Source organism: Urocampus carinirostris, chromosome 8, assembly GCF_059441175.1.
Source record: "Urocampus carinirostris isolate Australia breed hairy pipefish chromosome 8, RoL_Ucar_1.0, whole genome shotgun sequence".
NCBI classification, from domain to species: Eukaryota; Metazoa; Chordata; class Actinopteri; order Syngnathiformes; family Syngnathidae; genus Urocampus; species Urocampus carinirostris.
This window is the reverse complement of record NC_142356.1, coordinates 8,789,558-8,933,736: the sequence shown is the minus strand read 5'-3', so window position 1 is coordinate 8,933,736 and position 144,179 is coordinate 8,789,558. Positions and strand designations below refer to the sequence as shown.

Here is a 144,179-nt window from a genome sequence, read left to right as displayed (position 1 = left end):
GCAGGGATCCGCCCTTCTGTACTGCTCACCCAATCAAAGTCGTTTGCTAGCGTTTTTATTTATCAGTTTAAATCAGGGGTGTCAAACTCATTTTAACTCCTGGGCCACACGATAGAACAAACATTCTGTCGGGGGCCGGGCTAGTAGATTAAAGAGAAATAAAAAGAGAAATAAAGAAATAAGAGAAAGAGGGAGGGAAAAGAAGAGAGAGGGCGGGACAAAGAAAGAGAGAGCGGGAGAGAGCGGGAGAAACAAAAGAGATAAAAAGAGAAGTTGTGAGAGAGAGGGAAAGAAAGTGAGAGGAAGAAAGAAATCCAAAGATAAATAGAAAGACAGAAGGAGAGAAAAGAGAAAAGAAAGCGCGAAGGGTAGGAAGAGAGAAAAAGAAAAGAGAGAAAAGGAAAAATGAAGTTAGAGCAAAAGAAGTTAAAAAGAAGAGACAGAGCAACAAAGGAAGAGAAAAAGAGAGACACAGAGAGTGAAAGAGACAGAGACAGAGAGGGAGAGAAAAGGGAGGAAGAGAGAGAGAGAGACAGAGAGAGAAATACAAGTACAGCGTCTTTGTGAGAAGCACCTGGCTTTGGCAACATCAAGTTGACATATTTCAACCTGCAGCTTGTTTTTCTCTTGCGCTTCTCTGAGTGTTGTCTCGCGGGCCTGATTTGGCCCGCGGGCCTCCTGTTTGACACCTGTGGTTTAAATGGTTTCTTATCGAACTTCTGCATTAAGTCGCTTCGGCTTTAGATGGACCAAAATCGGGATGAAATCACTTGACTTTGGAACGCCACAGAGAGATGTGCAATAGTTACATTTTATTTCGGAGCCATACGTACTCATGAAAAGAGCCATATATGGCTCCCGAGCCATAGGTTCCCTACCCCTGCTTTAAAGTTTCAGGCTGCAATGTGCGTGCAAGCGTAGGAAACCCCAAGCTTAAGAAGAAGGCTAGAAAATGAACTTGCTGACGTGCAGTAATTACACTCTAATTACATGACGCAATGACTACTTTCCACAGGGTAGATGAGTAAATGTAGTGTTTCAGATGAGGGTAAGTCATAAATAGTGTTCCCTCTAAGCTGCGCACATTCTCAGCGCACAAGAAAATCTAGCCAGCGCACAAAAATGAGGGCTCAAAATTACTAATTAAGCAGCGACGTAAGTCAAAGTTACAGTGCATGAAGGTCAAAATACACGGGTTCCCCTGACGTTGTGTCCTAAATGCGGTATTTTGAAGTCGAGTCGAAGTAGAACGAAGTTGAGTAAAGTTAGTAGAGTTTGTCGAGAACCGGCTTCTTCGGCTCGGCTCACTAAAAGGAACCGGCTCCGTTCGAGTCCTAAACGGCTCTTTGGGTTGTTTTTGCTTCTTTAATCCCAACATGATCAAACATTATGTAAAATTATGCACAAAATGACTTAAAGGAAGGAGGGAATAGAACAAAAAAGAAAAAAATACCAAAATGAAAAAGTCGTGAAAAGCTGAGAAAAAAAAAACAAAAGGAAGAGAAAAAAAGAAGGAAAAATTTAGAAAAAAGCCAGAAAAAAAGAAAAGAAAGAAACGTCGGAAAAAAGTAAATAGAGAACAAAAAGAAAAAAGTAACAGCTCGGAAAAAATAAACACAATGAGATTTTTTTAAAAGGAATTTTTTAAAAAGTAGAAAAAAAAAACACGGAAAAAAGAAGAAAAAGTTTGTGTTGCATTCAAATAATTTCCAATGATATCAAGTGAATCTTGTTGCCAACATTGTACTTCCACTAAAAATGTGATTAAGTACAGTTCAGTATCTTACAACCGACTAAATAAGCCCCCAAAAATGTTAATATTATGCGACAAAATATATCAGGAAATAAAAAGAAATGGATATCTTGTGAAAGAATTGTAAGAACAAAGGACGTTTGCAATAATACATGAGTCAATTCATTCAAAAGAGAAAAATAATTTTGCATTGCCGGAAACTCAGCAAAATGTAACTTGATGTCAAGTTTTGGACATGTTTGATAATGAATTATCTTGCCAGACTTGGGATTATGGTTGCTCACTGTTGTTTCAAGCGTTGCTCGCCGACTTTGTGTGAACACTCCGACCCGTAAGGAAAATTAGAAGGAACATTGGTCATAAACGAGTTAACCTAGAAGAAATACATCACTGTTGCAGTTCTATTTTTCCCTTTCATGCTGCGTGGCTGGCAACATTTTCACCTGCTTTGCTTGTTTTACAAGAAAGTGGGAGCTCTAATAAGGAATTTAACCCTTTAACGACAGCCACCCGTCGGACTTTTGAGAAACAAACTATGACCCCAGTCACCGAAATACGTAAATATTGGAAAGCTTAAACTATTAGGATTCAAGATATGCCGTTTCAAAATAAACTCACAAAAACGTCACGACCAGTCTGAAACAAGATACCCGAAAACTGTAAAGCCGGCGTAGCTCATCAATTACGTCCACTGGCAGTCATCAAATGAGATTAATGTTCGCAAACACGGTGTCAGGACCGGGACAGGAAACAGGAAGCAGAACCCACTCGCGTAACGTTACTCGCAGTTTATTGGGGAGAAGAGAAAGGAGCGCACACTGGATCCGGGGATCGTTGGTCGCGGAAGTAGAACGAGGAAGTGGTCAAAATCAAACAAATCGGGGTGAGAACAAAACAGGAGCAAAACACAGGCAAAAACGGAGATTCACAGGGCTTGGCAAAACAAGAGCAAAGACACAGGCAAAAACGGGGATTTACAGGGCTTGACGTATCACATCAGAGTTTAGCAGGAGTTTCGCAGACACTCCGACCCCAGGCGATTCACAAGACAGCGTTTAAGTAGTCAGGAAGCAATCTGTCAATGCGTTTCAGCTGCTGTCCATGGGCGGGGCCAATTGGGCGCCGTGGCAACCGTGACAGAACCTGGCGCCACACGGCGGGGACCAATTGGGCGCAATGGCAACCGTGACACACAGCCTCGTTATGTCCAGGACTGTCCTTTGAATCCAACTAGTTACTTGATTAAAATTGTTACTCCAAAACCCACAATAATCCCGGAATATTTTTTAAAAATCCGCCTAAATGCATTCCTGTATTATTTGACGATCCTTGTTGTAATTAATCAGTTTGCTTCACTCTAAAATTCCTCTATAAAAAATAAACAGACTCGTCAGATGACTTTTTGATTGACACCTCTCTCGGCCAATCTGGGCTTTTTTTCTCGTACCACAACCAGCGGTAGCCTATAAGGGCCTGTAGTGATGAACAGACATTGCGCTCTTTAGCTTAGAATAACTTTAGCAAGTAGTAAACGAATCAAATGATGATTAACCGATTGGTTAGCCAATCAAATCTGGAAAGAATGATAAGCAGATATACACTGTGTACTCAAATTAGACCCCCCAAAAACGTACGTAATGCCATTCGGGATTCATTTTCATGCACCATTATTACTCGCAAGTGTTCAAAATCATTGATTGACTCCTGGAAAGAGAGGTCAAACATTTACAACTCTTACAAAATAGCCACCATTGCAAAATTTTGAGTGCTGTAAACTGGTCGTCTACAAATGGCCACTTTAGGAAATGCCTAGACCTAAAATTAGAAAAATGTGTAAAAAAACAATGTTTAGTTTTTCAGATTGTGATATAATTTAAAGATATTGTCTTGCCTGTTTTCCAGCTTTTTTTTCTTACTTTCTTATTGGAGAATTTGACATTTATATCTCGTCGTTTTTTTTTTAAATTTTGTTGCTGCTGCACTATTTTTCATTGCACTATTGATACAATGCACTTACAACTTATGCCAGTCTCCAAGCACTATCTTGTTTTCCAATTTATCGTTTCTTTTTATCCTATTTTCCTCTTTTAAGCCTTTATTGCGTGTTCATCCTGGAGTGCCGACGATCATTTTGTTGTCACCAATGACATGGAAATGTTGATAACTACCCAAATAAAGCTCCTCTTTCATAACTTGTGTATCACCAAAACAATATCACAAGCTTCAAAGTATTATAAAATATGATTATTTGCCATAATGGATTCTAATTGGCCAAACTGAATTTTGTCTAACTTGTTTTTAGGACAAAAAGCCTCAGTGACAGTAATTTAATTATTCAGCATATTATGATTTTATTTAATAAAGAATCGTATGTCAAGTCCCCTTTTTATTTAAATTATACGAAAACTTGCATGCAATTGATATACAGTATGAAGAAATCCGCTAGCTGCTGGAACTAAAAATGAAATATGATTTAATAAAGTATCAGATTATATAGGGGTATTTGTCAGAACCCGAAAAAACAGTGGACCCAGACGCGTAACGTTTTCACACAAGCTTTGTTTTACGGGAACGGGGCAGTCAAGCGCGGGAACACAAATGCGAGCGATTCGGAGATTGCTGGGCAGAAGAAATCGAAACTGGACAGGACAGAAGGGATCGATACCAGATACAGGATACACGAGCAGACACCGGACAGGGCTGGACAGACGGGATCGATACTGGAGCAAGATGCCGGACAGGATGGGATCGATACTGGATACTGGATACACGAGCAAGATACCGGACAAGGCAGGACAGAGAGAAGCGATACCGGATACTGGAGCAAGATACAGGACAGGATGCGATTGATACCGGAGACTGGAGCAAGATACCGGACAGGACGGGACAGACGGGATAAATACCGGATACCGGAGACTGGAGCAACATACCGGACAGGACAGGAGGGATCAATACCGAATACTGGAGCAAAATACCCGACAGGACAAGACAGACGGGATCGATACCGGATACTGGAGACTGGAGCAAGATACCGGAGAGGATGAGACAGATGGGATCGATACAGGATACAGGAGACTGGAGCAAGATACCCGATAGGACGAAACAGGCGGGATCGATACCGGTTACTGGAGACTGGAGCAAGATACCAGACAGGATGAGACAGACGGGATTTATACCGAATACTGGAGACTGGAGCAAGATACCGGACAGGACGAGACAGGCGGGATCAATACCTGTTACTGGATACACGAAGAGGATACCGGACAGAGTCAAAATACAAGTTTTGCAAGTGCAGAGGTTCGTTGACGGACTGACAAGGAGTGAATGAGTGCACTGAGTTTAAATAGGAAGGAAGCCAATCAGGCAACGAGAAGCAGCTGGCGCCAAACGGGCGGGCCCAAGAGAGGGCAATGGGCAACCATGGGGGTACTTTCTTTGCCTAGCTCATTCAGTGTCATATCGTTTTCAAAAGCATTGTCCCCGAGTGCCGAAAGGTAAAAATTTTGTTTTTCTAAAAAAAAAAAAAAATGTATAAACCCTATTGTGGAAGGTTTAAGTGTAGCTCATCAGTAAGAATCAAGCCTCTGAGAATGAATTCAGTATAATGAATCACCATTAGATGGCAGGAGTGGCTTTGATCAGATATTTGTCCACACATCGAGGGAGCCCCCACTTCCTAGTGTTGCTCCCTTTATCCAGCGATTGAAGTGTGTAGGAAGCCCCAAACGGCGAGTAGGTACTAAAGAAGTGTTTGAGAGAAGCGAATATATGTATAAGTAGGGACAAAGCTTTTTCCTTTCCGAAAATAGACGACAAAGTCCTTTTGTCATTGTCGGGGCAGAGAGGGATGACGTTTCGTTCACTTCTGCAGGAACGCTATCGTCATGGTACCCGAAAACGTATGATCACGTCACTGGAAACATCAGGCGCTGAAGATCTCTTGCTCTTGATCATCGTTCTTGCCATAAAATGTTATTTTTCAAGCAAAGTGCCCTTATGTTTATGCAATGAATTGTTTAGATATTGGAAGTATCACAAATCGAACCAAAAAGCACCGAAGTGAAAGTTCTGCATGAAATGTATCGTTTTCACGAAAAGCTGTTTTTCTTGAAAACGAGCATTTTCAAGAAACGTATCAATTGTTCAACTGTTGTTTACCAAACAATGATATAAGCTGCAAGAAAAATGCTTTTTTTCTATTGGAATATGGGAATTGAAGCTTTTTTAGAATATGTTCTATACCTATTGTTCATGCGTTTGTTTCCTCCCGTCTCGATAACTATAATGCACGACTCTCCGGTCTCCCGAAGTCCAAAATCAAGAGCCTTCTGCTGGTTCAAAATGCTGCAGCGAGGCTTTTAACCCAAACAAGAAAGTTTGATCACATGACCCCGATTTTAGCTAACCTGCATTGGCTCCCTGTTAGCTTAAGATGTGATTTTAAGGTTCTGTTGGTAGTATACAAAATCATGCATGGACTTGCTCACTCATATCTTTCTGATTTGATTTCCCCCCTATGTTCTGGTCCAGAGCTTTCACTCTGAAAATCCTGGTCTAGTAGTGATCCCAAGAGCCAAGAAGAAATATGCAGTTTCAAGAGCGTTCTCCATTCGGGCCCCGGTGCTGTGGAATGCTCTTTCCCCTGAGTTTCGATCAGCAACGTCAGTGGAAGTGTTTAAATCTCGGCTTAAAATACACTTGTATTCTATAGTTTATGAATGACCTATATTTCATGTTGACAATATCTGTGTATTGTTTGTTATTGCAACATCTGTTGCAGCCTGGTCATCCTGGAAGGGGGTTTACCTCATGTGAGGTGCCTTCTCAAGGTTTCATTTTCCTAATGTTGAGGTTTTTGAGTTTTTCCTTGCCCTCATGTAGGTTTTAGATCAGGGGATGGTGTCATAATAGTCTGTGGTTTGCTATAATCTGTGGTCTGTGCAGCCCTTTGTGATTAAGGGCGTCACAAATAAACAGGGTTGGGTAGGGTTACTTTAACTGGATTACTTTCAATTACTTTTGGATTACTCCAATACCAAAAATGCTAATAAAAGACAAAAGAAACTAAATATGAATTAAATTATGACTCACAACACGTGGTAAGCTTTCTCTCCTGGCTTTGATCTATTTGATCTCTGGCAAAACTAACATAAAATGCAGGGTTGGGTGGGGTTACTTTAACTGGATTACTTTCAATTACTTTTGGATTACTCCAATACCAAATATACTAATAAAATAAACTAAATATGAATAAAATGATGACTCAAGACACCTGGTAAGCTTTCTCTCCTGGCTTTGATCTCTTTGATCTCCGGCAAAACGAACATAAAATGCAGGGTTGGGTAGGGTTACTTTAACTGGATTACTTTCAATTACTTTTGGATTACTCTAATACCAAATATGCTAATAAAAGACAAAAGAAACTAAATATGAATAAAATGATGACTCACAACACGTGGTAAGCTTTCTCTCCTGGCTTTGATCTCTTTGATCTCCGACAAAACTAACATAAAATGCGACAGAAACAAAATGAAAATAAATCCAAACAGCTTGCCAACATCATTTTTGCCGTTCCATGTATTCCGTTACTCCCCAAGCCTGCACAAAATGTAGTCATTTTATTCATATTTAGTTTCTTTTGTCTTTTATTAGCATGTTTGGTATTGGAGTAATCCAAAAGTAATTGAAAGTAATCAAGTTAAAGTAACCCTACCCAACCCTGCAAATAAACATGACTTGACTTGACCTATACTGTATAACTACAACTCTAAATGTTCTGTAGGCCTTCAAAAATGAGTCAAAATGACAACAATTGGATTCCCATTTGAGAGAAACCTCTGTCATTGAATGAGTTAAGCACAGTGTCCCATTTTTTACTTTAAAGTCACTTAAGATATGTGTTAGCACTCCAACTTGGCCCAGTACACGCTCACGATGTCTTTCTAAACCATATACAGTAAGAGAAAGCAGAACATGCAAAGGGGGAGGGCGATAAACTCTGCACCACTCTGCTCCAGCTCCACTTTCACCGGTGACCCCGCCGGTGTAAATCTCTCGTTTTTGGAGAGCTTTAGAGTGAAGTCATTCTTTAACATGGACGTGTTCCCCGCTGGCAGGTCGAAGCTCTCCGAACAGATGTGCGGACTTTTTGGTAAAGCCTGACATTAAAGAGACCTGATAGGAGCTGACATGACAGCGGTTGCGTCTGTCAACTGATTTTACACTTGCTCGCGGGAAGACATGTCCAGTTCGGTTTGAATCACGATTGGAATTGTCTTTGTTGACATTGACAACAACGTAGTTAACATTGATTTCAAACCAGATTAGACGTGGTACTCGTGTCAGGACCAGAACGGAGACGGGACCCACTTGCGTTACGTTTCTGTCAGTTTTATTGGGAAGAAGGGAAAGGATTGCACACAAGATCCGGTGATCGCTGGTCACGGGGAGCAGGTCGCTCTGAATGCGAAAGTGGCACTTCCGTGGCGAGCGATGGCGGTGTCTGGAGCGGAAAAAAACAGGTCAGGAGAGCAAAAAACGTGGTCGGGATCAGCAACGAGTTGAAAGCCAGGAGAGGAGAGTAGACGTGGTCAAGATCAAAAAACGGGACGAAGCCGGGAAACAGACGGGAGCTAAAGAAGGAGTGAGTCAGGGTGGACAAGCTTCCCTAGAGATTGGTGTAAAAGAACCCTGATGTCTCTTTGTGGTTATGTTGATATATTCGTATTAACTCATTTAATGCCACATGTTTCTCACAATTGGGAAGAACAGGTGCTAGCCAATTTTTGCCATTTTCGACTCATTTTTCAACATCTCCTCCAACATCTAAACACTGCTTTTGTCAAGACCAGAGCGGAGACAGGACCCACTTGCGTGCGTTTCTCTTAGTTTTATTGGGAAGAAGGGAAAGGATTGTACACACGATCCGGAGATTGTTGGTCGCGGGGAGCCGGTTGCTCGGACGCGGAAGTGGTATTTCCGTGGCGAGCGATGGCGGTGTCGAGAGCGGGAAAAAACAGGTCAGAAGCTGGGGCAGGGGAGCAAAAATCGTGAGCAGAAAATGGGTCGAAGCTGGGAAACAGACGGGAGCCAGAACAGGAGAGATTTAGGGTCTAAAGCTTGCCTAGAGTAAACTGAGGTTCGCAGACGGACTGAAAACAGCTGACAGAAAGAAGGGGGTTTAAATAGTGACAGGGAGCCAATCAGAGTCTGAGGCAGTTGGCGCCAAAGGAGCGGGTACAGGTACCTCGCATCAGTAATCATGAAAACTCTAGGATCAACATGTAATAAAACACTTTAAAACTAATGTACGATTTCAAACAGATGCTGGGGAAAATGGGCAAATATTTACAAGAGGATCTAAATGCATCAGAGCAATAGCGCAATGACATTAGCAGCATCATATTTCCAAATTATGAGTATTCATTTTTCCATGGATAGGAACATGCTTGTTTTAATCACAATTTTGTGCGCTTTTTTATTGCAAATATTATTCATAATAATATTATTTTGGTGCAACGGAAACTTCATATATTTATTGTTTTAACGTAGCGACTTGCATAAGGCAGCAGGTCAAAGAGGGATGAGAGGAGTCCTTTATAATGTTGGCTCTGCCGTGGAATCGCAAGCCAGCAATGTCACCCCGACTGAGCACAGGGCAACCAATGGTTTTCTGGGCCGTGTTGATGACTCTGTCATGCTCCTAGTATAGAGCTATATTGTAAAACAGAGGTAGGAGATTCCTTTAACGTTTTTTGACGATTTGGTTTCCAATTGTCAACAGTACTGTACACTTTTAGTAGATAGATAGATAGATAGATAGACAGACAGACAGACAGACAGACAGACAGACAGACAGACAGACAGACAGACAGACAGACAGACAGACAGACAGACAGACAGACAGACAGACAGACAGACAGACAGACAGACAGACAGACAGACAGACAGACAGACAGACAGACAGACAGATAGATACTTTATTCATCCCCAAAGGGAAATTCACATTTCCCGCAGCATCCCCGAGCTGAGAACAATACAATAATAAAGCAAAGAATACAATATACAAATACCCAGTGTGACGTGCAAATGCCCACTGTAGTGTGTTATATAGAATAACTGAATAGTGCTACACAGAATACATATTGCAATAAGATTCGGTAATATGCAATGTAGGGGGTGTGGTTTACTGTGGGCTTTTACTCTGCCGGGTAGAGTTAAAGAGCCTCATGGCATGAGGAAGAAAAGATCTCTTCAGTCTGTCCGTAGTACAAGACAGTGACAGCAGTCTGTCGCTGAAACTGCTCTTCTGTCTGGAGATAATGCTGTGTAGTGGATGCGATGGATTGTCCATGATTGACCGCAGCTTTTTTAGTCCCCGTCTCTCAGCTACTGTTGTTAGGCTGTCCAGCTCTGTGCCCACAACAGAGCTCGCTTTCCTAGCGAGTTTATTGAGACGAGAGGCATCCTTCTTCTTGACGCTGCCTCCCCAACATGCTGCCGCATAGAAGAGGGCGCTTGCCACAACCGTCTCATAGAATATTTTCAGGAGCTTTTTGCAGATGTTGAAGGAGGCCAGCCTTCTGAGGAAGTAAAGTCGGCTTTGACCTTTCCTACATAGAGCTTCTGTGTTGGCAGTCCAGTCCAGCTTGTTGTCCAGCTGCACACCCAGGTATTTGTAGTATTAGTATTTCTGCTTTACATCAACCATTTTTACCCCCTTTCAAAAAAAAACAACTGTTTTTAGTCTGCCTTTATCAAGAAACATACTACACAAACCAATGAATGAATTTCATAGGTAGGAGAGATTAGCTGTAAATACTGTAATATCTTTTTTTATATTGGTTAACAGGGACTAGAAACCTTTGCGATATGCGAAAATCCACAAATTACCGCGTGATGTGTTGGCAAGCTGTTTGGATTTATTTTCATTTTGTTTCTGTCACATTTTATGTTCGTTTTGCCGGAGATCAAAGAGATCAAAGCCAGGAGAGAAAGCTCACCACGTGTTGTGAGTCATCATTTTATTCATATTCAACATGGCGGCGCATGGATACATGCTTGCGGCTCGTTGCCCAGCTAATCTTCTATTTATTGCCGTTCTCTTGTCTTTTTTGCTTTCACTTTTGGACACATGTGTGGCCAAAAACACTTACAGTAGGGACGAACTTATTCGGTTGGGTGGGCGTCTAAATTTCGATTATTCGGGCACTTTTTATACCGCCCATGATATACCGAGCGAACTTCAAAGAGACCCGGCATCCTTGTGGACAGCTATTCCTCTTAATAAACGACGGCGGCGGCCCCGTAAAGAAAGGAAACAGAAACGTGGCTGCCGTGCAGGTAGATGTGTGAAGCGTGTGAAGTCCAAGCAGCAAGATGGACGCGAGGATGGACGCGAGGATGTAACTAATTCCACCATTCATTCCTCGCCGGACAACCGACGCTTTAAACTCAGCGCTCACAAACGGCCACAACGCTGGGAGCTTTTGAAGATCTCGACAAAGACTACAAAGAGTTCAGCTAAGTCAAATGATTCAGCAAAGCTGAAATTTGGTCTGTTAAATATTAGATCGCTTGCTCCAAAAGCTTTACTTGTTGATAACATTATTCGTGATTATAAACTTAACTGTATGGGTCTTTGTGAAACGTGGTTACGCCCGGATGAGCACTTAGCGCTAAATTATGCCTCTCCCCCAGACTACGAGAGTAGTCATATAGCACGCACGCTGAAAAGGGGTGGTGGTGTTGCGCTAATCTCTGAAAAATCGCTCAAATTTAATACACGTACCTCTAATAATTACAAAACGTTTGAGGCTCTTGTGATGCGGTCCCCTCAATTGTCAATTGATGTAATAACTATCTATCGTGCACCTGGGCCATACACAACTTTCTTAGACGAATTTGCTGAACTTTTGTCTGAACTAGTAACCTATGCAGACAAAATTATAATTATGGGAGACTTTAACATTCATATGAACTCCCCACACAGTTCACTTACTATTGCGTTTAGTTCTCTAATTGATGCATTTGGTTTTACTCAACTGGTTGACTTGCCAACCCATAAAAATGGGAACACGCTAGACTTGATTCTGACTCGAGGAGTTTTAACCTCAAACATTATGGTGCTACCGTGTACTACTGTTATCTCTGATCATTATTTAGTGACATTTGAGGTGCTAACTAAATGTAGAGTTAATAAAGCTGAGGGATTTAGCGGACGCAATATAAGCACTGGCACAGTTTCTGAGCTCTTTGAACTCCTTCCTGGAGCAGTTGCGTCCTTTCCTAAATACAATGGCTCGATTGACTCACTCATGAATGAGTTCAATACCACCCTGACTAGTGTGCTGGATTCAATAGCGCCCATAAAACTAAAATCACGTCCTAAAAGACGCACACCTTGGTTTACTGATGAAACTAGAACCCTTAAAAAAGAATGCAGGAAATGGGAGAGAAAATGGCGCGCTACCAAGCTTGAGGTTTTCCATCAAACCTGGTGTGACAGCTTGTTAAAGTATAAAGCGGCCCTTGCCTCTGCAAAATCGGCCTACCTTTCAAAGGTGATTGCGTCTCAAAAGAACAACCCCAAAGCCCTTTTTGACACTGTAGCATCGCTTACAAGGCAACAGCCTATCGCAGACAGTTCGACACACTCTGCTCAGGACTTAATGGTCTTCTTCACTAAGAAGATTCAATGCATACAGGAAGAAATTGCAAAAGATATTGTTAGTACCACACGTATTAATGGACTGAAATTTACAGATGCACGACAGGGTGGCTGCCCTGGGAAAATGGCCGGTTTTAGTGAACTGTCACTTGATGATCTCAAACAAGTGGTGAATGCGGCCAAACCGACAACTTGCCAGTTCGACCCGCTCCCAGGTTCACTTATTAAAAGTATTTTTAGCGTCCTTGGGCCTTCAGTTCTAAATATTATAAATACATCACTCTCCTCAGGTGTAGTTCCAGCAGCTTTTAAGTCCGCCGTTATTAAACCCACACTGAAACGACCCAACCTTGATCCAGAAATATTAAGTAATTACAGACCTGTGTCAAACCTACCTTTCCTCTCTAAAGTACTCGAAAGAGTAGTGGCACAGCAGCTGAATGCTTTCATATCGGAGAATAACCTTTTTGAATCCATGCAATCAGGATTCAGGGCTAACCACTCTACTGAGACAGCTCTGATCAAGGTAACAAATGATCTCCTAATGTCAATAGATTCTGGCGCTTCATCACTTTTGCTGCTGCTGGATCTTAGTGCTGCTTTTGACACAGTGCGCCACAATATCCTACTAGAACGGTTGGAAAAATGGATTGGTCTCTCAGGAGCTGTCCTCTCGTGGTTCAAATCCTACCTCTCAGATAGGACACACTGTGTTAAATATGGTGAAACGACATCTGAGCCCTTTAATGTTACCTGCGGTGTTCCGCAGGGTTCAGTGCTCGGCCCCCTACTTTTCAACATTTACATGCTTCCATTAGGTGATATTATTCGCAAGTACAATATCAGCTTCCATTGCTATGCAGACGACACTCAACTATATCTTCCGTTGGAGGAATCTTCCACACTAAACTGTGGAAATTTGGAGGCCTGTCTCACTGAGATAAAAGAGTGGATGTCACTCAATTTCTTGCGTCTTAACTCTGAAAAGACTGAAATGTTAGTCATTGGTCCTTCTAAATGCCGGGACTTATTCTCAAAAACTGCTGTGAACATTGACAAATGTCACATCACACAGAGTGACTCAGTTAAAAATTTAGGTGTCATATTTGACCCTGATCTATCCTTTGAGATGCATGTAAAGCAAATTACTAGAACTGCCTTCTTCCATCGTCGCAACATTGCTAAAATCCGTTCAATACTGTCTCAGTCTGATGCGGAAACAATAATTCATGCATTTGTTACCTCCCGTCTCGATTACTGCAATGCACTACTCTCCGGTCTCCCGAAGTCCAGAATCAAGTCTCTTCAGCTAGTACAAAATGCCGCAGCGAGGCTCTTAACCAGGACAAAAAAGTACGATCACATAACACCGATTTTGGCTAACCTGCATTGGCTCCCAGTTAGCCAAAGATGTGACTTCAAAGTTCTCTTAGTATTGTACAAAATCATACATGGACTTGCTCCCTCTTATCTTTCAGATCTGATCTGCCACTATGTCCCGGTCCGAAGCCTACGATCTGAGAGTGCTGGTCTTCTGATGATCCCGAGAGCAAAGAAGTCTTCTGCTGGTTCGAGAGCGTTCTCCATCCGGGCACCGGTGCTGTGGAATGCTCTTCCCCCTGAGATTCGATCTGCAACCTCAGTGGAAATGTTTAAATCTAAACTTAAAACTCACTTCTACTCCATTGCATACGAATAACCTACTCCTCTTGTCGGTTGAAAATAGTTTGTGTAATATAGTGTAACAATCTGTGAAGCCCTTTGAGACTCTTCGTGATTTAGGGCTATACAAATAAAAATGACTTGACTTGATATTTAGTTTCTTTTGTCTTTTATTAGCATATTTGGTATTGGAGTAATCCAAAAGTAATTGAAAGTAATCCAGTTAAAGTAACCCTACCCAACCCTGCATTTTATGTAAGTTTTGCCGGAGATCAAAGAGATCAAAGCCAGGAGAGAAAGCTTACCACGTGTTGTGAGTCATCATTTTATTCATATTTAGTTTCTTTTCTCTTTTATTAGCATATTTGGTATTGGAGTTATCCAAAAGTAATTTAAAGTAACCCTACCCAACCCTGCATTTTATGTTAGTTTTGGCAGAGATCAAAGCCAGGAGAGAAAGCTTACCACGTGTTGTGAGTCATCATTTTATTCATATTTAGTTTCTTTTGTCTTTTATTAGCATATTTGGTATTGGAGTCATCCAAAAGTAATTGAAAGTAATCCAGTTAAAGTAACCCTACCCAACCCTGCATTTTTCGTTGGTTTTGCCAGAGATCAAAGACATCAAAGCCAGGAGGGAAAGCTTACCACGTGTTGTGAGTCATCATTTTATTCATATTTAGTTTCTTTTGTCTTTTATTAGTATATTTGGTATTGGAGTAATCCAAAAGTAATTGAAAGTAATCCAGTTAAAGTAACCCTACCCAACCCTGCATTTTTCGTTAGTTTTGCCGGAGATCAAAGAGATCAAAACCAGGAGAGAAAGCTTACCACGTGTTGTGAGTTATCATTTTATTCATATTTAGTTTCTTTTGTCTTTTATTAGTATATTTGGTATTGGAGTAATCCAAAAGTAATTGAAAGTAATCCAGTTAAAGTAACCCTACCCAACCCTGCATTTTTCGTTAGTTTTGCCGGAGATCAAAGAGATCAAAACCAGGAGAGAAAGCTTACCACGTGTTGTGAGTTATCATTTTATTCATATTTAGTTTATTTTGTCTTTTATTAGCATATTTGGTATTGGAGTCATCCAAAAGTAATTGAAAGTAATCCAGTTAAAGTAACCCTACCCAACCCTGCATTTTTCGTTGGTTTTGCCGGAGATCAAAGAGATCAAAGCCAGGAGGGAAAGCTTACCACGTGTTGTGAGTCATCATTTTATTCATATTTAGTTTCTTTTGTCTTTTATTAGTATATTTGGTATTGGAGTAATCCAAAAGTAATTGAAAGTAATCCAGTTAAAGTAACCCTACCCAACCCTGCATTTTTCGTTAGTTTTGCCGGAGATCAAAGAGATCAAAACCAGGAGAGAAAGCTTACCACGTGTTGTGAGTTATCATTTTATTCATATTTAGTTTATTTTGTCTTTTATTAGCATATTTGGTATTGGAGTCATCCAAAAGTAATTGAAAGTAATCCAGTTAAATTAACCCTACCCAACCCTGCAGGCGAAATTGGAAAACTGGCTTTGATGGACCTTGAAAGTGCTTGAATTTGGACAGAAAATAGGCGTATGGACTCTTTGGGATGTCTTAATTGCCTTGAAAGGTGTAGGGAAATACAGACCATTTACCATTTGTTATTAGCTAAGGAAGAAAAATCCTCTACTCTATTTGGCAAAACAACACATGATCGAAATCTCTTTTGAAGATATGAAACTTCACGTCACATTTTATCATCTGATGGCCGGAGTCACGCGACAGGACATGAGGCGATATTTAGGCCATGACTTCTATAACGTAGCTTCTTTCGCCTCCGGTCACCTCAAAACTATCCGTCATTTTTATTATCCGCGTCTTAGCGCCCACCAAAATGAAATCAGAACTTCGAGAAGTCGAGCGCAAACTTCGGCGTCGCCATAAATCAGGTGCTTATTTTGGCATGGTGTCGGCTTACCGACTGTGGATGTAAGGGATACGCTCTCAGCTGGAAAAGATGCACATCTTTTCACTTTAAAGGGACAGTGTGTATTATTTAGCGGAGGGGTGTCAAACTCGTTTAAGCCATGGACCAACATGGCGGAAAAACATTCACAGGGCCCGGACGAGTCGATTAAAGAGAAAGAGAGAGAGGGAGAGCAATAGAGTGATAAAGAGGGAGATAAAAGAAAGAGATTAAGAATCAGAGAGAAATATTTAAAGACAAAGGGATAGAGAGGAAAAGAGGGAAAGAAAGAAGGAGGGAAAAGACAGAGAGATAAATAAAGGAAGAGAATCAATAGAGATAGACAGGAAGAGAAAGAAATAAGAGATAGAGGGAGCAAGATAGAAATAAAAAAAAATAGCCAGAGAAAGAAAAAGGGAAAAAAAAGAAAGAGAAACTGAGAGAAAGACACAGAGAAAAATTAAGAAAGATAATTGGAAAATAAGAGAAGAAATAGAGAGGCAGGGAGAGAAAGAAAGAAAGAAAGAAAGAAAGAAAGAAAGAGTGAAGGAGAAAAAATAGAGAGAGGGCAAGAGAATAAGAAAGCGATAGACTAAGAAAGAGCGAGAGTGTGAGTAAGAGGCAAACAAAGCGCAAGAGAAAAAGAAATACAGCCCCAGTTGCTCTGTGGGTGGTACAAAAACACTGCCAGCATTCAGTGGACATAACTGGAACTGCAAGTCATTTTTCTCTTGTGTTTCTCCCAGCGTAATCTCGCAGGCCAAATTAACACCCTTGGCGGGCCTAATTCGACTGGCGGGCCCAACTTTCGACACCTATGATTGAGCCCTTCCTCGTGGTAAATAAAACTACATTAGATACAAATAATATTGATCTGAATAATACACAAAAACACACCAACTATCATATAAATGTGCATGGCGGCGCCCTCTGGCTGCGGCTGCATCGACTCGCTACAACGGGTCAGGTGTATCGACATTTCGTTCTGTGTACATTGTTACAAAGAATGACAATACAAAGGAAATTATTATTATTATTATTATTATTTGTTTAAGTACTCAAGTCAAGAAACTTTGTATTTACATAACATGAGGCTCACCTAGAAGTAGCTGACATTATTGTCTGCTATCTTGCTTATACAGGTACCTCCCAAAACAAATAACCTTGTAAAAAGGATAGGAGGGGAAAATGAGAAGAAAAATTGTGTAGTTTGGTCACTTTTAAGTCTACGTAGTTTGTATTCTTCTTTGTGCTCTGTAGCACCTGTTTTCGGTTGTACTACACAATACTGTGGTCAGATATTTCAATGTCCCTATAACAAGTTATCATGTCATTACTATGTTGTTACTATGTTATTACCAGGTTAAATATTGAAAGTATGATTAAATAGACCCAGTCAATCACGAAAGAAAACAATCATTTTACAAGAAAGTCCCAAGTTAGAGATTACTGATCTAGAGTGATGAGTATGGCTCTCTTATGACAAGATTTTAATGGATGAAATATCGTTTAAAAATTAAAAAGAAGAAAATACTGCCATAAATAAAATAAATCAGTGCAGTTGAGAGTAGAAGGACTGCTTCAGTCTATCCTGTAAACCACACGTGTCAAACAGGTGGCCCGCGGGCCAGATAAAGCCCGCTAAGGGATTGAATCCGGCCCGCGAGACGACAACCAAAGAAGCACAAGAGAAAAACAGGCTACAGGTTGAAATATGTCAACTTGATGTTGCCAAAGCCAGGTGCCTCTCACAAAGACACTGTACTTGTATTTATTTCTCTGTCTCTCTCTCTCTCTGTCTAGCTTTCTCTCTGTCTGTCTCTCTCTCTTTTCCACCCCTTTTCTCCCATTGTCTCTGTCTCTTTCACTCTCCGTGTCTCTCTTTTTCTCTTCCTTTGTTGCTTTTTGTCTCTTTCTCTCTCTGTGTCTTTTTTACTTATTTTGCTCTATTATTTTTCCTTTTCTCTCTTTTCTCTTTCTCTCTTCCTACCCTTTGCAATTTATTTTCCTTTTCTCTCCTTCTGTCTTCCTATTTCTCTTTGGATTTCTTCCTCTCCCTTTCTTTCCCCCTCTCTCATGACTTCTCTTTTCATCTCTTTTGTTTCCCACGCTCTCTCTGATCTCTCTTTCTCTTTCTTTGTCCTGCCCTCTCTCCTTTTCCCTCCCTCTTTCTCTTATTTTTTTATCTCTCTTTTTCTTTCTCTTTAATCTACTAGTCCGGCCTCCGACAGAATGTTTGTTCTACCGTGTGGCCCCCGAGTTAAAATGAGTTTGACACCCCTGCTGTAAACAGTAATATCACAGAACAACCTGTTACATGTCAAACTCCCTAGTGTTGCGTTAAAAGCTAATTTTTTCACCAAATATTTTGGTCAAATTGGAATTCCTGCTGGCCGATATTCAAGTTGCTTGAAAAGTTAAATGACAGACGCAATATTGCCCAAAGATTCGCCGAACGGCAACAGACCACATTTGATTCTAATATCAACAGCTTGGAGAAATACACATTTGCATGCTAAATATTCCAAAAGACGCATGGCAGTTGGCCACGTTCACAGGCTGTTCTTTCCCTGTTCTTTTCATGATGTCAAAGTTGATGGTTTCAAACATTTTTGGGAATTAAAGGGACAGTATGTACCGTATTTTCAAACTATAAGTCACTCCGGAGTAGAAGTTGCGCTAGCTAAAAAATGCCTGATTAAGAAGTAAAAAAAACATGTATAGGTTGCATTTTGGGGGGGAATTTATTTGATAAAATCCAACGCTAAAAACATACATGTCGTCCTGAAAGGCAATTTAAAATACTTGAAGTCAAATCGAGTCATGTTTATTCGTATAGCCCTTAATCCCAAGGAGTCTCAAAGAGCTGCACAGACTACAGACTATTATTACCCCATCCCCTGATCTAAATCCTACATGAGGGCAAGGAAAAACTCAAAAACCTCAACATGAGGAGAATGAAGATACCTTGAGAAGGGACTGCACATGAAGTATTCCCCCTTCCAGGATGACCAGACTTACTGTTAAAGGGATAGTCTCATTTTGAAGTTTAAAATTAACAAAAGGTATTTGTACACATAGAGAAATAGAATTAGACCAGACCGAAAGACATTTTTCGCACATATTTATTTAAATACAAGAACTTCAATTTTGCGATTTATCTACCCTGGTCATATCCCTCGAGAGGGGTGACCGACAGAAAGACAAACACATACAAAAACAAAGAAAATAAAAAAGGAAAAGGTAGCCAAAAAAAAGACAAAATGTGACCATTGCTAACCCAAATACCCAAAAAAGTTAAACACCTCGGCACCCAAGTCGGTCATGCTTTCGTCCCTCCAGATGAAACGTGACACACCCGGTCAGGGTGGCACAACACACTCTTCTGTTCAACAGCAGGGCCCGACATCTTTCACCGGTTTACCCCTGCCGTATCATACAGGAGCCCTGCCCATCCATTAGAACGCGTCCAAACATCCTACTAACCTTTCACAACACCTCTCCACTCGTTCTTATCACCAACAAGAGCTTCCACTATATTTAGACCTCTTTCCTGCAGTGCACTCATAACACCATCCATCCACGTCAATCACCGGCCTTCCTCTTGGTCTCCTTCCATTTAGTTTTGCTTACTACTCCTCTCCTCTCTATCTCTACTCCCGAAAACACAGCAAGGCAAAGAAAGGGGGGCGGGAGACCGAAAAGTCCCGCAAACCTGAGGTATAGGGTCACTAAATGTGAGAGGATGTGAAAGTAAAGTGACTGAGTGGAAGAGGAGATCGGAAGGATGATGACTAAAAGGAAGGTTGATGTGTTAGCCTTGAGTGAAACAATTTAACTTGAATCACTGTTATTGTCATTGTCCCTATTTAGGTGGATTATGAAACTCGAGAAAAGTGTTTTCGAATGACATATCTTTCCAAATATAGTAAAATGATTGTCATCGTTTTTTTTCTCAGTTAGCTAAAAATAGAACACTGCTACAGTACTTGGGACTCATTTCGGCAGAGGCGGTCACATATTTTATTTTAGTTCAACCAAACACAACCTACATTCACACAACAATTTATGCGCGCTCTTTTCTTGAGGGAAAAGATGAACAGGAAGCCGACATTTCCACACGGGAGCAGATTTATTTTCCTTAAAAATGTAACGAAGTGTACTCCATTGAAAACGAATTAGCGACATTGGCGTCTCTAGGAAGCCCTCTTCTGAAGTCTTTTAGCTTTCTCCTATTGGCCATCTTCTCCCCGCATAATGGTGTGCCGGCTCCTCCCATGGGCGTGCCAAGGAAGGCCCCGCCCCCCCCACGCCCCGGGCTCCTTTTCATCTTTTTGGGGGTGCTTTGGGTTCACATTTAAAACAGTCCTTTTCTTACTTTCATCATTTCCATCCTGTAATTAAAGACCTCTTACCAGCTCAGCGGCCTTGGGGGTACGGAACCCGCTCAGAGACTGGGAGGTTGCTGGTTCAAGCCTCGGCTGAGTCATACCTAAGACTTACAACATCGGTACTCTTTTAGCTTTCTCCTATTGGCCATCTTCTCCCCGAATAATGGCGTGCCGACTCCTCCCATTGGCGCGCCAAGGAAGCCCCCCCCCCTGGGCTTCACCATCTCGCAGAAGAGTCCCGATGTCTGGGGTACTCAAAACAACACAGAGCGTTTCTACGTCTTCAGGGCCTTTCTGCGTCACCAGCGTCTGGATGTGCTGAATATCTTATCAGCTGTACGTCCCGTTCCCGCCGTTTCTGTAAACAACATTTTCCACCAGGGTGCCCTGATCTCGCACCACAGCCCAGTCAGTGAATATCTTTTGCATTAAATGTAATTTGTATTCAATCGTATAAAATCCTTTAGAGTCAAATGTATAAAATCCTTCAACCCTTTGTTTATTGTTGTTTCCTACTCATATGTACAGCGACCTTGGGTGTCCTGAAAGGCACTTTGATATACAACAGATTATTATTGTTATCATTATTAGATCGTCGTGGCATTCAATGGAAATCGACAAAATGAATTACAGTGGAACCTCGGTTTTCGAACGCCTCTCAGTTCGGACAAATCGGTGTTTGACCCAAAATTTCGCTGTTCGGTCAAAAAATCGGAGTTCGAACGCCAGTACGCTAGGGTGCAATGCAAGTTTTTCGTACAACTATTGCCTTTAAGAAAAACATAATAGCTAAATATGAAAGAGGTGTATGAATTTCCGATCTTGCTAGTAAATACAGCATGGCTAAATCTACTATCAGTACGATGGTAAAGAATAAGGAGGCTGTGAAATCGAGTGATGCGGCTAAGGAAGTTAGCGCTATAAGCAAGCAACTGCCGCAAGTTTTGGAAGAGGTTGAAAAACTTTTGATGATTTTACACGTTCATGTTAGCGTAATCTTTCGTACGGAAGATTACGCTAACGCGAACGTACGATTAGCCTGGGTTAGCTTTGTTTACGTAAAACATTCAGGGTGTTGGAACGGAGCTCCCTTTCCAATGAAGCGCTAGCCCCTTTTTGTGGCGAGCCGGGTGCTGGATGACGTGTAAACGACCTGATTTTTTATTTTTACACGTTCATGTTAGCGTAATCTTTCGTACGGAAGATTACGCTAACGCGAATGTACGATTAGCCTGGGTTAGCTTCATGTTTACATTCATGGTAAACATTCAGGGTGTTGGAACGGATTAAAACGATTTTACATTACTTTTAATGGGAAAAACGATTTCGGTGATTGAACAAATCGGAGTTCTGGAACGGATTATGGTCGAGAACCGAGGTTCCACTGTACTTAGTGACTTTTGGTACACTCTGTGTAAAACAACCCCCCAAAAAAATAAAAAATAAAAAGCCAGCTGTAAATAAGCTTCCAGAAAGCGTCATAAAGTCTTTTATTATGATGCTTTTGAGTTGTACAACAAGATTGAGCGAGCCTTGGGAGAACATGAAATATTTATAGTGGTCTCTCATAGCAGTAACACTCGTGCGGCTTAATGGTTTATACGTCGATATACTCGCGCTTGAGGGAACGATACAAATGCATGCCGGAGACTTGTCGTGTTGAATCGTAAATCTGTAGAATATCAAATGATTCATGCCAGAAATGAGGATGTATGGGAAAAAGACTCAACGGGTGACAGAAGTAAACGTGTACTTCATACCAACTGTGTTTTTTGTATGTTAGCATTTAGCTTGCATGGGAAGCATTGAAGTTTCCTTAATGGTTGGGTGCTTAGTTTGTCGTGTCCTTAACAAGTTTCGAGTGTTTTTTTTGTGTCCAATGTCCAACTGAGTTTAAACAGCCTTTATCTATTTTTTTCCAACGTGTCTATCTGCTTTTAGTTTACTTTTATCATCGGTGATCTGGCCACAAAGCGCATGGGGCTGAAGGGAAGGAGGCCGAGGGTTTTGTGGGGGATACATAGTCATATCACACTATGGTCGAGGTCTTTAATTACAGGATGGAAATGATGAAAGTAAGAAGAGGACTGTTTCAAATGCGAACCCAAACCCCCGCAAAAAAATGAAAAAGGAACACTTTTAGACTGGTATTCGTAAGCAGTATCAAGTCAGGTCACATTTATTTGTATAGCCCTTAATCACGAAATGTCTCAAAGACACCATCCCCTGATCTGAAACTGACATGCGGGCAAGGAAGAAACTCAAAACCTCAGCGAGGCGAAAAAGAAACCTTGAAAAGGGGCCACACAGGTAGTAATCCCAGTTCCAGGATGACCATTGAAGGATTTTATACATTGGACTATAAAGGATTTTATACAATTGAATACAAATTACATTTAATGCAAAAGATATTCACTGACTGGGCTGTGGTGCGAGGTCAGGGCACCCTGGTGGAAAATGTTGTTTATAGGAACGGCAGGCACGGGACGTACGGCTGATAAGATAATCAGCACATCTAGATGCTGGTGACGCAGAAAGGCCCTGATGACGTAGAAACGCTCGGTGTTGTTTTGAGTATTCCAGACATCGCGACGCTCTTCGACGAGATGGTGAAGCCCGGGGGGGGGCTTCCTTGGCACGCCCATGGGAGGAGCCGGCACAGCATTATGCGGGGAGAAGATGGCCAATAGGGGAAAGCTAAAGGACTTCAGAAGAGGGCCTCCCAGAGACTCCAACGTCACTAATGCAGCCGTTTATATATACTTGCGCTTGAGGGAACGATACAAATGCATGCCGGAGACTTGTCGTGTTGAATCGTAAATCTGTAGAATATCAAATGATTCATACCAGATATGAGGATGTATGGGGAAAAGACTTGACGGGTGACAGAAGCAAACGCGTACTTCCTACCAACTGTGTTATTTGCATGTTAGCATTTAGCTTGCGTGGGAAGCATTGAAGTTTCCTTAATGGTTGAGTGCTTAGTTTGTCGTGTCCTTAAAAAGTTTCAAGTGTTTTTTGTGTCCAATGTCCAACTGAGTTTTAACAGCCTTTATTTATTTTTTTCCAACGCGCCTATCTGCTTTTGGTTTACTTTTATCTTCGGTGTTCCGGCCACAAAGCGCATAGGGCTGAAGGGAAGCAAATTTTCAAATTGCTAGATACGCTACGGATCCATGAGTGCTTCCGCAAACAATGGACGCCTTCAGTTGGAAATGGGACAATCTCACAAAAACTTTGGAATTCAATGTTTTAAGTCTTAGTAATGACTTAGCCAAGGCTCGAACCTTTTTCTTCCACGAATTTCAAAAATCAACTCACCATGCCGGTCCAAAACACGGAAAGCTTTCTATTAAAGTAAAGTGAGGTTTTGGACTTAATTAATATTTGGGGGAAAAACTAGTGCTTTCAGATTGCTATTGATACAGCGTTAGCATCCAAGAATACTTCCGCAAACAACAGACGTCACATGTCCTTTTATGCACAAGTGGGACACTTGTCGCGTTCACACAGGACACGTATAGAAGTCACAGAATATTGCATTTAAGTCGCATTTAGTTGGAAATGTAAACTATCTCACAAAAACATCGGTTTTCACCCAATAGTCAGAATTGTGCATAAATCTGCAGAGTGAACGTAGCCTTACTGTACATACACGCCCACATCTTACCCTTTAGCGGTGACGCCCACACTTCACCCTTTACAGCTTCATGGTGTCCTCAGTTACATCTGCCACTTTGAATCACGCACACCGCACACCGCACAATATGAAAAAAATCTGAGAATTTTCATGTGCACCTTAATTTTGTGTAAATACAGTATACATTGTAAGTGTCAGGGGGACCAGAACAGAGCAGGAGACCCCAGAGCGTTCGTTACAAGTCTTTTATTTGGGGAAGCGTACAGGGTTAGCGGGAGACGCGATGACCGTCGAACGTCAGCAGCAAAGCCGTGAAGACAACTTCGGAACACGTAGCCAATCGTAGCGTGGGACGGAAGCAGGTCGAGTTTACCGGGACTGGAGAGAAGATCGTAGCGTGGGACGGAAGCAGGTCGAGTTTACCGGGACTGGAGAGAAGATCGTAGCGTGGGACGGAAGCAGGTCGGATCGGAGGCAGGCAGGCAGAATCAGGTAAACAAGAAGGCACAGGTAATCGGGAGAGTCATACGGGGTACAGAAGTAATCCTCCAACGAAGAGGTCTCCGCGTAGCGTGCTTAAAAAGGGAACATAACCCAATCAGGAAGCGCATTCCAGCGCGCCAGATAATTACCCCAGGTGGCTCCACTTGGGTAATCATGACAGTAAGACGACTTTGCGTTTTTTCTATTCTCTATCATTCATTTCTAGCATTGTCAGTAAAAATAGTCTGATCGTGAGAAAAAAATCAAATGCCTTTTCATACTGAATGACCTCTGTATCACTACTGGTCGAGTGGTTAGGTTTGGCGCTGTCAAGGTGGCCGTATTGGATGTAAAATCTCTCAGAAATTCAGTCTAATGGAAATAACTTGTTTTTATATTCCTAAATACAAAAACAATCTTTCTCACACACACACACACATAAAACAACGTTTCAATAATCAGTCTAATTATATCTCTTGTACGTTCATCAATCTTATATTCTTTTATTGTGAAGTCGTGCTCATTTGTGCTGTTTTTCCCTGACGTATAATAAATCACGCCCATGTTGTGGGCGGGGTCTCTTCCCTTCTTTCTACCATCATGGAAGCCTCGTGTAAGTACTTGCTCCTGCTATCACGTTGTAGTTTTTAACAATATATGTATTTTATCTGTGTAAATACAGTCACCAAAGAGTCTTAATACTGTCTATCTCTGACAGGCGCTTTCACCAAGGTAACACAGGTTCGATTCCTGTCGCATACACGGTCAAGTTCAGGGTTCAAGTCCCGCTATCGCAGCCGCACCGTGTGGAGTTTGCATATTCTCCCGTGCCTGTGTGGGTTTCCTTCCGGCACTCTGGTTTGCTCCCACATTCCCGAAAACATGCATGTCGGGTTAATTGTCCAGTCCATTTTGTCTGTCTCTGGGTCCCCTGTCCACTGCCCGAAGATAGCTGGGATGGGCTCCAACACCCCTGCGACCCTATTAGGGATAAGCAGTGCAGATAATGGATGGATGGAAAAATTTGTCCTCAGTTTAAGTGTGAGCACGAAATTAAGCGCCACCTTTTTATAACAGTATAATGGTGGGAAGCGCAAAAGACTCCACGCTCACTTCGAAATCGTGAGCTTTGGCTGCGAAGAGTTTTGCCAAAAAGGCTGCCAAAGCAAACACCCACTTTCTTTTTTTTTCTAACTGCACACAAAAGAGCTTCCTCCTCAGCTTGTAGCGTACATGGTGCCAATCGCACTGTGCCAGCTTGCACGCTTGACCCAAATGAGGAAAAAAAAACGACTGGAAAGAAAAGTGGCTCCTCGAACAGTGTTTGGAGTAACGCGTTCCTGGAGTGTTCTTACCATTCGCGGTAACAAGGACTGTAATATTTTATTATTAAAAGGTTGTTGTTACAACATGGTGCATTACTGCACTACTTTTTAAAAGCAGAACACAAATTACAAGACATTTTGTTCATTACGGTTCCTTCTCGGTTAATGTAATACATGACCCTCATTCTGCCAGCAATACAATGCTAAACACATCAACACGGGGTGAAACTGGAGTGTTTATAATTACCTACAAACAGGGTTGGGTAGGGTTACTTTAACTTGATTACTTTCAGTTACTTTTGGATTACTCCAATACCAAATATGCTAATAAAAGACAAAAGAAACTAAATATGAATAAAATGACTAAATTTTGTCCAAGCTTGGGTAGTAACGGAACACATGGAATGGCAAAGATGATGTTGGCAAGCTGTTTGGATTTATTTTCATTTTGTTTCTGTCGCATTTTATGTTAGTTTTGCCGGAGATCAAAGAGATCAAAGCCAGGAGAGAAAGCTTACCGCGTGTTGTGAGTCATCATTTTATTCATATTGAGTTTCTTTTGTCTTTTATTAGCATATTTGGTATTGGAGTAATCCAAAAGTAATTGAAAGTAATCAAGTTAAAGTGCAGATAATGGATGGAATGGAGTGTCTATTTTTAAATCAAACTCAATTCCAAGTGTTTATTGTCATATGCACAGTAAAGTTGCGAGCGAAAAAGAAAATAGAAACTAAGGAATGTTTGGCATTTCTTGAATCCCAAGACTTTAACCTTCCGAATGATGGAACGATGCATTTGAGTGACATCGTACGGACACCGCATCCGCACGTGTTCTCGACACGTATTTGCGTCTTTGCAAGCTTTGGGAATGTTAAGGGGGTAATAAGTTTGATTGAACTATCCGACTGTTTTGTCGACGTTCCCATTGTAGCGCCTTATAATCCGGTGCGTCTTATGTATGTCAAAAATAGGACCAAAAACTATTTTTTCGGGGTGCGCCCTATAACCCGGTGCGCCTTATAGTGCGGAAAATACGGTAATTGTAATTATTTTTTTTTCATTAACGCCCCAAACACTGTCCTCGAATATTTAGGCAAGGCAACACCCACTGATGGAATACTTTAACAGAAGGCAAATTGAGATGCACGAGAAGCAAACAGGAGTGCTGATGATTGAAGTCCACTCGTGCAGAAAGGCACGACGGCATTCCTTATAGGTCGGTTCGTACACACAAGGGCCGGTGGAAAGAAGTCCTCGACCGACCTCCGTCTTGATGTCAGTCTGCCACTGGGCCTGTTATGAGGCTGTTGACACTGGCAACATTGTGTCAACAGAGCTTTTCAAAAGGACACGTTTGGCATGCGTGGAGAAGACTCGTTCAAATTCTCTATGTCAAAGATTTTTGGTCCAAAGGCCATAAAAAGACAAACCAAACAATTCGAAAGTTATTTTATTCCAATACTTCATCATGCAAACCAAAATTTCACTACTCCATAGATGATTTCATAGCCTACGTCAAGCGTGACGTCACAGTTGAAGCTGGAGGCAAAGGAATACAGCGGAACCTCGGTTCTCGACCATAATCCGTTCCAGAACCCTGTTCGAAAACCGATTTGTTTGATCACCAAAATCATTTTTCCCATTAGTCAAATCAAGTCAAGTCATTTTTATTTGCATAGCCCTTAATCACAAAGAGTCTCAAAGGGCTTCACAGGTTATTACACAGACTATTTATTTCAGACTATTATTACACCATCCCCTGATCTGGAACCAACATGAGGGCAAGGAAAAACTCAAAAAACCTCAACATGAGGAAAATGAAGAAACCTTGAGAAGGGACCGCACATGTGGTATCCCCCTTCCAGGATTACCAGACAGCAAAGGATGTTGCAATCACAAATAACACCCTGAATGTTTACCTTGAATGTTTAACGTAAACATCAAGCTAACCCAGGCTAATCGTACGTTCGCGTTATCGTAATCTTCCGTACGAAAGATTACGCTAACATGAACGTGCAAAAATAAAAAAATCAGGTCGTTTACAAGTCATTTAGCACCCGGGTCTCCACAACAAGTGGTGAGCGGTTCATTGGAAAGGGGGCTCCGTTCCAACACCCTATGTGTTGGGCTCCGTTCCAACACCCTGAATGTTTACCTTGAATGTTTAACGTAAACATCAAGCTAACCCAGGCTAATCGTACGTTTGCGTTAGCGTCATCTTCCGTACGAAAGATGACGCTAACATGAACGTGTAAAAATTAAAAAAAAGGATAAAGAAAAGAATTATGGATAGGATTTCTTACCTTTGTGGTGGTCAGCAGAAGGCGCAGGTGGACCGCTGTTGCTTGCTTATAGCACTCACTCCCTTAGCCAAATCGCTAGATTTCACAGCCTCCTTATTCTTTAGTATCTTACTGATCGTAGATTTAGCCATGCTGTATTCCCTAGCAAGATCAGACACTCACACACCTCCTTCATATTTTGCTATTATTTCTTTCTTAAATGCAATAGTTGTACGCACTACTTTTCTTTTTTCACCTGTAGCAACTTTGCTGCTTGTACTGACTTTCTTCGGAGGCATAATTAGGGGCTAAAACACTTAGTACACCTATATGAAAAGCGAAAGCAAAACGAAGCACGTCCGCGCGCGATAACAGTTGGTCAGGAAAAGAGTGATCTACACCCGTACGCCGCTCAGCATCGCATCCTAGCGTACGCACTCACGCATTACCGGCGTTCGAACTCCGATTTTTTTGACCGAACAGCGAAGCAAGAATTTCTCAAAATTTTTGATCGGACTCCGATTTGTTCGAACTGAGAGGCGTTCGAAAACCGAGGTTCCACTGTACTCTGTGTTAGTCAGAAGACTGAGTAAACCAGGCTTTAATTTCAGCTAGTTCGGTGTTAAAATGTCGTTATGTTGTGTGTTTGTGTGCCAGAATTGGAGAAAAAAACGTTAGTGATGGTAAATATACACACTTGTATGCTTGTTTGTGATTTTGTAGGGCGGCCGCAGCAGAGGGCACTTGCGCCCTATAGTGTGGTGCGCCCTTTGTATGTATCAAATACAGAAATAGAACCAGCTAAAAGGACTGCGCCTTTTTAAACTGTTGTGAAAATACGGTTAACAGTATTTGCTATTTATCATTCCTGCTCATTTGATGCTCTTTCCATGATAAAGGAAAATACTAAGATAACAGTCTTACATAGTAAAAGTGGTATTTGAAATCGGTCCAAGCTAGTAATCAAATTTCAATAATTTATTCTCCAGTGTAAATGTGTCACTTAAGAAGAGCTTGTATACACTTATATACTTATGAACAGTGTTCCCTCTAAGCTGCGCGCGTGCAATTGCACACTGCTCGCATATTCTCAGAAAATCTAGCCAGCGCACAAAAATCAGGGCTCAAAACTACTAATTAAGAAGCAACTTAAGTCAAAGTTACAGTGCATGATGGTAAAAATACGCGGGTTCCCCTGACGTTGTGTCCTAAATGCGGTATTTAAGTCGAGTCGAAGTAGAACGAAGTTGAGTAAAGTTAGTAGAGTTTGTTGAGAACCGGCTTCTTCGGCTCGGCTCACTAAAAGGAACCTTTCGGGTCCTAAACGGCTCTTCAGGTTGTTTTTGCTTCTTTTATCCCAACATGACCAAATATTATGTACAATGATGCACAAAATGACTTAAAGGAAGGGGATATAGAACAATAAAGAAAAAAATACCAAAATGAAAAAGTAGTGAAAAGCTGGGAAAAAAAAGAAACTACGGAAGAGAAAAAAAGAAGGAAAAGTTTAGAAAAAAGCCAGAAAAAAAAGAAAAGAAAGGAATATAGGAAACAAGTAAATAGAGAACAAAAAGAAAAAAGTAACAGCTCGGAAAAAATAAACACAATGAGATTTTTTTTAAAGGAATTTTTTAAAAAGTAGAAAAAAAACACGGAAGAAAGAGGAAAAGGTTTGTGTTGCATTCAAATAATTTCCAATGATATCAAGTCAATCTTGTTGCCAACATTGTACTTCCACTAAGAAATGTGATTAAGTACGGTTCTGTATCTTACGACCGACTCAATAATCCCCCCAAAATATTAATATTATGCGACAAAATATATCAGGAAATAAAAAGAAAGGGATATCTTGTGAAAGAATTGTAAGAACAAACAGGGTTTGTAGGCCGTACAACCTTTGCAATAGTACATGAGTCAATTCCTTCAAAAGGGACAAATAATTTTGCATTGCCGGAAACTCAGCAAAATGTAACTTGATGTCAAGTTTTGGACATGTTTGATAACTAATTATCTTGCCACACTTGGGATTATGGTTGCTCACTGTTGTTTCAAGCGTTGCTCACCGACTTTGTGTGAACGCTCAGACCCGTAAGGAAAATTACAGGGAACATTGCTTATGAATAGCTTAAAAATGAGCTGTGCTAAGCAGCTTCAGATTCGCTGGCTGCAAATCAAGTCTCATATTCCAGATTCGATCGAACGCGTGACTCACACGACACATCGAACTGTGGCGAGCAAGTCAGCCCACTTTTCAAGGCACGGCGTCGTCCATGTTTTCTCAACTCCTTTCTTTTGTTTCCGTTATTTGCTCTGCATTCAGCAGTACTGCCGATAACAATGGCTAGCTTAGTTAAACATGAAATTGTGGCTGAACCGGCCGCTTTCACCTGTTCAGTGCAACACGCTGGACTTCTTTAGCAATTGGAAAAAATAGAATATGGAAATGAATATCTAGGTTATATCATTTACATAATTAATGTCCTTTTTAAAACCTTGCTAGTATTTTTTTCTGATTTAGACCTGCTTGGATTTATTTTGGTGTTTATTTATATACCACACAGTACAGAGACCCTTAACTACTTTAGCGCTTCAGTTATCGCTGGTTCGAATTGTTATTATTGTCATTGATATCAATTTATGGTGCATTGTGTTCTGCAGCAGACAGCACACAGAACATGCTATCACAGGGGTAGGTTGCATGTGTGTGTGTTAGGTGGGCGTTACTGCCTGTGATAGCTGTGATAGGCTGCTGTATACTGTCAGTGTAACAGTGGTGCGTCAGTGTGGCCACCAAAACGAATTGCGAAGCATTGCTAGCCTTTAGCGGCTTGTTTCAATGAAAGGAAATTCATCGATTGATTTGGACTCTGAGGAAGGTCAGAAAAGCGCAAATGGGGATCACCAGCTGGTGTTCACCGACAGTTGTCAGGTCCAGTAAGAGAGACTGAGTCAGCGTTGGGACAGAAGGCAATGGCAGCGCCACAGGTCCAGCCTACTGCGGCTAGGTTAAGTAACAACTCTCAAAAGCTACCCCTGCTAAGCTTGTATCTCACCAATGCCAGATGCATTATTCATGAAACGGATGACATGGAGCTACAACTCGTGGGAAACTGCTACATTCTGGACAGTTGTATTTTTAGCAATCTGGCTCAATCCCAGGATACCCAATGCTACAGTGCAACTAGCCAGCCACTCTTTAAATCGCTAGGTAGAAGCCCTCCAATTTCGTTGTACTTTTGTATAACGACAATTAAGACCGTACATTCAACTGCAATTTTGTGTTCTGTGTATTTGTAGATCTATAGTTGTCATTTTGTTGCAGTCGCATACTCTCAGTCGGTACTCTGACATCATCTTGAGGTACGTTTGACCCATGGGGCTCTTATGAAGGGGGCATTACTACTTCGGGGATTTTCACGTTATACAGGGGGTTCTGGTCCCCTGTAACCAAGGGATTACTTTAGTTGTGGGTTTTTTTTCAGTAACAAGAACAATTTACCGCTTTACTATTGAAGGTTACCAAGCTCATGTCATAATACTGTAATCCCTCTTTTATTGTGTTTAATAGGGACCAGAACCCCCTGCGATATGCAAAACTAACATGCGCCCTGCTCGCAGAAATAGTCGACTGGGGATAATGGATTGCGTTTGAGTATTGTTCATTTAAGGTGAAAAAAATTAAAAACAGAGCTCACACGCATGACACAAATTTGATCTCTTGGTCCCTGCTCTCAGCAATCGTCGGGATTATGCATCACAGCCAAAGTGAATTTCATTTTAGGCAGGCGAGAACACCATGACTGCCAACAAAACTGTTTTCTGCTTGCAGCAAAATGGGATTAGGGATAATAGATCGCGGCTCCTCAAGTGCACTGAATTATAGTTGGAAATAACTCCCTCCCCAAAAAAGAGCCATGCCTGACAAAAGTCTGTGTTTCTTGTCCCTGCTCGCAGCAAAATACGATCAGGGATAATGGATCCCGGCAACACAATTGCAGTACGGTTTATGGTTAAAAAAATGGAAAAATATTTGCATCCAGTTCCTCAGATACACTAACAACTAACATTGTTGTTTTTATTTTAAAAACCTCAAAATTTTTTGTCATCTTGGACAAAAAAAACAAAAAAAATTGATCATTTTGTAGAAAAAATTTGGGGTCGTTATTCCTTATAATAGAAAAATTGATCTTTTGTCCTACTCTGCCTAAAAATTCCCCCTTGATTTGATTTGGTCATCTGACACCAAAACAAAAATTGGGTTATTTTGTATTAGGGAAAATAATTGGGAATTATAATAAATATTATTTAATAAAAACAGGTCTTTTGCTCTAACCAGCCAAAAACTCTTTATAAAAAAACATTTTCATATCCAAAATAAAAGAAAAAACACGTTTTTTTTTGTATCATCATTCAAACAAAATTACCCAGTTTTATTGGGTTGTATGTATAATACAACTCATGTTTTAAAGTACCCCAAAAAAATGTTCTTTTTTGATGTATTTTTACAAATCAACTTAGAAAGTTTGGTCCAAGTAATGGATTGGTCCTTTTTTTGGTGAGTTGTTGCATTTTTAGACTTTACATGTTGCTCTAATTACTCACATGAAAAATATTAGTGATGGGACGATAGCGCCCATTAAAATCCACAAACTACACCAAGTGAGCCATCTCTCACCAACACATGCATAAAGGGAAGTTACTCTGTGATGCATTTTTTCTGCCGTTTCCACCGCAGAAATGAAACTCTCTAAACGAGCTATTTTTAGTTTTCTCTTTCAGCTTAAACATTTGGATATGTTGACTAATTCACCGGTTCACAACTGGTTTGACTTTAGGAACCACCATTCCAATCGAATGACAAGCTGCGACCCAACTCAAGGAAGAAATTCCATTTCTCAAATGTATCCAATGAAATGATTGTGAAGTTGAAAGCAGAGAGGGTAGAATATATTCATTTTTTCAAAAAATGACCATTAAAACCAAAATAAGTCACATATAAGTGATACCATAAAACTGCTTTAAAATACTCACCTACTAAAGGAATCCCAAATGTTAATAAAACGTGTACCTAAACTTCAAAAATTATTTATGTATTTAATAACAATGACTATACTGGTAAAATGTTAAAAGTAGAACCTTTTTAAACCACTTTACTGTACATTCTAGCAGTGCTTCAACAGTGTTCATTTTACCTCTGAAAAGTGTTGGGCAGACATGGGACCAAGTCACACATGTGCAAGTCTCAAGTAAGTCTCAAGTCTTCACCTTCAAGTCCCAAGTAAGTCCCAAGTATTTTTTTCTTGGGCAAGTCAAGTCACAAGTCAAGTCCCGAGTCTTAGATTGCCAAGTCCAAGTCAAGTCACAAGTCATAAAAACAGCGACTCGAGTCGACTCGAGTCCAAGTCACTAAGTCTCAAGTCCCCATGTCTGGTGTTGGGTCCCGTGGACTCGCATACTCAAAAATCTATGGGTCCCAACAGAGATCTATGGCTCCCCAAAATTTAGTGTTATCGAGGTTGAAATTGTAAATCGGCGACAAATATATAAATAAATATATAAATCTATATATTCATTCAGTTTTAATCATCACACTTAATTGGTAATACAAAGCAGTTATCGCTTCAGATTTTTCAGTTCATATATTCTTCGTGGTGTGCTGTCCCGCCACAGTTGTAATGCCTTCTCAAGGTCCAATTGCAGCAACAGAATTTCCATAGCTAATTTGTGGTTATCATTGTCGTTGTGCCCATCCAATGTGCTTTTCTGAAAGTTTGTATTGCGAAATGATTTATGCAATCCAGTTTTTTGGTCACACTGGGTGCATGCATCACAGAACATGTAGCCTCCATTATCATCCTCCTCATAGCGTAACCAGGAATATAATTGAGTCCATTTTGGCAGAAAAGTCCTTTTCTTGCTAGGAGTATTCTTTTGTTTATCTTTCGTCGAATCGTTCACTTCGAAACACGTGTTTTCCTTGCCTTCGCGGTCTTCTGAAGAATTTCTCCGCCGTTTTTTCGTGCCGGAATTATTGCCTTTGTTACCACTTTCTTTATTATGTTTCGACTTATTACCGACACTGAAGAAATTACCAATTATTTGTTGATTTGCACCTAATACCAACTGTTTTTGCAGCGGCATACTTCTCTTTCACTCGACAACCACCATAACAATGATGTCATCTCGAAGCAACGAGATCTCGTTTGCGAGATCAGCGCAAGACCAAAACAACAATGGCAGATCTGCCTGACGAAACGTTTGGAGTGCGGTAAATCTTTGTTAAAAAAAAAAAGTAATCGGGTAATAATAACAATTTGGTGTCAAAAAAGTTACGTCCCGGGGACGCACGTTTATTTGACACAATGCGTCCCCAGCAAAAATGATGCGTCTAGGACGCAAGGACGCGGACAAACAATAACACTGGCTTCAATCGCAGACACTAGTACTGTTCACCATTTTTGTATTTCGCAATTGTTTCCTTCTCCTACTGTTTTCAGCTTTTCCTTCCCCTTATTACTATCTCTCTTGAAACTCATTTTTATGTGCAGGAAAAGGAAATGAAACCCACAATATCACAATAAAATGAGATGTGTTCTCTCTCACGTGCCAATTGACTGAACAGGTAGAGTTCAATCAGGGCATTGTCGCCGTCTGCTATTGAGGAGTTTAATTGACCCTCTGATTTGTTTTTCTTCCTTGCAAAATGTTGCAAGGAAAAGGCCTGCGACCCACTGAAAAGGGGTCTGCGAACCACTTTTGTGTCCTGACCCGCTAGTTGAGAAACTCTAGCGTAATTTTTGGCAGGGAACGAGTGACCTGAGTCGGCTTGCTGTAATTTAAAATATTTACTATTCAAGTAAACATTTTTCCTATACAGGGAGTGCAGAATTATTAGGCAAGTTGTATTTTTGAGGATTAATTTTATTATTGAACAACAACCATGTTCTTAATGAACCCAAAAGTCTCATTAATATCAAAGCTGAATATTTTGGAAGTTGGAGTGGGGCTTTTTTAGTTTTAGCTATTTTAGGAGGATATCTGTGTGTGCAGGTGACTATTACTGTGCATAATTATTAGGCAACTTAACAAAAAACAAATGTATACCCATTTCAATTATTTATTTTCATCAGGGAAACCAATATAACAGCTCAACATTCACAAATATACATTTCTGACATTCAAAAACAAAACAAAAACAAATCAGTGACCAATATAGCCACCTTTCTTTGCAAGGACACTCAAAAGCCTGCCATCCATGGACTCTGTCAGTGCTTTGATCTGTTCACGATCAACATTGCGTGCAGCAGCAACCACAGCCTCCCAGACACTGTTCAGAGAGGTGTACTGTTTTCCCTCCTTGTAAATCTCACATTTGATGAGGGACCACAGGTTCTCTATGGGGTTCAGATCAGGTGAACAAGGAGGCCATGTCATTAGTTTTTCTTCTTTTAGACCCTTTCTTGCCAGCCACGCTGTGGAGTACTTGGATGCGTGTGATGGAGCGTTGTCCTGCATGAAAATCATGTTTTTCTTGAAGGATGCGGACTTCTTCCTGTACCACTGCTTGAAGAAGGTGTCTTCCAGAAACTGGCAGTAGGACTGGGAGTTGAGCTTGAGTCCATCCTCAACCCGAAAAGGCCCCACAAGCTCATCTTTGATGATACCAGCCCATACCAGTACCCCACCTCCACCTTGCTGGCGTCTGAGGCGGACTGGAGCTCTCTGCCCTTTACCGATCCAGCCACGGGCCCATCCATCTTGCCCATCAAGACTCACTCTCATTTCATCAGTCCATAAAACCTTAGAAAAATCCGTCTTGAGATTTTTCTTGGCCCAGTCTTGACGTTTCAGCTTGTGTGTCTTGTTCAGTGGTGGTCGTTTTTCAGCCTTTCTTACCTTGGCCATGTCTCTGAGTATTGCACACCTTGTGCTTTTGGGCACTCCAGTGATGTTGCAGCTCTGAAATATGGCAAAACTGGTGGCAAGTGGCATCTTGGCAGCTGTACGCTTGACTTTTCTCAGTTCACGGGCAGTTATTTTGCGCCTTGGTTTTTCTACACGCTTCTTGCGACCCTGTTGACTATTTTGAATGTAACGCTTGATTGTTCGATGATCACGCTTCAGAAGCTTGGCAATTTTAAGAGTGCTGCATCCCTCTGCAAGATATCTCACTATTTTTGACTTTTCAGAGCCTGTCAAGTCCCTCTTCTGACCCATTTTGCCAAAGGAAAGGAAGTTGCCTAATAATTATGCACACCTGATATAGGGTGTTGATGTCATTAGACCACACCCCTTCTCATTACAGAGATGCACATTACCTGATATGCTTAATTGGTAGTAGGCTTTCGAGCCTATACAGCTTGGAGTAAGACAACATGCATAAAGAGGATGATCTGGTCAAAATACTCATTTGCCTAATAATTCTGCACTCCCTGTAGTCTGTCTCTACCCCCTCACTCGGGTGGGGAAACCAGTACCGTATTTTTTGGAGTACAAGTCTTTCTGGAGTATAAATTGCACCAGCCAAAAAAATGCATGATTAATAAGAAAAAAACTTATAAAAATCACACCTGGATCATAAGTCACATTTTGGATGATAATTTATTTTTTAAAAATCCCCAAAAATACACAATTTCACATAGGGGGACATTTTTCAGCAGGTTAAAATGATCAACACAGGCTTGGAGCGCCCTCTTGTGGTTTAGTGTGAAAATAACGTGTAAAATAATATACCAGTAATACCAATTTTAAACTCAATGTATTATTACACAAAGTGTTAATCATTTCACATAAAAAGTCGCACCACAGTATAAACAGGGTTGGGTAGGGTTACTTTAACTGGATTACTTTCAATTACTTTTGGATTACTCCAATACCAAATATGCTAATAAAAGACAAAAGAAACTAAATATGAATAAAATGATGTCTCACAACACGTGGTAAGCTTTCTCTCCTGGCTTTGATCTCTTTGATCTCCGGCAAGACTAACATAAAATGCAGGGTTGGGTAGAGTTACTTTAACTGGATTACTTTCAATTACTTTTGGATGACTCCAATACCAAATATGCTAATAAAAGACAAAAGAAACTAAATATGAATAAAATGATGACTCACAACACGTGGTAAGCTTTCTCTCCTGGCTTTGATCTCTTTGATCTCCGGCAAAACTAACATAAAATGCAGGGTTGGGTAGGGTTACTTTAACTGGATTACTTTCAATTACTTTTGGATTACTCCAATACCAAATATGCTAATAAAAGACAAAAGAAACTAAATATGAATAAAATAATGACTCACAACACGTGGTAAGCTTTCTCTCCCGGCTTTGATCTCTTTGATCTCCGGCAAAACTAACATCAAATGGAACAGAAACAAAATGAAAATAAATCCAAACAGCTTGCCAACATCATTTTTGCCGTTCCAAGTATTCCGTTACTCCCCAAGCCTGCACAAAATTGAGTCATTTTATTCATATTTAGTTTCTTTTGTCTTTTATTAGCATAGGGATACCACATGTGCGGTCCCTTCTCAAGGTTTCTTCATTTTCCTCATGTTGAGTTTTTTTGAGTTTTTCCTTGCCCTCATGTTGGTTCCAGATCAGGGGATGGTGTAATAATAGTCTGAAAGAAATAGCCTGTGTAATAACCTGTGAAGCCCTTTGAGACTCTTTGAGATTAAAGGCTATACAAATAAAAATGACTTGACATATGGTATTGGAGTAATCCAAAAGTAATTGAAAGTAATCAAGTTAAAGTAACCCTACCCAACCCTGAGTATAGGTCTCACCCCCGGCTGATTTACACCCCGGAAATCACGGTAGTACTGGAGATAACAATTTTTCACAAATGTACATAATGTGCTTTTTGGAGATAAAAGCGTTTTTAGAAGTAGGAGCTCCCGAGACGGAACAACCATGTGACCGTCTTAGCATAAAAAGTCACTTGTGCGGCCAATCACGAGCGTGACGCCTCGAGGAGACCTCATAAAAACGGCAGACTGCTTCCTGTGTGATGGTGGAGGGCCACCACAATTGACAATTTCGCTCACTTCCTGGTCGGTGAGGGGAGGGTAGGGTCTTCGCCCGTGGGGGAAACACACGGTCGGTCCTGTGATAGCCGTATGAGATTCCGCATGCTCCGATGAGTAATTCCTTCCTCCCTTTTTCTACGGCCATGTGGTTCGCCTCTCTGAGTCATCGTCCATGCCTTCCCCAACGCCCAATTTGTCTGTCCGACTCTCTCCCCTTCCTATTTTTGATGCAGGTTTGGAAGGGTTACTTTAAAAATGGAATCCAATACAGATGCTAGTAACCTCATCTCATCTCATCTCATTAGCTACACCGCTTATCCTCAGTAGGGTAGCGGGGGGCTAGAGCCCATCCCAGCAATCATCGGGCAGTGGGCAGGGGACACCCTGAACTGGTGGCCAGCCAATCGCAGGGCACACGGGGACAGACAACTCACTCGCTCATTTACACCTAGGGACAATTTGGACCGACCAATTCACCTGACATGCATGTCTTTGGAATGTGGGGGGAAACCGGAGTGCCCGGAGGAAACCACGGGGAGAACATACAAACTCCGCAAAGGAAGTCTGGAGCTGGATTTGAACCCACGCAGGAGGTTCCCAAGACATGAACTCTGCCGCACAACCACTGCGCTGCTGTGCTGCCTGCTAGTAACCTGTTGAAGAAAAATGATCAGTTACGTACAGTGTCGGAAATAACGAAATGGCGTCATTATGTCAGTTACGGGGTAATCGGACTACCGTAAATTCCGGAATATAGAGCGCACCTGATTATAAGCTCCATCTTGTTCGTAAGTAGGGCAGCGTCTGTATTTTTTTCAAAAAAGAAAATGACCAGCAAAACCAAAACGACTTTAAGTACCGTATATACTTGTATATGACCCAACACCGCATATACGTTTGTACAATTCCCCACACACTAAAAGAAGTCCGTACAAAAAATATTAATCAAACGTGTACCTAAACAGTGATAAACTTCTGGACAGAGTTTGCTGCACTGAAAATAAAAGGGCTGAATAATATTTCACACCCACTTTTTCGTATTTTATTTGTTAAAAACGTTTAAAATATCTAATAAAGTGTGTTCCACTTCATGATTGTGCCCCACTTATTGTTGAGTCTTCACAAGAAATCAGTTTTATATACCGTAATTCCGGACTATAGAGCGCACCTGATTATAAGCCGCACCCACCACATTTTAAGAGGAAAACCGATTTTGTACTTACATAAGCCGCACCTGTATATAAGCCGCATGCGCCCACATTAAAAAAATGGAACACGAACACAAAATTAACCCAAACCCGACTTTAAGTCCCGCGATTGAAACTGAATGTCCTTCATTAAAGTACACAGTCCAAAAATCTCAGCCGGCAAAATAAACGGAAAATGATACCGATACTTAAGGTTTGATGCAGACCTGCAGAGTCCGGGTCCCGTTGAAAGTAATCCAAGGAAAAAAGTGTACATTTCCAAAGGTAAGGGTGGGAAAAATATATATCCACTATTGTCCGCCGCGTCCACAAACAGGTCTCACCTTTACTCCACTTCCCGTCAGCCCCCGTTTGTTTCGCCCCTTCTTTTTCATTCGCCCGTGCAAAACATATCAGAATAAGTGTCTGAAATAAATACATTACAAAAATATACAGTTCCAAATACCTATTATACATGGTTACACATATTTACAAAGAAAGACGTTACACCGAGAGTTTTCAAAGCTTTAATAATAATAATATAACTTTCCTCCCAAACGGTGCCTGTGACAGCAGTTAATGGTAGCAACACGCTAGCAACACACTCGCAACACAGTAAACGGGTCTGTTAAAAAAACATACCGTACTTGTAAAAATCTTCCTCCTTAGAACTGAAGCCATCAAAGTCGTCTTCCTCAGTATCGGAATGAAACTTTGTCATATAGACGTCGTCCCACGCTCTCATCCACTCCTGATTCTGTGCCCTCCTCTCCGTCACGCAGCAGACCGGCTTTTCGGAACCCGTTGGTGATGGTGGATTTTTTGATGTGCCTTTCTTTTTGCATTTTGCATGATGAGGGTATGTTTACACTAATTTAATTTATGCACCAGCCAAGAAGTTGCAGTTTTCCTTGGCGCATATATTCCACCGGTCTAAATCTTACCTTTTGTACTCTAGCGCCGCTGGCGGCCGTTAGAAAAATTACATACATTGGCCGCATCACTGAATAAGCCGCAGGGTTGAACGTTTAGGAAAAAAGTAGCGGCTTATAGTCCGGAATTTACGGTAATTATCTTTTCCGTTTAAATGCCGTTACTGTTACTGACGGTCAAAAGCAGTGTGTTTCTTTGGCTGCGGAATGGTAACGGCGGCGTGCCCCCAAAAACCTGAAGCCACTCTCCTCTGAGTTGTTTATGTCACGTCTTTTTGGATTATGTCACCATTCAAAGTACCAACTACCATGTAGTTGGATTTCAATTACAAATACAGTGTTTACTAATACAAACGCTGCCCTACTTATGAACGAGGTTCCGGACAATCGTTCGTAAGTTGAATTTGTTCGAAAGTTGCTTCAGTGCTATATTTTGTATGTTTAAGGTTTATACAAGTATGTTTAAGGCTTGTATAGGTAACCTGTATTGTTTTGTACTAAAAAAAATCCTTAATATTAATAAAGTTAAGTTTAACTTTTGGAAGATGAGCTTCAAGAGTTTGGCAACTTCCTTCTTCGTGGTAGAAAAAGACTGACAAAAAACAATCCATCCATTTTCTCAACCTCATCAAGCTTTCTTATTCCACTTTCATTTCAAAAGAAACGGCTCGCCTCTTCTTTACACTTTACACCAACGATATTGAATGGATGCATGAGATATTAAACAATGTCAAAGTTCTTAGCGCGCTGGAGATACGGTACAGAATGTTTACACATGAACTAGGAAGAGGAAGCTGGATTTCTTCTTCGGGATGGATGCTGGGTGACTTCTCACAGCGCCACATGCCGGTAGTGGCAGAAAGAAGCACTACAATAATGTCCTCTACTCGGAAAAAGGTGCACACAATACAAAATCTAACTCATGCAAAAGACTCATGTCGTTCGCTAACGAGACGTCTCAATGAGCTGGCTCTTAAAAGTGAACGAAGGGAGCTGGCTCCCCACTAATCAAGAGCCGGTTCCCTTCCTGACGCCTTTTATCTCTTGTGATTTGTCAATATGCATTTTTTGAGAATTCCGTGTTGTTGACCTTAAATTTGTTAAGGAAAAAGGTTAAAAATGTTTTTGTAGATTTATAATGCAATTTTTAGTGTTAAAAACGTAAATTTCATTCTTCCTTTATCTCTATTTTTTCCATTAGTTGGTTTTTTTTTTTCCTTAGTTTTTTTTTTTTTCATTTTTTCCATCTAATTTAATAAACTCACTTTACTGCTGTTTGTTATTAAATTGTGTACTGTGTATAAGTGTTGCTGGTGGGGTGCAATTAATATTACAAGGTTCTATAACACAACTATGTGTCTGTTCTTCTCTTGCTCAGAAAATTTTGAATTCTTTGACATACAACAACTTTTTTTTTAAAGTAACGGAAAGATTTACTTTCCCTGGTAACTAGTTACTACAGATACTAGTTACTACAATAGAGTAATTCCGTTACTAACTCAGTTGCTTTTTGGATGTAGTAGTGAGTAACTATAAGTAATTACTTTGTTAAAGTACCATACCGTACCACAATACAAAGATACCTTGGTTTTCGTGGTTAATGGGGACCAGAATCGACTGGGAGCAAACAATCAACTAGAAGAAAAAAAGAGTTTGATTTTAAATTCAAAAAATAATTTTGGATTAGTCAATATTTTTTTGCGCGCCTTCATTAGAGCAAACTTACTGAGAGAGAGAGAGAGAGAGAAGTAGAGAGAGAGGGAGAGAGCTAGCAAGGGAGAGAACAAAGTGTTCAGCATGACAGTATGATGAAGAGAGTGGGTCACAAACTTTTCACCGAGATATAGAGTAACGCGGAGCAGGTGTCCATCTACAATAAAGGATGAAATATACTATGATATGAATTCGCCAATCAGAATCGGATATTTCATTCAAGGAGTGCTGGCCAATGGGCTTTAATCTTGGCTGCCTAAAACGTTCCTCGGTAGTGCGGAAAGCATCCGTTGGATTTTTTTTTTCATTCGATCTTTTTATTTTAATTAAATAAATCTTTTCCCGCTAAGGAGTGAACCAACAATAACTGAAGCGTGAAGTAATAATAATAATAATAATAATAATTTCCTTTGTATTGTCATTCTTTGTAACAATGTACACAGAACGAAATGTCGATACACCTGACCCGTTGTAGCAAGCCGATGCAGCCGCAGCCAACAGAGGGCGCCGCCATTTTTTTACCAATGTTATAAGTCTTAGGGTCTCTGTATTGCAGTTATTTAACTTGATTACTTTCAATTACTTTCCGATGACTTAAACAATTAATATGCTAATAAAATACAAAACAAACACATTATAAAATCACAAAAGAATTTTCAAGATAAAGGAACTATGTAACCTTGGAAATGACTTGGAAAAAACGAAGATCGTGTTCTTGCACCAAATTCAAGCACTTTTTAGGAACTTTCAAAGCTAATTTTCCAATTTCTTCAGTACCATTAAAAGAAAACCATGTATTTTGCAGAGCCCCAAATATATATGGGATTTACATATGCAGATTTTTATATTATATATATTATATTTTTATCTTGTGTGTGCATACATCAAGACATTTAATTTTTAGATTTTGTAAATCGTGAATATATTTGTATTTGAGACAAATCTTTTCCCATATAGATGTTGGGTAAAGGTATGAAAAGTAGTATGTAGCTTACATTTTTAGCTGCAAAAACATCTTATTACAATTGAACACTGGGAAACACTACCTTCATTTTTATGCATGGCCCACATAATAAATGTCTATAATTGATATATAATCCTTACGCTTATACAAATTTCATATTTCCCTGTTCAGGTGTAGCATGCACTTGTCATTTTGTGCGCGACACAAAGGAATGCCAGCTGCCGGTAATCAGGAGGAAGGAAGAAATGCACTGGCAAAGCGAAACCACCGTAGAGCAGCGTTGGCGTCATTTTTATGTAAATGTTCTTCATTTATATAGCGCTTTTCAAGTCAATGAAGACCTCCTAAAGCGCTTTACAGTGTGCTTCACACGTTCCCTTTTACGCACACTAATTAACCAATAGCAGCGTCAGCCATGCTCATCGGGGGCATTAAGGAGTCAGTGTCTTGCCCAAGGACACTTCGACTTATAACTCGGAGGAGCCGGGAATCGAACCGGCGACATCTTACCTCCTATTAATATTTTTACCATTAACATTGTTGATTTTTTTTGTAGTATTTCTCGTGTAATATTTTTGTAATACTATTTTGTATCTGTATCTTTTTTGTAGTATTTCTATAGCACCTTTTTTTTAATGAGAATCAAACAAAATAATAGTGTGTAATATTTTTCTGATAATATTTTTTGTATCTTAGTATTACTGTAGTAATATTTTTGTAGTATTTCTATAGCGCCTTTTTTCTTATCAGAATTAAGACAAAATAATACATTAGGTATCACTTTTGAAGCACTAAATCGAATATTTAGTTTTGTCGTAATTTTGTTAGAAATTTATAGTACGTTCTATAGGTTTTTTTGGCATCTTACTGGATTAGTTTCACCCCTGATCCTGTGCACGAGCTCTTTATTCAACTATGAACACCACACCCACCACATTCCATTTGGATAGATTTTTAAGCAGACTTGGTAAGAAACATGGCAACGATTTCAAGCATTTCCAAGCACTTCACCCAAAACTTGAGAACATTTTAATCCTTGTAAACACAACATCAAAATTCAAGCATTTTTAAGGCTTTCAAGCACCTGTACAAACCCTGCCAAGGTCAGGTAGCTTCCTGTATTCTGTCAAAAATGTGCTCAAATTGTAACCACATACTATATTATATTAAAACAATAATAAACTTTATTTTCCGCATGGCAGACAAGATATCCGGTATTATAGTTCACATTAAGAGCACATTAAGAACCCAATATTGATTTAATCACATCACATTCTAAATTTGCAAAGAACTCTGGGATGTATTGTGTCTTAGTTAAGGTTTTACTTTAATATGGGGATGCAAACCTCTTGACAATATTCAGATTTACCAGGCATGCATATCGGAAAGTATGCCGGATAGTGGTCTCATATGCCCCAGAAAACGCGGAAATGAGGTATCTGTGGCCAAGACATAAGTCTATGCTGCAATATGCGGTAGCCTTTTAATGAATTATGATAGACACAATTCATTATGAATCTGTAAATATACTTTTAAATTCAATTTTACTCCTGTAAAGTATTCCCTATTTTTACTAAATATACTTTAAACATGGGCAGCACGGCGGCGCAATGGTTAGCGCGTGTGTGGCACAGTTCTAAGGTCTTGGGAACCTCCTGTGTGGGTTCAAATCCAGCTACCGGACTTACTGTGCGGAGTTTGTATGTTCTCCCTGTGCTTGCGTGGGTTTCCTCCAGGTTCTCCGGTTTCCTCCCACATTCCAAAGACATGCATTTCAGGTGGATTGGCCGGTCCAAATTATCCCTAGGTGTGAATGAGCGAGCGAGTTGTCTGTCCCTGTGTGCCCTGCGATTGGCTGGCAACCAGTTCAGGGTGTCCCCTGCCCACTGCCCGATGATTGCTGGGATGGGCTCCAGCACCCCCGCGACCCTACTGAGGATAAGCGGTGCAGCTAATGAGATGAGATGAGATACTTTAAATATGTCTATTTTTGTAACTGCAAAGAAATGCAATTACATTTTTTGTATTCTAATTATGTACCACGATTAGATGTATTCTGTTACCCCTTAAGCCTGCTTCTGTGATGTGGTAAAAAAAATTCCCTATCAAATAATCTGATGATCTGATAATCTTTGAATATGTGTGTGTTTGCTCTGTTTTTTTTTACTTTTTCTCTTCTAAACAAAACGCAACAGAAACGTCTGTAAATGACTCACTGACCAAAAACTACCAAACCCAACCACACCCGGCATAGAGGCCAAATTTATCACAGCCAGTCAAGAACATGGAACCTAGGAATATAAAATTTAAAGATGATTCCAGTTGTCCCTTCCATGTCCTACAGTGCATATTCTGATACATTCTAATAAAATTGCAGGGCCATAAATTGGTAATCTAGAGACTTTCAGGTCAAAACCTGCACGGAGAAACAAAATGATTGACTAATTTTACCCCACTTTGCAGGAATACTTGATTAGGGTGCCCACAAAGACTCAAGACAAGTCTTTGAAGACCACATGGCAGACAATTAGGCCTGTTTTAAAAACAAAAAAACAAAAAAAAGCTCACCGGTGTTCCCAGGCCAAGTTCAGCATGGAGGCTTAGGTTCTCCAAAATGTCTTGGGGCGTCCCCAAGGTTTTCTACTGGTGAGACATGCCCGGAACATCTCCCGAGGGAGGCGTCCAGGAGGTATCCTTATTAGATGTCCAAGCCACCTCGCTGGCTCCTCTTATTGCAGAGGAACGGCTATATACTGAGTTCCTTCCGGATGAATTTTCTCACCGTATCTCTAAGGGAGAGAGAGCCTTTCACGCCTTTCAGCTGCTTGTATCCATGTTCTTGTTTTCGGTCACGAACCAGATTGTGACCATAGGTGAGGGTAGGAACATAAATCGACCGGTAAATCGAGAACTTTGTCTTTCGGCTGATCTCGTTCTTCACCACAACGGACCGCTACAGGTTCCGCATGGCGGTAGATCTTCCGTTCCATCCTACTCTCGCTCGTGAACAAGACTTGAACTCCTCCATTTCGGGCAAGATCCCATCCCTGACCTAGAAAGGGCAACCCCCCCTTTTCTGGCCGAGAACCATGGCATCGGACCTGCAGGTGCTGATCTTCATCCAAGCTGCTTCACACTCGGCTGCGAATATTTCCAGTGAGAGCTGGAGATTGTGACTTGAGCAAGACAACTGTACCACATCATCTGCAAAAAGCAGATATGTCATGATGCTGATTCGGGGCACCTGCAAATGCCCCGTTGGCGCCAACAGCCCTGGTCGCTGATTGGTTCCCTGACCCTTTTTAAATCCAAGAGGAAGCCGTCAGACCGTCCTGCGAACCTATGCTATTGCTAGGCAAGCACCGTACCCTCCGACAATCTTCTGCTCTATTTTCTCCTGCCTGATTCCCTGTTGCCGACCTGTTTCTGGACCTGTTTCTGCCCTGCTCTTCAGTCCCGGCCATCGACCTGTTTTGCCCGGTTTCCTGCCTGATACTTGTTGCCGACCTGTTTTCTGGACTCGATTACCGCCCTTGCTCCCCTGTCCCGGCTACCGACCAGCTTTCCTGCCACCCACGACTACCCTCGCTTGAAGTGCCGCTTCCGCAATCCTGCCATCAGCCACCCGTGTCCGACGATCATCGGATCGTGGAAGCAAGCACTGCTCTCTATTTCAATAAAACTGAGTTTAACGAACGCTATTTGGTCCTGTCTCCGATTCTGGCTTGTGACAAGATATGCAGTGCTGAAGCTTCTAAACTAGACTAGAAATTCTGTCTGTAAAAGTTATGAAGAAAATCAGTGACAAAAATGATCAAGAAACTACAAACTCCAACACTGGTTTCCAGTCCATCCTCATGCAAGCAAGTATTTACTCAATCACTTATTGTTTTTAAATAGTGCTTAGAAGTAAGAAACATACCAAATACTGGCCCCTTTAAGCAATAGCCAATAACCAGCTCGGTGGCCTTGGCGGTATGGCGCCCGCCCCGAGACTGGGAGGTTGTGGTTCAAGCCTCGGCCGAGTCATACCTAAGACTTAAACATTGGTACCCGTTGCCTTCCTGCTTGGCATTCAGCATTAGGGGTTGGAATTGGGGAGTTTGGTCACCTAATGACACCCAACACCTCAGTTGGGTTGAGCAAGGGGGCTGGGAATCCCCTCCTCTAAATCAATCTCCCAAAAAGAGTCAGAAATGACTCTAGCCATCTCCCACTAAGGGGATATGGCTGTGGTATGTATATAAGCAATAATAAGTTGATCAATATTCCATGACATATACCCAGTCCTACACTTCTCGTTAGCGTCCATTGGCCTTCAGAGTTGTACTTAATGACCGGCACTAAACAAAACATTTACAGCATCAAACAGCGCCTGCCTTTTCCGTCTCGGCTGCCATTTTCTGTCCATATACAGCTGCTGTCTTGTCTCTGCCAACAAGCTCATCTGCTGGCTGTCAAGATGTCTCCTTGTTTATGACTCCAGGCGCACCCCTCGTCCTCCCCAACTCATACAGTCTGCTCCCTTTTTCGCTCGACCTGCCCATCGCTCTCTCTTTTCACACACCTTTCAAGGGTTTTGGAGAATTTTGTGTTTTCCATGAAACTGTCACACTTTTTTTAATCAAACGAGTTGTCCAGCGTTTGTGTTCTTTTGCCACATATGAATCTTTATTTTGTTAATGATTTCCAGATATGGCTTTTTTGCCATTCTGCCTTGTAGGCCAGTATCTCAGAGTCGCCTCTTCTCTGCAGATGTTGACACTTGTGTCTACTGGGTTCTATTTAACCAAGCTTCTAGTTGAGGACCTGTAAGGTGACTATTTCTCAAACTACACCTTAAAGTACTCTTCCTTGGTTTTGCCTCCCACTTCTCTTTCTTCTCTGGTGAGAGTCTGTTTGTGCTCATCTCTGAAGGGAATAGTACACATCGTTCGAGGAGATCTTCATTTCCTTGGCAATATCTCTCACGGAATAGACTTCCTTATTCCGAAAGTTTAATCACACCCCCAAATGTGATGCTCCAAAACTCAGTGGGCTTAAAAAAGGTCAGTTATATGGTTTCTCTAAACAACTAAACTGTTTTCAGTTGTGATAACTGTCATGATTACCAATATGCTTCACCTGTGCCCGCTCCTTTGGTGCCAACTGCCTCGGACTCTGATTGGCTCTCTGTTCCTATTTAAACCCACTCCTATCTGTCCCCTTTGGTCAGTCCGTCTGCGAACTTCAGTTAACACTAGTGAAGCCTTTTTTCGACCCTGACTCCCACCTGTTTTTGCTCCAGTCCGGCTTCGACCCGTTTTTGATCCTGACCACGTCTACTCTCCCGTCCCGGATTTCGACCTTCTTTTTGTCCCCGACCACGTGTACTCTCCATTTCTGGCTTTCGACTAGCTTACGACAAACCACATTTTTACTCTCCTGTCCCGGCTACTGACCCGTTTTTCCGTTCCCGGCACCGCCATCGCTCGCCACGGAAGATCCACTTCCGCGTTTAGAGCGACCTGCTTCCCGCGTCCAGCAACCACCGGATTGTGGGCACAACCCTTTCTCTTTCTTTATAATGACACTTTTGAGAAACGCAACGCAAGTGGGTCCTGTCTACGTTCTGGTCCTGACAAAAACATCATCGCACATGGGTTTTCTAGTCATCCATTCGGCTTTAACACAATTATCAAACACAATGTACCATTAGGGCAGCACGGCGGCTCAGTGGTTAGCGCGTGTGCGGCACAGTTCTGAGGTCGTGAGATCGAACCTCCTGTGTGGGGTTTGCATGTTCTCCCCGTGCTTGCATGGGTTTCCTCCCACATTCCAAAAACATGCATGTCAGGTTAATTGACCAGTCCAAATTGTCCCTAGGTTTAAATGAGCGAGCGAATTGTCTGCCCCTGTGTGCCCTGCGAAAGGCTGGCAACCAGTTGAGGGTGTGTGGGTTCAAATCCAGCTACCGGACTTACTGTGGGGAGTTTGTATGTTCTCCCCGTGCTTGCGTGGGTTTCCTCCGGGTTCTCCGGTTTCCTCCCACATTCCAAAGACATGCATTTCAGGTGGATTGGCCGGTCCTAGGTGTGAATGAGCGGGTGAGTTGTCTGTCCCTGTGTGCCCTGCGATTGGCTGGCAACCAGTTCAGGGTGTCCCCTGCCCAGTGCCCGAAGATAGCTGGGATGGGCTCCGGCACCTCCCGCGACCCTACTGAGGATAAGCGGTGCAGATAATGGATGGATGGAATGTACCATTAGAACGCTGTAGTGCTGGTTGCTGTAATTGTGCCTCTGTACACCAATGAAGATTTTGCATCCCTGTGTGCCCTGCGATTGGCTGGCAACCAGTTCAGGGTGTCCCCTGCCCACTGCCCGGAGATGGCTGGGATGGGCTCCAGCCCCCCCGCGACCCTAATGAGGATAAGCGGTACGGCTGATGAGATGAGATGAGATGAAAACAGACATTTGCAGCTAACATAATCATTTACCAAGTTAACAAAGTATGGGGTGTATTTCGGATTATTTTCGTGTTAACTTGATCGAAAAAACGGCATTTTTTTTCAAAAATAAGGACATTTCTAGGCGACCCCCAAACTATTGAACTGTAGTATACCTTGATAACATTTCTAGCTAGCTAATCAGCATCAGCAAACAGCGTTGAGAAAGCCGTGAGAACAAAACCTTCCGGAGTGCAGGGGCTGCTGACAGGTTGTTGGCGTCTGAGCGGCTTTTTGTGGAGCATTGCAAGAGCAATAAGGATTTTTAGGGGCATTATGACTGGGTTAATAAAACACAGCTGCCCCTAAAAGTCCCTCACTTTTCTTGCTGCCTGTATTCTCCCTCCCTAGCGTAACATCGTCTCTGTCTCCTTCCAGATTTTTCACGTCAAACCAAGCGCACCTCCCGGATTTCCAGTCGTCGTCAGCCACGTAGCCCGACGCGGTGACCTTGTAATCGTCGCTCACTGAACACACTTTATTATTATTTTTCTTTAAGTATACTGCCGGGGGTGTACTAGCCTCACTTGTGACGTGGTTTGTAAAGGGTTGACTGGCAATGTTCCCTGTAATTTTGCAGGGGTCTGAGCGTTCACACAAAGTCGGTGAGCAGCGCTTGAAACAACAGTGAGCAACAGCAATCCCAAGTGTGGCAACTAAATCCAAGATCAAACATGTCCAAAACTTGACATCAAGTTACATTTTGCTGAGTTTCCGGCAATGCAAATTTATTTTTCTCTTTTGAATGAATTAACTCGTGTACTATTGCAAAGGTTGTACGGCCTACAAACGTCATTTGTTCTTACAATTCTTTCACAAGATAACCATTTCTTTTTATTTCCTGATATATTTTGTCGCATAATATTAACATTTTTGGGGGCTTATTTAGTCGGTTGTAAGATACAGAACTGTACTTAATCACATTTTTGAGTGGAAGTACAATGTTGGCAACAAAATTCACTTGATATAATTGGAAATTATTTGAATGCAACACAAACTTTTTCTTCTTTTTTCCGTGTTTTTTTCTCCTTTTTTTCTAAATTCCTTTAAAAAAATCTCATTGTGTTTATTTTTTCCGAGCTGTTATTTTTTTCTTTTTGTACTCTATTTACTTTTTTCCTACATTTCTTTCTTTTCCTTTTTCTGGCTTTTTTCTAAATTTTTCCTTCTTTTTTTCTCTTCCTTTGCTTCTTTTTTTCTCAGCTTTTCACTACTTTTTCATTTTGGTATTTTTTTCTTTTCTGTTCTATTCCCCCCTTCCTTTAAGTCATTTTGTGCATCATTTTACATAATATTTGGTCATGTTGGGATTAAAGAAGCAAAAACAACCCGAAGAGCCGTTTAGAACCCGAAAGAGCCGGTTCCTTTTAGTGAGCCGAGCCGAAGAAGCCGGTTCCCCGACAAACTCTACTAACTTTACTCAACTTCGTTCTCCTTCGACTCGACTTCAAAATACAGCATTTAGGACACAAAGTCAGGGGAACCCGTGTATTTTTACCTTCATGCACAGTAACTTTGACGTAAGTCGCTTCTTAATTAGTAATTTTGAGCCCTCATTTTTGTGCGCCGGCTAGATTTTCTTGTGCGCTGAGAATGTGCGAACAGTGCGCAATTGCGCACGCGCGCAGCTTAGAGGGAACACTGTTGACTGGGTTCTTTCGAGAGAAAAGGTAAACAAACCGTTCTCTAAAGGCGCGATGGGTTTGTTGTTATGATTCCACGAGAAAACCTGAAGGAAAAAAAGAAACAAGGGGGGGTGGACAGGCTGTTTTAAGGCTACAGGTCAGTATACAAAGATTTTTATTTGACCACTAGATGGCACTGTATTGTTTAATGCGAAGGAAAACCACGCGTAGCTGCAAGAAGCCAGACAAACATGGCGGCAACTACTAGGTATAGATATTGCTATGTTAAAGAAATACAAATTTCTCACCTTATGATTTTTTTTTAAATCAAAAATTACCGTTAGTACGATAGTTCAGGTATATTTGCCCAGTTTTCAAATCGATGTTTTTTTTACTGAATGAACCACTAGGAGGCATAAAATATTACACTATGTGTAATATTTAAACATTAGATATCTGCGGGGCAGCACGGCGGCGCAGTGGTTAGCGCGTGTGCGGCACAGGTCTGAGGTCATGAGATCGAACCTCCTGTGTGGAGTTTGCATGTTCTCCCTGTGCTTGCGTGGGTTTCCTCCGGGCATTCCGGTTTCCTCTCACATCCCAAAAACATGCATGTCAGGTTAATTGGCCGGTCCAAATTGCCCCTAGGTGTGTTCAGGGTGTCTCCTGCCCACTGGCCGAAGATAGCTGGGAGGGGCTCCAGCACCCCCGCGACCCTACTGAGGATAAGCGGTGCAGATAATGGATGGATGGATGGATAGATATCTCCGTATTGTGTGGTGCAGGGGTGCTGACATTTATACAGAAAACGAGCTACTTAAAAGCATTTACCCATCACAAAAACTGTAAAAGCTTTAAATATTTTGGAATGATTTGAGTATTCTATTTACATTCTTTGAATAAACTAAAAACTAATTAAAAGGAATGAAGATTCAGGGGCAGTCTGCACTGAAAAATAAATTGTGTAATTAAATGAAGACAATATTTCTCAATGCTAAATAAATAAATCAAATGTGTTATTTCAAAATAAAACAAGGGTCTTAGAATAAAGAGTTGAGTCAGTCTTTTCAAGGTCAATGATGATGCAAAGAAACAATAACTAACACTGTAATGCTGACATGCTGCATGTGATGGTTAATTGGCAGTGTGTCCCTACAAATACCAAATGATCTACCAATGCTACTTCTGGGATCCACCAGTAGATTGTAATCCACGTCATGAGGACCCCTTTACACTTCAAAACTTCACAAAACCTTTCCATAAGTTTGAATGTTTTAGACCCCTTATCATCTAAAATAGGAACTGATCGGTTAATCAGCCGCTAATTATAATCGGGCGATTAGACTTCAAATGGTTTTGCCCTTTCAAATGAATTAACTGTGGAAATCTACAAATTACAGATATTGCCGAATAGCCCTTAATGCACCATTTCAATTGTGTCACACAAACAGCTAGCAAGTAATGAGCGTGAATCCGTTGTCACTCAGCGCCTTTTGTGTTTTATTGCCACTGTGCTGGAATTTACCATTAAACTGAATCGTTAAGTCACTTTTTTTGTTAAATAATAAATAACATACACATTTTTTTATTCCTCTTATTAATAAAATAGTTAAGCAATTCATAATGAGTGGTTTCTGCCAAAAATCTGCATGGCGCTTGAATAATAATAGTCAGGCTTCTTAAATTACAAATCAAAAGAGTGTGAATTTTTTAAAATTGAAATCAAATGGATTTGTGTCGAAATTTACGTACTCTGACATGATTTTCATTTTTTTGAACCAAAATAATTAATTCAAATAATCTGTTCTGTAAAGATTGTAATTGAGAAATTCTGATTTCCCAGCTTCCTCAAATTCAGCGTGTTTCCCTTCTGCCAGAAAATAGATGACACCATGAAACTAGGTAACTATCCTTAAAGAGACATCGTGTATTATTTAGCACAACACTATTATACAAATGTGCATTTTTTTAAATACCCATAGATTGAAAATTTTGCATAAAGATGTAACATAAGCCTCACCTAGAGGGAGCTGTCGTTGCTGCTATTTGGGTGTTAAAATGTCGTCATGTTATATGTTTGGGTGCCAGAATCTGAGAAAAAACCTTAGTGATCGTAAATTGAAATTTTACAGGATCCCAGCGAACACTTCTGATCAAAGAAAAAGAAGAGAGTCGTGCTGAAATGCAATAAAGCTGTAAGATTGGACCGAGGCACTCATCAGAAATGCTAATACTTCATTTCAGGTAAGAGAAATCAAAAGTTTATGACTGTTGCTATCGAGTCCATATGACTTATTATATAAGCAAAGTGTCTTTTTATTTTCTCAGTTTCAGCTAACTGTTAGCATGTAGCCTAAATGCCATCAAGAAATGTGTCTCCTAAAAAAATAAAATAACTACATGAATGATTAAAAGTATTGAATAAATGACTTGTTTTAATATATGTGTTTACAAGGCTAACATTGTCATTCAGGTGACACGCTAACAGTTAGCGGAAGCTAAGAAAATAATAAGATATTTTGCCGTTATAATAAGAAATATGGATTTAATGGCAACAATCATAAACATTTAATTTCTCTTACCTGAAGTGTGCGCTGCAAAAACCAGCATTTTTGATGAGTGCCACGGTCCAATCTTCTGGCTTTATCGCATTTACGAAAAAATGATCTATAATTAAGAATTTCACGAGAAGTCTAAAGGTATACCAAACAAGAAAGAAAGGATTGGACTAAATATTGTTTAATTTTATCTACCCAGCCTTGTGAGAGCTGCTACAGTGTCAAACAGGTTTTGGGGGTTATATTACATTGCCCTCGTGAAGGTTTCACATCAGGGTATTGGTTTAATGGTAGTCTACACAGCTCTTTGAGACTTTATGTGACTTGACTTGAATTCAGCACAACTCTCTTCTATTTCTTTGATCAGGAGGGTCTGTTGAGCTCCTGTGGAACTTTAATTTACGACTACAAAGGTTTTTTCTCAGATTCTGGCACTCAAGCACATAACATGACGAAATTTTAACACCCAAATAGCAGCGACAGCTTTCTTTTCCGCAGTATTTTGACCTTTTTTTTCCCTAAACCCTTAGCTGCGCTAAAACTAACGCCAGAATCCTCCATTTTGATGACACAAAGCTAAACTTTTAGCTTGTTAACATATCTGGCTAGTTTTTTTTTTGCCTTCAGGCTAAGCCCCGCCCACTGGATACGTCACAATGTTAACAAACAAATAAAAAAGTCTACATCGCAGGTCATTTTAGTATATTTTTATTCTAACTTTGTAACATATCATAAAAATAGATGTTTTAAGCTTGTCGTTATGAATTATTCCTGAAGTAATTCCAAAAGTTCGACAATTTGCGGCTATCATGATGTCTCTTCTCTGATTGGCTGAGGCAGGTCACATGTTCTTACAGTGGAGCATGTGGTGTCCATTTTGGAAGACAAGCCCAGTTCCCCCATGGCTTATAAATTGTGATAGCAGATAACTTATTCTTTGTGAAACTAAATCAATCCTTTTTATAGGACCTCAAAATGATTGCGGTCGATTACACAATTTTTTGTTATTATGTTTACTTTTTGATCATTTTTTTGATCATTACCTTTTCCATTTTTTTATTGCGGGATAAAAAAAAATGATATACTGGACCGTCTTAGAAAAATGTGATAAAAAGAGACCTAAAAAGGTTTTAATTATATAAAGAATAAACAAAGTACTCAGATTTATTCAAAGGATACCACATTAACTCATGTTTGTAGTGATAAACCAGGTTTAAAACAAACTATTCTGTTTCAAAAATATACAGGAATGTCTCATAACATTTGAATAAAGTGATATAGTTCTTCATTTTCTGTGATGGAATAAAAAAAATAATTCTGGATTTATTACAAACCAACTGAAATATTGCAAGTCTTTTATTGTTTTTATATTTTGCTGATAATGGTATATCCTATCTGAAAATTTTAATATCATGAAAAAGGATTCATGAGCCTGTAATCAGCAGTATAAGAATAATAAAAGGCTTGTCTATGTAATGAATGCGGAGCATATCATTTTGTGGATTTTTTTTTTAATTGTGTTACAGAAAATGGAGAACTTTTATCACAATTTTCTAGTATTTTTGAGAATCCTGTAGTCATAGATTTTTTAAATTTATTGGATTAAAATGTCAAAGATGTGGGATCCTTTAAATGAAGATTAATACTTAATAATTCAAATAAGGTACAAATCTTACACATTGTTTTGCCTGTTTTAGCTCTTATTTTGGTGAGAAAAGTTAGAATGTAGTCAAATCCGCATATATTTTTTGCAGTTTTCTTGTAGATCCCAAGATTACACTAAAAACATAATAAAATAAAACAAATGAAGTAAAAATCGTGCACATTATTTTGCTGTATTTAATTACTTTACCAAAAATAAAGGACAAAAGTTAGAACATAGTAAATCCTTTTTTCTTTCTTACCACAGATAATTCTTTGCACGTTTTATTTATTGGTTTGTTATTTTAAGGATTGTAAGATGAGATAAAAAAAAGCAAATTAATAAAAAATCGTAGCCCTTATTCTGCTTTTGTGATTATTAATTCCCCCCCCAAAAAAAGAAATCCAGATAATGCTTGCACATTTTAAGTATCACGTTTAGTATTTTTCGAGAAGATTCTCAGATGACCCAAATAAACTAAAAATGAAGCATATAAAGTAAATATCTTACACTTATTTAGCAGATTTTGGTATTTATTTCGCTAAACATAGTAAAATATTTTTTATCCACACATCTTTTTTGCACATTTATTGAATTACTTTTTATTATTTTTTTTACAAAATTCTAAGATTACAGACACAAAAAGCAAAATTAAGTAAACACGTTATTTTGCTTTTTATTTTAATATTATTTTACAAAACTTACAACATAGTAAATATTTTGTATATATATATATTTTTATTGTTTCAAAATTATTTTTGCACTTTAAAGGATCATTTTGGACAACACTGAAACAAATAGTAAAATAAAGCAAATAAAGTAAAATGATTACACATTACTTTACTAAAAAGGACATATGTTAGAACAGAATTTTTGTTTTTGCTCCGTGGATGATTTTAGTTACTTTTAAGTACGTATTCTAGATGGATAAATAAATAAACAACACTTGAAAAATAGGTGAAAATTTTAATAAAATTCAACATGACAGTAACATTATGAACCTAAAATAATAATAATAATAATAATTTCCTTGTATTGTCATTCTGTGTAACAATGTACACAGAACGAAATGTCAATTGCACCTGACCCGTTGTAGTGAGCCGATGCAGCCGCAGCCAACAGAGGGCGCCGCCGACCACTTTTTAAGTCTTAGGAATGACTCGGCCGGGGCGCGAACCACCGACCTCCCAGTCTCAAAGCGGGCGCCTTACCATCTAGGCTAAAAGAATAATCTTTTAGAATTTTTCTAAGCCACGGTGATTATAAAGATGTTCTACTGTCAATTTAGGCAACATAATTTAAACATAATTCAAAAACATGGAATTGGTGCCCGGAATAAATGTTTTTAATATTTTTGATGGAAAGTTTGCCTCAAATTTTTTTTTTTTGCTGGAAAAAAGTGTGCCTTGGCTCAAAATTCTTTTTTACGAATACTGCTTCATAGAGCTCTCTTTTAATTTTTTTATTGTTGTGAGCTAGGAAAAATCAAATATTGTCTTAATTTTACCTTGACTTATATTTTAGAAACTATAAACGTGTCGTTTCCTCATAAAAGATCCTTCCTCATGCCATGAGGCTCTTTAACTCCACCCAGGGGAGTAAAAGCACACATTAAACCCCAGCCCCACACTTGTATATTAGCCTATTTTTATAACAATGTGTATTTTCCGTAGCACTATTTCTATATCAACACATTATATTGAGTATTATTGTATTATTTATTTTATTCTTTCATTTTTCAACACAAGGATACTGCTGGAAGTGTGAATTTCCCTATGGGGATGAATAAAATATCTATCTATCTATCTATCCATCTAATTTCCTTACCTATATTTTACATTAGATATCATATGCTTTATTGCCCTACAGAGTACTGCTCAGGGCGTGATATTATTCTTCGGTGAGCTTCCGCAAATGCCGTACCTATGTGTCAATTGCGGCACGGAGATGCCATAGCGACCCTTCTCCATCATCTAATAATTGCATATAGGATTTAATGTCAGGACGTTGAATTCATTAGGGAAGTATGCGCGGCACATCAGGGTCAGGACGGATTTAGAAGCGGAGCCTCCCTAACAAGCTCTTGCCCACCTGTTCCATGAAAAGGAGATTCGGCACAAATTGGGCTTATTTGGGAAGGTTTTCAGTGCAAGAAGCGACAGTTTGATGGTAATTTCTCTGGATAAGTCGTTTTTGATAGGTTGGATTACCTCATATGAGACCCCATCTCGAGGATTTTTAATTTTCCTCATGCTGAGGTTTTTTTGAGTTTTTCCTTGCCCTCATGTATGTTTTAGATCAGGGGTGGACAAACGTTTTGAATGGTGGGCTGGATTGTGTGAAAAGAAATTGACAAAGGAGCTGTGAGAAATAAAAAATAATGAGTTTAACTTTTGTATCTACCAATACAGTGTCAAATCTGAAACCTCAAAAATATACGAGGGAAAAAAGATCACGTAGACCTATGCATTTTTTCTCATATTGCTGCCGCCATTTTGAAAAGAGATACCTCTATTTTTTGGCAATTTCAATTTTTTTTAGAGTATTATTATATTCAGGCAAAAATTAATGTCAAAAAGAAAATGCTGATAAGTCTTTTTTAGAATAGCAGCGACGATATGCATTCAGGAATAAACAAACATTAAGTCATTTACTGTTGTATATCTACAGCAGTGGTCTCTAACATGGTGCCCGCAGGCACCAGGGTGCCCCCTGAGGACAACTCAGGTGCCTGCGGACCAGTTCTGAAAAAAGCTCACCAATTCTGGCTTCATTGTTATTTTCTAGTTAAAAAAAAACTTTTTAGTGGTTGATTGAGTCTATTCAACACTACTTCCAAAAACTAACCTGGTAATAACATAGTAACAACATAGTAATAACATAATGAATTGAAATGCATATCAAACCTTTGCCCTAATAAGTAACAAAGACCCGCTTCTGCGCACGAGTAGGAGACCCCTGATCTACAGTATACTGTAATATAATGTTTTATTTTTTGTCTGTAAATAAACCGTTTAATCAAACTGGTTTTGAGAAGATTTGTCTTAAAGCAAAGTCATAAATTATCTCCCCGTTTAAAGCACTTAATTTTATCAAACGCATTGAAAGCTCCAAATACAATGCTCAGAATTAGTTTTTTCATTTAATTTGTTAAATATCTTGATTAAAAAAATAAATACATGAGAAAAATTGAAAGTGGAAAAAAATAGACCCAGTTATTTGAATGTAGGGGACACTAGGGACAAGAGAGGCACAAAATCAACTAAATGACATTCGTAGTATATACTATACTATACTATACTATACTATATATTCTATAAATATATATTTATATATATCAATATATATGTATGTATTACTCTACTATATATATACAATTTAATACATAATATTATATTTTTAACATTCTATTCTGGAGGCCGAATGTGGCCTACGGGCGGCAGTAGCTCAGGAGGTAGAGCGCTCGTCTTGGGATCAAGGGATCCCAGTTCGAATCCCGGCTCGTCCGTGTTACATGTCGAAGTGTCCTTGGGTAAGACACTGAACCCCTAATACCCCCAATAAGCAGGTTAGCGTCTTACATGGCCGCTATTGGGATATGTGAAGCACACTGTAAAGCGCTTTGGGAAGTCATTGACTTGAAAAGCGCTATGGAAATGCAGATCATTTCATTTTCATTTCACTTTCATTTTCTTTAGTTTGCCCACCCCTGGGCCATACAAATCAAAGTAACTTTACTTGGCTTCCTTAAAGGCATATTAACGAGCTTCTAACCAGATTTTGTACCAAACGTTTGAGTTTTAATTTGCATACAAAATGTTTTTACAGCATTAAGGAGGTTACCTGCTGGTTCATTTACTGCATTTTCACATGAAGATGGGAAAGTGAGTTCTTATATTTCGTTTAGTGTCGAAAAATGAACTTCCAAAACGACTTCCTTGCATGTTTCTGTTTTAGTGGCTTTTGTACTTGCTGCTGAGGTGAGCCAGAAACTGGGACTTTGTAGGCCAGTTGAATAGATATGGAAGAATCACCTTGCCCGCAAAGACCCAGCTTCTGACACACTCACCTTGATACTCAACACCATCAATGACAATTAAGGAAGACAAGAATCTCCTGATAAATAGACTCAGCAATAAAATATACTATCTGGATGAGAAAACCACAGAAATTCTCAAACATTTTTTTCAGATGAGCACCCAAAAAGCCAGGCCAGAAAAACGCATGCTTCTTGGATTATGACCATGTTGCGAGTAACAAAGGAATGGGTTCCTGGAACATAATTACTGTTCTCGTAACGAGTATTGTAACACGTTATTAATACTGTCGTTACAACTTTGTGACTTTTTAAAAGCAGATCACAGATCACAATGTTTTTTGTTTTCTATGCGTCCGTTCTTCGCTTTCGATATAGCATACAGCCCTCATCGGGACAAAAACACACCACTGACCACAACAGTGTTTGTATGTATATACAAAATACAACTAATACAGTAACATGAGACGGTATATGTAGTTTCTCCTTACTGATATTCTGATATTGTCACTGCCGTAAATACTTGCTTCCAAGCCGTATTTACAAATAAAAAATAATACTAAAATCAGTGGATCCGTTTAAATGTGCATATTTGGCGAACGGTAGGCGGTGCATGGGAGGGAACATAGCTAACACAAAATCAATGGGGCAAACACAAGCACATAGTTTACAGTAACAGAATGCTCAATTTTGGCGTTTTCTATTTGTAAAATTATTTTTGCAATCAACCATGCCTGGAGAAAAAAAAGGTAATAGACATCACCCAGAAATGGAGAAGGAAATCTTCGAGTGGTTTGAAGACAAAATGGATATGGAGTATCTCGGCTGTTAGTTTGCAAGCTCTTAAGATTGCACAAAGCAAGAAATATGAAGGGTTCACTGATTCCACAGGTTGGTGTACATGTTGTCTTCCATTTCTTTTCTTATGTGCTAATCAGTTTTAGGGGGTTGGCTTGGATGTGAATGTATACGGCTATTTTTAACTAGTTACTTTCAGAGTAACACGCTACCTCTGGGTGTCAGTAATATGGAGGGTAACGTAATCACTTTTAAAATGGAGCAATTGTAACTAATTCATTTTTTTCAGCAATGTGCCCAACACCGATGAAAAGGTACTGCTGTATCTAGATGAGGGAAAAAGCCAAATTCCCCAACTTTTTTCTCATATTTGCATGCAAAAAGACACAAAAATCACACTCCTATATCCAAAGTCACCCGGATAACACATTTATGCTTGATTATGACTATGACCTTCCTCCAAAATCCATTTTTGTCCGCCCCAAGCTGCATACTGGAATGCCCTGATCGATACATACCAAGTCAAGGTGATGCTGCCTGATGGTCTGAGGTGTCACCTCCAAACACCAGCATCCACAGTAGCCCCCATGGAGTGGAGCGGTCAGGGGTGGTGGACTCCCTGCCTGTCTGGTGGTCTTGCCCTCTGCAAGGAAAGTCCAAACTTGCCCCGTTCGTCCACATTATCCTTTAAGAAGGGTGGGTGGGCAAATCTTCTTGTGCAACAGCTTCAACACCCCTCCTCCCCTAAATTCACCCCCAGCAGTAGCGGTCAGTCTTTGCGCATGAGCGTCTTCTCCAACACGCGCAACAGTGTCCTCCTAAAAAGAAAAAAAGAAGCCTCAAGCCTCCACCCCGAAAGAGAGAGAGATCCCGGGTGGGTGCGCACCACAGCACCGTGTCAGGGGGGAGTCAAGCCGGTTGGGGGGGTGAGGCAGATGGAGGAAGTCCCTCCTCCCCCGGGCGGCGTTAAGGACGGTGAGTGAGCGGGATATTCACAAACAGCTGGAAAAGGAGGAGTTGCCAGATAAATGGCTGCTAACCTGGTTATTTTCAGCTCCCCTCGAAGTGCTATTTTAAATGAATCGGCAAGGGAGGAAATGTCCATGCGTTTTTCTTACCAAGGTGTTCCTGCCGTCTCGTTGTGAGTGTCTGAGCGCCCGTGAGCGGTTGCATCCCGACCTGGGTTCATTTCACCCTTTCCCCCCGCCCCTGAAAAGCAGCGTGGTGGCGCACAGCGACCCCCTGCGGATAATTGGCGTTATTGCGCGGCTGTCAAACCGTGGGTCACATGGCGTTCGCTGTCACTCAGCGCTTAATGCTGGAGATCAGAGCCGGTTTTATGCCGAGAAATGCATCCCTGCCGAGATTTACATCCCCTAGATAGATAGATAGATAGATAGATAGATAGATGGATGGATAGATAGATAGATAGATAGATAGATAGATAGATAGATAGATAGATAGATAGATAGATAGATAGATAGATAGATAGATAGATAGATAGATAGATAGATAGATAGATAGATAGATAGATAGATAGATAGATAGATAGATAGATAGATAGATAGATAGATAGGTAGCTAGATAGATAGATAGATAGATAGATAGATAGATAGATAGATGTCTAGATAGATGTCTAGATAGATAGATGTCTAGATGGATAGATGTCTAGATAGATAGATGTCTAGATAGATAGATGTCTAGATAGATAGATGTCTAGATAGATAGATGTCTCGATAGATAGATGTCTAGATAGATAGATAGATAGATGTCTAGATAGATAGATGTCTAGATAGATAGATAGATGTCTAGATAGATAGATGTCTAGATAGATAGATAGATAGATAGATAGATAGATAGATAGATAGATAGATGTCTAGATAGATGTCTAGATGTCTAGATAGATAGATGTCTAGATAGATAGATGTCTAGATGGATAGATGTCTAGATAGATAGATGTCTAGATAGATAGATGTCTCGATAGATAGATGTCTAGATAGATAGATGTCTAGATAGATAGATAGATAGATGTCTAGATAGATAGATAGATAGATGTCTAGATAGATAGATGTCTAGATAGATAGATGTCTCGATAGATAGATGTCTAGATGTCTAGATAGATAGATGTCTAGATAGATAGATGTCTAGATAGATAGATGTCTAGATAGATAGATGTCTAGATAGATAGATGTCTAGATGTCTAGATAGATAGATAGATAGATAGATAGATAGATAGATAGATAGATAGATAGATAGATAGATAGATAGATAGATAGATAGATAGATAGATAGATAGATAGATAGATAGATAGATAGATAGATAGATAGATAGATAGATAGATGTCTAGATAGATAGATAGATAGATAGATACTTTATTCATCCCCGCAGGGAAATTCACAGCTACTATACCCACTTTTACATCGTTTTATCTCACTTTTATATCACTTTTCGGGAATGTAATAGCGAACATATAATAAAAACCACTTCCTCTTGCATATGTTGGGAATGTAATACAACTTAGACCATTCCGTCTTTGTATTTGTTGTGAATGTAATCGAACGGTAATGCACACAGTATATAAATCACTTTTGAGCAGGTAACATGTTTATTTTGCCTTTTTCTATTCAAATCGCTCGTATTGAAACTTTTATGCATTCTATCATAAAGCTTATTTCAGCATAATAAGCTTTACGGTAGAGTGCATAACAGTTCTCAAAAGTGATTTAAATACGGTGTGCATTACATCATAATAGAGTATTTTTACAAAAACACCCAAATCATTAAAATACTGTCACACTACAAAAATACTACAGACATGCAACAAAGAAATCTATCATAATACAACAAAAATCCTACAGAAATATTAAGAATTTAATACTATGAAAAAACTACACAGAAAACTACTGCAGAAATAGTACAAAAATAAAAATTCATTAATACTACAATAAACTACTCAACTTCAACAAAATCCGACTTTAGAGATACTAATAAAAATACTTTAAAAAGGTAGAACGACTGTAACGCTTGAAAAATAAATATCAAATGAATTGCTTAAAATAGAGACCTTATATATAATTTAGCTTTATTTGTGATTGTTTCAAAACCAATTTGTGTCAAGGTTGCCATGGCGCCCAATTGGCCCTGCCTGTGTGCCACCAGCTGCGGCTCATTGACAGATTGGCTTTCTGTCTTTTTAAGCCCAGTGCTCTCATTTTTCCTTTGTCAGTCCATCAACGAACCTCTGCCCCGCAAGACGTGGGTTCTGACTCTGTTGCCTGTTGGTATTTCCTGTCCGGTATTATTCCCATTTATTTTGTCCTGTTTAATATTGGTTTCCAGTTTTGTTCCAGTCTATTTTTGTCCTGTTTATTATTCTCTCCAATTCTCGTTCCCGTCTAGTTTGTCCTGTTTAATTTCGATATCCTGTTTCTATATCAATCCTGTCTGTCCCGTCCTGTCCGGTATCGACCCCATCTGTCCGATACCTGCTCGGGCAACTGGTTTTGATTTCGTCGGTCTCTGGCTTCCTGTCTTTCCACACCAGACCGCTGCCTAACGTGCATGACTTCTCATTTCCCGTCAAATAAAAGCTTGTGTGAGAACGTCACGCATTTGGGTCCTGGTCCGGTTCTGGTTCAAGACAATTTGATAAGACTAACCTTGTTTAAAAGAAGTGTACCATGTAAATGTCTGCTTGTATATTTATTTCTTCTTTTTCCAATATCAGTCCGATGGCCCAAAATTTTGGACTCAATGCGGCCCCCGACTCCAAATAGTTGCCTATCTCTGGATTAGAACATGAAATGAGTTCTATTGGGTATGCAAATGATCAAGTAATAAGGGGCCCCAAATCTAATTTTGCTTAAGGCCCCATGAAGGCTCGGTCTGGCCCTGCTGCGAATGGATGTTAAGAATATTTTTTTATCTTTTTCTTTATTCGTATTTTAGTTTGGTGTACAGATTAGATGTACTCTTTACGCAAGACTGTGGTGAGATATTTGTATGGTAATGTATATGCGAATGTTCAATCAAGCAAAAAACAGAAAAGTGTAAAATGTCGCCCAAACTCCCCACTGCTTCTCAATAGTTAGTTTTCCTGGTCTATTTAATGTTAATTAAACACATTTTGCAAATTCAAATTAGTTAGTTTAAATTCTCTATAGGCGTCACGTGCAGGTCGCGTCAATTAGCGTTTGTTACCGGAAATTGGTGATAAAAATGTAGCTCAAGACATCTGCTGATTTTTAACTCTTAATTTTCTTTCTCTTTCTATTTTGATTTATTTTGCACATTAAATGAAGTAAACCAAGTCTTGGATTCTTTATTAAATTAAAAATGTGTTGATATTTTATTTTTTTTTATTTTTTTTTACATTGCAAGGTAAAACCGGAAGTGACAGCCTGCATATTCCAGCTGGCTTGATAGTGCGGTACGGCTTGTCACAAGTGTCAACAGCATAAATTGACGTCTTTTTTTCGAAACCATAAATACAAATTCAACAACAAGTATTAACTCTGTAACAATTCGGACGAATGTTCTTCAACGCGTGTTGGTGAGTTCATGTTATTTATTCCGTCTAAAACTTAAATATCAACCTTGCTCGTAAAGTGAGTCGTGTCGACGCCGACCACATGAATCGACTTTTAACAAAATGACGCCCGAATAAAACAATAAGTCTGTGAAAGGTTGTTTTATTTACTATATACTGTAGAGTAAGGGCCGTTAAACAATTTTTTTCTTGAGAGAGACTCATATTTAAGACAAAGTTCAACAAAACAGAGAAACACCCTCTTTAGACAAAAGCTAATTCTTCAGCACATTTTATTTAACTGCGTGACGTTTCTCATCTCATCTCATTAGCCGTACCGCTTATCCTCATTAGGGTCGCGGGGGGCTCCGGGCAGTGGGCAGGGGACACCCTGAATTGGTTGCCAGCCAATCGCAGGGTGTGTGACGTTTGATGATTTAATAAAATATGTGAAATAATAATGCCAAAGAGCTTGTGTCCCATATCAATAAAAATTTACCCCTTAAAATTGGTCTCCATCTAGCAGTTACTAACAAGTGTTGAGGCTTCATTTTGTCCTAAATAACAAGTCAAGTCATGTTTAGTTGTATAGCCCTTAATCACAAAGAGTCTCAAAGGGCTGCACAGATCCAATACAATTGCAAACTACGGACTATTATGACACAATCCCTTAATCTAAAACCTACAAGAGGGCAAATAATTCACATATTATCAACATAAAAATATAGATTACCGGAAATTCCGGACTATAAGCCGCTACTTTTTTCCCAAACTTTCAACCCTGCGGCTTATTCAGTGATGCTGCCAATTTATGTAAGTGGCGCTCGAGTACAAAAGGTAAGATTCAGACGGGTGGAATATATGCGCCGAGGAAGACTGCAACTTCTTGGCTTGACTTGCGGCGAGAAATCTTTCACTAAAACTGGCCGCATGCGAAAGGCAACTTTTTCGCAAGTCTGCCAGTGGATCCTGACAGCGTGGGGCAGCATCATAAAATCCACCACCACCAACGGGTTCCGAAAAGCCGGTCTGCTGCGTGACAGAGAGGGAACACAGAATCAGGAGTGGATGACAGTTCCAGGGACAGTGGCGGCGCGAGTTCGGCTGCGGGAGCGTGGGACGACGTTTATATGACAACGTTTCTTTCCGACACTGAGGAAGACGACTTTGATAGCTTCAGTTCTAAGGAGGAAGATGAGGAAGATTACCGTGATTTTTACAAGTACGGTATGTTTTTTTTAACAGACTCGTTTACTGTGTTGCTAGCGTGTTGCTACCATTAACTGCCCGGATGAAAGTTACATGGGCAGCACGGCGGCGCAGTGGTTAGCGCTTGTGCGGCACAGTTTATGTCATGGGAACCTGTCGTGGGTTCAAATCCAGCTCCGGACTTCCTGTGCGGAGTTTGTATGTTCTCCCCGTGCTTGCGTGGGTTTCCTCCGGGCACTCCGGTTTCCTCCCACGTTCCAAAAACATACATTTCAGGTGAATTGGCCTGTCCAAATTGTCCCTAGGTGTGAATGAGCGAATGAGTTGTCTGTCCCTGTGTGCCCTGCGATTGGCTGGCAACCAGTTCAGGGTGTCCCCTGCCCACTGCCCGGAGATGGCTGGGATGGGCTCCAGCCCCCCCCCGCGACCCTAATGAGGATAAGCGGTACGGCTGATGAGATGAGATGATGATGAGATGAAAGTTACATTATTATTATTAAAGCTTTGAAAACTCTCTCGGTGTACCGTCTTTCTTTAATATGTGTAACCATGTATAATATGTATTTGCAACTGTATATTTTTGTAATGTATTTATTTTGGACACTTATTCTGATATGTTTTGGACGGGCGAATTAAAAAGAAGGGGCGTAACAAACGCGGGCTGACGGGAATTGGGGACCGGTAAAGGTGAGTGTTTGTGGACACGGCAGACAATAGGGAATATATATGTTTCCCACCCTTACCTTTGGAAATATACACTTTTTTTCTTTGGATTACTTTCAACGGGACCCGGACTCTGCCGGTCTGCATCAAACCTTAAGTACCGGTATCATTTTCCGTTCAATATGCCGGCTGTGATTTCTTTGGACTGTGTACTTTAATGAAGGGTATTCAGTTACAATCGCGGGACTAAAAGTCGGGTCTGGGTTAATTTTGTGTTTGTGTTACATTTTTTTAATGTGGGCGCATGCGGCTCATATACAGGTGCGGCTTGTGTAAGTACAAAATCGGATTTCCTCTTAAAATGTGGTGGGTGCGGCTTATAATCAGGTGCGCTCTATTGTCCAGAATTTACGGTATTCATTTGCTATAGGGTAGAAGTGTGTTCTAAGCTTAGATTTAAACATTTCCACTGAGGTTGCAGATCGAAACTCAGGGGGAAGAGCATTCCACAGCACCAGGGCCCGGATGGAGAATGCTCTCAAACCTGCGGATCTCTTCTTGGCTCTTGGGATCACTAGTAGACCAGTGTTTTCAGAGCGAAGGCTCCGGACCGGAACATGGGGGAAAATTAAATCTGAAAGATATGAGCAAGTCCATGCATGATTTGGTATAATACCAACAGAACCTTAAAATCACATCTTAAGCTAACAGGGAGCCAATGCGGGTTAGCTAAAATCGGGGTCATGTGATAAAACTTTCTTGTCTGGGTTAAAAGCCTCGCTGCAGCATTTTGTACCAGCTGAAGGCTCTTGATTTTGGACTTCGGGAGACCGGAGAGTAGTGCATTACAGTAATCGAGACGGGAAGTAACAAATGCATGAATTACAATATCCGCATCTGACTGAGACGGCATAGGACGAATTTTAGCAATGTTGCAAAGATGGAAGAAAGCTGTTCTAGTAATATTCTTCACGTGTGTTTGAAGGGACAGATCGGGGTCAAATATGACACCTAAATTTTTGACTGAGTCACATTGTGTGATATTACATTTGTCAATGTTCAGAGCAGGTGCGAGCAAAGTTGTCTTGTAAAAATATGACAAAATATCAACCTCCGTTACAGACTGTGCTGGTCGAGGGGGTAAAAAGAGTGCGCACGCTGTATGTATAGCTCTACCCATTCCTACCGCTCACCGAATAAACTTGCTTTGGGTGTTTTCCTGGAGTTTTGGGTTGTTAACAGTTTATTCTGTGGGTTTTCATCATAAAGTGTCGCAACAGTGAACATAGATTGTTAATGACCTTAAATATGCCAAACTCTTTTGCGATTAATAACCAAAACAGGGTCTGTTTTTGTGACACTGACTTTAAATTGTATTGGAGACTGTGCCCTATGTATAAAAGACCAAACACTTTTCCTTTACAGCATTCATGTGTTTAAGTCAACTTTGCTAGTAACAATGCAGCGAATGATTGTGCATGTTTAATTTTATCTCCGAGCCAGATCTACTCATGAAAAGTGCCATATATGGCTCTTCATTAAATTCTGATTTTGGGGTAAAATCCGATGTTTCTGTGAAACTGTTCACACTCCCAACTGAATGCGACTTGCATCCTGACTGTTACAATATCTTAATTGTTGACTTAATTTCCACAACTGTTATTTTCACATTCTTTTATAGGTTTTATTTTTGTATTGTACCTTCTTTCAGTTTTTTAATCAATATTTTTAATATATTACAGTAATTTATTTTTCTCTTTTAAAACTTGCAGTTTGTTCCTATTTTGGGGTGATTATTTATTTATTTATTTATTTAGTCTTTGTATTTGGACTATACCTTGTATTTAATGCACTTGTTTGGCGGTAGAAGAGGATCCTTTAAATGTAGACCACACAAATACGATTTCAGGAAGGGATTTATTCACAAAAAAAGGAACCTGTATCTTATTGTGCACATACATAAAGGACAGTTTACTAGGATCTTCAGAATTCAAAGGCTATTTCAAAGCAAACTGGCCCTAGTTTAACAAAACATGAAAGGAAGACAACATAGGGTATGTTGGAATATTAGATAGTTCTAACTGGACAAAACATGGATTTTAGAGTATGCAGAGAATATATTATGAGTCAATAGAACAACCACATAATGTCCCAAGACCAACCAACTCTAAGAGAACAAAACATGAGATTTAGACCACAACAAAAACATTTTCACACAAGGAGAGAACACAAGTGCCATGATTACACAACTATTCGACAGATTAGGTCGATTTAAATTATCTAAAACATGAAAGAAAGGCAAAAAAGTAAATGTTGGAACATAAACTGTAACTGAGCAAAATGTGGAATAAAGACGAAGTAGGACATAATTAATCGTACAATAACGAGAGTACCATGACTGCGAGACCATAAAATCCTGATTTTTCCAGACCACAGGGTTGATAGCAATAAGCGATCACGAGATGCATAGTGATTTTGAGAAAACAAGGTACAAAGTGAGAAAATAATCAGACCAAGCTGCTTGTTACCTTATTTACCCCCAACGAATCCTTGCAACATATCTTCAAGATATCAGAGAGCAAAATTCCACTGGACGTACCGAAGCACACATGACCTACAAAACACGTCAGTATTTTCTGTAGTTATTGTAGATATATCTACACTATTTCAGTTTGTTATACTTTGATATCAATCCCAAAATGTCATATATGTTAATTTCGAAATATTTGTTGTCTCCCTGTTTTTAAAATTATGTTATTATTCTTGTCATAGATATATTTTTTTATGTTTGTCGTTACTTTGTATTGATTTTTGTTATCGTACCTTCCGAACAGTTTCCTTTTAGGGTCTCAGCCTGGAATATTGGACCCAATGCTGACTGAACTATTTTTGTCTACATTTTTTCCTATGATTCTATTACAAATGCATTTTCTTTTGTTTGTCGATTAGATAATACATTTCATATGCACACAGTTTGCAGTTTTTCTTATGACAAAGATTATTTCAACCCCTCAGTACACACTTAATAAGTCAACAATCTATTGCTGCAAGTCTATTTTTCAAAGAGGCTACAAATTGCAGGTTTAATATTAAAATAAAAATGTACTAAGTAACGTGGATTTAAAATTCATTATATTGACTGTGCTGTTATAATTCTAGCAATAACGGACCAGTAATCTGAGAATGTGTGGGGCGCCTGGCAGAGCACGGCCTTCTCGATGGTTTCTCGCACCATGAAAGCGGTGGTGGACACCATTTGGGCGGTGTGGAGCATCGGGGCTTCTGTCTATGACTACATCCACAGCCGAGCCATGGAAGAACGCCTACACACCCTGGAGAAGGTCACCAGCTTCCACCAGTTTGCCATCGGGCTGCTGTCTGCTCTCATCTTGGTGCTTTTCACTTACATCTTTGTCAAGAAGCTATGAGCCTGAAGCAGACTGTGAGGATTCAAACTGTGCTGCAAGGTGAAATACTTCTCATAATTTTTCAATGGGAGGGCAGCACGGTGGCTGGGTGGTTACCCCGCAGCCCCACGGTGCTTATATCCATTGTTCAATTCCAGCTACCGTAGCCTCCCGAGCGGAGCTTGCATGGTTTCCTCCCACATTCTAAAAACACGCATGTCAGGTTAATTGGCCGGTCCAAATTGTCCCTAGGTGTGAATGAGCGAGTGAGTTGTCTGTCTCTGAGTGCCCTGCAACTGACCCACTGCCCACCTTAGTGAGGATAAGCAGTGCAGAAAATGGATGGATGGAAAAATAGGATGTTCATTAGACGTTTATGTGCAGCTAAATTGCTATAATTAGGTGACATTTCTGTACTTCTCAGGTAATTTTGAGCGATGAGAAAAATGTACTCTGGTGCCTTGAGAAATGAATGACTCGTCTTTATCAGTATTCAGCATTTTTTTATTTTTACTTGATTTTCCGTAGTCCATAATTGCTTAACACGAGGAAAGGTCCTCGGTTCAAGACTGGGTGGAAACATTTGATGGCCTGGAGAGGGATAGGAGCCACCAAGCTGTACTTGCCTAACACAAACCACAGTAAATGGTGTCCCTGCGATCCTAGTGGTTAAGGGATCCAACGAGCCACAGTTAATTCAAATTCATTTAAATGAAGTTCAGCAAGACATTGAAAACAACACTTTTATTGTGTATCTTGTCCAACAAACTTCCACATAGTTTAGCCTTGAAAGTCTGCTTTGGTTAATGCTAATAAAATATGCAAAAACTGTAGCTTCACGGCGGCAGTGGCTCAGGAGGTAGAGCGCTCGTCTTGGGATCAAGAGATCGCAGTTCGAATCCCGGCTCCTCTGTGTTACATGTCGAGTATCCTTGGGTAAGAGACTGAACCCCTAATACCCCCAATAAGCAGGTTAGCGCCTTACATGGCTGCACGGCCGCTATTGGGAAATGTGAAGCACAATGTAAAGCGCTTTGGGAAGTCTTGACTTGAAAAGCGCTGTATAAATGCAGATCATTTCATTTCATAGCTTCTGGCGCTAGCAAGACATGTAATAATGATGCATACCTGATGATACATATCCAGATCGGCTCGGTCACTGGTAACAGACGACAATGTCATTGTAGATTGCTAAAGGTGAAACCTGCAAAATCCTGCACTGCCACATATAAGCAACACTAATTTTACTGCAAGTTGCAAAAGAACTGAGCAAGATGTTAGAATCATTTATTGTTTTTTTTTAATTTGGTTTATAATATAAACTTCTATACGCAAATGATCTTTGTTCTACAGTCTGTCTTGCTGAAAGTAAATTGGTGCCGCTTTGAGTTTAATACTTATTATATAAGCGGCGCAATTGGCTGAGGTTGACGGGTATGAAACATATATTCATAGTCATATATAGTTGAGCTTCTTTAAATACTTATTACATCAACACAGTTACTTGGAGCAGTTGAAGAAAAAGTAGATTCTAACTTGCTCTGTGGATAGATTGCAGCGTATAATTTACTACAGAAAAAGATGTTTTCTTTCTCTATCAATTTATAATAGTAGAGGATTATGCAGATTCAATTGATTTCAGTAAGAAAAGAGTAAGATAATTGTTTTCAGTTATGAGTTCAAACAACTTTCAGTCTTTTCGTGAGGTACCAAGTAGTGAATAGGGTACATATAGCACAAACAGGCCCAATTAGGCACCCATGCAAAATTGTGCAAACCACGCCAGTTTTTGAATCACATGTTTGGAGGGGTTAATTTATTGTTTATTGTGGTGATGACTTCTTAACTACTGTACTCGAAATTTTAATGTGCGTACTCATTTTGCATAAGGTCAACAAAAGTGTTAAATGGTTACTGTACTACTATCATTAGGATTTTGTTTTTGTCACTTTATCCTGGTGCAACTACTGTCAATAACCTAATTGCCTCATTTCAAAAGGGATCAGTGTTGAAATACATGGTTGCCGTTTTCTGCCTTAACATAATTTAATGGAAGTTGAGATATGGGATTGTGAAGTTGTCAGTATGCTGCCTGAATATGAACTTTTTGCACCATTCCTCTTTGTGTAGAACGATATGTAATAAGTACTATGCCTCCTATGCTACAAAGCAATACATTGTTAAGACTGAATGCTCATGTGTTTTTAGTTTTGATTCAAATGTTTACAATTATATTAAAAATGTATCACTTTCTAAATTTAGTTTTTTTTTAATAGGTGATACATGGCTGCCTGGTTATGTGGTCATGAAGCATAAAATAGTGTTTATAAGTTAAAAATTGATTTCATAAATAGAAAAATGCAACTGAAAATAACACATTCTTTATTTAGACATCGTGTCTACCATAAGGGAATTCTGCGGAAATAGAGTTGAAAAGTCCCTTTGACACAAAAAGTGTAAATGTCTGCAACTGGAAAGATTTTTCACGACATCTTTGGAAAAAACTCTTGGAATCTGGACAGAGGACCCTGTAAAACATGGTCAAACAAGCCATGCCTGCGAGGGACGGCTGCGAAAATTACAGCCAACAGTTTTACACGTTCCCTAAGTTACAGCAACTCCTGCTGATGACCGAACATGCCTCGACTTCAGCTCCTTTCCGTGACACTCAGAGCTTTCCGGACTGAAAGAGGGTGTATTTGGAAACAAAACTCTCCACGCTTTCGCCTTCCAAAAACTTCATAGCTCTCCAATGGATCTTGCTGCAATTCTCAGGCTGACCCCGGGGCCCCAACTCCTCCTGGATGTACGCCAGCCACAGATCTAGACAAGAACAGCGGTCAAGGTTGAAAAGCTTTGAATTATGACTGATATAGGTACATCAGCATAGAAGTGAATATTTCAAAGAAAGACCAATTTTGGAAGTTTCAATTTGTGTGACAATAGTAACCTAGAGACTCAGACTGATTTTTTTTTTTAAAACACTAGCATTTTATTTATTGGTGTGTGTGTTTATTTAAAAGAACGAACTGAACAGCTTTGCTAAGTTGAAAAGTCGAATAGTTAAGATTTTAGGCAGGTCCAGACACCATTCCACCAGGACCCCTGAACTACACAGCACTAGAAGCTCCTCTCTATATTACATTGACAAAACACCAACCACTTTAAAAGTGGTTACCATATTTTCTAGACTATAAGGCAAACCTAAAACCCCAAATTTGCCAGAAATTCAAAAGTGTGCCTTATGATCCAGTGTGCCTTATAGAACGGAAAATACAGCCCAGTCTACCTCTACATAAGAGCACCTTGAGATTCGAGATGCCTTACCACTAGAGATCACTCATTGTCAGCAACAGTGTGTAGGGTTAAATTGGTGCTTTAGCTTTCTTAGACATTTCATTTTGGGAAAATTCGCCCGAGAAACAAGCAATTCAATACAGGAGCAATATAGGAACCACATGATTTAGTATTTAGAGGTACGACTGTAGATTGGAAATGCATGATTACAATCAATTGATCTCACACACAGAAACTATTTGAGTGTATCAATTCGCTTTGATGCTGATAAGTTATTTCATAATTCTTATGTTATACAAAATATATTTTAAATGCAACCTTACAGTAATATTAAATTCATGCGCCTTATAGTCCAATGCGTGAATTATATTCAAGTTATCATAAATTGCCTGTTTGGATGGTATGCCTTATAATCTGATGCGCCCAATTGACCGGATATTCGATACTTGGTAAATTTTTCATGCAGAAGTAACAATATGAGAAAGTGAAAGAAACCATTTTTGCTAGCCATGTTGGTTTGGGTACTTTTTCATCAATAGGTAATTTCAATTTAGAGTTCTACAGAAAGTAAAACACATACATTTGTATAACTTTGTTTCAACTGTTTCCAGGGTTCCTACACCTTTTTCAAGGCCAAATTCAAGCGCTCTTTAATAATAATAATAATAATTTCCTTTGTATTGTCATTCTTTGTAACAATGTACACAGAACGAAATGTCGATACACCTGACCCGTTGTAGCGAGTCGATGCAGCCGCAGCCAACAGAGGGCGCCGCCATTTTACCAATTAGGTATGACTCGGCCGAGGCGCGAACCAGCGACCTCCCAGTCTCAAAGCGGGCACACTACCATCTAGGCTAAGGACTTTTAAAGAGAATTTTCAAATTTCTATTGTACAATTAAAAAGAAAAAATCCGATGTGAATCATGTATTTTGCAGAGCCACAAATATATGTACGATTTACATATGCGTTTTTTAATCTAGCGTGTGCATTCATCAAAACTTACAACTTTTAAATCTTAAGGAAATCACAAATATACTTGAGACAAATCTCTCCCTTTTTAGGCGTTGAGTGAAAATGACTAATATAATATATAGCTTACATTTTCAGTTGGATAAAGTTCTTCCCGTTACAATTTCCCATAATTGATACATAATACTAGCACTAACACATTCATTCCATAGTTGTACCATCCACCTATCCCGTAGGGAGCGATAATGCTTCATAGGACAATGCCATACAAACTCATGCTAGCTGCTGTTTATCACTAGGGGAGAAGAAATGCAACGGCAAAGCAAAGCCACTAGAGAGCAGTGTCAGCATTATTTTTAAGCAGACTTGTTAAGAATTATGGCAACTATTTAAAGCATTTACAAGTACTTCACCCAAAATGTAAACCCTTTTCACTCCTTAAAAACACATTAAAATTCAGGCATTTTTGAGAATTGCAAGCACCCGTTCGAACACTGTTTGGCGCAAGCTACTTTAAAATAAATAGCGGGCCACAAATGGAAACCACTGTTAAACCACTTTCTATCCTTTACCTATTGTTAATCTAAAAAAAAAACAGTTGAGGAGTACTGTTCCTGGTAAACTAATACAGTCAGTGCAATCGACGTTTATACACACCAACCCTGATTTTTTTTTTGTGAAGTGGGTCGACGGTGAATGAGTTGAGTATAAACTCATCTCACCTTCATTAGTAGAACCAAACTCTTGCAGGGCCCTTTCATAGTAGTCCCTCAAATTGTTCATCTTTGGCGTATCCTGCATGAACAAAAAAAATAATGCACAGCTCACTTTCTAAGGCTAGGTTCACACTGCAAGGAAATCAGATTTTTTCACGGATGAGACCTGTTATCCTATCTGTTAAAGTTGGTCTGAACAGAACATGTCAGATTTTTTTTTTTACACCAGACCCAGGCCACTCTCATGTGGTCCTAAATCTGATACATATCTGATCTTTTGGAACAAGACTTCAGTTTAAACGGTCAAGGCGCATTCATCCGACCTGCACAGTATTGATAGGTGGAAGACGTCACTATTCTGCCTTCAACCAGGCGATAGGAAGCAGACAAGTCAACCAACAACCACGGCGGACGAAAAGACAGAGTGTGGTAATTTCACACATTCATGGTAGATTAACACTTGTTTATTTTGTAACTCACGGAACGGCCGATATGCCATCATTGATAAAGCGATCCTCTAGTGGTAGTTAACAATTTTTACATTTAAATTAAACCACATGGACAGGATTCAATAGGTGAAAGAAAAGTTTGGATGGAAGTAATATTTGGGAAACAATGCTCCGCTGTTAACATCCATGAGTACTTCCACAAAAATCGCATGTCTTCTTCATGCAGACCAGTTGTGGCGTTCACACAGGATATGCAATCACATACAAGTCGCATTTTTGGGGAATGTGAACAATCTCACAGAAACATCTGATTTTACCCCAAAATCGGAATTGAACACAAGTTCCGCAGTGTGAACCTAGCCCCAGACTCAACATTTACACTCACTTGTTGTTTCTCGATCTGTATCATTTTGGTGAAGAACTCTATAGACAGAGGTCGGTTTTCCTGTAAACTGATAAAAAAAAAAAGTTATTCCTCTTTGTTTATGTTCTTATTTCAATTTACATGACCTCAAAGATCAATTTACTCACCTCGTGAAAGTCTTTTTTGCTTTCTTGTAGCCTCCGGTGACGTACGACCATTCGACGTAATGCTCTTTCATCTCTGTGGCAACAGCCGCTTCAGTGGACACCAGACCTCTCTGAGAACATTCAAATAAGAACAAGCGGTCCAGCAAAATGATTAACATCATTGCGTGGATAATTAGAGCTGTTTGGTGTGGTTATCCACGTCTGTAGTTTGAACCTTAAAAATGGCTTCAGTCTCTTCTGAGCTCTGATTGGCCCTGCTCCACTCGATCTGCAGTCGCCAAATCGGTAAGCTTTCCTGAAAAAAAGCATTTGAAATATTCATATATATATATGTAAGCTATCAAACTTTTAGGGCTATTTAAGACCTTTCATTCTCATTATTGTTGCACTGTTACTGAAGCTCTGGTGTCCAAACTACAGCTGGTGGGACAGTGTAGAGTTTTTGGCAGCCCACAGCGTTTCTTAGCTACTATTTCAAAAGAACCTAGCTTCATTTTTCTGGGGCATTTTGTTCCATTGTGAACATTCAATTCGTGCAGAAAATGTAACAAAAGTATTGAGTTATAATCCACTAAAAATATTTGTTTTGTGTATAGTGTAATGCAAAAAGTCAATTTCCATAATTAAGGGGGAGAAATTATACATAAGAGTAATCAGTTTTTCAGGTGAAACTATCTGGTTCCACTCAAAAATGTTGCTCATTTTACTTTTATTTTAAGACTATGTCCAGGTTTTAAAGTAAGAAATATACTTAAAATGATCTGCCTCAGCCACATTATTTGGAATATTCAGTGTTTTCTATTTAACCAGAAAGAAAAGTTCAAGATGCAGTTAATAGGGGCAATAGGACCTACATTTGACCAAATTATCTGACAGTGGGACCAGACGTCTTTCGTTTTTGTAGTTCACACCTTTCGAATATATATATATATATATATATATATATATATATATATATATATAATCTCCAAAAAAGATGCAAATTGCGCTTTAAAATTGTGAAGATATGTTTTTAATTTTTATGATTTGCTAAAACTGTGATTTAACCTAAGAACACGGGGATTCAATGACCAATTGCCACCCTCGGGAAGATAGTTTGAGACCCCCACCTTGTCCAGCACAAGAATTATGGATTAGTAAATCGAATTTAAGATCCGTTTTAGAGGATATTTTAGATTTCTTTTAAATAACTGTTCATGTACAAAAAAAAGAACATTGATTTTTGAATTTGCTTGGAACAAGGTTTGGTTAAAAAAAATCTTTGAACTTAACTAAGGACACCATAACATTTACCCAAGAAAAACATAGTGTATTTGTATTATTTATACTTGAAAGCAAAATGTGGTTCAGTTGGACAATAGAAACATATAAGCACGCTTGTGTCTTAACACCTTCTTAGGTTGAATTAAGTGTAGTAATCCTTCTCATGCTGCTACTGCTCACATCTTAAGAAAAGCCAAGAAAAACAATTATCGTATTTTCTGGACTATAAGTCAGTTTCTTTCCATAATTTGGCCAGGGGTGTGACTTATACTCTAGTTAGGCTTATAAGTGAAATTAATTATGCATTATTATATAATTGAGTTTTCAATTTTTATTTTTATTATATTACTTCACATGGTATTATCACACTTAACTGAAAGAGGCCACTGTAGGCCTGTGTTGATAATTTCAACCTTGACCGCGAACTAAGAGCCGAAAAAGGAAGCCGGCGCATTGTCTACCTCTGGAACTTAACGGGAGTTGTTTACCGGTAAGAGTGAAACCAAGGAGAAAGATTTGATTGGATTAGGTGATGTGGAGTGAAGATGATAGTTTGATAACATTTTCGTTATGCTAGAGTTATCTGAATAACTCTTAATATGTTACACTGTTACTGATACTAAGATATGCACGTACAGGTGACTTAAGTATACTGTATTCTCCATTTTATTTTTATTTTAAAGATGAGATGTTTTTGGTGTTTGATTATATCAAATACATTTCCTCCCAAAGTGAGGCTTATACTTCAATTGTGATTTAAACATGTATTATCCTTCTTAATTATGCATGTTTTGGCTGGTGCGACTTATACTCCGGAGAGACTGATCATCAGGAAATATACAGAGATCCCTCGGTATTCGCAGTCAATGGGGACCCGAACCACCCAAGAAGCATCCAACGTATTATTTTATTCAATCATTTATTTTAATTTTAAAAATAATTCCGCAAATAAATAAAACCAGCCAAGGCGTGAACCAGCAATAAATAAAGCGCGAAGTAGCTAGGGGTCTCCATCTTCTTTTTTTGCCACTATGACGAGATTCATGATGGTTCAATAATAGTCAATTAACCTTAAATGGAGTTTTTGTCTACGATTTGCATGGAAAAATGTATTCAGATGTGTGTACCTTAGGATGAATGTTTGTGAGCGCCTCCTGAAACAACCGTCCAATGTCTTTTTTGCCCGACTCAACCAGTATCTGCAAGGCAAAGTTCCACGACCGCACCGATTGGCTGTAGCGCTGTGCTGCCACCAAGGCCATGTTGGCCGCGCCTTCCGCATCTCCCGACGACTGCAGAAACTGCACCTAAACGGGGAAATTGCGTTGAGCGCATCGGAGATCGAACCCGGACGCCACTTGTCCGACGGCCTTACCCAGGTGAAGTAATAATCTTCTCTTAGCAGTGATGAATCGTGGGCACGTTGCAGGACTCCGAGCAACCTTTCTAGTCTCTGTAATGACAAAGAACCTTCGTTTTAAAATTTCATTTATCCTAAAAATGAAAGAGGAACTTGGCAACAATTAGTTAAAGCCCCATGTATGTATTGTTTGACCGTTAGAGGGCACTGTTCTCTAATTCAAAGGAAAACCAGTGCCGCAGCAAGACGGCAGACAAACATGGCAGCGATCCAAGCAGGGATTCTTCTATGTAAAAGAATTACAAATTTCTCAATCTATGATTTTTTTTTAAATAGAAAATTAACAAAAAAAAAAAAAAAAAAAAAACTGCCAATAATTAAATGCAATATTGAGGAAAGGGGCTTGATTTTTTTCTCCCTTCTCAATAATAGCCTTTCATTTGTTAACGGGAGAGGCATCTAATAGAATATTGTTATTGTTAAATACATTTTGCATTGATGGCTACTAAAGGGTTAAACATTGGTCTAGAAAAGTAATTAAAATCCCTGGAATTTTCAAACTACAAACTGAAGTAAACAATAATTGCCAATAATTACGTCCAGTATTAAAGAAAAAGTTCGGATTTGACTTTATCCTTTAATAAAAACCTTTCAATTGGAAACAAGAAAATTTTACTGTGGTATCGGTAGCTAGTATCCTTATTGATTATTACTCAAGATGGTCCAAGTATTGAACATTCCTTAGTTTTGCCTAATTCGATACTAATTTAGAATAGAATAGAATATACCTTTATTTTCATTGTTACAAAATGTGTTAACATATTGTGACAACGAAATTAGGCATGACACTCCAGTCTCACACATTGACAGTGAGGTAAAGAAACCAAGAAGATAAGGAACAGAGAAGATAAGGTTATAAAACAAGGAGGATAAGGTTATAGTTATAATTTACACAATATTTAAACAAGAAATGACGGCATGTAGGATGTTGCAATATGCATTTGGTGCAAAAATAGTGAACATAGTGCAAAAAAAAAAATAGTCAACATTGTGCAAGGTGAGCAGTAAACATAGTGCAGTCAACATTGTGCAAGAAACATAGACATGAGTACCATTTTACGTTCGTATGAGGTGGTGTGTTTGCAAGAGTTTTCAGTTTTTTGTGCGGTTTTTAAACTAATTAAAACTAATATGGTGTGTTTAAGAACACAGGGATTAAAATGGTTTCCGAACAGATTATTCAATTGTTCAAATAATCGTTTGGTGCAACCTTCCTTACGACTAATCACACCCACCCTAAATGAAATGACAAACATAGGAACAACTTTTTAAATACCTTGTCCTTCAGGTCTTGGATATTGGTCTTCCTCTTCACCCGATCCAGACAGAAAGCGACGTACAAGGACCACATGGGTTCTGAAGGAAGTAAGCCAACATCACATCAAATGTAATCAACTGAGAAATCAGGACAACCTATTTACTCCAAAATTTGTTTTTTGGGGGGGACAGGTAAGCCATGATTACTAGAGGTACTGATATTTTGGAATTTGGCGTATATCGGTATCAGCATTTTTATGTATGCGACGGGATGATTATTTAGGCTCAGATACAGCTGAGCCTTTCTCTCCCTCCCTCCAGTCTTCTTTCTTGCACACTTCCCACCCCCGCGCCTTCTGATAAGCGACCAAGACAGGAAAAATAACGTTAAGGCAGAGTAAAAAGTGGAAGCTCTGCTAACTAGCGAGTCCCGACATGTCTGTGAATCAAGACCGCTGATAATACTGAGATTTTAAAAAGTCAGTGAAAAGCGTGTGTGTGTGATTGAGATAGCGTAAAGTGTAGTTAACTTGTTTTCATGGAAGCACATTCACAGGTTCCTAAAGCTTAAGGCAAGTAAAATTAAAGACTTTTAAATGCCTTATGAAACCAATCTTGAGACCACGGCGACTGAAACAAAACAATTTCTTGCACGCAATACACATTACCTGGCACAGCTTTAAGCCATGGCAAAAAATGTTCGTCGTACAACCACTTCATTAAATTTACACTTTCCCGAGGTCCAAAGTAAACTGTTCTGTCTGAAGTTGCTATGTGTATTGTGAGTAGGCCTTTTCAGAACCTTCAGAGCATGCATCTGCTCTGAAAGGCCCAACTGAAACCACATCACCGTTTTGATAAATCTGTTATTGTAGTCACGTCATGTTGCCATTAAAGTAAATAGGTGAATTATGGAAAAAGACTATCGATAAATGTTCCTAAATCTTTTAGCTCAAATGAAAATAAAACTTATTTTGTTCACACTTAAGACTTTTGAAAATTGGATTGAAGACATTTGAATGCAGATGAAGGCCTTATTTTTAGAATAGCGAATTCAATGCCTTTTAAGACTTTTCAAGGGTCTGCAGGAACCCTGATTCAGGTGGAGACTGCTGTATTAGAGCGAATCATAACATTAGTTTAAGCGTGTGTTTGATTTGAGAGAGAGCATAAAAGGCACGATTATGTGGAAGGCTGAGTGATTAGCTGTTACCATAACATTAGTTCGTCAATCTCTAACACAGTAGTGCCCACACTCTTCCCTTTGCGAGCTCTGTTGAAATTTCGATGCACATTTTGTTTTAAGGTAATTTAAGTCATGTTGGTTGCATTGACATTTCTATTTGTTTATTGTAAAACGTTTCAGGGAGCTTTTTAATTTTTTATGTACCTTTATTCTGGGGGTGGCCAACCTGGTCATGGATTTTTTTAGTGTTTCACTGCTCCAATACAGGTTATTCTAATCACCTAAATTAGTTTCAAGCTCACACACAGATTTCCCTAATAAGCTCAAAATTTGCAACATCTGACTTGCAGAAGAGAAACCTCCAAAACATGCAGTACATGCGGCTCTAGAGGACCAGGTTGGCCATCCTTTTTTATACGAGTTGCTGCTAAGCCTTTTATTTTCTGCACTGTTAATTTTGGGTTTAGGTGAAAGATTTTCATGTTAGATTTGATGACATTCTATTGTACTGTAAATTGTCTGAGAGCTAATACTTTTATTTGAATTTATAACAAATATTCTTTTTTTTCTCATGATTAGAAATCGCTTACTCATATTTTTAAGCTTTTAAAGCAAATGAATAATGACCTGTATCGGTCAATCCTTAATGATTACCAGTGTTAATGCGTTCGATGCCCTTGTCGAAGACTTGGCAGCATTGCGCCTCCCTCCGGTCCACCTCTGAAGCTCGACTCTTAGCGGTCTGCAGTTCCTTGCCCACCACAGGAGCATCCAACTCCTTCTTGGCCAAGAACTCCCATGTCGCGCAGTCGTCCAGGAATTTGGTTTGCAGGCTGATACCGGATTCAAAAGTACAGGTGAGCTTCAATGTTTTCATTTCAATTTCAGTTTAGTGCCGACTCACTCCTGCAAGATGGCCTCTTGAAAGTCTTTGGTGAAGTCAAAAATGGATGCAATGTTGAGGAGTGAGATGACAAACTCTGCGTCTGTGGGCAATAAATAAAATTATAACGTCACTCAGTATATAAATGTATAGACTTAAGAGATCCAAGCCCACCTTTGTTTTTATCCATAGCGTTTTTGTACACAACCATCGCCAGCTTCCCATTTAGGATTTCCTCAGAGAACTCGTATTCCCCCTGTTGTCAATGAAAAAATAATCAATTGGCGTCGATAAACTTTGTCTAATTTTTGCCCATTTTCCGATACAAAGACATATATTTTTTTAGCATAAATATATAGTAAACTAAGCAACTTGAGCAGCGTCTGGGATAAGGCCAAAACGGTGCTGCTGGTCTGGCTTACTGCTAACTGCTATGCCAAAAACTCTCAAAAGCAATCGCCGTGGACCCTGTATCTTGCCATTGCCAGGTCAATACGACACGAAATGGATGGTTTGTCACCACAACTCAAAATGAAACCACTACATTCGGGATATTACTTTACTCATAGCGGGATCTGCCTCCATTTGAGGACACCCGATGCTAGCGCGCAGCTAGCCGGCCGCTCTCTAAATTGCTTTCTTGCATTGAAAGAAGAAGCCCTCCAATTTTGTTATACTTTTGTATAATGACATGGGTCTAAGCGTTCCGATTTCCGCGTCGGGAGGAGATAAAGCCCGGACCACACAGAAGTGGACAAGGCAGAAGTGTTCAAGTAAGTGGGGGCTCTTTGCTCATAATTGAAGCTGTGTGGGCTTCTGACGAAAGTTCTCCAATTCTGTTTTAATTTTGTATAATGAAAATAGAACCATTCATTCAACTGCTTTTATGTGTTGTGTTATTATTTGTAGATCTATAATTGTTTTTTGTTCCAGTCTGATGCGCTTAGTTGGCAAGGACATCATCTCGAGGTAAGTTTAACCTTGTGAGGGCTTTTATGAAGCTGTGATGCTACTTTGCAGATTTGCGCGGGTGATTCTGTTCCCAATTAACCGCAAAATCGGAGGGATTTCTGTACACAAAAAACACGTCCTGAAATGCACTTTGAGGTTTCACGATCCACTCACAATGTCCATCTTGGCTAACTCCAGCTCCTTTTTCTGCTTTCTCAGCTTCTCGCAGTGTAGCAGCTCCATGCGGAAGTACTGCAACACGTCACAGATTTAATTGCAGGTCAATTCAGCCAAACAACAAAGACTGCATTTACTGTATAGGTAAATCAGACCCAGATTTTTTTTCTATGATTTTGAATGTAATATTCCATAGTCATGTTCCCTACCTCCTGGTAGACTTTTTTGCTGTCTGGGTGGAAGCGTAGAGCCCTAAGAAACAGATGTCGGGCACTTTCTGAGGAATTCCTCTCTTCCAACTCGCTCTTGGCCGCCATTATCCACAAGGCTGGAAAGTGTATCACAAGTTAAGATTTGGTACCTCTAAATGGTGTTATAACACTGAGTTAGAATCAGCGTTTGTTTGAGCTTATAAACCGCTGACAAAAGGTTCAGTTTTAATCATTGCAAGCCACTTAACATCAAGCAAAACATAAAAATCATAAACTGTCTACATCCATTTATTAAAACGGACTTAACCAAAGATACCTGGTTTATCAGGGTGGATGGCCAGCATTGCTGAGAACACCTTGCTGAGCTGCCCCTTTGTACACTGAGAAAGGACAACATCAATTAATTACTAAGCTGATATTTTAGTTCATTTGCGATTCATACGTACCCATTTCTTACAGAAAGCCACGTGCGAGAGCCAAAGCTGCACATCATTCTGCAAAGCAGGGTTTTTTTTAAGTTAATGTATATTGTGGGTGTTCTTGCCCAAGAAACACTCCAATAGTGTCTAAGGGATCCAACCAACCATATTAGTGTAACAACCAGATTTAGTTTAGAACGTCAAATTTATTTTTTACCAATAAAAAAAGACTCAACATGCAACTTTATCAAATACTTATTTATTAAAACAAATAATAGAATATACCTTCCACTTGTTCGTAGCCCTGTTAAAGACACTGTTTATTCTGTGTATAATGGGAAACTCAATTTCTTCTTTCTTGAATTGGTAGCGTATGTGCTGCAAGAGCAAACACGTTTTTTAAAAAAAATACACCATAGACAGTAACAATGATAATATCATGGATATGAACAAACCGCTCTCCTCTTTTTGATCAACTCCAGAACATTGATTTCATACTGCAATTTAAGAAAACAAATTGTCCATTAAAGATGAATTAACTGTAATTGAGATTACTGCCACCAAAATAAAACTATGATCTCCAACCTGAATGTATCCTACAAAGTCATCTTTATCGATCATCCTCCTGTGGAGTTTGTATTCCATTGACGTCACTCTTTTGACAATTGCTCTGGAAAACAAACATTTGATGAGTACTGTATCAAATCAAAACGTATTTGTATAGTACATTTTTGACATTGAAACTAAACTCAAACTGATTTAAAAAACATTCAAAACAATTGACAAAAAAACTTTATAACAAAACAAAAATAACACCTTAAAATATATCCTTAAACACACAAGGAGTCAATTCAGCAATATTATAACTGGTATCATTTGATTCCGCCTGCTGCCACGCAAGTTGCTAAATTTGGCTATAAAGTATTTTATACATTTGACGATAAAGGATTTTATACATTAGACTAAAAATTACATTTAATGCAAAAGATATTCACTGACTGAGCTGCAGTTCAATGTCAGGGCAGGCTGTTCAAAAAGCATAATATTTTGTCTAGTTCTATTGATAACAGGACGCGTGAGTGTGCGGACACAGAATGTTCCAGACATCGGGGCGCTGTGTTGTGAGAACGTTGGGCGCAGAGCAACAGCTTGGCGCGTCCATGGGAGGAGCTGGCACACCATTATGCGGGGAGAAGATGGCCAATAAGAAAAGGCAAAAGGACTTCAGAAGAAGGCTTCACACAGACTCCAACGTCACTTCGGTCGTCTTGGATGGAGTACACTTAGTTAAATTGTTAGGGAAAATAAATCTGCCCCCGTGTGAAAATGTCAGGTTTCCTGTTCACTTTTCCCTCAAGAAACGAGGGCGCATAAATCGTTGGGTGAATGTAGGTTGTGTTTGGTTAATGGAGTCGGATAACTAATTCGACCAATTTGGTAAACGGTACATTTTGATATTTAAATTCCAACAACATGTTTGGGGATCCCGAGAGCAGGGAACTACAATGGTCTAAACGACATGAGATTATCTGAAAAAACAAAACATGTGTTCTAGTCAGTGCTACATTTAGTTGGGAAATGTTCCAAAGGTTGTTCAATCGGATTGATAATATCATTGGTGCTCCATGTTTGTTGTTATCTCTAAATTTGAGTGAAAATAATTAGTTACACTCTTTATTTAAAAAAAAATATTGCCACATTGGCACGTATTATGTTATGTACCCCATGACTAGTATCTGTACCCTGATCCATTTCTTGAGAATAACTACATTTTAAAATTAAAATCTCGACGTTCAAGTGAATCAACCTCTGATGTTAGATGTTTGTATGACCAAACGTTCAAAATGCGAGCGCATTTAGAGTTTTCTTACTTGACTTCTTTCTTGGTGAAAAGTCCCACTCTTTCCAATTGCTCCAACTCCGGAATGCGGTCCTCGATACGCTGCTGAACGATCTCCGCCATTGTTGGCCCTCAAAAGACTTGGAATGGTCGTCCTTTGGAAATAAACCAATAATCCAATGTCAATGCTGTAAAAAGACGATCTTTAAACAAGGATCGCGCCACGAGACTGGTAGCATAAGCGAAAACCTGACACACTTTTTTCTCACATGTCCGGAAGTTGTTGTTAGCTTCACTTCCGGGTCCTCCACAAAATAGCTCCGGGATGAAAACAATGCATAGTTTATCTAGTAATATCAATCTTTAATTCATTTGTACTTTTACTTCTTTTTAAAAAAATAAATAAAACTACTATACTATCCACAATTAGAATATACAGAAAAACTAAGTGTCCGTCAAAAAAGGACTTAGTGTTTGGTGTATCCACTAAACCACTGTAAATAATCCAAAATTAAACCAAATAAATCACAAACTGTATTTCCAAAAAATAAAATGCACTGGGAAAAAACACTACAATCACAAAATAAAATATGTCAAAAATGAAATATGCACATCCGCATGAGAATTACAAACCAAAACAGATTTGTGTTAGTGGATTTGAAAATATAGTTGCACTGGAATCAAATAAAATCACATTTGTCGCCATTTAGCCATTTGACATAGCGGCAAATGTGATTTTAGTCAATGAAAATGATCCTGTGCAGATCAACAGATCAATCATTTTGTTGATGCAGTATTTTAAAATAAATATTTTAGACCGGAAAGTATAACTGAATGTTGTTACTTTTAATTTTGTAGTTTTTCTTGGAACAAGGACAACAAATGAATCCGGAATAATGAATACAACAGTCAGGTAACTTTGAAATGGTTATTCCTGTAATAGGACTTAGAGTGGGCGTCACGGCTGCTGGGTGGTTAGCGCGCAGCTCTATTGTGCGAAGGTTCAGGGTTCAAGTCCAGCCTCTGTAGCCTCCCTGTGTGGAGTTTGCGTGTTCTTCCCGTCCCATGTTAGGTGAATTGGCTGGTCCAAATTGTCTCTAGGTTGGAATGAGCGAGTAAGTTGTGCATCTCTGTGTGCCCTGCGACTGGCTGGAAACCACCACCCGAAGACGACTGGGATGGACTCCAGAAACCCCGTGACCCTACTGAGGATAAGCCTTGCAGGTGATGGATGGATGGATGGATAAAATTAGAGTTGTCTTCATTGTCATTGTAACCACGTAGTGAACATTGTTTACAACAAAATTAGACGTGGCCCATCAGGATAAACATATAGGCTAACCCAGTGTTTTTCAACCTTTTTTTCAACCAAAAATGTTGTAAAATGACACTAACCAGTATGTGTAATTACAACATAATTTATAATACCCCAAGTTTTTACAGCACAGACACTTGACAATGACATAATATTTCCAGAAAATGATTCATAAATGCTTTATAAAATTCTAAATTTTAAAAAGTGACTATGGATAATTTCTCACGGCACACCTGACAATCTCTCACGGGACACTAGTGTGCAGCGGCAAAGCGGTTGAAAATCACTGGGCTAACCAATAAGAGAAAAAACAAAATAAATTTAAAAATGGGCAGCACGGCGGCGCAGTGGTTAGCGCGTGTGCGGCACAGTTCTAAGGTCTAGGGAACCTCCTGTGTTGGTTCAAATCCAGCTACCGGACTTCCTGTGCGGAGTTTGTATGTTCTCCCCGTGCTTGTGTGCACTCCGGTTTCCTCCCACATTCCAAAGACATGCATTTCAGGTGGATTGGCCGGTCCAAATTTTCCCTAGGTGTGAATGAGCGAGCGAGTTGTCTGTCCCTGTGTGCCCTGCGATTGGCTGGCAACCAGTTCAGGGTGTCCCCTGCCCACTGTCTAATGATTGCTGGGTTAGGCTCCAGCACCCCCGCGACCCTACTGAGGATAAGCGGTGCAGCTAATGAGATGAGATGAGAAAAAAAAGGTTAGGATGAATGGGTAGGACTATTTACAAGGTAGTGCTTGGGGTCTGGCTTCTGTTGTAAGTGCATCCGAACAATATTGCAATAAAATAGTTGTGCAATGATATTTAGCAACAACATAAATCCAAAAGAAATTGAGCAATAAGAAATAATTATCAATATTTCTATACATAGGCAAGATATATATATATATATATATATATATATATATATATATATATATATATATATATATATATATATATACATTATTCTTACCAGTCTCACCCAATGTAAATATTAAAAAATAATTGGAATTAGAAATTCATCGAAATGTACATAATGTGACTAATTCATGAACATAATCAAATGTCTTGACCTATTTTCAGACAAACACAAATAGCTTGCCTTTCAAAGCTGTACACCACATGTTGACCAAAGGCGTTGACTAAGTTGTAGGTTCTTTTGTTTAGGAACATGGCTGGGCTAAAAAGGCTATTTATTCAAGGAACAATTTTATATACTGTGCATCTGTGTTTTTCAACCAGTGTGCCGTGAGTTCTTGTCTGGTGTAGAAAATTGCCAAAAAACATGCTCTCAATTCTCCCTTCCAGGGATCAACCAAGTAACTGTAACATTCATCCGTATTAATAGAATAGAATACAATACAATATACCTTTATTGTCATTGTTACAACATGGGATATATTGTGACAACGAAATTGGATGTAGCACTCCAGGTCCACATTTTACAGTGAGGATAAGGAAAACAAAGAGATAAAGGAACAAAGAAGATGTTTGTACTGTCCTTGTTGTACAGGCTTTGTTTTCCTCCGGAGGGGGGGTGTATGAGGGGGTGAGGGGGTGAGGGACAGACAGAGATGGGCGGATCCAACTAGATGTTAGAGTACTATTTCCATTGATCCATCCATCCATCATCTGCACCGCTTATCCTCAGTAGAGTCACGGGACTGCTGGACCCCATCCCACCTATCTTCGGGCACTGGTTGCCAGCCAATCACGGGCCACACAGAGACAGACAACTCACTCGCTCATTCACACCTAGGGACAATTTGGACCCACCAATAAACCTGACAGCATGTTTTTGGAAATGTGGTAGGAAATCGGAGTGCTCGGAGGAAACTCGTACAGGCCCGGGGAGAACATGCAAACTCCACAAATATAAATCTTGCGACTTCTTGGGGAATTTTATTGCTGCTAAATGTTATTGCATTACTACTAATTGCAGTATTCTTTAATTGCACTAGTCTGTAGCCTGTACAGCCCTCATGCAAACTCTGCACAGGAGGATTCGATCCCATGACCTTAGAACTGTGCTGCAGACGCGCTAACCACTCAGCTTAAGACTGTGCACGGCACAACAAAGTTCATGTTCCATGGACTTTTTTCTGTGAATAACCCACAGACTATTTGGTACTGTATTTTTTATTTCATTGAGTTATTTTTCATTTTCTGACTTTTGTTCTGTAAAGAATCCGGAGAGGGTTATTTGGTAATTGGTAAGTAGGGCTTAAAACAGTGAGAAAGGTGTGGAGAAAATACCATATTTGTGTATAACGCGCAGTTGTGCACGCCTATTTTATAATTAAAAATTGTTACAAAATGTTTTGGGACTTTTTCTCAGCTCAAACTGATTATAGAAAGTAACAATCGTTGAATACATACGGCAATTTTTCGGATAATCTATTGACAATTATGAACACAATATGAAATGAAATGAAATGATCTGCATTTATATAGCGCTTTTCAAGTCAATGACTTCCCAAAGCGCTTTACAGTGTGCTTCACATTTCCCAATAGCGGCCTTGTATTGCAGCCATGTAAGATGCTAACCTGCTTATTGGGGGTATTAGGGGTTCAGTGTCTTACCCAAGGACACTTCGACATGTAATACGGACGAGCCGGGATTCGAACTGGGATCCCTTGATCCCAAGACGAGCGCTCTACCTCCTGAGCTACTGCCGCCCAACTACAACATATTTATTTAATGTCCTTAAAGTCTGATTCATATTTATATCTTTCGGGACGACTTTATTATCTTTATTCGTCTCTGGTATTGTGAATAAAAATAGTGTGCTAATATGATAAAATCACACGAATAAAAATAGTAATCGGCCCTGCGCAAACTACACTGATTTCAATTCAAATGCACCACCTCAAACGCCCGATTCACACTGGGAAATCTCACAATACCCCCCTTTCCTCACCTGAAAACATTTTCTCCTTGGATCTATACATTTCATGCTGGTCACCCTTTTTGACTTAAAAACGGCAAAGTTCTCCTAAAGGTGAGACATTTTCATGGATGGGTAATCATTTATTTGATTAGCAGTGTTTTTATTTATTTTCTGACTTCTGCTCTGTCAAGAATTCAGAAGGGTTACTTTATTGTGGCTTTTTGTGTCAGGACCAGAACGGAAACAGGACCCAATTGCGTTACGTTTCTCACAAGTTTTATTGAAAGAGAGAGGAAGGGCTGCGCCCACGATCCGGTGTTCGCTGGACGCGGGACGCAAGTTGCTCTCTTACTCGGATTATGCTCCGAACACGGAAGTGGATCTTTCGTAGCGAGCAGGGACGGAAAAAAACGGGTCGGTAGCCGGGACTGGGAGAGCAAGGCGTGGTCGGGGTCGGAAGCGAGTCGTAAGCCAGAGGGGGAGAGTAGACGTAGTCGGGGGGCAAAAAGAGATCGTAAGCTGGGACGGGAGAACAGACGTGGTCAGGAGCAAAATAGGTCGTCGCCGGAGACAGACCGGAGCACAAACGGGACAGGTGGGAGTGAGGGTCGAAAAAAGGCTTGCCTAGTATTCACTGAGGTTCGCGGACGGACTGACAACAGGGGACAGACAGGACCAGGTTCAAATACGGACAGGGAGCCAATCAGAACCCCCAGAAGTTGGCGCCAAATGAAGATGGGCATTCTGGAAAAAAATATTTTTTTTACATTTAGACCGTCACACGTTTTCTGTTACAAACGCACAACTTCCCTTCATCAGAGTACAGAAAATTGATGCGTCCCTCACAGAAGAATATTTGGGGACCCCAGTTTTTAAAAAACAACAACAGTAAACTAGCACTGATAATTTTTTTTTTTTAATTAAAAAAAGTATGCCTCAGCTCAAAAAAGGTTGAGAAACACTGCTATGCACACATAAAATGGATTAGCTTGACTGATTTTGTGGTTCGCACACTTTTAAAAAAACACTGTTTATTGAAGACTGCGTCATTAAAATTATAATTGGCATGAAGCAGTCAAACAATAATAAACAATAAAAGGTAAACAGATTTCAAAGGAACAGAAAGTGCTGCAGTAATACAGAGGGAAACAAATGACAGTAAATAAATAGGGAAATAGAGTAAAAAGGAAAATGATAATTTTGTCATGTTTAACTCAACACAAAGGAGGACCTCTTAAGCATAGTATATATATATATATATATATATATATATATATATATATATATATATTGGTAATGTTTATTATATTGAAAGATTTAACCAAAAATACAAAATTGTTGAAAAATAATTCGTAAAAAGTAGTTTTTTTTGTGGATGAAATTTTTTGCCATGAGATTTTTTTTGCTGTTTTATAATTTGTATTTTGCATGATAAGCAAGACTTTACTTGGATGAGGTGGTTATAAAAGTAGAGATTACAGAAGTGGTCCAGAGTTGAATATCTTGCCAGGACTTTTGTATAATTGGATATGAGAACAACATATAGTCAGTGGCTTCAACATTAATGCTGCAAAATGGTCGGATTTTACTGTATATCTTCAATTTGCAAATGTGATTTTTATAATTTATTAATCCAGAGCTACATCTTAGCCAACGCTAGCACCTGTGTATTTGGCTGATTTCTTGCTCATTTTTCAATTTCCATATTCTTACAGAAACTCTAAGGTTAAGGCAAAAAAGTCTGCTATAAAATGTTGAGTTTGATACTACAATTAAGGTAAGCTAATTTTGAAAGGTAGGGGTAAATAAAACCTTGCCCAGTACTGCAGTTTGTGAGGAAAATAATGGCGTGCGTCTCCTGATTTTGATATTTTTAAGGGATTATTGTCAAAATATAGAGTTAAGTTTTGGGCAGGGGACACCCTGAACTGGTTGCCAGCCAGTCGCAGGGCACACAGAGACAGACAACCCACTCATCATTCACTCCTAGGGAAGATCTGGACCATCCAATTACCCTGACATGCATGTATTTGGAATGTGGGAGGAAACCGGAGTGCTCGGAGGAAACCCACGCAAGCATGGGGAGAACGTACAAACTCCACACAGGAAGGTTCGATCACATGACCTCAGAACTGTGCCACACGCGCGCTAACCACTGCCTCGCCATGCTGCCCCTTATTTAGGGACTATGGAGAAAAAAATATCACAGTCCATAATGCACCTGGGGCCTTGCAGGGCTGCCGCTGTTATCAGTATCTGAGTTGTAAAGCATTGTAAAGCGCTTTGGCATTTTTGGAGATCTAATATACTTTTTCAATATTTTGAGTTGCCATCCCCTTCCTATTGAAAGAAAATGCAGTTTTCCTTAATGTCCATATGGTTGTAAAGCAAAAACATGGTGTCTTAAAATCTCAAGATTTTTAAAATTACAAACTGACAGTACAGGTTTTTTTTGTAAAAAACAAACAAACAAGTACAATACTTTATATTTTTTAAATAAATGTTTGAGCCTGTAAATTGAAGGTAGTTAGTTGCCTTGCATGGCTTATGCCGCTATCAGTATGTGCGTAAATGGGTAAGTGTGAAGCACATTGTAAAGCGCTTTCGGAGGTCTTCGTTGACTTGAAAAGAGCTATAGAAATGCAGACCATTATCAATATTATTTGGGAGGTTTTCATTGACTAGAAAAGCGCTGTATAAAAGCAGACCGTTATTTAGAAGTAAAAATGGATGGTGCTGCAATAGACGCTGTATCAGAAATGACGTTTTTAGGGGTCACAATAGACAATAAATTAAGCTGGAAAACACACATCAGACACATACAAACTAAAGTATCTAAAATCATTTCAATAATTATATATACCACAGCCATATCCCCCTAGTGGGAGGTGGCTAGGGTAATTTCTGACTTTTTTGGGAGATTGATTCAGAGGAGGGGATTCCCAGCCCCCTCGCTCAACCCAACTGAGGTGTTGGGAGTCATTAGGTGACCAAACCCCCCAATTCCAACCCCTAATGCTGATCGCCAAGCAGGGAGGCAACGGGTACCAATGTTTAAGTCTTAGGTATGACTCGGCCGAGGCTTGAACCACAACCTCCCAGTCTCGGGGCGGGCGCCATTCCCCAAGGCCACCGAGCTGGTTTTCAATAATAACAATAAAGCCAAATTCAGTTTAAACTATAATGCATGTCATTTATTATATTGTTCTCTAGTTCTGCCATACTTAACATATTGTGCAGAAGTCTGGGGCAATAATCACAAAAGTTCACTACAGCCCCCTTTTCTCCTCCAAAAGTGCAATTCGAACCATAGGCAGGGTAGGATATCGGGATCATACTCATATTTTATTCCTGCAGTCCAAATTATCAAAATTAGATGATTTAGTAAAATTTTTCACTGCACAACTGCTATTTAAGGTCAACAAAAACAGTGCCAGAAAACATCCATAAATTATTCATTCGGAAAGAGGGAAATTATAAATTAAGGGGCTGTAGTGAATTCTGTAAGGTATATTAAATCTAGTTATTTGTAATTTTCTCTATTATCTCTATTATTCACGTCACAAATGGCTCTGATGGAATGTACTTGAGTTCATACTATTTTTATTACTTATTCTCTATTTTTCTACTCTTTTATATGATTCTGTTTAAAATATATGCATACTTTCAGTCTTTATTTTGAAGGATACAGGAAAGTCGTCATGGCATGTTTTTACAACTGCTTGACTTCTTCCAAATAAAAACAATCAGGTCACTGGGCCAGGGTGAGAAAAAGGGAGTCATTCAAAGGAGTGGGTCCGTTTTTCTCCCCGCGGTTACTGGAGGCCTCCTGTTGATATCAAACCTGCATCTTCCTTGACTCTCATATCAGCCAAAGATTAATATCCCAAACTAACATCTGACAAATTCATAATCCCAAAGGTGAGAACCACCAGGAAAAGTATGTGTGTGTCTGTGTGTGGAGTCAAGCTTTGGAACAATTTACAAGACGAGATCAAACAATGTCCAACTTGTTCAGGTTTAGATACAAAGGAACATTCCTGGCGGAATACAGAGATGAGGAGGGTGGGGGATGAGTGGTGCGGGAGATTGGGAATAGTGCGTCTAGTTAACTTTGTGTTATTGTTGCTATTCTTATATCAAAACTGTTATTATTAATATCATTACAATTTGGTGGGGAAGATGAAGGGGTAGGTAATATAAGCATTTGCTTTTTACAACCGCTTTTCGAACATATTATGTAACGCTAGGGCAGCACGGTGGCGCGGTGGTAAGCGCATGTGCGGCAGAGTTCTGAGGTCATGGGTTCAAATCCAGCTACCAACCTTCCTGTGCGGAGTTGGCATGTTCTCCCCGTGCTTGCGTGGGTTTCTTCCGGGCACTCCGGTTTCCTCCCACATTCCAAAAAACATGCATGTCAGGTGAATTGGCCGGTCCAAATTGTCCCTAGGTGTGAATGAGCGAGCGAATTGTCTGTCCCTGTGTGCCCTGCGATTGGCTGGCAACCAGTTCAGGGTGTCCCCTGCCCAGTGCTCCGGCACCCTTGCGACCCTACTGAGGATAAGCGGTGCAGATAATGAATGTAACGTTATTTTGTTGTTGAGTTATTGTTTTTGTTCTGTTTTTATTTTGATGTTCGAATAAAGTTTTCATTCATTAAAAAAAAAAAGTAAAACAAGACCATTTACATTTGATGAATATACATTATTCCACGCTAAGTGTGTTTATTTAACTTTGGGGGCTTTAGGTAATTTCAAAAACATTGACTTCAATTTATTTATGAATTCGACGAAGAATCCCAATTTTGTTTTGTTTCTTGAACGCTCGCTCCTTTTCCCGCAAAATCGCAGAAACAGTGAGCGCGCAAGCGTCACTTCCACTTTCCAGTAGCCAATCATCGGCGAGGATTCACACAGTTTCGCTCTCATTGGCCGTCCTATGAGCAATGCTCTGTTGTTCCATTCCAAATCGAAGAGACGCCGCACCGCAATAAAATACTGCTAGATTCTTATTCATGTCATCAAAATCGTCTTATTCATTTTTAACAGAAGAGCCATACTCGTGGAGGAAGGCGGCAATCCCGGATCGCTGCCGGTATATTTACCGGTAAACTATGCTAGCATCGCTAGCTAACTAGCCAGCGACCAGCTTCTCGTCTTCATGGGCTTCCGCTGTTGATTTCTTCCAGACTTGCGCTGGGGGCAGCGAGCTTTACAAATTGATGCCATCCGCCAGGGTAGGTTTATTTTATTCATGTCGAAAATAAACAAAGGTGAATCATTTGGGTTGTTTAATTAACACCGGACGAAAAAAAAAATGCCGACTCCAAGCTAACTAGCGCGCTAGCAATGTGGTTTCGCTAGCCGCCTCGCTATGGCAGCGGTAACTTTTGCGGCACGGCCATTGTTTGTTTGGCGATTTTTTTGGTGTATTTTCACGAGAAATGTGTGCGTGGTTGCAGAATTCCGGCCACATCATGAGCGGGGCGGGTTGCAAAGCCAACGGCGCCGTGTACCCCGCCTCGTCGGCGATGGTGAACTCTGTGAAGAAGCCGAAAATGGAGCAAATTCAGGCCGACCATGAGCTCTTCCTCCAGGCCTTCGAAAGTGAGACTTCAGAACTTTATACATCCCCTTTCTTTGTTTAGTTTCGCCAATATCAGTAATCGATCGTGTTATGGTTTCGATTAAAGTCAAAAGAATATGTTGACTTCCTTGTTTTGTCCGTTTACGGCACTCATTAGTTTTTTCCCCAGCCCAAAACTGGAATGGAGCTTGAATAAATATTCATATAACCATGCCCAGTACTGTAGTTTGTAAGGAAAACATAGCGTGCGTCTCCTGATTTGGATTTTTTAAGGGATTATCAGTGTTCATTTTACCTCTGAAAAGGGGACTCGCATGCTCAAAAATCTATGGGTCCCCAAAAATTAGTGTTATCGGGGTTGAAATTGTAAATCGGCGACAAATATGTAATATAAATGAAATGAAAATGAAATGATCTGCATTTATATAGCGCTTTTCAAGTCAATGACTTCCCAAAGCGCTTTACATTGTGCTTCACATTTCCCAATAGCGGCCGTGATCTGTGCAGCCATGTAAGGCGCTAACCTGCTTATTGGGGGTAATTGGGGGTTCAATGTCTTACCCAAGGACACTTCGACATGTAACACGGACAAGCCGGGATTCGAACTGGGATCCCTTAATTCTAAAACGATCGCTCTACCTCCTGAGCTACTGCCGCCCCCAGAATAAAAAATAAATCTATATATTCATTCAGTTTTAATCATCACAGTTCATTGGTAATACAAATCAGTTATCGTTTCAGATTTTTACAGTTCCCAACAATATTGTAAATTATACAAAATGATATTGCTGAAATAATTATATAAATCTATATTTTTATTCAGTTTTAATCATCAGTTAATTGGTACAGTGGAACCTCGGTTCTCGACCATAATCCGTTCCATTTCTTTGTACGATCACCGTAGCCGTTTTTTCCCCATTAAAAGTAATGTAAAATTGTTTTAATCCGTTCCAACACCTTGAATGTTTATCTTGAATATTTAACGTAAAGCTAATCGTACGTTCGCGTTGGCGTAATCTTCTGTACGAAAGATTGCGCTAACATGAACGTGTAAAAATAAAAAAATCAGGTCGTTTACACGTCATTTAGCACCCGGGTCTCCACAACAAGTGGTGAGCGGTTAAAGCATAAAGAAAATAATTATGAATAGGATTTCTTACCGGTCGGCAGAAGCCATGCTGTATTCCTGAAAGAAGGGAAACTTGCACACTTTCTTCATATTTTGCTATTATTTCTTTCTTAAATGCAATAGTTGTACGCACTACTCCTCTTTTTTCACCTGTAGCAACTTTGCTGCTTGCACCAACCTTCTTCCGTGGCATAATTAGGGGTTAAAACACTCCCTTCACCGCTTTTGAAAAACAAAAACAGAAAAGGAGTGCGCGTTGCCGTGACAACAGTTCTTCACGAGGGGTGGTGGCAATCTACACTCGTACGCCGCTCAGCGTCCCCCCTAGCCTAGCGTACCGGCGTTCGAACTCCGATTTTATAAACGAAAAGCGAAGCAAGAATTTCTCGAAATTTTTGGCCGAGAACCGATTTGTTCGAACTGAGAGCCGTTCGAAAACCGAGGTTCCACTGTAATACAAAGCAGTTATCGCTTCAGATTTTTCAGTTCACAACATTGTACATTATACAAAATACTGTAAATACTGCCATCCACTTAACTATCTTTAGCAGTGAAAGCATGGCCAAGTCTTCTTTTTCATGTCGTATCCGTTCATACTTGCCTCTCTTCCTGCAGCAACAGAATTTCCATAGCTAATTTGTGGTTTTCATTGTCATTGTGCCGATCCAATGTGCTTTTCTGAAATTTCGTATTGCAAAATGATTTATGCAATCCGTTTTTTTGTCATGCTGGGTACACGCATCACAGAACATGTAGCCTCCATTATCATCCTCCTCATAGTGTAACAAGGAATATAATTGAGTCCATTTTGGCAGAAATGTCCTTTTCTTGCTAGGAGTATTCTTTTATTTTCTTTCGTCGAATCGTTCGCTTCAACACACGTGCTTTCCTTGCCTACACGTTCTTCTGAAGAATTTCTCCGTTTTTTCGTGCCGGAATTATTGCCGCTGTTACCACTTTCTGCATTATGTTTCGACTTATTACTGGACACTGAAGAAATTACCAATTTTGTGTTGATGTTCGCCTTAACGCGACAACAAGCACCACCACAATGGCGTAATCTCGAAGCAACAAGATCTCGTTGGCCGAGATCGGCGTGCAGACGAAAACTCAAACCGCGAGACCAAAACAACAATGGCGGATCTGCCTGACGAAAAGTTTGAAGTGCGGTAAATCTTTGTTAAAAAAAATAATCGGGTAATAATGACAATTTTGTGTCAAAAACGTTGTGTCCCGTTGATTCGACACTATGCGTCCCCAGCAAAAATGATGCGTCTAGGATGCGGGCAAACGAGAACACTGGATTATTGTCAAAATTTAAAGTCAAGTTTTATACTATTAAAACAAAGTAAATTCACAATCATTTGTCTAGCCCCTTATCACTAAAAGTATCATCACAACATCCCCTGATCTGAAAATAACACATGGTCAAGGAAAAACTAAAGAATCCCAAGCTAGGGAAAATGAAGAAACCTTGTCAATGGGGGGAGGCTCGTGAAATACGGTAAACGTACTCCGCAGGTGGTTATCAGCGCAGTACATCATATCGGCTGCATGTACAAACTGATAGCCGGACCCCGGGATCAGTAACTCTTCTGAGTAACCTATCACTAGTTTGCCCCTAAACAAGAACACAAATGCTGATCAAGGGGATTTTATTCCCCGAACTTTAATTGAAAATGGTCTGTGTCAACAAATTAGCATCATTACCTCATGTGCGGTTAAGGTTTTTTCGTGCTGGCGTTTTGAGTTTTTTTTTCTCCCTCATGTAGATTTTAGATATGGGGATAGTGTAATTGTAGTCTGTAATAGTCTGTGGAGCCCTTTGAGACTTTTTGTTATTAAGGGGTATACAAATAAACTTGACTTGTCAAGGGGTCGTGCATAAAGTAAGCCTTTCAGGATGACCAGGTTTCAATGGATCAACAGACAATCCATCAAAAATGACTGTTCTACTTTGTATTCAATTAGTGATAAAATATGTTCCAGCCATCGTTGACTTGTATAGATTTAATGTGTTTATTATCATATGCACAGTAAAGAACCACAATTCCCTGCACAATGAAGTTCTTACTTTGCGGTCCACACATTTGCCAGCGTAATAAAACTAAGAAACTTCATGTTTACATAAAAGAATGTTACGAATATTAAAATATATAAATACAAGATTAACTCAAGATGTGTTGGAAGGATAGGATAAAACACAGTGACTGTAATGTAATAAAGTGTCTATATAAAACCTTCAACCTTTTCACTTTTTTGAACTGTTTTATTATAATACAATAGGCTGCAATGGATGTTTCATGGGCATCAACACAGATTACACAGTCAACATGACTATTTTACATTGTAGACATTTAGTAATGAATTATTTTTCCTCCCATTATTTTACCTACCTAAAACCTTCAACCCCTTTCATTTTGTTTTATTAGTTTACTGTGATACAATACTTACCTTCATTGTCACTGATAACAACATAGTGAACATTTTTACAACAAGATTAGACGTGGCACTCCTAAATCACTCTTCATAAACATGTCAAAAATATACAATGGGAGTGAAAAGAGCATTAAGACTATTATTACAAGGTAGAGCTTGTAGACTGGTCCCACTAGCAAATGCATAATAAAATTGTGCAATGAAACCTGTGCAGAGGCATTGGCAGCGCTATTTGGCAAGAAGAGATGAAGATTAATATATAAAAGTTTCTATATGTAGGCATGATTTTTTTTTTTTAAGATTTATTTATTTATTTTTGCTTGTTTGGGGTGTTTATACATGCTCAATTGTGTATATAATTTCATTTTGAAAACTGCTAATGATATCTTCTTTCCCAGAGCCGACACAGATCTACAGATTTCTTCGTACCAGGAATTTGATTGCAGTAAGTTCACTTTTAGAAAAAAGAAAGATGTATTTTTATTAATGACTGCATCTCTTCCCACCCCTCTTAGCCAATATTTTTGCACAGAACTCTCACCTTCATGTCTCACCGAAATGGTCGCTCAAATGCTAAAAGGTACCACAGAATAATACTAGTGCATCTGCGGTTTTGTGTTATTGTGAAAAAAGAATCACACGTTTCTTTGTTTACAGGAAAGCATTCAAAATTGATAACATGTTGCAGACTGTAGAGAAGATGAAGGGAGAGCAGGAATCTCTCAGGTAACATTGGTTGATGAGACATGGTATTGATTAAATTATGTTTGGCTTCATCAATCATTGTTTGTTTTTAGCGCGTCTTCACATCTGCAATTAACCTTTACTGGGTTCTTCCATAAGGATGGTAAGTTGGCGGACAATTTAGCCCCAGTACTTATTTTTACTACTATTACATTTCAAGAATTAGGAAGCGATTTAATGAAAATTGATTTGTATTTTTCTTCTAGAAAAGCCATCTCAGAACTCAGAGAATGAGCAAAATTCAGTCTCTTTGGAGGTGCTACTTGTCAAAGTCTGCCATAAAAAACGCAAGGTAGTTTTTTTCTGCTTTTGCTCACGTTGGTTGTATGTTTACCACTCTTCCTTCTGCTCCGTGCAGGATGTCAACTGCCCAGTTAAGCAAGTGCCTACAGGTAAAAAGCAGGTGCCTTTGAATCCTGACAGCCAGCAAAGCAAGCTGGCCTCCTGTCCCTCCTTAGTGGTGTCCAGCGCAGAGTTTGAGCCCAGCAATAGTCACATGGTCAAGTCGTACTCGCTCCTATTCAGGGTGTCACGCACGGGCCGGAGGGATGCCAACGGCCTGCCCAACGGTGAAGCAAATGAGAATATTGGTAAGAATAGTTTTAAAGTAAACGCTGAAATCCATATCTGAATCAGAATATAATTACTTTATGTGTTTCTAGATGTGAGGGATACTCAAAGTAGAAAGAAGAGGAACTCATCAGTTAGAGATGAAGGGGACACAACGGAGACTTATGTCGCTCAAATGACCGTCTTTGATAAGAACAGGTATTTCTTTTTATTTATGACACGACTACGCTCATAATTATTTTTATTTTTTCTAATCGGTGGAATTTAACACTGTGTTAGTCTTCTTCAGTAAAAAAAATAATCAAATTCTGTCATTTGTGGAACAGACTCTACTGGTCCATACCAAAATGATTCCATGGATTGGGCCATTCTTTACACAAACCCAGTTTGTCTATCTTTAAATATTAACACTGCATGATCAAATAGGCAAGCCACCTTAAAATATATATAATGCCATCAATCCAGGTTGAGAGATTGTTTTTGCATTCGCGCAATTATGAATGAACCCATGACACATAACCACTTAAATCATCATCGCCGGCTTTCTGTCGAAATGACATTTTAAGCACAAACCAGTCTGAACTTTATTAAAATGGTGTTATGATCACTTTTGAAGTTTCCACACAATTCATTCAAAAATAGGCAGAAAATAACTGTTTCTGATATGTGCAGGAGGTTGCAATTATTGGACGGGGAGTATGAATTGTCCATGCAAGGGATGGAAGAGAGCCCTGTGAGCAAGAAGCGAGCTACGTGGGAGACCATTCTTGACGGCAAGGTGAAGAATTACCACACATTTGCCGGTCTACTGTTTTAATCTCTTTTCAAAACGCTGACCACCCTGTTCATTGCGTCCTTCTACAGAGGCTGCCCCCATTCGAAACGTTTTCTCAGGGACCAACGTTGCAATTTACTCTTCGCTGGACTGGCGATGCTGGCGGGAAGTCCACAGCTCCCATCGCAAAGCCCTTGGCTACCCGCAACTCGGACACTTCTGGTCCCATGGAGACCAGGACTAGTCACCATAGAGCAACGCCCTTGGGTATGTATGACTTTTCCCCGAAAGCCTCTTGAATAACTAATTTTTAAATTTGTATTATTATTTGTGTGTAATTCTGTTTGGGATGGTCATTCTTGTTTCATTTTATAAAAGAACCGGCGTTTCCACATATGTTATCTGCTCCATGATCAACTCAACATCCACCTCGATTCCATTCTAAAGTTTTCAGTTGTAACACATGCATAATTGTATAGTTGGGTTCAAATTGACATTGAGGATTTTATAGAGTAAGAAAACGCATCTGTTAATGCTTCGGTGGAAAACTCTGTCCTTTTCAGCAGTGAAGGAGTCAGTCAACTCTGATATCCATACAAGGAAAGAATTGGTCCCGTGTGAACCACGCCAGAAGTTGCGGATATTTTACCAGGTAAATCCTAAACTAATCTACTAACCCCTAACTTTATGATAACCAACTCTAACCGAATATGATGGATTGATGTCTAAAAGCATCAAAAGCATTCATCTTTGGATCTTTAATGTCTATAGCCGTCATTGGCAGTGAATAAGTTAAAGGGAGGGAGGAAATCCTAAACTATCCCACTATTTTATTGCCAGCCCACTTTACCAAATATTGTGAATTGATGTCAAAAGGCACAAATTTTTGGATCTTGACCATCTATAGCCTTTACTGGCAATGACTGAGTTGAAGGGAGGGTAGCGGTACGGCACTTATCCTTACTGCTGGTTTCATCTTTTGGTAACATATTGACTTTTTCTAACCCAGTTCCTGTACAATAACAACACGCGGCAACAGACTGAGGCGAGAGATGACCTTCACTGTCCTTGGTGCACACTGAACTGCAGCAAGCTCTACAGCCTTCTCAAACACCTCAAACTCTCCCACTCACGCTTCATCTTTAACTATGTGGTAAGGAAGCACACATTGCCATCGTACATAAACGATGGCTGCAGTCAAAGCGATCATTTAGCTTTCCTATCAATGAGAGTGAGCAACCTTGATCATTTTTTTCTGATGTGTTTTACTTGCATAAAATCCAGGGTTGGTACGGGTGCTTGAAATCCAGACTAATGTTTGAATTTTAATGTGTATTCATGGTCAGGAAAATCCTTGAATTTTGGGTGAAGTGCTTGAAAATATTAGAAATTCTTGCTATGCTTCATGGCATTCTGACTTAACAGACCATGATTGTAAAATGATAAATAGAATAATAAAGTTGCCTTAAAAATGACATGGAAACTGCGATTATAGTGATTTGTATGGTGTTGTCATGTGAAGTCATCACCCCTCATACATATTAAGAAACTGGGCGGGCGCTAATAAACGTTTATCGTCTATCATACGCCATTCGTGGTGGGGTTGTAAAAAAATCTGACGCCGCGATTGGGGGAAAATAAATGTATTTTAAATGATATTAATGAAAGCGAGATCATGGAACTTATTCATATTGTTTTTCCTCTTTTTGGGAGGTTTATAGCATGAATTGCGCTGATGGAAAAAAATATTTGTCTTCAGGGCCGTTAACTTGAATTTGACAAGGAACAGCTCTTTTCTTTGCCTATTCTTTTTCTCCATTCTCTGATCCCCTAACCACTAGAGTTGTAAGGTCACCACTTCCTGTGTTGTAGCTTGGGCATTCAAATCTCTGGTCTCCCATAAAATGCATTGGTTGGCTCCAGCTATATGTTTGTAATACTTCCCCTGTGTTTGAATTTGCAGCCTCACCCCAAAGGAGCAAGAATAGACGTGTCCATCAATGAGTGCTACGACGGTTCCTACGTCGGTAATCCTCAGGACATTCACAGCCAACCGGGCTTTGCTTTCAGTCGCAACGGCCCGGTCAAGAGGACCGCCGTTACTCACATACTCGTTTGCAGGTAACCTCGTGATCACACCTCGTCGTCGTGACATATGTTTTGGCGCAAAAGGAAAAGTTTATAGTGTCGTCCATACTTAAATGATTGCTATTCTTTTGCAGGCCTAAGAGGACAAAGCCGAGTCTGTCAGAGTTCTTGGAGTCCGAGGACGGTGAATTGGAGCAGCAGAGGACCTACGTGAGTGGACACAACCGCCTCTACTTCCACAGTGACAGCTGCATGCCGCTACGTCCTCAAGAAATGGAAGTGGACAGCGAGGACGAGCGGGATCCCGAGTGGCTCAGAGAGAAAACTGCCACGGTAAACAAGCAGCCACCTCCGTTTTTCAATACTTAATACAAAATCACTTCATACAAAATTATATCCCACTCCGAAAAAACTCACAACAGGCAGGCAAAAGAGAGGTTCGACTTATTTTGAAAAATAAAAAGCAGTATGCTTAACCAGGAGAATAGTGCATTGCATTATGAATACAGAGCCGTTACAGATTATGGTTGGGATATAAAGTTACCAAAGTGATCCTGTTGCTCATTAGTAACACTCAACCCTTTAATCTCCCCTACATTTTATCACAAGATATGGCGTCCATCAGTGTTTTTCAAAAATGTATTTCGGAGCTACCCACGAGCTTCCAGTGTCAAAATTCTCATAGCGCAGATCATAAGTCCAAAGTTCTGTATCCAAGAAAGATTATTTTTTAAATACAGGTTATCTCCTTTATATTTTCACCATATGTGCTATGTAATAATGCAATAACAAGGCCACTATATAGCTCCAGAGCATTTTTTAAATATTCGGCTTTGGCATAATCTGCACTGATTTGGTATGTTCTATATTGTCTTTTGTTGTCACATGTGGGCTTCAGTTCTCAATACTGATACAATTAGTACCTTTGAAATTCTAACTTAACAGAGAATTAAAACTCGTGTTACCCAAATAGCCAAATTTGCTTGAAATTAAGTCACATTAATGGTAATTTTCTTTCCATTTCTGCATAGAGCAAAAAAAAATCAATGATTCAAATAACTTCTGCTTTTGCAAATGGAAGATTTATATTTCCTTACTATTTTTGTTCAGAACACACGATAAAAGGAGGAAACATGAATTTATTTAGGAGAGAATCTCTCAGTTTAGGTGCATAATGAATTATTATGAGTGGAAGCCTCTACTTATAAAACAAGCTGACATTTACTGTAATATAACTAAAAATTGGTAGATGAGTTGATTTGACAAGTTTGTTTAAATATTGTTTTTCCCTTTTTCTTTTCCAGCAACTGGATGAGTTCACAGATGTCAATGAAGGGGAGAAGGAGGTGATGAAGCTGTGGAACCTTCATGTTATGCAGCACGGGTACGTCGATACTGAAGTACTTCGGTACCTGGCAAAAAATTTTACTGTATGCCAATGGTTCCCAAGTGTGGTGCACTTGATCCCTGGGATACGACCATTGTGAGGTGGGGATCGATAAGTGAACTTGATACATAGCGGTGGATGGAAACCTAAAGTAATTGTCTAATAGCATTAAAATCATATGCTGTATGTACTTATGTTTGTAATTCGCGCACATTATTGAAAATCATGATAAATCTGAAATTTGTTTTACTTTTTGTGGGTGATGTGACTTGAGCTAATCCAGTGAAGTAACATATGGGTGCAGAGGGGGGGAAGAAATGGCAACAGTGGACAAAAATGCTTATTCTATACATTGCACTTGAGGGTTGTCATGCCCTTAGAATATTTTGTTGCTGAAACTGCCTCCTTATTTTTAATATTGGTCCAGATCATCAATTGATAACGGTCATGCAACTTATTGGGGGTAGCGGATTTGTATGTCTTGATAATTACACGCTTTTTCTATGGTTATCAGATTTTTGCTTCTACCTTTATCATCACTGCAAACCTTGGACCTATAGAGAATACAGTATTGTAGCCCCGGAGTGCACATGATCGTGAACTGAAAGAAACTTGAGTCATGCAATGTGGGGATGGGTTCAGCCAATTGCATTTCAGCATCTTCATGATGCTAAAACTACACAAACCAAGAGCAGACCAGCATTTTATCACATTGATTGATAGCTGACATGCATCTTGGAAACGCACAACTACTGCAAAATTGTATTAGTTCTTGGGCATTGATGTTGTGCATTGGGAAAAATGCTCTAAAGAGGGACTGTTAAGTACAGTTAAGTGAAAATGTCGTTTTTTTTCTTTTGATATTGTACTGCTACAAATGTGTTTTCACAGGTTTCTAGTTTGTTATTTGGACTATTAATGCTCACTTTTGTTTTGACTCTTGGGTTTTTGTTGCTATAGAGTAGAATATGCTTTTATTATCATTGTTACAAAATGGGTTGCACATATTGTGACAACGAGATTGGACGTGGCACTACAGCTTCACATTTAACTGAGGATAAAAAAAGACAATTTACACAAGAAAGTGTGGTTATGTAAAAGATATTTACATTGGGTTTTTACTTACATTGGCTGATCATGTTGCGGTTCTTTGAATTCCACATCCTTTTAGGGTGGATCTACATGAGTAACCTAGGAGATATAGTAAGAACAGGGTTCAGGGGAAGGCCTTTAGAACAAGTTTTACTTTATTGTCCTTGCAAGTTCGAAATTCATTAGTCTTCTTTTTTTGCGTTTCTACTCAACTTTAAACGTAACGTCATAAGGAGAGGATGCTGTATCCTGAGGATCCGCTGTACTACTTTGCGCACAATACAAAATAATTGTTTCAACGAGAACAACTAAGCATTGAAGCTTCCAGGTTTCTACCATAAGTGAGAAGGTAACTGCAAGTTATGTTTTATGCGGCAGCTTCATCGCCGACAACCAGATGAATCAGGCCATCATGCTGTTCGTGGACGACTGCGGCGCTCACATCGTCCGACGCAACCTCTGCCGCAATTTCCTCCTGCACCTGGTGAGCATGCACGACTTTAACTTGGTAGGCACAGCCACCATCGACAAGGCCATGGCGCGCCTCAAGCAGATCCAGGACGAGCTCCCGGAGTCCGCAGAGGAGCCGCAAGAGCGATCACTGCTGGCGGCTGCGGGGGGCTGCTACAACAACGCCTCCTCCTCTGGAGCGGGGAAGCACGGCAAGAGGACAAAAAGTGCTCTCACTGACTGATGAAGGCTTTTATGCACACAACTTGTAGTTGTCACCAGGAAGGAGTTTCCCCATGCCTTTCCTTTCCAAACTAAAAAAAAAATCCAACCTTTTTGGTGCTAAGAGGTGGTCAGCTGAGCATCTGACTGTAAACAGACCACAGAATACAAGGTAAACAAGTTTTTGCAACTTGAACGCAACCAAATATGAATCTTGTAGTGAATAATGCCCAATGTGGTGTGATGGTTAATATGAACAGATTGCATTGCTTATAAGAGTATTTGATCCAACCCAAACTTTTTAAACCTACAAAAGCTCCTAATATATAAGAATCATGGTTATTTTTCTTTTTACGCCCGTGACAGGGTCATAAAGCTCCCCGCCCTTGTTCTATCGTGTCCTCCTTTATAGATGAGGATCAGACCAACAGTTAAAACTGTTTTCATAACGTGAATTGTACACATACATGATACACATTTTAAACCTTTTTAGCAGATTTTTTTTTTTTTTTTTTTTTTTAGCACTTGATGTTTTTGTACTTAGAAATATTCCTTTTTCATAAACTCTGAGTGGTGCCCAGATGTGTTACTCAGCCTTTTGTCAGACATCAGTTGAGAATTTAATGAAATTGTTTTGGTATCCCTGTTGGTACTGTGAGCGCATGTCAAGCGGTTTGTACAAAAAGAGACGATGCTTGGACTCTCAAAAAAATATCCTAGGTTATTTTGTTTGTTTTTGGACGGTAGCGTTCCAAAAAAAAAAAAATCACGGTTAGATTTTAGTTTCACTGCCGGTTTACCAAAGTGTCATTTTAAGTTTTTGGAAATCTGTTTCTTTTTTGTGCCTGGACTCAACCTGACAATGATGATTTAGTACCAACCTTGATTTGGTATATTTTTTAATCATCGAAAGTCACCGTTATAACTTCTGGTTTAGTAAAAGGGGATACTATCTCACCTTTACCCTATTGAGAATCATGTAAAGGAGTACACTTTTGCTTTAGGGTTTTTATATTTAAATAAAAACACATTCAACCTCGTTTGTGCTGTATTATTTTTTTCAATAAACCATTATTAGTCACTGTTTTCTAAGATACCAAGAGACTGGTATAATTTGCTCACTGCTTGTTAAGGTACCTTGCAGTAAACAGTCCTGTGCAGTTTGGCAAAAAAAATGGTCTCCTTATAAAAATATATTTTCTTTGTCCTCAACTGAAGGCCAGCGATGTGAATCCAGTCAAAATGCATTTGTATAGCACTGCTCAGACAACGAACTGCAAGTGCTGTATAAAAATTCAATGTGCAGGATGATCCCCACCCAACAATTTGAAACGACAAATTGATTAAAAGGTAATTGACAAAAATCCGACATTTGTCTATTGCGTTTGCCTTTTGTACATTTCAATAATCAGGGCAGTACGGCGGTGCAGTGGTTAGTGCGTGTGCGGCACAGTTCCTAGGTCATGAGATCAAACCTTCCTGTATGGAGTTTGCATGTTCTCCCCGTGATTGCGTGGGTTTCCTCCGGGCACTCCTGTTTCCTCCCACATTACAAAAACATACATGTCAGGTTGATTGGCCAGTCAAAAATTGTCCCTAGGTGTGAATGAGCGAGCGAATTGTCTGTCCCTGTGTGCCCTGCGATTGGCTGGCAAACAGTTCAGGGTGTCCACTGCCCAGAGATGGCTGGGATGGGCCCCAGCACCCCCGCGACCCTACTGAGGATAAGCGCTGCAGATAATGGATTTCAATAATCAATTTAATGCTCATTTAATAAAAAGCATCTCGCCTCTCATAGTCCCATCAACATTGTTATAAAGTTCAAACGAATCTTCAAAATAAGTGGCATACTATATATAATGTGTGTGTGTATATATATATATATATATATATATATATATATATATATATATATTTATCAATAAATTAGAGCCGTATCCTTTAAATGTATTTTATAAATAAAAGATGACATTAGCATTAATCAACGCAAATTAATCCAGAGGTGTCATACTTCTCCTTACCTGTAGATGTCGTTACAGTCTAAAATGCCAGCATAAACTGCTGGTGAAAGTCCGGAAATATTAATCAAAACCGAAATACTTAATACAAGTTGATGTCACTTTTGTTCCTCGATACGTATTTCTTCTTAAAAATAAGTTCAAAAGAATTGCTAGGTCGAGTGTATTAAATATAAGCTCGGAAAACTAAACGGAAGACGTATGTATGTCTGGCGTAATGGCGCCATGTTCAAAAGGCTTGACGGCTGCTTTTTGACATTTTGTATTTCGGGATGCCGAACAAACTGAAACGTGCCAAAAGGACCACAGGCCACATTTTGTGTGATGACGAAGCTACCTCTAAAAGGAACGAGGTAATCTATCTACCCTAGCTATCTTCGATCTCTATCCCTACTTACCTACCTACATACATACCTTTAGTATCTATCTACATTGTCTACAGTATCTATCTACAGTATCTAGACGTCTATCAACCTAGACATCTATCTAGAGATCTATCTATCTCGACGTCTATCTAGACATCTTTCTATCCAGACATCTATCTAGACATCTATATATCTAGGCATTTATCCACACATCTATCTACTCATCTACACACCTATCTATCCACCCATCTATCGTATTATTGAACAATGCCTAAATTTAGTCTAAATTTTATCTATCTTTCTATCTATCTAGACTTCTATCTATCTAGATTTCTATCCAGACATCTATCAATCTAGACATCTATGTATCTAGACATCTATCTAGACATCCAACTTTCTAGACATCTATCTATCTAAACATCTATCTATCTAGACATCTAACTAGACATCTATCTACCTACACATCTACTAGAGGTAAGATTTATGGCCCGAGCCCGAACCCGAACCCGAACCCGAGGCAATTTCGGGCCGGGTCGGGCCCTGAAATGTCAGTCATACGGTCGGGTCGGGTCGGGTTCGGTCCTGCTTTTTTTTTTTTTTTTTTTTTTTTTTTTTTTTTTTTTTTTTAATTAATTAATAATGTGTTAAATGTTCATTAAAAATATATACTTAAACTATGTATGGATACTAGACCAAGGAATACTTGTTATAAAATAAATAATTTGGATAAAACGGAGAAGGAGCTGTAATCGCTATTTTTCCGACTCCTATGGAAATTCCTCCCCCCCTCCGATTTTAAATGAAAAAAACAATTTGTTTACACCGCGGGATCCAATGCAACCAGGGTTTCATTCACAATAAAAAAGACATTACGTACGGATATTATAGTAAATCAAATGAATATTATTTGTGTACAATTAGTTGTGGTTGCGGAAATCATAGCGTACAGTGACGTTGGTGACTTTTCCATCCGCGTTAAAAAAATGCATTTTGTAAAATACGATCGCGCTTTATTGTTTAAATAAACGCGATCTCCCAATGATTATAATTAGCTCGCTTTATTTTGTTTTAAAGCGTATTATATAGAATACGATCGCTTTTGTCGGAAGCGTACATTGACGTTGGTGACATTTTCATCCGCGTTAAAAAACGCAATTTGCAGAATAAAATCACGCTTTATTGTTTAAATAAACGCGTTATATAGACTAGGATCTCCCAATTATTATAATTAGCTCGCTTTATTGTTTTAATAAGCGTTTTATATAGAATACGATCAGGGGGGGGGGGGGGGGGGATTTGCATAGGAGTCGGCACAACACGTCAACATCCCCTCTCAATGAAAGTGCTGCGCTAAAATCTTAAAGGCGTACGACTACTGCTGCTGTGGATTATGGCCCAATGATCAAGTCGTCAAAATGACGGACGCCTTTAAATGTTTTCGCTACCTCAAAAAAAAAACCGTCAATGACAGATTGCAGTGCAGACACAGAAATATAAAAGATGTAAATGTTTAAACAGTTTTATTTAACTTAGGCCTAGATGTTGTAACAAAAGGCAGAGTTTAATTTGTTATCATAAATCACCCCTCCTTATAAATAAAATATGTAATTTCGGGCCCCCTCGGGCCGGGCCAGCAAATCCAGTTAATTAGTCGGGCCGGGTCCGGGTCGGGTTTAATACCCCCCGGGCCTGCGTCGGGTTCGGGTGCTTTTTTTGGGCCCGATCTTACCTCTAACATCTACACACTTATCTATCCACCCATCTATCGTATTATTGAAAAATGCCCAAATTTAGTCTAAATTTTATCTATCTAGATTTCTATCTAGACATCTATGTATCTAGACATCCAACTTTCTAGACATCTGTCTAAACATCTATCTATCTAGACATCTATCTACCTACACATCTACACACCTATCTATCCACCCTTCTATCGTATTATTGAAAAATGCCTACATTTAGTCATCATTTCTTCATTTATTTAGTGGTAATCGTGTGCAACTTCAGTTGTGTCTTTTTTAATAATCAGAAATAGCCTTAAACCCCTAGGTTGGGTCTATTGCCTTACTTGTTGGAGTGTAATACACAACGAGGGACCGGTATCATAAATTTCAGCTCATGAGGAAATGTAAACGCATTAAATTTGGTCCAATGCTTGGTAAACAAAACACAATTGATTTCCTCAGGATAAAAGTTGAGCGATTAGAGTAAGATTTAGCAAATGTTGATGAGGTTATCGTCAGGAGAACAGTGTTCCATTAATCCGTGGTTTCCCTTTTATGTTTAACTTTGTAATAAATTCACAATCAGCTTATGGACTGTCATTTTGGATAGGAAAAAGGTAAACAACCTCAGTCGTTGCATTTGTGAGTTCTTAGAGCCATATCCTGTAGGCCATTTATACCAGAATCTTCTGTGATAAAACTTTCGAACTCCGGCTCTTATTTTGACTGACCTCTCTAACCCGGATACAAAAATTAACTTGCAGAGGGGAAAAAACCCCCGTCCCTAACACAATCTAGTTATCTCGCTATTTATTCTCGGGACTGTTCAGAAAATTGGTACATCATGATCAATTTAATTATTTTCGTTAATTCAATAAAATCTATTCCATAGATACATTACAAAAAATGATAGGTGCAAGTATTCATTTTATTATTGCTGAAAAACTCATAACCCATCTCAAATTATTGGAACGTCACGAAGAAGTATACTTAAGGGCTGGTTGCTGAAGCTGTTAAAGATTTGACTGAAATAAATGATAGGATTGTAAAAACATGTGCATTATTTGGTTGATCTAAGCTGTTTTAACTGAAAAAATACAACAGAGTGGTGATTAATTTTCTTTCACAGACAAATTTTGCACATTTTAACTATCATTTTTGATATTTTTCCAGAAAATTACAAGATGACACTGAACAATATTATAAAATAAAACAAATGAGGTTAAAATCTTGCACATTTTCTGTGTTTTCTGCATAGGCTGTAAACCATAATCAGCAATAGAACCGAATACTGTTTTGTTTGTTTAATTGCATTACAGAAATAAATAACTTTAATCACACTATTCTACATTTCTGAGGACGACCTATAGTCTTATCTATACTTTCTGACCTAATATAGTCTAACTAATCTTAACCTATCTGCAGGGAGGCAGTAAGAGAAGTAGGTGTGAGCAAACAGAGGTGAAGGTGCCCCTTCCTTTGAATGAAGCTGATGTGGTTGGAACTGGTGAGAAGGTGCTGAAACTTTCATCACCCCAGCAGTCAAAGAGAGGACATGCAACATCACAGGAAAGTCTGAAATGCATTTTGCGAGGCATCCAAGCCTCCAACACGGCATTCCCAGTCCAAAGTGTGTTTAGAAATCTGCAGAGGAAAGCCAGAGGGAGGCTGTCGGATTGTGGTATAAATCTTTCAGTTTATCAATGCCTCACTTTGTGTGCTGGTTATTTGCAGGTTTGGGTAGGGTTACTTTAACTTGATTACTTTCAATTACTTTTGGATTACTCCAATACCAAATATGCTAATAAATGACAAAATAAACTAAATATGAATAAAATTACTAAATTTTGTGCAGGCTTGGGGAGTAACGGAATACATGGAACGGCAAAAATGATGTCGGCAAGCTGTTTGGATTTATTTTCATTTTGTCTCTGTTGCATTTTATGTTAGTTTTGCCGGAGATCAAAGAGATCAAAGCCAGGAGAGAAAGCTTACCAGTCATAATTGTATTCATATTTAGTTTCTTTTGTCTTTTATTAGCATAGTTGGTATTGAAGTAATCCAAAAGTAATTGAAAGTAATCAAGTTAAAGTAACCCTACCCAACCCTGGTTGTTTATGAATATTTATATTGCTTGTGTTTGTGTTAGATCAGCATTAATTGATGTCCCTCCCTAGATTCCAATTGTGAAGATGCCCTTTGGACAGACAAGTACAGTCCTCAGTGTGCACGTGAACTTATTGGGAATATCCTCCAAGTGAGCAAACTGCACAGGTAAGTGCTCCTAAATAACCGACACACTTTGGACTGAAGTTTCTGCTAGTATACCAACTTGTTTTTCAGTTGGTTGAAAACATGGAAACGAAGGACCGACTGCAACGAGAGCAGGATGATGACGCAGTTAAACGAGGAAAAGAGCAGGGGCCAAATTTCTACACAGGGTAAAATAGTCGACTCATAGTTGTACAACATTATGTAGACACTAAAATGTGTTTTAAACACCACTTCAGCGAAATGTGGCAGGTTTTCATCTTTATTAATCAAGTTTATTTGTATAGCAATTTCATGCAATAGTAATACAAATGAAAGTGCTGTATAAAACACATTGGCAAGCCAAGGGACCACCCAAATTGTTTTGTGTTTACAAAATAATATATCACTAAACTAGATACTAAGTTGCCACTAATCCCAGAAAAGCTTCATATTTTTTTTGGGGAAGGTCTCTGGTTTTTGTAATGAAACTAATCCTTTTGGATTTTAAGCTTTTTTTTAAATCAACAAAACCCTCCTTAAAATATGTGAGTTGTTGGGAATTTATTGTTCGAAATCGTAATTTCATAATAGTCTGTCGTTTGCAATAATCTGTGGTCTGTGCAGCCCTTTGAGACTCCTTGTGATTAAGGGCGTCACAAATAAACATGACTTGACTTGAATAGTTATAAACCCAATATTTCCTTTTTTGGCCTATCACCAGCACTACTTTTATCTTATCTTAATACTTTATTGAAATGTTGTAGTGCAATTTTAAAAGGACAGTGTGTATTATATTACCACTAGATGTACCTGCACCATGTAGTGCGTCCGAAAACGAATGCTAGGTGCTCGTCCAGTTTAAAGAGGCATGTAAACAAGTGTCAGGTGCACCAGTGTCATTGACTCTTTGCTTCCCCAACAAAGATGGAATCGTGTAAGAAGGTAAAATTAGTTAACTAGTAAGTAATCAGATTGACACACTTCAGGCAGATAGATTTTTAATGGCAGATTCTCGCTTGGGGACTCGTGGCATCTCGAGATAAATCAAGTCACGAAAAACCATAACTATTGAGCTAGTGTTAGGAATTAAACTATAATATAAATGTAGAGTTTACCAAATTGTTCGGATTAGTTATCTGACTCCATTAACCAAACACAAACTTTATTTTCCTAACAAATGCATGCTCTTTTCTTAATTTAGGGAAACATATTGACAAGAGACAGGCATTTTCACACGGGGGCAGATTTATTTTCTTAATTTATTATTAAGTGAATTCCATCGAATTTTGCTGAATTATTGTCGAATTAGTCTAATTAGTTTTCGTCGAGCCTTGCTCCCGTCTGTTTGTCTTTTCTCTTCCGTGTTCCGTCCTTTTGACGCGTCGGGGCATCGGCCACTCCCCCTGGGCGTGCTGACTCCTCCCCTGGGCGTGCTGACCGGTGCGTCACGAAGGCCCCCCCCCCATGGGGTGAGTCAGGTGCCAACTTCACGTCCTTCTCGCCGGAAGACGCCGCCACGTCTAGACCGGTCAAAACATTCCCGCGCGCTTCTACGTCATCAGTACTACGTTCTCCAAACATCGCCTACCATCTGCGTCAAAAACTCTGTTTTAAACAGAACTAAACAAAACATTCGCATTCGGAACAGCGCGACCCGACCTTTTGTGAAAAATCCCCACTGCATTCAACAAAATTTAATTTGTATTATATTAAATCCCTTATAGTCAATTAAATAAAATAAAAAATCCTCAATAGCTAAAGCACAAGGAAGAATACATATACTGAGACTTAAAGGGAGCGAACTGTATCGTTTTCCTCACACTTTTTTGCCCTGCAAATGTTTTTCGTTTTTGGGGTACCCCGAGCTCCAAGATCAACTATGTCTGCACCTTCTTAGTGAGCCTCCTCTAATGTAAATTAAATCTACAGGTATTTAAAAATCCACATGAAAGTTCATGTGGTTCATGTCTTTGCTTATTATTTAGATCAATGTTGTTTTTTAATGAATGTTTATTTTTACCACCAGGAGGCGCTAAAGATAAACACTGTCGCTATAAAGAAGGGGTCGGGAACCTTTACTGCTCACCCAATCAAAGTCGTTTGCCAGCGTTTTTATTTATCAGTTGAAATGGTTTCTTATCAAACTTCTGCATTAAGTTGCTTCGGCTTTATATGGACCAAAATCGGGACGAAATCACTTGACTTTGGAACGCCACAGAGAGATGTGCAATAGTTACATTTTATTTCGGAGCCATATGAGCTCATGAAAAGAGCCATACAGTATATGGCTCCTGAGCCATAGGTTCCCTACCCTGCTATAAAGAGACAGTGTGTAAAGTTAATCGCCCTTTAATGATGGAAATATTAACTTTGAAATCGTTTTGATTTTAACAATTGCAAAAAAAATGTACTCAACAGTACTTTACTGTAAATAGTTTATTTTTGCCGCAATTTCTTTGAATTGAATCTTGGGGTTCACATCACCCAAACACAGACTCGTGGGATCGTGGGGACTTCCAGGGGGAGTTGAGCCCAGCGGACCATTACGAGAGGCCACCGTGCTGCGCCATACTGATCACGGGACCTCCAGGCGTGGGCAAGACGGCGTCGGTGTACGCTTGCGCCCAGGAGCTTGGCTTCAAGGTTGCAATCTATCTACCTATGCAGGGGGTGGCCCATTAATGCAAAGTAGTCAAAATATAAAAAAAATATATGCATAAAAGTAAATAAAGTACTACTAATACAACACATTTTTTTTGGGGGCCAACTTTTAACCTATTCCCCTTTATGTATTTACAACAAAACTACTACAGAAAAAATAAAAAATAAATACAAAATAACTACAAAACTAAATATCAAATTTTCTGTTTTGGTTTCTTTCTAAAAAAAATACTATATAAATAATACAACACAAATGTTACCCCAGAAATACTACAAGAATACTAAATAAACTCGACAAAAATACTATGATTAAAACACAAAAAACAATCTACAGAAATACTACTAAAAACGACTTTGAAAATATTGCAAAATAGAAATACTACAAAAATAGGACTATAGTAATACTATAATACAAAAACATTAGTCGAGAAATATTACTACAGAAATACTACTAGAGACGTATTAAGACAGAAATAATGCAAAGATACAAATACATCAGTACTGCATTTACCTTACTGTTCTGTCCTACAGAAACTAAATATTTCCATTTTCAAAACATATTCAGTGGTAATACGACAAAAATACAGGAGTACAACAAAAATACTGCTTTAGAAATACTGTAAAATACTATTAACTTCCACCAAAAATAAAACAACCAAAAAGTCCAAAAATACTACATATATAGAATAAAACTTAGAAATACTACAGAAATGGAAATACTCAAAATATACTAATGCAGAAGTACTACATAAATACAGTAATATCACAAGAATACAAAACAAAAATCCAACTACAGTAATACCACGAAGCTAATTATAAAAATGTAGTGCTTAAAACAGGTACCAATGTATTATTTTTCCTGTTTAAACCCAGTTTTATGGGACCAATCTATTTCTTAACAAGTGTAACTTGTAAATGTCTGCATATATATTCATAAATGAAATAAATGGATCATCTCCAAGATGGGCCCCTTGGCAAAATGATTTAACCTAATGCGGCCCCTGACTCCAGATAGCTTCCCACCCCTTGCACTAAAGCACAATGAACATCCCTTGATAATAGCAGTCTCATTTTTTTGTATGAACTGGCAGGTGCTTGAGGTGAACTCATCCTCCCAGCGAAACGGACGTCAGGTTCTGTGCCAGCTGAGGGAGGCCACACAGTCACATCTGGTAGAGACAGCTGGGAAAGACCAGTTGAGACCTGCCTACTTTAACAACTACGGTACCAGAAGATGCCCCTCTACTAGCGAACATTTAGAAGGTACTAGAAGAACTAGTATATATACAGAGCCCCCAGGACAGGGATCAGGAACCTTTTTGACCCAAAGAGCCATAAAAGCAAAAAATGTTTTAAAAAGAAATTGAGAGAGCCACATCAGAGAAAATTGAAAAAACTGCCAAACGCGCTCTCCAGACAAAAGCTAATTCTTCAGCACATTTTATCTTACTGTGTGTCATTTGATGATTTAATCAAATGTATGAAATGATAATAATGCCAAATCCTGTGTCCCAAATCAATGTAAATAGATAGATAGATAGATACTTTATTCATCCCTGCAGGGAAATTCACAATTCCAGCAGCATCCCTGTGCTGGAGAACAAAACAATAATAAAGCAAAAAGAATACAATACACAAATACCCAATGTGACGTGTTAATACCCAATGTAATAATAATAATAATAATAATAATTTCCTTTGTATTGTCATTCTTTGTAACAATGTACACAGAACGAAATGTCGATACATCTGACCCGTTGTAGCGAGTCGATGCAGCCGCAGCCAGAGGGCGCCGCCATTATACCAATTAGGTATGTCTCGGTCGAGGCGCGAACCAGCGACCTCCCAGTCTCAAAGCGGGCACACTACCATCGTAGCGTGTTATATAGAGTATCTAGATAGTGCTACACAGAATACACACTGCTATAAAAATACGGTAAAATGCAATGTGGGGGGTGTGGTTTAATGTGGGCCTTTACTCCGCCGGGTGGAGTTAAAGAGCCTCATGGCATGAGGAAGAAAAGATCTCCTCAGTCTGTCCGTTTTACAAGACTGTGATAGAAGTCTGTCGCTGAAGCTGTACTTCTGTCTGGAGATAATGCTGTGTAGTGGATGTGATGAATTGTTCATGATTGACCGCAGCCTTTCCAGTGCCCGTCTCTCAGCTACTGTTGTCAGGATGTCCAGCTCTGTGCCCAAAACTGAGCTCACTTTTCTCACCAGTTTATTGAGATGAGAGGCATCTTTCTTCTTGACGCTGTCTCATAGAAGAGGGCAATTCAAACTGGGGCCACAACTGTGTCAATTGGTCTTATTTGGTAGTGAGTTCACATTTACCATGATTACGGATGGTAGCGAAGACTTATAACGCCGCTAGCCGCTTAGCTAGTTCCGGCTCTTCTTCCACCATAGGTCCCCTCATCACGCCGGCACGAGAATTCTTCAGGGCAGGGAGTTGATTCCTCGAATAAACGCATTTTTGTGCGCTAAAACCCATGTCCATAGGATAGAAAGTCATCCAAAGTGTAGTTGTTAAACGGGAAGAAAAACACCGAAGATAGGAGCAGACAATAAAACAATAAATCACAAAAAGTGAGAGATAACAGGGCAGCTGCTGGAAAAGGCAGCCGCTCTGTGGCGGCGCTTCTTTGAAGATGTGTCAAGTGTGACTAAATTTTGTGCAGGCTTGGGGAGTAACGGAATACATGGAACGGCAAAAATGATGTTGGCAAGCTGTTTGGATTTATTTTCATTTTGTTTCCGTCGCATTTTATGTTCGTTTTGCCGCAGCTCAAAGAGATCAAAGCTAGGAGAGAAAGCTTACCACGTGTTGTGAGTCATTTTATTCATATTTAGTTTCTTATGTCTTTTATTAGCATATTTGGTATCGGAGTAATCCAAAAGTAATTGAAAGTAATCAAGTTGAAGTAACCCTACCCAACCCTGCCCATTAGCCACGCATTCTCACAGGTTTCCATGCCACACTATATGGCAATCTCACGTTGCCATCCCCACCTCAAAACGATTTAATTTTGAATCCTGAGGTTTTTTTCTGTACTAGTCTGCTCATCACTCATTCACATGCAACCTATCAATGAATTGGATGAGTCCTTTAATAAAGCTTTCTTTTTTTTAGGATGCAAAATTCAACGTCTGAAGAAAGCTGACTCCAAATCCCAAAAAACCTCTGGCCGCCGTAGACCGATTGGAAAGATGAATCCTGCTGCTGTCACACTAACAAACTTCTTTAAAATGAAGAACAAAACAGATCAACAGTGCAGTCTGGTGACTCCTGCTGACAAACAAAACCATGTCCCTGAGATTCTCACAGCACCGCAAAATAAAACAGGAGCTGCGTCACTCATCCTTTTTGAAGAGGTGACACACTCAACCCTGAAAGTGTCACAATTAAGTTTCATGCTTCGGTGTTTCTTCTATTTCTAACTCACAGGCCGACATCGTTTTCGAGGACGATGTAGGCTTCTTGGCAGCTATCAAAACCTTCATGATGACGACTAAGAGGCCATTGGTCCTCACCACTAATGGTAGAAATGGTCCACTATCATTTGAAATTTTTTAGTTTGAAACTATTCAGCTCTAAAATGATTCAAAGTAATGCTTTTTGTTTCTTCCTTAGATCCTACATTCAAAGAGCGATTCGGCGGCAGCTTGGAAGAAATTGTTTTTAAGAAGCCATCAACAGTAAGACCCGGTTGTGCCACACTCTCATGGTTATTACCGTAAATTCCGGACTATAGAGCGCACCTGATTATAAGCCGCACCCACCACATTTTAAGAGGAAACCCGATTTTGTACATACACAAGCCGCACCTGTATATAAGCCGCATGCGCCCACATTTAAAAATGTAACACAAACACAAAATTAACCCAAACCCGATTTCAAGTCACGCGATTGAAACTAAATGTCCTTGATTAAAGTCCACAGTTCAAAAATCACAGCGGCAAAATGAACGGAAAATGATACCGGTACTTAAGGTTTGATGCAGACCTGCAGAGTCCGGGTCCCGTTGAAAGTAATCCAAGGAAAAAAGTGTATATTTCCAAAGGTAAGGGTGGGAAAAATATATCAGATGAACACATTTACTCACGCAACTCCTTTTTCTTTAACCAACTTTTTACCCCCTCTTCTTTCCTTTTCTGCTCCTAACCTTTAGCGCTCCCCACTTAAACTCGGCACCCCGCGTTTGTTCCGCCCCTCATTTTTCGTTCACCCGTGCAAAACATATCAGAATAAGTGTTTAAAATAAATACAAATAAGTACTTTACAAAAATATACAGTTGCAAATACATATTATACATGGGTTACACATATTTACAAAGAAAGACGGTACACCGAGAGAGTTTTCAAAGCTTTACTAACAATAATATAGCTTTGACAGGGCAGTTAATGGTAGCAACACTCGAGCGCCGCTAGCGTCCTCACTAGATTACATAAATTGGCCGCATCACTGAATAAGCCGCAGGGTTAAAAGTTAGGGAAAAAAGTAGTGGCTTATAGTCTGGAATTTACAGTAAATCTTTTACCAACCTGGGCAGTAGGGGCACCTCCTGTGGTGTGTCTTGGGCAAGTACTGCCTGGCGGCACCCATCCCTCTCTAGGCTGTTTTTTCAGGGTAGGGATTTGCTCCCCCATATGTAACTGATAGTTCTGGTTTCCCTGGTTACCAGTAGTAAGAGAAGCCTCCTGACCTGACTCAGATAGAGCACTTTCATCATCCGATCGCTATTTAGATCCGATCGCTAGGAGATTACGTCTTAAGTGAAACTACCCACGCTCAAACGTATCCACCTTTTGATGCATATTACCGTATTACAGGTGAATGTCTGCAGCTACCTGCAGTTGCTGTGTTTGGCTGAGGGTGTGCACATGGAGATGTGTGATGTGAGGAACCTCACCACAATCGCCAGAGGGGATGTCAGACATTGCCTCCTCCAGCTGCAGTTGTGGGTGGACAGCATAAAAGGTGGTTGCGATCCTGTGTGTTCATGATAGACCTGATTTAATTTGGCTTGAAATGTGTTCTTTGTATCGGTTGTGTGTAATTTAAAGGAGGAGATGCCGGATTTGCCCAACCAAGTGAGGGCTGCACTGCGAGCATGTTAGGTCTACATTCTGTCTGTCAGAACCATCTGCTAAATCTTCTGAAGGTATTTTACACATATTTTTCAATCCAGTCGCGTCAAATGAGAGATTTTGCCTTTAAGAAAATGGTAAAACGCGTTCTGATTTTAAACATTTTAGTCCGAATGAACATTAAGGAAAAAAAACGAGTGATGCGAGGGCCACTTGAATTCACATTTAACCGGGTTAAAAATTCTTCTACCTGAGCCGGAAATTGTTTGATATTTTACCAAATTTGGGAATGGTCAAGACCCAGATGGTTATGAAAACTACAAAAAGAGCAGTCCCAAATGAAATGTTCGGATTTTAAATATATACGTTTTCTATGTTACTGAAGTATTACTAGATTCTGTTTTTAAAAAAAATAAATTAAGGAAAATCTCATCTAAAACGAGCAAAATTATCTGCCGTCTCATACATCAGACAATTAATGCTAATTTTACATATTATTTCGTTTTAATAGACTAGCAGTTGAAATATTCTTTAAAAAAGGAAAGTACAGTTCTTATAAGAATGGAAAACTGAAAATATACCTGCTGCAGAGAACAAAGATTTAAGTATTTTTCTTTACGTTTTACTAGAAAGAAAAACAAAATATTTAACTACAAAATGTAGTAAAATACGTATTTTCAGACACTTTTTCTCCTTTTAAGTTTTTTGCTGCTCTCAATTTAGAAAAATGTTTACTTGCACATCATTTTGCTAATTCTTTGCTCATTTAATGCATTTTTAACATTTCTCTAAACAATGTCACAAATATAGTAAAATATTGATTGCAAATCCTTTTTCTCGTTTAACTATTTTTCTGACTAAAACAAGTTTAAAATGTAATTTGATAAGAAAACAAGTGATTTTTTTTTTCTAAGAATGTAATAATGTATCCCTACCAAAACACACCATTAGGAAGAATAATACTGTAAATTGTTAATGTGCATAATCCGAAACACTTAACAAAATAACTGTTGTCATTTTATGTACACCCAGCAGGCTATTTAAAAGTAGTGTTTTAAAATTTGCCCCTGTGGCCTTAATTTGGGCAACCCTATTGTAAAGCCAGTACTACATCACAGATATTTTTGCCACCTTATTTATTTCTGTTCATAGATTTTTATGATTCTATGTTGTCTTTTTCAGCCTTGCAAGCTACCGTAAATTCCGGACTATAGAGCACACCTGATTATAAGCCGCACCCACCACATTTCGGGAGGATAACCGATTTTGTACATACACAAGCCGCACCTATATATTAGCCGCATGCGCCCACATTGCAAAAATGCAACACAAACACAAAATTAACCCATACCCGACACAGTCCAAAAATCACAGCCGGCAAAATGAACGGAAAATGATACCGGTACTTAAAGTTTGATGCAGACCTGCAGAGTTCGGGTGCCCGTTGAAAGTAATCCAAGAAAAAAAGTGTATATTTCCAAAGGTAAGGGTGGGTAAGGGTTTTCAAAGCTTTAATAATGATATTATAACTTTCATCCCAAACCGTGCCTGTGAAGGGTAGCAAAACGCTACTAGCAACACGCTCGCAACACAGTAGACGGCTGTGTTAAAAAAACATTCCGTACTTGTAGTAATCACGGTAAACCGTCCTCATCTTCCTCCTTATAACTGGCGTCATCAAAGTCGTCTTCCCCAGTATGGGAAAGAGACTATGTCATATAGATGTCGTCCCACGTTCCCTTATTCAAAAAGACTAGCAACACGCTCGCAAAGTAAAGTTTACTTGCAGTAGCTCTGTTTCCTTCTTTATCGGACTGCTCGATTGCATTTCACTTGAAAGCTGCGTCATGTGCCTTTCTTTTTGCAATTTGCATGGTGAGGATATTTCTACGCTAATTTAATTTGTGCACAAGCTAAGAAGTTGCAGTCTTCCTCGGCGCATATATTCCAGCGGTCTAAATCTTACCTTTTGTACTCGAGCACCGCTGGCGGCCGTTAGAAAAATTAAATAAATTGGCCGCATCACTGAATAAGCCGCAGGTTTGAAAGTTTGGGGAAAAAGTAGTGGCTTATAGTCCGGAATTTACGGTAATTTTGATAAGTGTTTCCGTTTGCCTCATCAGAATCCATGGGCCAAAGCTGACACAAACACGCTGGTGGAGAGCTGGAGACGAGATGTTCCTCTACTTTACTCCAACCTGGACACACTCATCCCCATCAGCTCTCACGAGGAAGCTTCAGTGCCCATCAACCCAATGAGGGACACTGCAGTCACTGGGTCTCGTCCGACACGCAAATTAAAAAGAAGCTCTTATTGTCACAGGACTGAAAAAAGTGCGGCCTGTGTGGACTTGAAATGTTTGAATGCATTGGCAGAATTCTTTGACATCATGTCATACATTGATGCCACTACAGCAGTCACGCTCGATGCAGCTGCACACACGGAATTTGTCTGGACTGGAGCTGAGATCAAAGACAGTTTGTTGGATGAAACGGGCGAAGAAGACCAAGTACAGAGTCGCAGCCGAGAAAGGATGTTAGATATTCAGGCATCTATGGAGGCTTTGGGCTGTCGCAGGTGTTGGACTGAAGCACAGACACGCCCACCAGCAATTGGACGAAGCAATGGGATACATCTCACTTGCCAACCGCCAGGTGACCCTATGTGAGTATTCCGTATTTCACCCCGTTACTGAAAATGCAGAACTTCCTTAAACGATTTAATATACAGTAGACGACGGGTAGGGAACCTATGGCTCGGGAGCCATATATGGCTCTTACCATGAGTGCGTATGGCTCCGAAATAAAATGTAACTATTGCACATCTCTCTGTGGCGTTCCAAGTCAAGTGATTTCATCCCGATTTTGGTCCATATAAAGCCGAAGCAACTTAATGCAGAAGTTCGATAAGAAACTATTTAAACTGATAAATCAAAACCCTGGCAAACGTTTTTCATTGGGTGAGCAGTACAGGTGGGCGGATCCCTGCACACAGCGCAAGGCACTTTCTTCTCTCTCTCTCGCTCAGTGCAGTCTACACCGAAAGTGAATATGACGATATGCTTATCGTTTGCAGTAATTTGTGACATTTTTACAAAAGAACTTTGCATGCACATTGTTTTGAAACCGTAATTAAGGACAAATTTAATGTAAAAGAATTGCCTCAACACTCTTAACTCAAGGTGGAAGACAAATTGTAAATGGCATATTTACATTGATTTGGGACACAGGATTTGGCATTATTATCATTTCATACTTTTGATTAAATCATCAAATGACACACAGTGAAATAAAATGTGCTGAAAAATTAGCTTCTGTCTAGAGAGCGTGTTTGGCAGTTTTTTCAATTTTGTCTAAAAATATATGCTGTGGCTCTCTTAATTTCTTTTGAAAACATTTTGTGCTTTTATGGCTCTTTGGGTCATAAAGGTTCCCGACCCCTGCAGTAGACCCTCAGGATATGACGTCCCCACCTTACGATGTTTTTACTTTACACAGTCCAATATGATGTATTTTCAGCCCCTCATAATAACATTTTGTCCACTTAACAGCATCAACAACAAATTAAGTCAAACTTTGCAGTATTCATGCATATGACTGTTACTTCTCTAGACGGTTGGTCTGCTATTGGTTGGCTTTACAGCATCATGGAGACGTCGATATGCTTTTGGCTCCATTTATCTGTTTAGTTCAGTATCTTGCGTAACAAACCGTGACTGGCAATGGGTCCCAAGAGTTTTAATGATAGTAAAGAAAGAATCAAGAAGACCATAACACGAGAAACAAAATTTGAGATAATAAAATACAATAAGGCGGGACATTACCCTCGCTAATACATCTATGCATGTATGCGTATGGGTATATGTATATATATATATATATATATATATATATATATATATATATATGCATCTTTTACGTCGGGCGTTCAACTTACAAAACGTCTCCGCCCGGGTGGCCGACAACTTTAAAAAAAAAAAAAAAAAAAAAAAAAACGAAAGACTTTTTTGCAAATCAAACGTTTGCTTTATTCTGATTAAATCTTCGTTCGGTTTGGAAATTTCGGAATTTCAGTTCGCTTGGCAATAGAACAAAAAATAAAAAAAATACCAAAATGAAAAAGTAGTGAAGAGCTGGAAAAAAAAACAAAAGGAGAGAAAAAGAGAAAAAAAAAGAGCAGGAAAAATTCAGGAAAAAAAAGCCAGAAAAAAAGAAAAAGAAACAAATAAAAGGAAAAAGGAAATAGAGAACAAAAAAGCAAGAAAAAGGTAACAGCGGGGAAAAATTAAACACAATAAGATTTTTTTTAAAAGGAATTAAAAATAAAAGTATCAAAAAACAGGGAAAAAGGAGAAAGTTTGTGTTGCATTTAAATAATTTCCAATTATATCAAGTTAATCTTGTTGCCAAAATTGAACTTCCACTAAAAAATGTAATTAAATACAGTTGTGTATCGTGCAACCGACTAAATAAGCCCCCCAAAATGTTAGTATTATGCGACAAAGATACCAGGAAAAAAAAGAAATGGATATGTTTGTGAAAGAATTGTAAAAACAAATGACGTTTGTAGGCCAAAAACAACCTTTGCAATCGTACATGAGTCAATTCATTCAAAAGTGAAAAGTAATTTTGCATTGCTGGAAACTCAGCAAAATATAACTTGATGTCAAGTTTTGGACACGTTAGATAATGACTTAGTTGCCACACTTGGGATTGCTGTTGCTCACCGTTGTTTCAAGCGTTGCTCACCGACTTTGTGTGAACGCTCAGATCCGTAAGGAAAATTACAGGGAACATTGATCCTGGGGGTCTACTGTACTGATTTGACATTTTTTGTAGTTACACAGGTTTATTACATGCTTAGTTCATGCTGTATGTCATCCATTTTGTGGACCCGGTTTCCTGTGCATGTACGTCAACATATGAACAAATGTATCTCCAGCACATATAAGAGAAGGTACAAGAAAAGCCATGCCATGCTGAGTCACCAGCCATTTGGCCTGCTGGGAAACAGGCGGGCTGTATGCGTCGACTACCTGCCAGCCCTTCGCTCGATCAGTCGCATCAACAGGCAGCAAGACAACCGGGGCAGGTGAGCAAACAGTTTATTAGTTTTATATTGTTTTTTTTTTAATGACTTTAAATTTTAGCAATGCGTCTACCATGCAATTCCGTAAATGACCATGTCTTTAGCAGGGTTGGGTAGGGTTACTTTAACTGGATTACTTTCAATTACTTTTGGATTACTTCAATACCAAAAATGCTAATAAAAGACAAAAGAAACTAAATATGAACAAAATGATGACTCACGACACGTGGTAAGCTTTCTCTCCTGCCTTTGATCTCCGGCAAAACTAACATAAAATGCAGGATTGGGTAGGGTTACTTTAACTGGATTACTTTCAATTACTTTTGGATTACTCCAATACCAAATATGCTAATAAAAGACAAAAGAAACTAAATAGGAATAAAATGATGACTCACAACACGTGGTAAGCTTTCTCTCCTGGCTTTGATCTTTGGCAAAACTAACATAAAATGCAGGGTTGGGTAGTGTTCAAAAAACTTGATTACTTTCAATTACTTTTAGATTACTCCAATACCAAATATGCTAATAAATGACAAAAGAAACTGAATATGAATTAAATGATGACTTACGACACGTGGTAAGCTTTCTCTCCTGCCTTTGATCTCTTTGATCTCCGGCAAAACTTACACAAAATGCAGGGTTGGGTAGGGTTACTTTACCTGGATTACTTTCAATTACTTTTGGATTACTCCAATACCAAATATGCTAATAAAAGACAAAATAAACTAAATATGAATAAAATGATGACTCACAACACGTGGTAAGCTTTCTCTCCTGGCTTTGATCTCTTTGATCTCCGGCAAAACTAACATCAAATGCGACAGAAACAAAATGAAAATAAATCCAAACAGCTTGCCAACATCATTTTTGCCGTTCCATGTATTCCGTTACTCCCCAAGCCTGCACAAAATTGAGTCATTTTATTTCTATTTAGTTTCTTTTGTCTTTTATTAGCATTTTTGGTATTAGAGTAATCCAAAAGTAATTGAAAGTAACCCAGTTAAAGTAACCCTAGTCTGGTCTTTAGGTATGTTATCTAATATCATTCAAAATCAAAGCCAATTTCTCTTCACAGGTGCATAAACTACCTCCACAGTTTAAACTTGGGCTTTTCCAAGTCATCACTTCAACTCCTGGCCCAAGATTTCTCCAGCAAAAATCTGACAGCTTGAAAACAAAAATAACTAGCGCGCACACACTTTTATTTATCACTGGATTATTTCAACATAAACAAAACATGATATGTAAATAAAGATTTTTCTTTTGCAGTTCAAGCGCTGTTCCCTGCTTATTTTATTGCACGATGAAGAAAGTAGACAAAACATCCTAAGGAGAATTTGATGCAGTTCCCAGGTGGCTTGATACCGTGTTTCATGCTATTATGAGGCCAATCTTGTGTTTCATGTTTATGCGGTAAGTAGAACCACATTTTTTTCTCTGTACTATCTTCCGATGAATTTTAATATTCTCGGCACTGTATAATTATTATTTTGTGGATAGCAGCATTGGGGCTGCACGGCGGCGCAGTGGATAGCGCGTGTGCGGCACAGTTCTTAGGTCATGGTTTCAAATCCAACTAGTTTGTGCGGAGTTTGTATGTTCTCCCCGTGCTTGCGCGGGTTTCCTCCAGGCACTCCGGTTTCCTCCCACATTCCAAAAACACGCATTTCAGGTGAATTGAATTGTCCCTAGGTGTGACGGAGTGAGCAAATTGTCTGTCCCTCTGTGCCCTGCGATTGGCTGGCAACCAGTTCATGGTGTCCCCTTCCAACTGCCCGGAGATAGCTGGGATGGGCTCCAGCACCCCCGCGACCCTACTGAAGATGAGCGGTGCAGATAATGCATGGATGGATAGCAGCATTACCTTCCCATTGTAGACATTTTTGAGTTGTGTTTTGTCTATAATATAGTGAAATTTTCAGTAAGCAGAAAAATGGCCGTAGCAGGATTAAGAAAGGTTGGTTTAACAGTTAAACTAATTTTACAAAAAGTCAAGTGAGGCCACATTTATTTGTATGGCTCCTTTCGCGAGTATACATGGCTCGTAGATAAAATTTGACTTTTGCACATTTCTCTGTGATGCTACAATTTAGGTACATGCTAAGCCGAAGCAACACTGACAAGATCAATGGTTCAGTCCAGTATAAATAGGGCATATTCAACTAGAGTTTACAGTCAATGTCACACCAACATACCCCGTTTTGGCAGTAGGTCGTTTAGAGACCCTTTAAGTGGAAGCTCATTAAACTACCGTAAATTCCGGACTATAGAGCGCACCTGATTATAAGCCGCATTTTAAGAGGAAAACTGCTTTTATACTTACACAAGCCCGTTGAAAGTAATCCAAGGAAAAAAGTCTATATTTCCAAAGGTAAGGGTGGGAAAAATATATATCCACTATTGTCCGCTGCGACCACAAACACGTCTCACCTTTACTCCACTTCCCGTCAGCCCCGTTGTTTTCGCCCCTTCTTTTTGATTCGCCCGTGGAAAACACATCAGAATAAGTCTCTAAAATAAATACATTACAAAAATATACAGTTGCAAATACATATTTTACATGGTTACGCATATTTACAAAGAAAGACGGTACACTGAGTTTTCAAAGCTTTAATAATAATATAACTTTCATCCCAAACTGTGACTGTGACAGGTAGCAACACGCTACTAGCAACACGCTCGCAAAGCAGTAAACGGGTTTGTTAAAAAAATATACCGTACTTTTAAAAATCACGGTAAACCGTCCTATTCTTCCTCCTTATAACTGACGCCGTCAAAGTCGTCTTCCTCAGTATAGGAAAGAAACTTTGTCATATAGACATCGTCCCACGCTCCGAACATTTGGGAAAAAAGTAGCGGCTTATAGTCTGGAATTTACGGTATATGTTCACTGTTGAGATATTTTATTATGAAAACCCACTGATCAAACTGAAATTAAGTAAAAATGCCAGAGAACCACTCAGAGCATTTTGATTGGGTAAGTGGTAGAGGTGGGACATAGGCTTAGGCATTATTCATATTTCATAGAATTGATCGAATCATCAAATGGCGCATTGTGAAATAAATTGTGCTGAAGAATTAGCTTTAGTCTGGAGAGCCAGGGTAGGTAGATAGGTAGGTATAGCTCTTAATCACAAATTCTCTCAAAAGGCCTGCACAGGCCCCAATTACACCAACACAATGTAAGGCTGTTGTGGATTGTCTGGAGTCGGCTTGCATAAGGAACGCATCATGATAGAAAAAAGGGAAATTCCAACTTGTTTACCCCGAGTGCAAATGTTGGCGAAAATTATTATTAATAATCGCCTTGGACGAAAGACTGGTGTTCGTCCTGCCAAGATTTCTTGGCAGGGAGCAGGCCAGGTCAAACCGACCCAAGACATTTCTTGGAAGCCGACCCCAAAACAGTTCGTGAAAGTTATATAAAAGATTAAAAAACAACCGGTCCGGTGGCGTGGAAGTACACGTGTAAGGGGGACGGGCGAAAACTAATACTGATGTTGTATTAGGATATAAAAAGCCACCCGTCTCTGAAGACGGTGAGAGACTTCGAGATTACTGTGGATACGGTTCAATAAACGAACTCTCCCTCTGACGTCACGACTCCGTTGCACCTTGTTTTTCAAGTATTATTAGTAAATTGTGGGGCAAATTGATCGGGCTGTTTCCACACTGAAAATACAGTATAACTTTGAAGTTAATTTTTTCAGTTAAGTCGCTGTTTCACATTGGGCTGTATAGAGGTGTGTTGAATTGTCTAAGAACTCTGCCATTAAACCTATGACCAGTATTCTTTACACAGCCCACATACAGAATATTCTTAGAAATAAATAAAACACACCAATATTAACCCCCTAAATAATTATAAACATGTTAAGCATCCCCCAATATATGCACTGTGCCATTTAATCAGGTCTAAAAAGAAATGTCCCCCCCCAACCTCTTGACACCCTAAATCAGGGGTGGGAAAACTAACCCTAACCCTGAAAGCCCGACACTTTTGAATCCTGCCCGCCAAATAAAAATGGTGAAAATAAAAAAACCTCCGGGCATAGCCCTAATGCATATTCTCAAATGTTGTGCTTAGAAACTGGGACCTTATGTATCTTTAATTGATGAAATTAATCTATAAACAAATTTAAAATGAAATACAAAATGTACATATAGATGTCTTTCTATATAATTATTCATAGTACAAACGAGAACAATTTCATATGTCGACATCATTCCTCGTGTCTTGCGTTGGATTTGCCTGGCCCCTCTACCTAATTTTCTAACCCAATGTGGCCTGCGAATCAAAAAGTTTGATTGCCCGGAGTTAAAGCAATGGTTTGCGTCTCCCCCAGTTTCCAGGTTAACCGCTGATGAGTTTTTCTGCGTGTTGCCAGATAAGCAGCGACTAGTCAGACCTACCGAGCAACTCGAAAAAAGCCACCGCCTGCAGGAGCGCGTCACACAGCACCCCTCCTTCACTTCTTCTGCTGCTCATCTGAAACCAGTTCTTGTACTTGACCAGCAGCTCCGGCGGGAAGTTTACCCTCGGCATCTTCTGCGTTACGGACGCCGTCATCAGCTCCTGCACCGTCTGCGACCCGCTCATGCGCGACTCGCCCAGCATGAGTTTGAAGTGGCGTCCCACGATGCCGCGCGTCATGTTCAAAACTCTGGTGGGAGAATCTGCTAGGTTAAGGCAAGGCACGTTTATTTGTATAGCACAATTCACACATGAGGCGATTCAAAGTGCTTTACAGAAATGGCAAAGAGAAAAACACACAATTATAGTTAAAACATACAGTGGAACCTCGGTACTCGACCATAATCCGTTTCAGAACCCTGTTCGAAAACCGATTTGTTCCATCACCGAAATCATTTTTCCCATTAAAAATAATGTAAGTCGTTTTAATCCGTTCCAACGCCCTGAATGTTTACATTGAATGTTTAACGTAAACATAAAGCTAGCCCTGGCTAATCGTACGTTCGCGTTATTGTAATCTTCCGTACGAAAGATTACGCTAACATGAACGTGTAAAAGTAAAAAAATCAGGTAATTTACACGTCATTTAGCACCCGGGTCTCCACAACAAGTGGTGATTGGTTTATTGGAAAGGGGGCTCCGTTCCAACACCCTGAATGTTTACCGTAAACATAAAGCTATCTATCTATCTACCTTGGTCATATCCCTCAAGAGGGGTGACCGACAGCAAGACACACACAAACAAAAACAAAGAAAATAAAAGAGAAATAAATACCATAGAAAAAACACACAAAAATTTTTGGACCATGGCCAACCCAATTGCCCAAACACCCAAACAAGTTAGGCACCTCGGCACCCAAGTTGGTCATGCTTTCGTCCCTCCAGATGAAACGGGACACCAGAAAGCAGCCATGTCACTCGGGTCAAGGTGACACAACACACTGTTCAACCGCAGGGCCTGACAGCTTTCACTGGTTTACCCCTGCTGCATCATACGGGTGCCCAGCCCATCCTTAAGAACGCGTCCACAATCCCACTATCCTATTACAACACCTCTCCACTCCTTTCTATCACCAAGAAATAGGTTAGAAACATAAAGCTAACCCAAGCTAATCGTACGTTCGCGTTATCGTAATCTTCCCTACGAAAGATTACGCTAACTTGAACGTGTAAAATTTTTTAAAAAAGGGCTAAAACACTTGGTACACCTATATTAAAAGCAAAACGAAGCACGTCCACACGCGATAACAGTCGGTCACGAAAAGAGCCATCTACACCCGTACGCCGCTCAGCATGGCACCCTAGCATACGCACTCACGCATTACCGGCGTTCGAACTCCGATATTTTGACCCGACAGCGAAGCAAGAATTTCTCGAAATTTTTGGTCGGACTCCGATTTGTTCGAACTGAGAGGCGTTCGAAAACCGAGGTTCCACTGTAGAAGAAAAGACCTTGAAAATTGAAAATGGGGTTTTTAAAATGCATTAAAACCACAGATAAAATATAATAAAATGAATGAATTCAAATAAAGTGAAGAGTGCAGATAGAACCCTTTCAGTTGTATGCATAGTTGAACAGAGCTGTTTTCAGCCTGGACTTAAACATTGTCAGAGTACACGCCTTTCTGACGTCATCAGGAAGACTATTCCAGAGTTTAGCTGCATGGAGCTGAAACGCAGCTTCACCCCGTTTAGTCCTGGCTCTGAGCACCAGCAGAAGGCCTGTCCCTGAGGTTGTCAGGGTCCGAGATGGTTCATATGGGACCAACATGTCATGAAGAGACTAATACACCAGTAGAGCTGTTTTAAAGTCTATTCTCTAAGCGACAGGAAGCCAGTGCAGAGACCTGAGCACAGGACTAATATGGTCGTACTTCCTGGTTCTAGTCAGGACCCGAGCAGCAGCGTTCTGGATGTTCTGCAGCCGTCTTACAGCTCGTTTAGAAAGTCCAGTCAGAAGGCCGTTACAGTAGTCTAACCCGCTAGAGATAAATGCATGGATAAGTTTCTCTAAGTCTGGTTTAGACCGTAAACCTTTGATTCTGGCAATGTTTTTGAGATGGTAAAAGGCTGATGATGTTATGGATTTAATGTGGCTGTTAAAGTTAAGGTCTGAGTCCATTATTAACCCGAGATTTCTAACCTGATTTTTAGCTTTTAAACTAAGTGATTCCAGATGACTGATGATACTTTCTCTGGGTTTTTGTGTATCCACAGCATCTACCGTAAATTCCGGACTATAAGCCGCTACTTTTCCCCAAACGTTCAACCCTGCGGCTTATTCAATGATGCAGCCAATTTATGTCATTTCTCTAACGGCCGCCAGCGGCGCTCGAGTACAAAAGGTAGGTTTAAGACCGGTGGAATATATATGTGCCGAGGAAGACCGCAACTTCTTGGCTTGTGCATAAATTAAATTAGCGTAAACATACCCTCATCATGCAAATTGCATCAAGCAGTCCGATAAAGAAGGAAACGTAAACTTTACTTTGCGAGCGTGTTGCTAGCGTGTTTTTGAATAAGGGAGCATGGGACGACGTCTATATGACAAAGTCTCTTTCACATACTGAAGGAAGACGTCAGTTATAAGGAGGAAGATGAGGACGGTTTACCGGGTTTTCTACATGTACAGTATGTTTATTTAACAGACCCGTTTACTGTGTCGCGAGCGTGTTGCTAGTAGCGTTTTGCTACCCTTCACAGGCACGGTTTGGGATGAAAGTTATAATATTATTAAAGCTTTGAAAACTCTCTCGGGGTACCGTCTTTCTTTGTAAATATGTTTAACCATGTATAATATGTATTTGCAACTGTATATTTTTGTAATGTATTTATTTTAGAAACTTATTCTGATATGTTTTGCACGAGCAAATGAGAAAGAAGGGGCGGGGCAAACGCAGGCTGACGGGAAGTGGAGTAAAGGTGAGACGTGTTTGTGGATGCGGCCGACAATAGTGGATATATATTTTTCCCACCCTTACCTTTGGAAATATACACTTTTTTCCTTGGATTACTTTCAGCGAGCATCCGGACTCTCCAGGTCTGCATCAAACCTTAACTACCGGTATCATTTTCCGTTCATTTTGCCGGCTGTGATTTTTGGACTGTGTCGGGTATGGGTTAATTTTGTGTTTGTGTTGCATTTTTTCAATGTGGGCGCATGCGGCTGATATAATAATAATAATAATAATAATAATTTCCTTGTATTGTCATTCTGTGTAACAATGTACACAGAACGAAATACAGGTGCGGCTTGTGTATATACAAAATCGGTTTTCCTAACGAAATGTGGTGGGTGCGGCTTATAATCAGGTGCGCTCTATAGTCCGGAATTTGCGGTAATTATAAATGGAAAAATTGTCAAACCTGGGGGGAATGTTGACATCCTTTGGGAAGTTCCTCGGCTCCAGGAGCGCAAACAGCATGGCCTCTACCACCTTCATGTGCGTCATGATTGGGAAAAGACTAGTGTTCTGCATAGAGATGGCGGACTTCTCGATGATGTAGAAGTCTGCTCGGGGGAGGAGGGAGACCACTGCTGACACCTGATCGTGGCAAGAATACCAGGTCGGCGTAGGCCATTGATGAACTGACTTTAAAGTATAAATTGTTTTTAAACTCACATCATTGAGGTAGGCGGACGCCAAGTAAGTGCCATTCATGAAGTTGGGGCAGTCAAGGTGTCGCCAATCCATTACTGTCATCCCTCGGTCCACGTGGGCCCACGCGATCCGATTTGTAGCGCATACTATTGAAACGATGGAGTTTGCATCCTGTATTGGAAATTGAGAAGGTGACAAATGTTTATTTAAAAATGTCAATGCTTGTTTCCTTGGGGGGGATAATATTGGACTAGTTGCATCACAGGTATTTGGCAAAAAGGGGGGACGGGCTGCTTAGTAGACACTTGGTGCCACACTATTATACTTGTCAGGGATCAATTGTAAGGTAGAGGAAAAAAATAACACTGCATCGAGTGTTTCCCCCCTGCGACTCTCTGGCAACCAGTTCAGGGTATCCCCTGCCAGAAGAGAGCTGGGATGGGCTCCAGCACCCCAGCGACCCTACTGAGGATAAGCGGTGCAAACAATGGATGGATGAGTTTTTCCCATACTATGTAAAAACGAGTGGGTTTACAGTGTTCTGGTTTGCCCGCGTCCCTGCATCCTAGACGCATCATTTTTGCTGGGGACGCATTGCGTCAAATCAACCTGCGTCCCCGGGACGCAACGTTTTTGACACCAAATTGTCATTATTACCCGATTACTTTTTGTAGATTTACCGCACTCCAAACTTTTCGTCAGGCAGATCCGCCATTGTTGTTTTGGTCTCGCGCCGATCTCGGCAAACGAGATCTCGTTGCTTCGAGATGACATCATTGTTGCGGCAGTTGTCGAGTAAAAGAGAATATGCCTCAGAAAAAACAGTTGGTACTAGGTACATCAACACAAAATTGGTAATTTCTTCAGTGTCGGTAATAAGTCGAAACATAACACAGAAAGTGGTAACAAAGGCAATAATTCCGGCACGAAAAAACGGTGGAGAAATTCTTCAGAAGACCGCAAAGGCAAGGAAAACACGTGTGTTCAAGCGAACAATTCGACGAAAGAAAATAAACAAAAGAATACTCCTAGCAAGAAAAGGACTTTTCTGCCCTAATGGACTCAATTATATTCCTGGTTACGCTATGAGGAGGATGATAATGGATTGGACCTTGAGAAAGCATTACAACTATGGCGGGACAGCAAACCACGAAGAATATACGAACTGAAAAATCTGAAGTGATAACTGCTTTGTTTTACCAATTAACTGTGATGATTAAAACTGCATGAATATATAAATATTTCACCAATATTATTTTGTATAGTGTACAATATTGTGCACTGAAAATCTTGAAGTGATAACTGATTTGTATTACCAATAAACTGTGATGATTAAAACTGAATGAATATATAGATTGATATTACATATTTAATTTCAACCTCGATAACACTAAATTTTGGGACCCATAGATTTTTGAGCATGCGAGTCCCTGGGACCCATCACTTTTTACAGGTAAAATGAACACTGGGATGGATGAGTTTTTCCTATACCATGTAAAAACCAGTGGGTTCAATTGGTCGCCGCCAGGGTCTCAAACATCCATCCATCCATTACTTGTACCGCTTATCCTCAGTAGGGTTGCGGGTGGTGCTGGAGCCCATCCCAGCTATCTTCGGGCAGTGGGCAGGGGACACATCGAACTGGTTGCCAGACAGTCGCAGGGCACACAGAGACAGACAACCCACGCGCTCATTCACACCTAGGGACAATTTGGACCGGCCAATTAACCTGATATGCATGGTTTTGGAAGGTGTGCCATGAAGAAAACCCTCGCAAGCACGGGGTGAACATGCAAACTCCACACAGCAAGGCTGGTAGCTGGATTTAAACCCATGAACTCAGAACTGTGCTGCGGATGTGCTAACCACTGCACTGCTGGCCGCCCAGGACTCAAACATGTATAAAAAATAATCCTCTCATTAAGTTTTGGTTAATTGTTTTTGTTCGCTGAGCAGAGAAGGGAACCGCCACAGCAGCACTCTCTCTCTTGTTCTCTCCCTCTCTTTATCTTATTTATTTCTCTCTTTTTCTTTCTCCTCAATCTACTAGTCTTTATTTCTTTCTCTTTTTCTTTCTTTTGTTGTTTATTTTTCTTTGTCTTTCTTTCTTGCTTGCTTGCTTTTTCTCCATCTCTCCTTTTCATTCTTCCTACCTCATTAGTCCGGCCCCTGAGAGAATGTTTGTTTTATCTTGTGGCCCCCGAGTTAAAATGACTTTGACACCCCTGTCTTAAAAGAACCGGAATTCCCATCACTAATAGGTTTTGCTTTAGAATAACATACCTGTCAACTTTTATGTTTTCCCATATTTTATACATTTTTTGATCATTTCGAATAGTGTATGCTGTATAACAATTTTTGTGTCTGGAAGAAATAAATAATAATTCCCTCGCCCCTAGACACGACCCGGACACCTCTAGACTGTCCACCCACCAGGGTCTCACATAATTCAATGCGGAACACTGGAATGGATCAGTTCTTATCCTAGCATGAAAAACTGTTATTATGCAAAGGCATTTCAAATTAACATCATACTAAATTATAATTAATGTACTAGTTTGGCCCAGAGTGTCTGAAAATATGAAAATATATTATTTTCCAAAGCAAAAGCCAATCACTTATAAGAATTTATGTTCTTTGTTCAAACCTAGGAGAAGGACGATTTAAGATGAGTCAGCGGACCAGTGTTTGACCTGATGCATGTGAACGCCTGCATGGACCAGCTGGCAGAGATGGGAAGCTGCGTCGTGGCCGTCATAGACTTTCTGGACTAGTTTATAGGCTGGGGGCGTCGCTGCTGTCATGCACTTTCCGGACAAACATGTTACCTAGTGTTTGTTATGTTTGTGTATTTTAATGCTAAATGTAATTCACTCTGGTCATCCTGAAAGGGGGATACCACTTGTGAGGTCCCTTCTCAAGGCTTCTCTTTTTCCTCACGCTGAGGTTTTGAGTTGTTCCTTGCCCGCATGTTGTTTTAAGATCAGGTAATTGTGTCATTGTAATCCTGTGCAGTCCTTTGAGACATTTTTGTGAATAAGGGCTATATAAATACATTTGACTTGACTTGACCTAACCTTCACATTTTCATAATTTTGATCGGTCTATATATATATATATAAAACATAAATAATGCTAATGATAATAAATTGAATAACCAAATGACTATGAAATTTGATTACGAATTTTTTTTTCATTCAACACACAACTGATCACAACGGGTCAGGTGCAATCGACATTTCGTTCTGTGTACATTGTTACACAGAATGACAATACAAGGAAATTATTATTATTATTATTATTATAAAGGATGATAAAAACAGATGAACCTTTAGTGTTGTGCAGCTAAAATTCTTAGATTCTGCAAATCTTCAATTTAAAAGGTTTTTTTTTGATAATGGACTAAATTTAATAGATTAACAAAAACTATATCTATTTTGTAACAATGACAATAAAGGTACCATATTTTCCGCACTATAAGGCGCACCTAAAAGCCTTTATTTTTTTCAAAAGCTGACCATGCACCTTATGATACAGTGCGCCTTTTTTATGGATCAACATTAAGTTTTCCAACTAACTTGCAGCCGCCGACTCGATTTTCCCCCGAACGCCAAGTAGTACGCGGTGTATGCTGGGATTTATTTACCGGCGTTTCATTGGATAACCAATGTGTCAATCATCATTTGAATGGATCACTATTGGCTAAAGTTATTCGGAGGTCAAGGGGAGGATCCTTTTTATCATTTACAGGCTGTCATTGGCTTGAACGGCAAAACAAAGCCTGCAATTGGCCAAAAAAGACGTGTCAATCATCAGTTGAATCGATCACTATTGGCTAAAGTTATTCGGAGGTCAAGGGGTGGATCCTTTTATCATTTACAGGCTGGCATTGGATTAAATGGCAAAACAAAGCCTGCAATTGGCCGAAAAAGATGAATGCGTATAGCACGTGGCTGACGGCAAACAGAAAGCATTTTTTTCTATTCTGTATTTGTAAATATTTTATTCTCCTGGATTTACTACCCTCACGGACATTGGCTGCACATTATTATGAACACAACGACTTCGGTGAGCTACTCCGGGTTTTATATTGTCCCTGTATCTTGTTTCAGACTGAACTCAATGTTTCTGTGATAAGCGTGCAGATAATGGATGGAATGGAGTGTCTATTTTTAAATTTAACTCAATTCCAAGTGTTTATTGTCATATGCACAGAAAAGTTGCGAGCGAAAAAGAAAATATAAACTAGGGAATGTTTGGCATTTCTTGAATCCCAAGACTTTAACCTTCCGAATGATGGAACAATGCATTTGAGTGACATCGTACGGACACCGCATCCGCACGTGTTCTTGACACGTATTTGCGTCTTTGCAAGCTTTGGGAATGTTAAGGGGGTAATGAGTTGGACTGAACTATCTGACTGTTTTGTCGACGTTCCCATTGTAGCGCCTTATAATCCGGTGCGCCTTATGTATGTCAAAAATAGGACCAAAAACTATTTTTTGGGGGTGCGCCCTATAACCCGGTGCGCCTTATAGTGCGGAAAATACGGTATATTCTATTCTATCTATATCTATCTATCTACCTCGGTCATATCCCTCGAGAGGGGTGACCGACAGCAAGACAAACACATACAATAACAAAGAAAATAAAAGGGGAAAAAATAGCAAAAAACACACACAAACAAGTTAGGCACCTCAGCACCTAAGTTGGTCATGCTTTCATCCCTTCAGATGAAACGTGACAACCAGAATGTCACTCGGGTCAGGGTGACACAACACAGACTTTTGTTCAACAGCAGGGTCCGACAGCTTTCACTGGTTTACCCCTGCCGCATCATACGGGTGCCCAGCCCATCCTTCAGAAAAATACCGCTCATGTAAAGCATCGTGTTTACCTCCAGCCAGGACAGGTCCACCTCAGGCCGGAGAAACTTGGCCAGTTGGATAGGTACCTTCTTCTTCTCCTTTGGGTTCAGGATGGACTCAAACACCACGATGGCGCTCTTGTGCTTAAGCCGCGGGACGTTGACCAAGCTCTCCAGCGTCTTAAAAGGTCCGTTTTTGCTCCTGTAGTCCACTATGTTGGCAGATTTGCGCCCACGGAGGAGTTTGACGCCGGCGAGCTCATCGGCGGAAGCGTTGTTGAGGAGGGTCAGGATAGCATCACGCTGCTTGGAGGTGTAGAACTCGTCCAGGAGAGCACTTTTCTCCTCTTTGTCTTCTCCTTCGCAGGGTGCGGAGATGACGGAGTTGAGGTTCTCTAATCCTCCCACTGGGATTCTGCTTCTCCAGCAGCATGTGCATTGGAGATAGCGCAGCTCCGTCACGGAGGGGGGACCAGGTTGTGGGCGGCAGAATAAGGCTTGGTGACTAGCATACTGACCTACACAGGAAAGAAGACAATGAGTTGGAGTTAGAAGAATACATAAATCACAGATTTGCTGTCTAAGCCCCTGCTCTTATAATTACTGTAAATTCCAGACTGTAGAGCGCACCTGATTATAAGCCGCACCCACCACAATTCGAGAGGAAAACCGATTTTGTACATACACAAGCCGCACCTGTATATTAGCCGCATGCGCCCACATTGAAAAATCGCAACACAAACACGAAATTAACCCATACCCGATACAGTCCAAAAAACACAGCCGGCATAATGAACGGAAAATGATACCGGTACTTAAGGTCTGATGCTGACCTGCAGAGTCCGGGTGCCCGTTGAAAGTAATCCAAGGAAAAAAAGTGTATATTTCCAAAGGTAAGGGTGGGAAAAATATATATCCACTATTGTCAGCCGCGTCCACAAACAATTCTCACCTTTACTCCACTTCCCGTCAGCCCGCGTTTGCCCCGCCCCTTCTTTCTCATTTGCTCGTGCAAAACACATCAGAATAAGTTTCTAAAATGAATACATTACAAAAATATACAGTTGCAAATACATATTATACATGGTTACACATATTTACAAAGAAAGATGGTACACCGAGAGTTTTCAAAGCTTTAATAATGATATTACAACTTTCATCCCAAACCGTGCCTGTGAAGTGTAGCAAAACGCTACTCGCAACACAGTAAACAGCTCTGTTAAGAAAACATACCATACTTGTAGTAAGCAGGGTTAATCGTCCTCATCTACCTCCTTATAATTGATTTCATCAAAGTCGTCTTCCTTCAGTACAGGAAAGGGACCTTGTCAGGTAGACGTCGTCCCACGCTCCCTTAATCAAAAACACGCTAGCATCACGCTCTCAAAGTAAAGTTTACGTGTGGTAGCTTTGTTTGCTTCTTTATCGGACTGCTCGATTGCGTTTAGCTTGAAAGTTGCGTCATGTGCCTTTCTTTTAGCAATTTGCATAATGAGGATATGTCTACGCTAAATTAATTTGTGCACAAACTAAGAAGTTGCCGTCTAAATCTTACCTTTTGTACTCGATCTCCGCTGGCGGCCGTTAGAAAAATGACATAAATTGGCCGCATCACTGAATAAGCCGCAGGGTTGAAAGTTTGGGAAAAAAGTAGCGGCTTATAGTCCGGAATTTACGGTAGTCAGCAAAGAATAGTGGATTGCAGAAAAACCAGTGCAGTTCATTTTAGGCATGCTTCAGCGGCCCAAAACCAAGGTAAAAAGCACTCTGCTGGCCCCAGCTCTCCGCAATAGTTGATAGGGGATAATACAATGTGGCCACAACTGTGCATTTTATCTTAGGTGAACCAGAACAGCACTCCTTCCAACAAAATTGCATTCTGCTTGCCCCTGCTCCTAGCAAAATTGGATTGGGGATAATGGATCGCGGCCACACAAGTGCAGTTCATTTGAGGAGTGAATACAGTAATGGCAGAAAAAGCAGTATACAGTATTGCCTTTAATCACAAAATATCTCAAAGGGCTGCACAGGCCACAATTGTGCTTTGTCGGTCCCTGCTCGCAGTAATATGCGATCGGGGATAATGGATAACAAAAGAAATGTCAATGCAAAGTACGAAGCGCAAAAGAGCAAGGATTCCAGTGTTGCTGTTAAAGTGACAAACATATCGCTTTAATCATAAAGCATTAAAGACGAGTAGACGTTTAATGAAAGAAGGCCGAAGCCAGGCATTACAAAGAGTAGGTGATTTTACCACCGTTACCATTTGTATCTTTAAATACAGGTAATGCTATTAGATTGGATGGTTTAAGAAAATAATGAGCAAATGATAGGATTTGAAGTTTTTCGCACGCAAACTAATGCTAAGTATCGGCGAACAGTCAACAAAACTAACAAAACAAAATGCTACTTACTCTTTTGTGAAACAGACGACACAATACGCCTGGTGACCCACATATTCACTGATGAAACCGTTTTGTTAATTATAATTTAAATGTGACATCGCACAACAATTTTAGTTGTCCTTTAGAGACTTATTGTGATTAAGGGCTATACAAATAAAAATGACTTGACTTGACTTGACTTTAGTTGTTGTCCGACTCTGTTAAAGTATCCGTAGTGAACAACTACGGCACTTTAGTTCCGCCCTTTCCGTGTCTGTGAACTCGTGTGATGCAGCTAAACTGCGCGCGCATTGTAGAGGCAGAATGGCGGAATTCGTTTCAGTTTATACTAGCCAAATGAAAGAAATAGAATGTAACATCTTAAACAAGCAGAAAGCATGCGCAAGCAGTTGGAGAGCGACTTGTATTAAGTTATCAAAGTCAACAATGAAGGATTTTTTATTTTATTTAATTGGCTATAAGGTTATTTAATATAATACAAATAAAATTTTGCTAAATGCAGTGGGGATTTTTCACGGGGAAGGCCTGGACAAGAATTATGTTTACATAAGAACAAGGACAAGGGGTGACGCGGGAAAAAGAGACGAGGTTACTGATAAGCTTTCTTGTTGTGAGTCCTTCAGACATGGCGGCGTCTTCCGGCGAGGAGGAGGTGATGTTGGCACCTGGCCCGCCCCAGGGGAAGAGTCAGCACGCCCCATGGGAGGGGCTGATGCCCCGACGTGTCAAAAGGACAGAAGACGGAGAAGAGACAAGACAGACAGACAGGAGCAGAGACGAAAAGATGGGGGGGCTCGACAAGACTAATTAGGCTAATTCGACAATAATTTGGCTAAATTCAATTATATTCACTTAATAATACATTAAGAAAATAAATCTGCCCCTGTGTGAAAATGCCTGTCTCTTGTCAATATTTTTTCCCTAAAATTAAGAAAAGAGCACGCATTGTTAGGAAGTTTGTGTTTGGTTAATGGAGTCAGATAACTAATTCGAACAATTTGGTAAACGCTAAATTTATAATATTGTTTAATTCCTAACAACAACAAAAACATTTGTTTGTAAAAGCCACTTTGTGGAGCTTTGTGTGTGACTTTTTCGCTTCATATAGACAGGAGTGGGTAAAAACACGTGACATTTAATCCCTTACATTGACTTGATTAAGGTTTCTACCTTCTTGGATTATTTTTAAATCACTATACTTTTTACTACAGTAGATTTGTCAAGAAGAAACTGTACACCCCTACATTAGGCTACCTCGTACCTGTCACTTAAATCCCATTGTTAGAGGAAAAACTCATCTCATCTCATTAGCTGCACCGTTTATCCTCAGTAGGGTCGCGGGGGTGCTGGAGCCCATCCCAGCAATCATCGGGCAGTGGGCAGGGGACACCCTGAACTGGTTGCCAGCCAATCGCAGGGCACACAGGGACAGACAACTCGCTCGCTCATTCGCACCTAGGGACAATTTGGACCGGCCAATCCACCTGAAATGTCTTTGGAATGTGGGAGGAAACCGGAGTGCCCGGAGGAAACCCACGCAAGCACGGGGAGAACATACAAACTACGCACAGGAAGTCTGGTAGCTGGATTTGAACCCACACAGAAGGTTCCCAAGACCTTAGAACTGTGCCGCACACGTGCTAACCACTGCCCCGCTGTGCTAGAGGAAAAACTATATTATAAATGTAGCGTTTACCAAATTGTTCGAATTAGTTATCTGACTCCATTAAACAAACACAAACTACATTCTCCTAACACTGCGTGCTCTTTTCTTAATTTAGGGAAACATATTGACAAGAGACAGGCTTTTCCACACGGGGGCAGATTTATTTTCTTAATTTATTGTTAAGTGAATTCCATCGAATTTTGCCGAATTATTGTCGAATTAGTCTAATTAGTCTTGTCGAGCTTCCCAATGTCCCGTTCTCCGATTCCGTCTGTCTCTGCTGTCTCTTCTTTTTGACACGTCGGGGCATCGGCCTCTCCCGTTGGGGCGTGCTGACTCCTCCCCCTGGGCGGGCCAGGAACACCCCACCTCGTCTGACCGCACAGTGCGGCACAGTTCTGAGGTCATGAAATCGAACCTCCTGTGTGGAGTTTGCATGTTCTCCTTGTGCTTGCGTGGGTTTCCTCCGGGCACTTCAGTTTCCTCCCACATTCCAACAACATGCATGTCAGGTGAATTCCCTAGGTGTGAATATGCAAGCAAATTATCTGTCCCTGTGTGCCGTGCAACTGGCTGGTACCCAGTTCAGGGTGTCCCCTGCCCACTGCCTGAAGATAGCTGGGATGGGCTCCAGTACCCCCGTGACCCTACTGAAGATAAGCGGTGCAGATAATGGATGGATGTTAAAGCATTGTTTCATTAGGTTATTATAACTGGTATATTCACTGCTCTTTCCAATTCCTCCAAAAGAATTGGATGTCTTCTTCTTGGTGTGTCTGTCTGTAACAGTTTTCCTGACCGAGAATCGAACCCTGGGCCACATCAATGAGAATGCCAAATCCTAGCCACTAGACCACAGGTGTAAAAGAGGCGGCCCGCGGGCCAGATCAGGCCCGCTAAGGGATTGAATCCGGCCCGCGAGACAAGACTCAGAGAAGTGCAAGAGAAAAACAAGCTGCAGGTGTAAATAGGTCAACTTGATGTTGCCAAAGCCAGGTGCCTCTTACAAACGCTCTACTTGTATTTCTTTATTTCTCTCTCTTTCACTCTCTCTCTCATCTTCTCTTTTTATCTCACTTTCTATCTCTCCCTCTTTCACTCGCTCTGTCTCTCTTTTCCTCTTCTTCTCTTTCTCTATCTGTGTCTTTTAACCTCTTTTGCTCTAACTTCCTTTTTTCCTTTTCTCTTTCTCTCTTCATACCGTTCGCGCTTTCTTTTCTCTTTTCTCTCCTTCTGTTTTTCTATTTCTCTTTGGATTTCTTTCATCCTCTCCCTTTCTTTCCCCCCTCTCTCACAACTTTTTATCTTTTGTTTCTCACGCTCTCTCCCTCTCTCTTTTTCTTTCATTGTCCCGCCCTCTCCCCCCTCTTTCCCTCCCTTTTTCTCTTATCTATTTATTTCTCTTTTTCTTTCTCTTTAATCTACTAGTCTAGCCCCCGACAGAATTTTTGTTCTATCGTGTGGCCCCCGAGTTCAAATGAGTTTGACACCCCTACACTAGACCATCGGTGACTACGCATCTAGACATCTATCTATCTATCTAGACATCTGTCTAGAAATCTATCTAGACATCTATTCATCTATCTATCTAGACATCCATCTAGACATCTATCTATCCATCTAGTTGTACATATGATTATAGTTTTGTGCTGTCTGCATTTTGTGTATATCTTTCTTAAATTAAATAAATAAAACAGGAATAACCACCGCCATCGTGTGGTTTGCTTTTGTACTGTATGGAAATAAAATAGACTGGCTGGCAACCAGTTGAGGGTGTCCCCTGCCCAC

General features: G+C 39.8%; 4 protein-coding genes and 1 long non-coding RNA gene across 8 annotated transcripts; 3 read left to right on the top strand and 2 right to left on the bottom strand.

Annotated features, from left to right (window-relative positions):
* Positions 1–64,534: 64,534 nt before the first annotated feature.
* LOC148360643 (uncharacterized) lies at positions 64,535–73,374 on the top strand. 2 transcript variants are annotated; one of them, XR_015851081.1, is made up of 3 exons: positions 64,535–64,670; positions 69,678–69,985; positions 72,335–73,374. It is a non-coding gene; the product is annotated as an uncharacterized LOC148360643 (long non-coding RNA). The 2 variants fall into 2 exon arrangements; XR_015851080.1 differs by lacking the exon at positions 72,335–73,374 and having other exon boundaries at positions 69,678–72,116.
* On the bottom strand, positions 72,291–85,822 carry utp6 (UTP6 small subunit processome component). 2 transcript variants are annotated; one of them, XM_088341521.1, is made up of 20 exons: positions 85,758–85,822; positions 85,531–85,654; positions 84,245–84,329; positions 84,115–84,156; positions 83,945–84,037; positions 83,687–83,734; positions 83,557–83,620; positions 83,238–83,356; positions 83,026–83,103; positions 82,075–82,156; positions 81,922–82,003; positions 81,672–81,850; positions 79,851–79,930; positions 78,530–78,607; positions 78,282–78,461; positions 76,106–76,186; positions 75,892–76,001; positions 75,746–75,812; positions 74,918–74,990; positions 72,291–72,748 (listed from the first exon to the last, which is right to left on the bottom strand). In XM_088341521.1, exons 2-20 carry the CDS (start codon positions 85,620–85,622, stop codon positions 72,594–72,596), a joined length of 1,788 nt encoding a protein of 595 aa, XP_088197647.1. In that variant the 5' UTR covers positions 85,623–85,654; positions 85,758–85,822; the 3' UTR covers positions 72,291–72,593. The 2 variants fall into 2 exon arrangements, with proteins under 2 accessions (XP_088197647.1, XP_088197649.1); XM_088341523.1 differs by having other exon boundaries at positions 85,769–85,787.
* An 8,773-nt stretch (positions 85,823–94,595) lies between these two features.
* On the top strand, positions 94,596–107,212 carry suz12b (SUZ12 polycomb repressive complex 2 subunit b). Of its 2 annotated transcripts, none has more exons than XM_088341520.1 (17): positions 94,596–94,926; positions 95,152–95,296; positions 99,243–99,289; positions 99,360–99,424; positions 99,502–99,570; positions 99,642–99,691; positions 99,795–99,880; positions 99,947–100,178; positions 100,251–100,356; positions 100,831–100,936; positions 101,023–101,200; positions 101,500–101,585; positions 101,943–102,086; positions 102,897–103,054; positions 103,156–103,354; positions 104,326–104,405; positions 105,879–107,212. In XM_088341520.1, the coding sequence occupies exons 1-17, from the start codon at positions 94,912–94,914 to the stop codon at positions 106,192–106,194; spliced, it is 2,082 nt and encodes a 693-aa protein (XP_088197646.1). In that variant the 5' UTR covers positions 94,596–94,911; the 3' UTR covers positions 106,195–107,212. The 2 variants fall into 2 exon arrangements, with proteins under 2 accessions (XP_088197646.1, XP_088197645.1); XM_088341519.1 differs by having other exon boundaries at positions 101,497–101,585.
* A 1,012-nt stretch (positions 107,213–108,224) lies between these two features.
* On the top strand, positions 108,225–136,583 carry atad5b (ATPase family AAA domain containing 5b). Its single transcript, XM_088341517.1, has 17 exons — positions 108,225–108,543; positions 111,705–111,960; positions 112,457–112,553; positions 112,623–112,720; positions 115,027–115,175; positions 116,285–116,456; positions 118,330–118,571; positions 118,645–118,738; positions 118,831–118,895; positions 120,031–120,178; positions 120,265–120,362; positions 122,412–122,953; positions 125,231–125,380; positions 126,453–126,790; positions 129,766–130,072; positions 132,069–132,196; positions 136,105–136,583. The coding sequence occupies exons 1-14, from the start codon at positions 108,463–108,465 to the stop codon at positions 126,547–126,549; spliced, it is 2,289 nt and encodes a 762-aa protein (XP_088197643.1). The 5' UTR covers positions 108,225–108,462; the 3' UTR covers positions 126,550–126,790; positions 129,766–130,072; positions 132,069–132,196; positions 136,105–136,583.
* Positions 129,455–140,939, bottom strand: tefm (transcription elongation factor, mitochondrial). Its single transcript, XM_088341518.1, has 6 exons — positions 140,910–140,939; positions 140,735–140,850; positions 138,351–138,838; positions 133,475–133,624; positions 133,218–133,396; positions 129,455–130,041 (listed from the first exon to the last, which is right to left on the bottom strand). Exons 2-6 carry the CDS (start codon positions 140,775–140,777, stop codon positions 129,777–129,779), a joined length of 1,125 nt encoding a protein of 374 aa, XP_088197644.1. The 5' UTR covers positions 140,778–140,850; positions 140,910–140,939; the 3' UTR covers positions 129,455–129,776.
* Positions 140,940–144,179: the final 3,240 nt, after the last annotated feature.

Excerpts from the sequence above, each read along its gene's own strand:
- tefm (XM_088341518.1), bottom strand. The coding sequence starts at position 140,777 with ATGTGGGTCACCAGGCGTATTGTGTCGTCTGTTTCACAAAAGA. Across the intron at positions 138,839-140,734 it reads GTCGTCTGTTTCACAAAAGA|GTCAGTATGCTAGTCACCAA; the intron begins GTAAGTAGCATT and ends TTTCCTGTGTAG. Across the intron at positions 133,625-138,350 it reads TGGACCTGTCCTGGCTGGAG|GATGCAAACTCCATCGTTTC; the intron begins GTAAACACGATG and ends TTTCCAATACAG.
- atad5b (XM_088341517.1), top strand. The coding sequence starts at position 108,463 with ATGCCGAACAAACTGAAACGTGCCAAAAGGACCACAGGCCACATTTTG. Across the intron at positions 112,721-115,026 it reads GGGCCAAATTTCTACACAGG|ACTCGTGGGATCGTGGGGAC; the intron begins GTAAAATAGTCG and ends ACCCAAACACAG. Across the intron at positions 118,896-120,030 it reads TTTTTAAGAAGCCATCAACA|GTGAATGTCTGCAGCTACCT; the intron begins GTAAGACCCGGT and ends ACCGTATTACAG.
- suz12b (XM_088341519.1), top strand. Across the intron at positions 99,425-99,501 it reads GGTCGCTCAAATGCTAAAAG|GAAAGCATTCAAAATTGATA; the intron begins GTACCACAGAAT and ends CTTTGTTTACAG. Across the intron at positions 100,179-100,250 it reads TGAAGCAAATGAGAATATTG|ATGTGAGGGATACTCAAAGT; the intron begins GTAAGAATAGTT and ends ATGTGTTTCTAG.
- utp6 (XM_088341521.1), bottom strand. The coding sequence starts at position 85,622 with ATGGCGGAGATCGTTCAGCAGCGTATCGAGGACCGCATTCCGGAGTTG. Across the intron at positions 84,038-84,114 it reads TGATCAAAAAGAGGAGAGCG|CACATACGCTACCAATTCAA; the intron begins GTTTGTTCATAT and ends TTGCTCTTGCAG. Across the intron at positions 83,735-83,944 it reads GGGCTACGAACAAGTGGAAG|AATGATGTGCAGCTTTGGCT; the intron begins GTATATTCTATT and ends CCTGCTTTGCAG.